At 46.4% G+C, this 106,051-nt stretch overlaps 6 protein-coding genes across 10 annotated transcripts; 3 read left to right on the plus strand and 3 right to left on the minus strand.

Annotated features, from left to right (window-relative positions):
• Positions 1-4,939: 4,939 nt before the first annotated feature.
• Positions 4,940-22,799, plus strand: PKN3 (protein kinase N3). 2 transcript variants are annotated; one of them, XM_036751538.1, is made up of 22 exons: positions 4,940-4,989; positions 8,346-8,628; positions 9,708-9,844; positions 11,390-11,504; positions 11,653-11,792; positions 12,294-12,477; positions 15,974-16,117; positions 16,459-16,568; positions 16,806-16,949; positions 17,175-17,250; positions 17,327-17,492; positions 17,971-18,097; positions 18,248-18,315; positions 18,653-18,716; positions 18,954-19,045; positions 19,218-19,394; positions 20,287-20,349; positions 20,592-20,668; positions 21,113-21,255; positions 21,379-21,486; positions 21,673-21,753; positions 22,005-22,651. In XM_036751538.1, exons 1-22 carry the CDS (start codon positions 4,972-4,974, stop codon positions 22,215-22,217), a joined length of 2,730 nt encoding a protein of 909 aa, XP_036607433.1. In that variant the 5' UTR covers positions 4,940-4,971; the 3' UTR covers positions 22,218-22,651. The 2 variants fall into 2 exon arrangements, with proteins under 2 accessions (XP_036607433.1, XP_036607432.1); XM_036751537.1 differs by lacking the exon at positions 4,940-4,989 and adding an exon at positions 6,620-6,700 and having other exon boundaries at positions 22,005-22,799.
• Positions 22,652-25,637, minus strand: ZDHHC12 (zinc finger DHHC-type palmitoyltransferase 12). Of its 2 annotated transcripts, none has more exons than XM_036751539.1 (5): positions 25,513-25,637; positions 24,951-25,102; positions 24,629-24,709; positions 23,924-24,090; positions 22,652-23,677 (listed from the first exon to the last, which is right to left on the minus strand). In XM_036751539.1, exons 1-5 carry the CDS (start codon positions 25,610-25,612, stop codon positions 23,365-23,367), a joined length of 813 nt encoding a protein of 270 aa, XP_036607434.1. In that variant the 5' UTR covers positions 25,613-25,637; the 3' UTR covers positions 22,652-23,364. The 2 variants fall into 2 exon arrangements, with proteins under 2 accessions (XP_036607434.1, XP_036607435.1); XM_036751540.1 differs by having other exon boundaries at positions 24,629-24,706; positions 25,513-25,615.
• A 1,270-nt stretch (positions 25,638-26,907) lies between these two features.
• On the minus strand, positions 26,908-47,939 carry ZER1 (zyg-11 related cell cycle regulator). 2 transcript variants are annotated; one of them, XM_036750499.1, is made up of 16 exons: positions 47,495-47,939; positions 40,970-41,230; positions 40,092-40,242; positions 38,634-39,070; positions 38,103-38,279; positions 37,338-37,452; positions 36,878-37,024; positions 36,039-36,212; positions 34,615-34,830; positions 34,167-34,208; positions 33,804-33,923; positions 32,560-32,675; positions 32,230-32,418; positions 31,598-31,695; positions 30,567-30,669; positions 26,908-29,008 (listed from the first exon to the last, which is right to left on the minus strand). In XM_036750499.1, the coding sequence occupies exons 2-16, from the start codon at positions 41,125-41,127 to the stop codon at positions 28,951-28,953; spliced, it is 2,301 nt and encodes a 766-aa protein (XP_036606394.1). In that variant the 5' UTR covers positions 41,128-41,230; positions 47,495-47,939; the 3' UTR covers positions 26,908-28,950. The 2 variants fall into 2 exon arrangements, with proteins under 2 accessions (XP_036606394.1, XP_036606395.1); XM_036750500.1 differs by lacking the exon at positions 47,495-47,939 and adding an exon at positions 47,032-47,074.
• A 914-nt stretch (positions 47,940-48,853) lies between these two features.
• TBC1D13 (TBC1 domain family member 13) lies at positions 48,854-70,040 on the plus strand. Of its 2 annotated transcripts, none has more exons than XM_036750435.1 (12): positions 48,854-49,183; positions 51,144-51,217; positions 53,361-53,401; positions 54,086-54,147; positions 54,363-54,462; positions 55,470-55,552; positions 55,901-56,060; positions 57,518-57,728; positions 58,917-59,080; positions 60,051-60,211; positions 60,565-60,622; positions 66,590-70,040. In XM_036750435.1, exons 1-12 carry the CDS (start codon positions 49,173-49,175, stop codon positions 66,653-66,655), a joined length of 1,191 nt encoding a protein of 396 aa, XP_036606330.1. In that variant the 5' UTR covers positions 48,854-49,172; the 3' UTR covers positions 66,656-70,040. The 2 variants fall into 2 exon arrangements, with proteins under 2 accessions (XP_036606330.1, XP_036606329.1); XM_036750434.1 differs by lacking the exon at positions 48,854-49,183 and adding an exon at positions 49,309-49,471.
• Positions 70,041-71,143: 1,103 nt separating this feature from the next.
• ENDOG (endonuclease G) lies at positions 71,144-87,418 on the plus strand. Its single transcript, XM_036750861.1, has 3 exons — positions 71,144-72,212; positions 72,911-73,020; positions 83,549-87,418. The coding sequence occupies exons 1-3, from the start codon at positions 71,715-71,717 to the stop codon at positions 83,829-83,831; spliced, it is 891 nt and encodes a 296-aa protein (XP_036606756.1). The 5' UTR covers positions 71,144-71,714; the 3' UTR covers positions 83,832-87,418.
• Positions 87,419-89,957: 2,539 nt separating this feature from the next.
• Positions 89,958-99,002, minus strand: SPOUT1 (SPOUT domain containing methyltransferase 1). The gene is made up of 12 exons (XM_036751119.1): positions 98,966-99,002; positions 98,600-98,642; positions 96,871-96,993; positions 96,072-96,231; positions 95,714-95,803; positions 95,402-95,451; positions 94,614-94,744; positions 94,351-94,423; positions 93,757-93,855; positions 92,068-92,170; positions 90,817-90,964; positions 89,958-90,254 (listed from the first exon to the last, which is right to left on the minus strand). The coding sequence occupies exons 1-12, from the start codon at positions 98,999-99,001 to the stop codon at positions 90,186-90,188; spliced, it is 1,125 nt and encodes a 374-aa protein (XP_036607014.1). The 5' UTR covers position 99,002; the 3' UTR covers positions 89,958-90,185.
• Positions 99,003-106,051: the final 7,049 nt, after the last annotated feature.

Consider the following 106,051-nt stretch of genomic DNA (forward strand, 5'->3'; position numbering starts at 1 on the left):
GCCCTTAATAAATCCTTGTTGATTTGACAGGGTACATCATTGCTTTAGCTAGGCTAACCTACCATCCGTCCCTTCTGCTGCAGTTGGCCGGAGGTCAGGGTAGGTGGTGGTGAGGATGATTGAATTCTTCCTCGAATTCCAGAGGTTGTTCCCCTGGAAGGTGGCTTTGTAGGCCGGACTGGAAGCTAGGACTATGGTCTGGTCTAGAGGATGGGGAGTGGGCTCTTGAGCAGGGCCTGCCCTTCGGTGATTGGTTAAAGATGAAGTAAACTGTTCCCCACCACCACGCCCCTGCCTTGCCTTTTGCTTTCCCCTGGTTCTGCTCTCTGTCTGATCTCTCCACTTATTGGCTCACAATCCATCTCCTGCCCCACTCCCACCCTCACTCTTGCCCGGACTCTTTCTAGACTCCACATCTTAGTTCTCAACTATCGCCTTGCTGCCCTGAGAAAGCTCTGGCCTTGGGCCCTCTTCTCGCTGGCAGTTCCTTCCTTGGGACCTCCATTTGAAGACAGATTCCTGGCCAAACTTTGTATCACTTTCACCAGGGCTGTCTTTGGACTCTTCCTTCTCCTTGCTGAATTGCATCAACTCAGAGACCCTTCCTCCCCCACCCTCCCCATCTATGTAGTGTCCTTCCTCGTCAGAACGGAAGCTTCTTGTGGGTAGGAACTGTTGTGTTTGCATTTATTTGTATCCCTAGCATCTAGCGGTACCTGGCCACATAGTAAGTGCTTAATAAATGCTTTATGTTTACCTAACTGTGGGTGTCCCCCAAGGCTCTGCTCTGAGCCCTGTTCATTCTCAAGTCCCTGATCTTAGGAGTTCAACTATTATCTCCATACAAATGACTCCCAACTCTGAATATCCAGTGCTAATCTTTCTGGAACTCCAGTCCCATATTACAAACTTGCTTGCTGTCAGTCAACAAGTCGCTAGGTGGCACAATTGATAGAACACGGGACCTGGAGTCAGGAAGACTTGTGTTCAAATCCATCCTCAGACATTTACTAGCTATGTGACCCTGGGCAAGTCACTTAACCTCAGTTTCCTCATCTGTAAAATGGGGATGATTATAGCACCTACTTCCCAGAGCCGTTGTGAGGATCATGTGAGATGATAATTGTAAAGCACTTGGCACAGTGCCTGGCACATAGTAAGCGCTCTGTAAATGTTAGCTATTATTATTAAGTGCTCACTGTCTGCCAAGCACTGTGCTAAGTGCCAGGAGCTACAAAAAACTATGTGTAGAAGGCATCTCATACTTAACATGTTCTAAACAGAACTCATCTTTCCCCTTCCCAAACTTCCCTATTAAACGTCCAGGGCGCCACCCTTCTCCCATTCACTCAGGTTTGTGGTCTCTGTTTGCTCAACTCCTCCCTCTTGCCCAGCATATCCAATCCTGTTACCACATATTTTTGTGTTTCTACCTTCACAGCATCTCTCACATGTCTCCTCTCCGCTCATATAGCCCATTTCGGGCCCTCATCATCTCTCATTCCAATTATTGCGATAGCTTCGTACCTGATCTCCCTGCCTTCATTCCTTTTTTTTCAGGGGGGAAGGCAGGGCAATTGGGTTAAGTGACTTGCCCAAGGTCACACAGCTAGTGTCTGAGGTCGGATTAGAACTCAGGTCCTCCTGACTCCAGGGTCAGTGCTCTACTCACTGTGCCACCTAGCTGCCCTGCCTTCTTAATGCTTTCTAATTTATCCCCCACTCAGCTGCAGGGGTGAAGCCAGACTCACCCCCCACCCCCACCCCGTGAGCTCCATTGGCTCTCTGCTACCTTTAGGATCAAGTATAAAAGTTCCTTGGCATTTAAAGCTCTTCCAACCTTCTCAGGCTTTTAATACTGCATTTGCCTCCACACCGTCTGTGATCCAACCACCCTGGAAACCTCGCAGCTTTTCAGACATGATGCTCCATCACCTCTACTCCTTGCTTTTTCAAGGCTGTCCCTCCTCTTTGAAATGCTCTGCCCCCTCACTTCTCTTGAGTTCTCTGGTTCCTTTCAAGACTCAGATCGAGTCTTACCTTCTCCTAGATGCCTTTCCTCATGTCTGCAATTCCTCCCTTCCCCCCCAAAAGCAGCCTAATCCTCTTTCAGATTACTCTCATTTACTCTTTATGTATTTTGTTGATGTATATGGGGTGTTCTGCTGTGGCTGCTCATCCACCTTTGGGGTCCACCTGGCACCCAATTCTCAGCTGTGGCTGCAGTGGCCACAACCTGCTAACCTTCTTGGCAGAGGGGTTAACCTGTTTTTGGTAACTGACTGGCTTCAAACCTGTCGGTGAGATAGGGGGGGTGTCTACCCAAGCATTTCAAGACTTCCCCTGGCAGAATGGGCAGATGAGAACATTTGTTCCAGTGGCCACGAAGGCAGCTGAGGCAAGCACTGTGGAACACTTAGAGCTTGGTCAGACATGGAAGACACTGAGGTCATCCCGGGCTGTGGCCAGTTGTCCTGACTTTTGTCTTGCCACTGGACTTGGATGACTCTGGAAGAGGGAGTGAGGCGGACAACTTTGCTTCACTTAAATCAATTTACTCTCAAGTCTGTATCATTGGTCATCTTTGAAATGAAGGATGAACAACATATATTTTGGACATACTCCAAGTCTTTTGCACATTTCTTCCATTAAAATGTATATTCCTTAAGGACAGAAACTATTTTTAGTGGTGATGGTGGGGCTTCTCTTTGTATCCATTTAGCTTAACAAAGTGTCTGGCACATAACAAGTGCTTAATAACTGCTTATTGACTGTGTGAGGGGAGAGGAGACATATGAGAGTTATTGTAAAGGTAGAAATAACATTTGGAAACAAATTGGATATAGAAGGTGAAGGAGAGCAACAAATTGATCAATAATTGAGGATGATGCTGAAGTTTACAGCTTGGGGGTTTGAGAAACCAGTGATGCCCTTGGGACAAATAGGAAGTTAAGAATAGGAGAGGGATTTGGGGTGAGGGGAAGATGCCAAGTTCTGTTTTGGACATGTTGAGTTTGAGATGCTCAGGGACGTCTCCATCTAGATCTCCTTTCAGCATCGCAAACTCAACAGAACCTTGCATCTTTCCCCCTAAATCTGGCCCTCCCCCAAATTTCCCTGCTTTTATAGAGGGTACCACCATCCTTCTAGTTCAACCCTAGTCATCCTTGACTTCTCACTTCTCTTCTTCCCCGCTGAATCAGCTGCTAAATCCTGTCTTTTCTGTCTCTACAACTTGTCTCCCATCTGCCCCACCCCTTTCCCCCTCCCAAGGCTATCACCCTAGCGGGGGCTCTTAGCCCCTGCTGCCTGAATGAATCACCTCCCTTCTCCTCTACATCCTCCACACAGTCGTTGAAATAATATTCCTAAAGCACAGCTCTCAGTGGGTAGTTCCCCCACTTAATGCCCTTCTGGACCTCTCTAGCCTCTCCGATAAGACAGAAACTGCTCCGCCCAGTATTTCAAGCATTTTCATTCTGAACGCCTCGGTGAGTTCACGAATGTGAAGAACTCCCTTAACAATGCAGTCAGGCACATGCCCTATATTACAGTCGCCCGGGGCGCTGCCTTATTCAGGGTCATACAGCCGGTGTAAATCAGAAGTGGGACTGGACTCTTCCCGTCTCTGAGGTCGGCTCTCTCTGCCCAACACTCCTCTAAACTCTTTTCCTGAATTCCTAACCATTCAAGGCTCAGTTCAGGTACCGTCCAGGTCCTATGGGAAGCCTGGTTGTCGGCGATCTTCTCCTCCCGGGGTTAGCTCTTTAGTTCAGGTTTCCCACGTGGTCTGTCCTCAGCGGAATACAGTGAGCTCCTTGAGAGCGGGGTTGGTTTGTGTGTGGGGAAAGGGTTCTTCCTCCTGTCTACCGCACCCAGCACGATGACTGGCACATAGTAGGCACGTAAATGTTAGCTGAATTTAATCTATGATATTTTCATTTCCTTAGCTTGTCTTTTTCCCCTGGCTCTGAATCCTTCAGTATGAAAATCGATATACATTTATTAAGCGCCTATCGTGTGCTAGGCATTATGCTAAACGCTGACAAGAAGGAGAAAGTCCCCACTCCCACCCCTAGCTTCTATCTCACCACCGTGAGAGGGGCTCTAAGGACTCTTCCAGCCCCCTAAGGGGGTCAGCTTCCTGCCTGGTCCGTTATGAAACAGAAGACGGGCTCTTGAATCATATACACAGAGAGGATTTAAAGCTCGAAGGACTTTAAGAGACCCGCAGGTCTAAACCCCAAGTTTCACAGCTGAAGAAACGGAAGCACAGAGGGAAATGACTAGCCCAAGGTTACACAAAAGAGAAGTAGCTGAGTTAGAGTTCGAACTCTGGAGAGGCCCACGTCCGACTGAAAATTCGCCGCTCTTCCTGTTACACGGCTCTGCCCCCAGAGATACGGAACACCAAGGAGCACCACTCTTTCCCCAGCGGGCGCCCCGGGACCTAGGGGTCCCCGTCCCCTTGGCTTTTTCTAGCCCTTCTCCAGCCGCCTGCTGGGCAGCACGGAGATAGCCCCCGGGTGGGGGCGCTCAGGGCCAGCCTAGGTGAGGGGGCGGGGACTGCAAGGGGTGTTGGGGTGGGGGGGAAACCTTCTCCAGATCCCCGGGCCGACTGGACCTCAGGACCGGGCTGGGCGCACTGCTGCGGCTCTGGGCTTCCGAACAACCGGGCACGGTTTGTAGCTCAGTCCGGGAAGGGGCGCCGAATCCTCCGATCCTGGGGCAGGGCAGACAGGATTCCCCGGATCCCGGGAGGGGCTCGGGGTCCCGGGGTCTCGGGGCCGGAGCACGGGATTTCCCAGGATCCCGGGAGGGACTTGCAGGGTCTCCATCCTCGAGAGGGGGCGCTGGATCCCGCGTCTCAGGCGCTGCTTCCCCGGGAAGTTTCAAGTTTGAAAGGGCAGTTGGAGGGGCCGGGGCTTCCGGAGGAGCCGGAGCTGCGGGGCCCGAGCCGCTGCGGGCAGCATGGGGGACCCGCGGCAGGTGAGCGCGGCGGGGGCGCTGCAAGGAAGGGGCGGGGACACGGGGCGGGGGGAGGCGAAGGTACAACAGGGGAGGGGCAGGCACATTTGGGGGAGGAGGTGCCCGGGCATCTACCAAGGGAGAAGTGGGCACACCTGGGTGGGGGGAGCGGAGGTACGGCGGGGAAGGGGGCGGCCAGGCAGACGGGGAGGGCGGCTAAAGCTCTACAAAGGGCAAGGAGGAAGCTGTGGGGGAGGTGGGCGACCAGGCAGACAAGGTGGAGGGGTACGCCTGGGCTGATTCAACCTTCGGGGCAGCGACTGGGCAGGTCCCTCCCGCGGGCGGGGCATGGGTGAGGCTGGGTTCACCTGCCCCCAGCTCCAGCTACTGCGAGTTTCCCCTACCCCCACACCTCCTGGGCCTGGCCTCCCAGTCACACACCCCAACCTACTCTCCATATTCCCATCTCTTAACTCCTGAATTCTTAACGCAGGGTCCACGGACAAGGGGTCCTTGCATACATTTCAGGGGATCTGTGGACTTGAGTCCATGATACAAAGTTTAAGATCCTGCCTTAATTCTTCACATTCTCTCCAGGGAGGCAGCCAGGAGAGACCCTGGACTTGGGGTCTCTTCCAGCTATGGAGGCTCAGGAGGGAATAAGGGATCCCCTTTCCTTCCTCCCCCTCACCAAAGATTGCCCTAAAACTCCTGCTCCCTTGGCCACACCACTCACTTCCACTGACCTCTTTAGGGCCACTGGGATGTAATGGGAAGAATCAGGACTGGGAGTCTGGAGACCCAGGACTGCTAGAATTCCTGCTCTAAGTTGGAAAGGCCCTTGGAGGTCACTGGGTGATTGTGAGATTTGGAGCTGGATGGTACCTCCTAGGTCTAGTTCCCCTCCCTCACTTTACAGAGGAAGAACCTGAGCCTTGCCCACAAGTAAATCACACAGATAATGTTAACCTAAAGTCCGGACAATAAGGAGCAGATCCTGTGACTCCAACTGAAGTTTGTTAGATCCAGTTCTCTTTCTACTCACCATGTTGTACTCACGACTGAACCATTCTGCCTACTTCAGGATATGCCCTGCCTCTAACTGGCTTTGTGACCTATTTACTTACTCTCTCTGGACCTCAGTCTCACCCTTCTTAAAATAGTGGAATTTACTCCAGAATACTAATACATCTGTAAGGTCTCTCTCTCCAGGTCCAATAGAATATGAGATATGTCCAGGTTTAGGGAAACATACAGAATATGGTGGGAATGGAGTGCATGAAGAGCCCTAGTCTATATAAAAGAGGGTGCTGAGCTGGTGGAGGGGGGTGGTTCATAGCCCCTGCTAGTGTGGGAAATGAACTTGCCTAGGTTGTCCTTATTCTGGGCCCTGTTCAGCCTCCTCGTCTCTCCTGCTTGAGTGGCTGGTTTGTTTCAAGGGTAGCTTGTACACATTTTCCGATTTCCTGGCCGGGAACCTCCCTACCAGGGAGAGTGACTCAGGACCCTAGTGGCCAGGCCCCCCCCTCCATGGGATCTTTGTTTGCTCAGGAGCTTGGCCTAGGGCCCGGAGCGGGTGGAGGGTGAAGGATTTCCTGAGCTGTTTGGGCCCCCACCCCTGTCTTGGGCCCCAGCTGGACAGGGAGGGGCACACAAGAGGGCAGCTAGAGACCAGTTGGGTCTTCTCTTTCCCCCCAAGGCCAAGAAAATGGAGACTGGTGTGACCCCCAAGGTAAAACACAAGTTTGGAGGGGTCCCCTGGGTGGGGTTCCTCTGGGGTGGTGGCTGAACAGAGTGAGGCCAGTTTCTGCTACCGGAAAGTATTTTAGCTTTGAAATCTGGCAGCCCCTAAAGAGAGTCTTTCGTTTTTGACTCTGAGCAAGTTAGTGAGACAGATCTCTTTCTTACCTCTAGAGACGTGGAGATCTAGTCCGTTCTAGTCCGTGGGTTCTTAACCAGAGAACTTTGCTCTTCTCAGTATCTAAGCCCCATCTGAAGATATTCCTCCGTAGAAATGGTATCCATTGCCATTGATGGGATAGCGGAGAGACTTCCTAGACTGGGAGTCCAGACACCTGGGTTCTAGTCTTGCCTTTGTCGTTAACTCGATGCATAACATTGGGCAAGGTACTTCATTGCCTGGGGTCTCAGTTTCCCCGTATGAAAAACAAGAATAAGAATCCCCCCACCTTACCTTGCGTTCTTGAGTTTTTGTGAGATAACAAATGCGAAATTGCTTTAGAAAGTTTGAAAGCTTATAGCCAGGCAAGACATTGGACCGGTGTGTGTGTGAGGGTTTTGAGCTAAAATAGATTGATTTAGTAGTAGTTATTAGGAAGGACTTAGTGGATAAGTGATGGTGGAAATGCCTTCCTGGGGGATCTTGGGAACTGGGGATTCCCCACCAAAGTTCTTAAATGACTTGGATAGAATCCAAGGGGGGAGGGGAGGAAGTGAGGGAAAACTGGACTGATGACCTTTAAAGGAGATTATGATTATGGGGGACAGATAGAAATCCTGAAGGATGGTGTTGGAATGTCATCCTGCTGGGTGTGAATTCCTGCCTGATGGTCTGACCGCCGGGGCCTTAGTCCGTATTTATTTCTGCCACTTAAGTTGAAAAGGGCTTGTTGAGGAAGTAGGGGCTTCAGGTTTCTCTTCTTGCCCAGGAACCAACTTAGGATCAGAGAGCAGCAAGACAGACATTAGTCTGTAAGTAATATTGACCTTGGCTGATAATAACAACTCCTAGAGAATTTTAATATTTACGAAGTACTTTTCTCACAACCACCCAGTCCATTTTACAGATGAGGGCAGTGAGGCTGAGAGGTGAAGAGGTTACTCAGCTAATGAGTGTCAGAGGCAGGGCTCTATCTTCTAACTCTAGATTCACCTTTGCATACCTGACTTCAATTGGGCTTGTTGTCCTTGGGGGGTCTGTATAAAGCCAAGCTTTAATTTGTATGGATTTGCATAGAGAGACCAGGTTGGCTGTCATAAGGAAAGCAGAAGCTACCAGTAGTGGGAAAGTGGAGGTTCACTGCACTCATTGTTCAATTGCTATGTTCCTCTGTTGAAAGACAACAAGCAAATAATTGGGGGATGGACGAACTCACCTCTTTCAGATGTCTTCCTGACGGGAGATTTCAGATTGGGTAGAGGACAGAGAGAGAAAGCTTGATGTCAGTTCACTCAGGACCTCTGTGCCGTTGAGGAGCTCAGACTGATAAAAGACATATACCTTTGACTCTCAGATCCCTCTAGTACAAGGATTCTCCCCCTTTTTGGGGTCACGGACCCCTTGGGCAGTCTGGGGAAGCCTCTGGCCTCCCTCACATCTGACTGAATTGTGCCTCCTTCTCCTTTATCTCTTGCAGGGGAGTTCCACAGTGCAGCTAGGGTCAGGTGAGAGCTTGCCAGACCCTAGTTCCCAGCATCGTCTGGAAGGTGAGAAGGAGGTGATCCGAAAGGCCATTCAAAAAGAGCTGAAGATCAAAGAAGGTGCTGAAAACCTACGCAGGGTCACCACCACCCGTCGAAACCTGGGCCATGTGGACCAGCTGCTGCGCTCCTCCAACCGCAGACTGGAACAGCTCCACCGGGACCTGCAAGAGCTCAATGCTCATATTCTGCTTCCTGATGAGGCCCAGAGTCCTGCCGGTGAGCCCTGATGGGGGTCTGGTGGACTGGCTATCACGGAAATCGGGAATATGAGGGAAGAGTAAAGGCCCAGTCCCTCATCCCTTCAACCCACCAGAGTTGGGTCTGACAGAAACACTGGGGAAGTGTATGGAGGAGGTTGTGGGATGTGGTCTGGAGGCTTTGTTACATACTCTAAGCATTCTCCGTTTCTTCTTAGTAACCTATCATGGAAGCAACTTGGCCTTGTGGAAAATGCTTTGGATTTGGAGTCAGAGGATCTTGGTCCAAATTCTAGCTTTGCTAATTATTACTTTTGTGACCCTTGGGCAAGTCACTTCCTTCTTCTGTGACTCAGTTTCCCCCCATGAAAAATGAAGAGATTGATCTCTAAGGATGGTTCCTTCTAGCTCCTTTTAACCTCTAAACACTATGAGTCAATGTCCAACAAAACTAAAACTGAAAGCATCTTGGGTCCCCACCTCTGGGGAGTGCCAGGTATGATAGGTGCCCTTTGCTCCAGGAGCTCAGTCTGATGAAGGACGTATATCCTTGACCCTCAGGTCCCTCTAATGAAGGAGTTCCCCTTTATTGGGTTGTGGATCCTTTTGGCAGCCTGGGGAAACTTAATGGCTCCCATCTCAGAATAATGTTCTTAAATGCAGACAAAACAAAACAAAAAACATAAGATTACAAGGGAAACAAATTATAGTGAAATACAATTATCAAAGTAACATTAACAAGTTCAGACCCCAGATTAAGAACCCACCTGTCCTAGTGCATCATCTAATAGATGACTTTGAGCTGCATAGAGACATTGGGGCCTATAGCCCTTTGGTCTCGCCATCACCTGATTTCCTGGACACGGCCATGGCTATCCTTTGCTCTCACAGGCTCTTGTCTTATAGAATGTGCTGGAGAGGCTGGGATGTATCCTGAGGACCGAGGAGTTTCTGGCTGAGCTTAGGAGATCTGCACCCCACTCTTCACCCTAACCCTCGTCTCCTCCTGCTTTCTTTTCCCTGTCCTGAGCTCCCAAACCAAGGTTCAGGAAAAGAAGGTGAAGGCTGGGGTTTTGTTTTCTCCTGTAAATTCCACAGCCTCTGAGCCTCACCCGAGGCAGGAAAAGCTGGTAACCAGACATCTGGAAGCCTTGCGAAAGCAGCTGCAGATAGAGCTGAAGGTGAAACAGGGAGCAGAGAACATGACTAACACCTATGCCAATGGCAGCCCAAAGGTGAGACCCTCATGACCTCATTTAAAGTTGGCCACCAAGATCCCTGGGACATGGGCCTGGGGCAGCAGAGCAGGGAGTAGGTTGGTAAGCTGAGCCTTTAGTGTGGGAACAACTTCTTGTGTTCTCACACTAAATGCTAGAACACTCGGGGTGAAGACAACAGCAATGAACATTTATTAAGTGCCTGCTGTGTGTAGTGTACAGTGCTCATTACTGGGGGAGAGACAAAATTGAGATGAGATCTTGCCTTTATCGCACTTACAGTCTAGTAGGGAGGTAAGATGACATAGTCATTTATAATACAAATTATCACAAGGTAAGTAAGTGTATTAAATCCTAAAGGAAGTGCTGGGTTAGGTCTGATAGAGGATCAAGATTCATGGAGGAAGGGGGCATTTGAGTTTCATCCCTAAAAAATGGGCATGAATTCAACGGGGGAATTAGGGAAAGGGAGTACATTCTAGGCATAGGGAACACTTGGAGCAAAAGTACAGTGATGGGAGAGATCAGGAAGTGTTTAGGTGCCAGAGAATAGTCAGGTTTAGTTGGCTCTGAGTTGAGTGCCAGGAAGGGAGTAATGTGAGATAAAGCTGGAGAAGAAGGGTAGCAAGAGATTGAATGCCAGGCATAGGACCTATACCTTGCCTGGGCTGGCAATAGGGAGAGACTGAACATTCTGGAGCCCAGGAACGACATGACCAGATCTGGACCCTGGAGCTCCGGGGTCCCTACCCTCAGGAGGACCTGGTCTGAGTGGGGAAACCCAGACACCACTCTTGGGGGGCTCAGGCTGACAAGGCAGATGTGGTCCTGGTCCTCAGGGAGGCCCTGATGTGGTAGAGGAGACACAGCCCATCCCTGGGCAGCTCCAAGTCTGAGGAGGGAGAAAAAGCAAGGGAACGAGAGAAGTCCCAGCTAAAATCCCCCATCCTATTGCAAGCCTATCCTGATCTCCCTTAATTCTACAGTGATGTTGATTATTTCCAGTTTAGTCTCTATATAGCTTGATTGTACACAGCTGTTTGCATGCCATCTCCCTTGTTAGACTGTCAGCTCCCTGAGGGCAGGGACCGTTCCAAGGCTTAGACAGTGCCTGGCACATAATAGGTACTTAAATGTTTATTTACCGATGGAGATATTTAAGTGATTATCACAGAAAGAAAAAAAAATTAGTCTCAGGATTGTCCCACTGCTGTGCCTTTGCATGCTTTCCTCCTAGCCTGGAATATTCTCCCTTTCCCTAATTCCACCCCCCCCTTTTTTTTAACCAGTCCTTTAAAGACATAACTCAAATGCCACCTCCTCCATGAAGCCCTCCCTGATCCTATTGGTTAGTAACACCCTATCCAATTACAATTGAAACCTGATACAAATGGGGTATCTGAATCTTCTCTTCTGTAGGGGGATTTTGGGGTAGAGTTTGGAAGGAGGGACAGTTTGGCTTGATAGAGAAGGCTGTATCTGAGGTCTCCTGTAGGTAGAACAGCTAAGTATTGGCTGGGACCTCTAATGGCCTGGTCCCCTCTGCTTCTCCTGAACCCACAGGAACGCAGGCTGCTGTCGGCTGCTCAGCAGATGCTTCGAGACAGCAAGACAAAGATTGAGCTTCTCCGAATGCAGATCGGGAAGCTGGGAGCCTCTGGGGAGGCTCTGGTGCCAGGTGAAGTACCCTGAGCCCCTGGCTGGGGAAGGGCCTGAGGTCTGGATTGGGGAGGAAGGCATAGCCTGGTCCTGACATTTCTCCCATGGCTCTCTTCTTCCTCCCTCCTACATTATCCCCACCTACTCCTATGCACACACTATCCCAGGGCCAGAGCAGCGAAGGGAGCTACGGGCTGGGGACCTTCGTCATCGGTTTCGTATAGAGACAGCTGTAGCAGAGGGTGCCAAGAATGTGGTGAAACTGCTGGGGGGCCGCAGGCTGCAGGACCGTAAGGCCCTGGCTGAGGTGAGACTAGAGACCCAAGGCTGAGGAAGGGGGGGTTCCCACTGGCTGGGTGTCAGGCCCTCTGGGGTCCCATCCTCTGAGAGGAGGCAGGATGGTACATGAAAAGAGGAGTCAGTTTAATGTCAGAGGACCTGGTTTCAAGTCCTGATTCAGTTCTTTGCTACCCGGGTGACCTTGGGTAAGTTACTTTGGCTCTTTGGGCCTCAGTTTCCTCATCTGTAAAACAAGGGGGATAGGCTTGATTTAAATCCCATGAGTTACTCTGCCACCTTGGGTGCTGACTCAGCTGACGGAGAATGCCTTTTCTGCCCCTGCCCCCTTCACCCTTTCTCCTTCCTCCCTCCTCTCCCCAGCCCTCTCAGGTCCTCCTTTCCTAGTCCCTGAGTGGGCCAATAAGGAAGGGTGCTCTGGATGGGCCTTAGAGGGAGATGGTGGGGCAGGGCATTTGGGGGGACCCTACTGGCCTCTACACTGTCTCCATTTCCTCTCTCTGCCTTGAAGGCCCAGACTCGGCTTCGAGAATCCTTGCAGAAGCTGGACCTCCTGCGGCTGGCTCTGGAACAGCTAATGACAGAACTTCCCCCATCTCATCCACTCCGAATCCTTGTGGCCCGAGAGCTACGGGAGGGCATGCCAGGGAGTCCCCAGCCCACTGGGTGTCTCATCAAACCCATAGCCCTCACAGGTAAGGAACATAATCCCATGCCCCTTGTTCCCAGGATATAGAGGAGGGACTAGAGGCAGTGACCTTGATGCCCACTCTAGGCTCAGCCGTTGCCTCATTGCCCTCTGCCTCTGGCCTTCATGGTACAAGATTCAGGGCTGGGGAGGCTGAATATGGTGTTACTGGGGTGTGTTAGATTTCCCCATGTTCTTCAGGCTTAACTTCTCCTTCCCTTCTTTCCCAACTTCTCAAACCCTACTTTTAAGGAGAGAGAGTCTTGTACTGAGAGTCAGGAAGACTGACTCACTCTTCCACTATGGAGTGGAAGTGGGGGAGAGCTAGAGGCCAGGAGATGGCATCTTTGAGGTCATTAGATTTCTCTAGACCTCTCTTTACTTGTATGTTAAATGATATTACCAAATTGGACCCTGCCCCCCCTCCCTGGGATATGGTGATGATCCAGAGCATTAATGAAGGTGAAAAAAGATACTTGACAAAGTTTTAAATTATTCCACAAGTGCAAAGTAGCATTATTTATTGTAATACCAGCACTATTATAATGATAATAGCAATAATTCCCTCTTTGCTTCCTTATTGCTTGAGGTATCTTGGCAGAGGCCATATGACCACATCCTATAGAGGGGAATCCTACACTGACATTGAGTTGAATGGGGTAATCTCTAAGCTCTGATGTTCTAGAGTTCTGTTCTAGCATCCTCTCTTGTAAGGTCCTTGCCAGCTCTAACATTCTTTCAGTCTGTATTTTTCAGTCCCCTTCTTCTTGTCTTCCTTTGGCTCCCTCATGTCTGCCATCTCCCTCTTTTTCTGCCATATTTAACCTCTTTATGTACTTCTTTTTAACTCTCTCCCCACTCTTGTGTTTGAGTTGAAAGTCCCCTAGGAGGTCATATCTCAGGGTTTCCAGAATCAAGGAAATGATAGAGAACAGTCTACTTTGAGACCCTCAGGGCATGGAAGGGCAGTCTCTGAGGATCCAACCTCAAGATGCCCGAGAGGGCTGCAGTGCCTCTGAACCACAAGAGAGGAGGAAGAGAGGAGCAGCCCTAGATTCCCCTTCCCAAGCATAAGGATATTTACGCGTTCCATGGGGTGACTGTTGGACTAAGTGGGTGTCTTCTCATCAAGGACTTGAACCTCCTGGGGTTCCTCTTTCTTCCTTGCCTCTCTCCCAGAACTGGGGATTTCTGACCCTGGTTAATAAATGAATCAGTTAGCATTTATTAGAAAGATAAAACATTTATTAACTACTTATTATGTGCCATAAAATGACTTAGTTTTAAAATAAAATTTTATTGATAGCTTTCATTTTTACATCACCTAACATTTCCCAGTGTCCTTTCCCCCATGCTTCCCAGAGAGCCATCCCTTGCAATAAAGAAAGCAAGTTCAACAAAATTAACAGATTGAAGAAGTCTGACATATGTCCAGTGTCCCACACTCAAGTTCCTGACTCCTCCCCTACAAAGAAGCAGGGAGTGGCATCTTCTCAGACCCCATCTTTGGGACAAGCTTAATCATCATAATTTCTAACCATTCTCTTTCACTCATTTCGTTATTGTTGTTTTCTCCCTCCATACGGTCATATTGGTGTATAGATTGTTTAGCTGGTTCTGCTTACTCTGCATCAGTTGGCATTTTAATCTTCCAGTGCTGCTCTGTATTCTTCACGTTCATTGTTTCTTGCAGCTCAGTAATATTCCATTGCATGATAGGTACAGAAAACTGAGTTAGCCATTCTCCAGATGTTGGATGGCTACTTTATTTCCATTTCTTTGCTGCCTCAAAGAATGCTACTATAGATAATTTGATGTCTGCGGGGCCTTTCTTTTTGTCAAATCAATCATTGTTTTCCAATGGCTCTCTATGTAGTTTGAAGAAAGCATGATCCCTACCCTAGAAGGGCTGACACCCTGGTTGGAGAATAAGACACAACAGATAAAAATAGAATCTTCCCCATAGTTTTCCAGCCTTTCTTTCTCTTCTTGATATGGTGGCCAGAGTGCTGGACTTGGGTTGCACAGCTAATAAATAAGTATTGGAGCTGGGATTCAAACCCAGGTCTCTTCTGATGCCATACCTCACACCAATAGATTCTCAGTTTCCTCATCACTAAAACAGGAATAATAATATTTGTCCTTACATTACAGGGTTGTTGAGAAGAAAATGCTTTGTATACTTTAAGGTATCATGTAAATACGAGTTGGGGTGGGGGAAGGTTTATGTGACTTCTCCCCACCTTCCAAGTCCCATCTCAAGTGCCAACTCTTGAAGGTTAGAGTGGTCAGAGATATCTTTCCCTTCTGAATGTACATAGCATTTACTATTTGTACCACTTTTTTTGACGTTTTGCAGATCCTCCGTAGTAGCATTATTCTTTTCTCTTCAACTGAGGTCAGGTTCTTGAGGGCAGGGGCCATATCTCCTCCTGTGCCCCTTAAAGGCTTGGGAGCAGAGCCAACAAGACTGGATGTAATATTAGAACATAAGCTCTTTGAGGGCAGAGACTGTCTTTACTTTTTTTTTAATTCCCCAGTTCTTAACATAATGCTTGGTAATAGAGTTTAATAAATGCCTTTTCATTCATTCATTTCTATTCATAACTTAGCATAGGACAAGCCCACATCTTGAATTTCCTAGAAGTGTCCCAATTTTAAGAAGTACACTTTTGATAAGACTTAGCAAAAGAAATAGCTTCTATCAGATGATGAGTTTTGATTTTTGATTCAGAAAATAGAGTTATCATGAGACTGGAGGCGATTAATCAGTCTCTTATGATTTCTGCCTTCAAATATTTTTGAAAGGTGGTTATATGGGAGACAGATTGGACTCTTTCTGCTTGGTCTTACAGGGCAGAACTAGAAGCAACGAGTAAGTTGAAGGAAGACAAATTTTGGCGTAGCACAAAGAAAAATTTTGGAATACTCAGAGCTGTGTGACAATGCTATGAGCTTCTTTGGGAGACAGTGGGTTCTCCATTGCTGGAAGTCTTCACTCAGAGGCTGAATGACTACTTGTCAGAGATGCCATAGAAGGGATTCTTGCTTTGGGCAGGGGTTGGACTAGATGACCACTGAGGTTCCAAGATTTTCTGGTGCTTTTGAATGGTTCAGATCACATGGGCTCTAGGAGCTCAGGGCAGTGTCCCTCCAGGGTTGCTGCTCCATCTCCCTGACTCTAAGGATCTCCTCTCTGTCCCACCCTAGAGGGAGGGAGCAGATGATAGAACAGCTTAGCAATGGTTGATCTCTGAGTGGTGGCTGTCCCCTCCCACAATTCCCCTGGTTCCCATGACTGCAGATATGGCTCCCTGCTTTCCCTTTCTCTCTCCCTTATTAGACTTTCTGAGAGGTGAGAGGAAGCCAGGGGCCAAATGGTTCTGACTGAACAATGTTCTTCATTCTTCAACCAGTATTTCCCTACTCTAAGTTCTGAGTCTGTTGAGCTTAAGGATAATGGGAAAGAAGATTAAGTCTGAACCTGGCACTGTACCCCACAGGGACCCTGGAGGTTCGGCTCAAAGGATGCCAGGAGTTGTTAGAAGTGGTTCCTGGCCGATCCCGTGTGTCTGCGTTGGTGGGTAGCCCAGGAGAAAGTCGACCATGGAGCTGGGGCAAACAGCAGCGTGTTGAGGAACTGACCAGTGAGTTTGGGAAGGGACCAAGGTGGGACACTGGGGGAGATAACCCTTCGCTCCTTGATATTTCCTTCTTTGGAGCTTTGTACCTCTGCCCCCAACTTGTGACTTAGTCTTGCCCATGGCAGGGGAGTCTTTAGCTTGTTTGTGACCTTTCTTTCCTGTGCCCCACTTGGCCTCCCCCTGCCCTCTAAGTTCACTGCACTCCTGCCTACGCTCCCTGGCACACTCTTCTCCATCTCATTGGCCATGTCCTCCATTAAGGGTCTCCCTGCCCATTGAATTCCTGGTACTCTTACACTCCCTGGTAATCCATCTCCTGCCCTCATTGGGTCTGCTCCTTACAGAGGAAGTTCTGGCAGTGCTGAAGGTGGATAACCATGTAGTGGGCCAAACAGTTTGGGGACCTGTGAATGCTCAGGCCTGGGACCAGACTTTCCTGATCCCCCTAGAGCGGGTAAGGCTGAGACACGGGCCCTGGTCAGTTGGGTGGAATTAACACTCTTCTTTTGGCTGGAATTAACACTTCTGAGTCAAAATTCTGCCTCCTCACCCTTCCCTAGATGAGTGAAGGGTCTTCTTTTCCTGGTGTCTGGGCCCCCATCCATGTCCCTATTGCCCTGCAATTTAGCTTGCCCCTCACACTGGCTCCACCGGGAAGGAGCTGTGTCCCCCAAACCAACTCCCATTTTAGTCTCGTGAATTGGAGATTGGGGTCCAGTGGAAGGACTGGCGGGAGCTATGCGGTATAGCTTTCTTGAGACTGGAGGATTTCCTGGACAATGCACGCCACTCTTTGTCCTTGGCTTTGGAGCCTCAGGGCCAGCTCTTTGTGGAGGTAATGCAATCCCTCTTCTCTATGCCATTTCCTAACTCTATATACCCTTTCTCTTTCCTTATTTTCATTATCAGCAGTATTCAAAAATGAATTAAAGAAATGAAGAGCAAAAAAATAGGAGGTGGGAAAGTAAGGGGAGATAGCCCTCGATTAAGAGCTGCTTCCCCAGAGAAGGTATAATACATGTAACCCCTATGGCCTCTCCTCCCTCCATGCTGCCCTTAGGTGATGTTCTGTGACCCTGTTATCGAAAGGAGGCCTCGGCTTCAGAGACAGAAGTGCATTTTTTCCAAACACCGAGGTGAGGAGTCTGGTGGAGGTGGGATGGCTCTGGCAGAGCATGTGGGGGGGAGCTGACTTGGCTGCATTTCTTCTAGGTCAGGATTTCCTTCGGGCTTCACAGATGAATATCAGCATGGCGGCATGGGGTAGACTGGTCATGAGCCTTCTGCCTCCTTGCAGCTCCCTGAGTAACCTCAGCTCTCCTGGGGGGCGGCCCTCCCCAACCTCCCCACATGACTCCCCTGGCTCCTCATCCCCCAGGTAAAGTTTAGTGGAGGTGGAGAAGGAAAAGGCTTTCTTTGTTCGTCCAAGGTCACAATCATAGGGTAATAGATTTAGGATTGGATGAGGGAACTTAGGAGATCCTGCTAAACCCCTTTATTATATAGGTGAGGAAACTGAGGAAGCTTACAGTGGTTAAGTGAGTTGCCCAAAGTCACACAGGGGCAAATGACAGACATCAGGCCTTTATGTCCAATGGGCTTTGCTCCTTCACCAAGTTAACTAGGGATTCATGGTGTGGAGGACAGAGTGCTGGATTTGGAGTCACAAGATTTGGATTCCAATCTTGTTTCTGCCACTTATTTCCTGTGTGAAATTGGGCATTTGATATCTATGGGCCTCAGTTTCCTTGCTTGTACAAAGAGATGGTTGGATGAGAGATGACCCTTCAAGTTCTAAAATGCCATGATTTCATGGAGGCCTCATCTCCTTGCTTTGTCTTCCCCATTGCTCATAGTTCCTTCCCTCTGACAAAGCCTCTGGTTGGGGAGGCCCCACCACGGAAGGCCCTGGCAGGGGAGCAGCTGCCACCAAAGCCCCCACGTCTCTACCTGCCCATGGATTCAGCTTCTGTGGAGTCACCGGTGAGGGGCAAGAGGGTGGAGGGTGAGGGGCATTTATTTTCTCCCTTTTATTCTCTTCCATCCTGGGGTGAACAGGGCCAGAGTGGTCTTTGGGAGGGGAGGCCAATTTTGTCTTGGAAGCTCTTCTCCCCCAACCCCATTTTCTTGCAGTGCACCAAACGTCCCCACATGGAATACAGGAACAATCCGAGACAGGGGCCATGTACCACACCCAGCAGGTAACCACCACTACCCAGGATCAGAGTTTGAGTCTTCTCGGATTGGGAATAACTCAGTTACCTAGGGAATCCCTCTGTGATAGGGTTGTGTGGGGGTGGGAGGTGAGGCAGAGGTGGAGGGGCTAGAGGCAGTGACCTGGATGCCCCACTCCAGATTCAGCTGTTGCTTCATTGCCCTTGGCCATGCCTCAATTGTCGCAAGTACAAGATTTAGGTGGTAAGAGGAGCCAGGGCCCAGGAGGCTGAATATGGTATTCCTGGTGGGTATTAGTTTTTCCCTCATTCTGAAGGCTGCCCTTCCCCTTCCTCCGGCACCCACACTTCCTCCTTCTTGTAGGAAACCTCCCAAGTTCCAAGACTTCTGTTGTGTTGCTGTGCTGGGCCGTGGTCATTTTGGGAAGGTATTATAGGACTTCAGAGAGAGAGGTCTCAGGTCATAGGGTGCTTCCCACTTGGGTATGGGGAAGTGGGGGTGGCAGGTGGGGAGAACCTAGGAAGTAGGAGATGGAAAATGATCCTCTCCCTGGGGAGGAGATAGGGCTTGGCAAATGTAGGCACTCATTGGGATGCCACCGGATTATTTTCACTGGATGGTATAGGAACCTCCCTCTTAGTCCCAGCCTTCCTCTATGTCCCAGGTCCTCCTTGCTCAGTATAAGAAGACTGGGACATTCTATGCAATCAAGGCATTGAAGAAGCAGGATGTCTTGAGCCGGGATGAGCTGGAGAGGTGAATGGATGGGAGCACCTGTTGTCCTCAGGGGTGGCTGTAGTAACCAGGGCTGTCTCCAAGGCAAGCAGATGGGGAGAGGGATGGCAGGTGGCCCCAGATAAAGAACACCCTTTGGAATTAGCCTCTCAGCCTAGGCTCTGATGCCCACACCCCATTTCCTTCTGTGCAGCTTGTACTGTGAGAAGCGGATCCTGGAGATGGTGGGCCGCTCTGGCCACCCCTTCCTGCTCTCTCTGCTGGTGTGCTTCCAGACTTCCAGCCATTTTTGTTTTGTGACCGAGTTTGTACCTGGGGGTGATCTGATGATGCGAATCCATGCTGATGTCTTTCCTGAGCCCCAAGCTCGGTGGGCATTCCCCCCTTCCTTCCTCTTGTAACCCCACACCTCTTTCCCCTGCTCCCATTCTCTGCCTAACTGCCAGGCTGGCAATATACCCTTTCCTCTGGTCTCCTCAACCCCTGGTAGGCTTTACAAGGCCAGCTGTTGGTTCATATATCTATATTTTTTCATTCAATTTAACCAATACTTATGTTTAAAGTACCGTGCTGGGTCTTGGGATTCAAAGATGCAAACTGTTCTATAATAGTCACTGTCCTCAAGGAGTTTCATCTATTACTTGACATAGGCACAAATAGACAGCTGGATGGTGCACTGAATAGAGTGCTGGGTCTGAGTCAGGAAGATCTGAATTCCAATCTGGCTTCTGACATGTAGTAGCTGTGTGACTGGGCAAGTCATTTTACCTTGGCTTCAATTTCCTCATCTGTAAAATGTGATAACAGCGCTTACTTCACAGAGATGTCTTGAGGTTCAAAAGAGATGCCATGAGGTAGAAAAAGCACTATGTAAATGCTAATACTACCAAGTGTAATATGAAGTAGAGTGTGATATTGGCAAAGGGGAGAGACACAGTGCTCCCGTCTAATCTCCCATGGATGGGGTCACTTTCAGCTGCTGAGGTCTAGGAAGCCTTTGTAGAAAAGATGGCACCTGAGCTGAGCAATGTTAAGAGAAGGATTTCAGCAAGCCCTTGGGGCCAGTGTAGGTACTACATCTTTCCCATGAGAGCAGGGGGTCCTTGAGGGTGGTCCTTCTCTATTTTTCACTCATATGCTGAGGGTCTTCCTTCTGCCCTCTCTCTGGCTCATGGAGCCCTGTGTGTCTCAGCCCATGAGCTCTTATCCTTAGACTTTCTCTAGGGTTCCCCTCACATCTAACTCCTGTGATCTCTCTCCAGGTTTTACCTGGCTTGTGTAGTCCTAGGCCTGCAGTTTCTGCATGAGAAGAAAATTGTCTACAGGTAAATGATGCTCACTCAGCCTGCCAAAGAAGGAAAGGGGTGTGAGGGACCCTCCTGCTTTTGAGTCTGGGCTCCTTCATGGGAAATGCCCCAGTTGTGGGATAGGAGGAGAAGCCCCTTTCCTTCCTAGCTTTTCCCAAGAGCATCAATCCAGAGGAACTCATCAATGGAGGACCCTAGGACCCAGTCCCCTCAGTGGCCTCTTCTGCTGCCTTATTTCCACTTCTCCCTTTGGTCATCAGGGACTTGAAACTGGATAATCTCCTCCTGGATGCCAAGGGTTTTCTCAAGATCGCTGACTTTGGGCTGTGTAAGGAAGGTGAGCTTAACTTGGGGGCAAAGGACAGACCAGGTGCTTCGAACCCAGGGGTCCTCACCATAGCCTTCTTGGCATCTTGCTTTCAGGGTTAGGGTCAGGTAGTCATGTAACCTCCAATGTGGCCAATCCTTTGCTCAATTCCAGCCTTCGCTCAATCCTCTTTAGATGAGCTCAGACTCAGTTTGGTTCCACTTGGGAGGAGCTGCCTCTCTGTTCTCCTTTATCTACTGGAGCTATGTGGATTCCCCAGAGGGTTCTTAGGCAAGAAATCTATGTATGAAGTGCATAGAGCAGACGGAGGCATTGGTCTGAAAGGCAGTGGGAGATGACTTTGTTTTTTCCTCAATTATATATTAGGAATTAAGAGTTTTAGGTGCTTATGCAGATAATACTGAGCACTACCTCCTTTGGTCAGCTGATCTGGTACTGATGTTGGCCTTGCAGGGATGGGTTTTGGAGACCGTACCAGCACATTCTGTGGGACTCCAGAGTTCCTGGCACCTGAGGTGCTGACAGATGAATCATACACACGAGCAGTGGACTGGTGGGGGCTGGGTGTACTGCTTTATGAGATGCTGGTGGGTGAGGTGAGTCTATTCCCCACTATTTTGCTTCTGCACAAGCCCAGAGCACCCTTTGGGGCACGAAGCCAGGTAGGAGGGACTTGATAGGAGCGAACTCACCTCTACCTGAAATGCCTGTCTTCACAGTGCCCATTCCCTGGGGACACAGAGGAGGAGGTATTCGACTGCATTGTCAATGAGGAAGCTCCCTATCCCCACTTCTTGTCAGTGGAGGGACTTGCACTTATTCAGAAGGTGGGCACCCAGGTTGGGGACAGGATGTTGTGAGTACCTTCATCCTTGTTGCAGAGCTCCCTGGCCCTCTGTTCCATCCTCATCTACCAGACATTTAAAGTTCTTACTCCTGTCTGGCAGCTGTTGTGAGGAAGGAGAAGAGGCCTGGGCTGCCTGAAGTGAGCATTGTCCCCTGTGTCTTCTTAGTTACTCCAGAAGTGTCCTGAGAAGCGTCTGGGGGCAGGTCGGAAGGATGCAGAGGAAATAAAAGTCCATCCTTTCTTCAGGGTAAGGTGGTGGTGCCTCCAAGCAGGGTATGAGTGTGTAATTGTTGTGAATTGGTGCCTTGCTTTGTGACTGAATACTCCTGGGCCAGCCATGAAATCAGGTTGAGTAGGGGGTGGGCAGGTAAAAAGAGGATGTGACATCTGAAGAAGTTGGGAGAGGAAGTATCTGGGAGTAGATTGGTGTGGAGGTGTTAATAATGACTGATGCCTCTGACCCCTCTTCTGTCTTTCTCTCTCTCCCCCTTACTTCAGTCCACAGATTGGGAAGCTCTGCTTTCTTGCCGGGTCCAGCCTCCCTATGTGCCGTTGCTTCGTGGGCCTGCTGACCTCTGCCACTTTGACCAGGAGTTTACAGTGCTTTCCCCAGCCCTGACACCTCCTGATCCCCGCTGTCCACTCAGCTCCCGACAGCAGGCTGCTTTCCGGGGCTTCGACTTTGTCTCAGACCGGTTCCTGGAGGTCTGAGCTGCTGCGGAGCGGGGCAGCCTTGGGTAGTACAACACATCCCTTTCTTCTTCACCCAGCTGGGTTTACAGAGAAAGCCTGGGGGCAGGGGAAGCCTGGTAGGCCTTCTATATGTACTTTATGTGCCCCTAGTATGCCCTTCTCTCCTCTGTGGGCAGACCCCACCTTCCACTCACCTTGAAGCTTTAGGAATCATTTCTCACAACTTTTGCACTGTTTCCTCTCCTTGAAACTATTGGCCATCATCCACCCCAGGGAAAGGAATGCTCTTCCTTATTTATGAGCCTCATTCTGGTCCCGATCATTCCCCTCTGCTCCCCTGAGGACAAGCAGGGAAGGATGAGGAAGAGGCTCCCCTTGAGTTACAGGACCTTCCAGAGTTAGGTCTGGGTTGGGTAGGGATGGGACAAGAACGTGGGAGTTAGCGAGTGAGCTGGTGACGGTCAGCAGTCAGGGTTTATTGACCATTTCTGTACAAAGCACGCCCCCCTGCAGGGTCACAGTGGGAAGCAGCGGGCACTGGTAGGGTTGTTTTTTAAACAATCTACCTGCTTTCTGGATTATTAAATTTGTAAACTGCAGAACCCTAGGAGAGCTGGTCTGAATTGGGAAGGCCGGGGATGCTGAGGGGAAGGAAGGAAAAATGTAAAAGTTCTGAGGCTTCACAGAACTAAAATTCAAAGGCCTTTACACTAAACAGGGCTGCTCACACAAAGAGACTGGGTGCATATTTGAGCCTCAGTTCCTCTTGCCTTCCTCCTTGGGCCTTGGGCCAGCCAAGACCTCCCCTACACTACCTCTGTGACCATTTCCAGTTGGCCCTTAAAAGTCCTATCATCCAAATCCCCAGTCCTGACCCAACTTAATAAGCCTCTGGGATGAAGCTTGTCTCCTGGGAAGGGGGCATTGTTCTGCACTCGGGCGGTTCCACAGGGGGTCCGGTAACCTGCCACAGGAATGGAGAATGGGAAAGAATCCAGGGTTTAGGCACAAATGGGTCAAAGTGACCTTCTTCCCCAGTACCTTGTGGGGACAGAAGTGACAAGATGGAGTGAAATCTGGGTGCAACCTTGACAGGCTCATGTAAGTCAGCCCGAATGGGTGCCATCACAGAGTTTGCCCCTACTGCCCACTCCTCCTAGAAGCCCTACACAGCCTCTCCCTCTTCCTCTTGGGCATAGAGTACCTCCCAGGGCACAGCCCCATAGCCACAAAAGAATCGAGCCAGGTTTCGGGCAAGGCCACGGTCAAAGGGGCTATCGGGACGGTGGCGGAGGTAGGCGATTCGATGTGGGGAGATAAACTCCCAGGTGGTCATATCGCTGGCCACCAGGTAGAGATGAGAGGCCAGAAGCAGCGTCACCACAGTTGAGAAGAGGCCCAGCAGCAAGAAGGTGGCAAAAAGGAGACCATTGTGCTGGAACCAGCTTTGCCAGGGCTCATGGAAATGGAGGCCAGACCTGCAGGGGGTGGGGGGAAAAGAGCAGCATTGGGAAAGAACTTTGGTCTTTCTGAGAGGAAACAGACCCATGTCTTCATCTGAACCATCCCTAGGGTCTTGGAAGCTGTTGGACACATACTGCCCTGTGGTTCCATATTGTAGGGGCTGTCCCAGACCCTGTCCCTTCTGAAGTTTCTCTGTCTCCCCCATGCCGGCCTCTGGGCAAGGAGGGAGGACAAATCTCCAAGCTGGGGAGAATACGTACCAAGCCAGGTGCAAGCCCCACAGGAGCACCACCAGCTGAACTGCCAAGTAGGCCAAGAAGAGGGGGTGGTTGCGCTCACCCACACAGTTTTCAATCCAAGGGCAATGGTGATCAAAACGACGGACACAGCGTTTGCAGGAGCGGCAGTGTTTGGAACGAAGGGGCTGCTGTGGGGTTTGGAAGGGGATGAGGACAGCATGTTAGTACCAGGGCAGGGACGAATGCTCATTTTGAGCCTAGGGACATTAAGGCTGCTAAAGGGAGGGGAAGAGCTCCCAGTGGGGAAGGGGAGAGAGTATATACTTTTTTTTTTTTGTAGTGCGCCTCGATCTGTATTAAAACTTCACAGTTCTTTCTCTGGATGAAAAGAGAGTACATACTTGCAAAAACACCAACAAGGCTGTAACTAACTAGTTGTGAGCATAGCCTGTCATATCTGAGCTGCTGGTCTGATTACAAAGACCAGAAGTAGGTGCAAGGCTGGGAATACTTCCTGGAGAAGGTGAAACTCGAGCAGAGTTTGGAAATCTTCCAAGGGAAGAAAAATCATATCCCAGACAGGGCGAGCGGGGGTAGGGAGGAAGAGGGGAGTTGAATGGCATCTCAGCTGCTCCCTTGGACTCCATCAAGCTGAGGGAGGTCAAAGAGCCCATTCGGGAAGGAGGTGGTGTTGCCTCCGATGTCCCTTCTGTCTCCTTCACCAACCTGTAGCAAACAGTAGCCACAGCGCCGGAGCCGGAGTGTCTTTGGGGGGATCATGGCCGTCTGCTCCTCCTTGGGGTCCTTCTAAGTAGAAAGACAGAGAGGAACAGACATTAGACCCAGGTCTGGAAATGTTCCATACACAAGGGACAAAATGAGGCGGGGTGGCCAGCCCAGCGTTTGGGGAATCTGGGTTCTGGTTTCAGCTCTGGGGAACACCCGTCTTCCCATCTCCACGGGGGAATGATGGGTGGGGACGGGATTAAAGCTCAGACCGTCCCTCGGCCTCTCCCCTCCCCCAGCTCCTTGGGGCAGCGGGGGTTACCTGGAGCTGGGGCGGTGGGGACTCCAGGTCAGGACCCACGTAGCCAGGGTCCATGAGGGAAACGGCCAGGTAGAGCAGCAGGGAGCAGAGCACCAGCAGGATGAAGAGCAGGGGCTGCAGCAGCTCCCCTCTGGCTTCCTGCTGCTTCAGTTCTGCAGTGAGGGGGACAAAAGGAGAGACCCACAAAGACAGAGATAGGCGCGAGGGACACAAACAGGGAGGAGCGGCCGGCGGAGGCGGGGGGATGTCCAGCGGGGAGGGACGCGGAGTCCCGGAGCAGCGGCAGGAAGAAATGACAGCACGAGAGGGACAGAATCGGGGGCCGGGGGGAACCGGAGGCAGGCAGGGGCCCCCCAGAGGGCGGGCGCCCGGCCGCAGGGGCCGAGTCCGGGCTCCCGCAGACAGGGGCCGGCGCGTGCGGGGCGGTGGCCCGGACCAGATGCGGGTTCCCGGGGATGGGGTGGGGAGGGGGACACCCAGGCTGGCTTTCCGGGTGTGGGAATCGGGCGGGGGCGCGGTTCCCACAGGGGCCGGGCAGCGATCGGGCGGGGCCCAGGCTCACCGGTCTCGTGCAGGAAGAGCACCAGCGTGATGCCCCAGGTCAGCACCGTGTGCCCAGTCCGTACCAGGACCCCGGGGCTGAGGAGCGCCCGCGGCCCCATCGCCTCGGCCCCGGGCCCCGCCCCCCACCCCGACCCGACCGCAAACCCGGAAGAGGCGGTCGAACGCGCCTCGGCGCCTGGGGATTAGAGGAACCAGGACGAGAGGGCGGGAACTATATGGAGCGCCAGGAGTGAGGATTGGCTGAAGGCTGGGGAGGCGGGACTCCCGGGGCTGACAGGTGCGGAGGAGGCCGGGGGCGGAACCGGGCTGCGCGCTCCGAGGTTCTTTGAAAAATACCCGCCCCTCCCCCGCCCCCCGCGCGTGACCACGCCCTCCGGCCTCGCCTCCAGCAGGCCCCTCCCCGGAATTTAAGCGGCCTAGAGAAAGATGGCCCCGAGCCTGGCTTCCTTGGGCCGGGTGATCTTGTGTGGGGCTGGCTTTCTTATCCTCGCAGCAGCTCGTGCCCACAGCCCCCCCCACACGTGGTCTCTTCAGTCGGGCAGGGGCTGTTTCGTTTTTGTCTTTGTACTCCCAACCCCCCCGCACTTGGCAATGGATCCTAAATACTGCGTTTGTTGACTGATAGGTGGGACAGGGGCGTCCCCCTCCCCTCCTTTCCAGGCATGGGTGGCCTATTCTCCGCACCCTTTCACACAGCAACCCTTGGTTCCTGTTCATTTACCGATTCCTCACTCCTAGGCGGGGGCGGGGGTGTGGCCTGTGCGTGTCCCCTAGAGTAGGGATGCTTGAGGATACACCTCCAACTCCACCAAGCCTCTGGAATTACTTCAGAGAGAGGACTGAGAGTCCGGTCACCAAGCTCCAACCCCTCACAGGGAACGACACCTGTGACTTCACCCCTAGGGGAAGAAACTACTCCTCCAGATGCCTATCAGCACCTCCTCTGAGTGGCCCGGAGCACTGAAAAGGGTAAATGACTTGTCCGGGGTGTCAGAGACAGTGAAGTGTCAGACGTGAAACTTGAACCCAAGTTGCCCCGGCTTTTTTAATAAGCGGAAATGTGGTTTACTGTCACTGTACTCAGGCCCCACAAACTTGACTCTATCTTCTAGGGGTTACTAGACACAAAGATAGGGGCCATGGTTACCCAGACCCCCAGAATCTTTCTGTGTGAAGTGTTGTACAGCTATTTATCCTTGATAGGAAGGAGGTCTCTCCAACAGTCCAACCCTCAGGTGAGCCCAGCCCTCCCTACCCATGCAACTAACAATGAAGTGAAAGTGGATGAATTAACCCTAGGGGTAAGTGCCCTCTATTTCTTGTTTTGTTGTCTGGCCCTGAGATTCAGGAGTCCCATCCTTCCCCAATAAAGACTCTTGACACCCCTTCCACTTTGCACAAAAATGTATTTCTGTGACATCCCAAGTTACAGACGCTTAACACAGGACCTGGGTGCTCATTCAAAGCAATAGGCTGTGCCAAGGTCCTTAGAGCAGGGACAGTCCAGGTGGGGGAGAGGGAGGGAGGGAGGTTTGCTCTGTGGGGAAATACCCAGTCCCTGGTGGATGGTCGGGCAAATGGCTCAAACTCAGCCCCACTACCAGGACTGGAAAATTCAGAGTTCACCCAACACAGGCTCACCCTTGTTGGAGCATGAGAAGCTGAGCATGGGAAAACCAAGGAGAAAAGAGATATTTTCATTCGCCTACCTATGCCATCCTGTTTCATACAGAGATAAACACTCAGGAAGAAGGCTAGTAGGAGGACTAGGAAGGAGGAAGAGGAGAAAAGATTTTCTGAGTGGTTGGCTTCTAAGCACATCTCATTGACAACCCTCCCCACCCCCACCCCCACCCCCACCTGTCCAAACTTAATTCAAAATTACACCAAAAAAAAAAAATAAAATAAAAATTGAGAGGGTTTGGAACAAAATATTTAAAAATACATACAAGTCTCACACTGTCCAAAACAAAGCACAGAGGTTCCAAAGGAAAAGTCAGAGATTACAATGCCCCATGGTACTGCCTGCTCCCAATGGGACGGGTTAGGCTGTACCACTGAAAAGTGTCTGTTGTGCTGGTCTGGAGAAATGTCTGTTGCCACAGTGTTGGCCTGGGGGGAGTTGCCCCAGCTCTTGATGCAGAGTTTCTAATGCATATCTGAGTGGGGAAAAGGTACGCTGGGGTTGAGGGCTCTATATGGGCAAGCTCTCACTTCCAGCTGTCCCCAGGTCTCCTCCAGCTGCTCTGAGTCATTCCTCCAGTCTCTCAGCCGATGCAGGGAAGCAGTGACAAGGTTGTCAGCTGCCAAGGGTTAGTTGGGTGGGGAGGAACAGGGAAGCACCGCCAGCTCAGCTATCCGGGGAAGAATGCCTGAGATAGACAAGCACTTGAGTAGCTCCAGGGATATGGAGGCAGGCATCTTAAGCAGGAGTATCTGCTGGGATGGCAGAAGAATCTGTCCCTACTCTATCTTCTTTGGGAGGAAGAGATCCTTCACTCCCCTTTTATTTGAAAAGGGGGGAGGCCTGGGCCATAGCAGGAGAGGGAGAAGAAAGGAAGTAGCTTAATGCCACCTTAGCAGCATGGCTTCAGAGTGGGTATATATCTGTGGCTTGCAAAAATCGATGCAAAAAAAAAAAATCACCATGGGGAATAGTGGACAGGGTATAGTTAGTCTCTCCAAAGGGGTAAGGGTGATTCTGAGCTTATAAAGGCTAAAGACCTCTGTCCATTATGAGGCTCCTAATCAACACTGTCTATGCCTTGGCACTGTGAATGACTCTGTACCTTGCCTCTAACAGTCAACAGCCAAGGACCCTGGCCTTTCTAGGACCTCTGCAGGGTTTGTTCTAAGACTCTCTGTGTTCTTTTACTGCTAAGCCTCAAACCCCACCAGCCTAGCTTCCACCAGGCCTGAGAGCCTAGCCTAGGCTCCTAGCTGTCCCAGGGATCTGGTGCAGGGGACTAGGGATGGGCTGATGCTTTGCGCATCAGAAGAGGGACAGTGGAAATGATAAAAGAAGAGAACTGAAAGTCACAATTTTTCAAGCTTTGAGCCAGTGGGTGGTTGGTGGGGAAAAGGGAATGGCTATTAGAGGCTCTCTGTGGGCTTAAAAAGGCCAAAGAATGTTGCAAGGACTTGGGGAGGGGGATGTTTCTTTTGTTTTTATACAGAAATCATACACACAAAAATTCAATTCACACTTCCTAACAAAAAATTATATATATATATAATATATATATATCTTACTAATGTTAAGGAAAAGCATTGGTTGTGCAAAAGTTCCCCCAGTGCACCTTCATCTCATTGGGGTCCCACACGCACAGGATGAGGGCCTTCCGACAGCCAGGCTGGTGAGGATTCCTCCCTAGATACAGTAATTTAGAGAGAAGTTGGGACCTGTGCGGGCCAGAATCGGGAGGGCCCATTGCCTCTATCTGGATGTGTCCATGTTCTCCTCCTTAAAGTTACTGCAGTGCTCTATCACCTTCCTGAGGATGACACAAGGAGAATGGGAGGTATGATTTAGATGCAGGGCCTAGAAAAAGGAGGCTTCAAGGTACCATGAGTGAGCATCAGGTGCTAGGATTATAGATCTCTTATTTCCCAGGCGGAACAAGTTGTATGCCTAGATACACTAGTCAGCCGGCAAGATCAGAATGATGGCATTAGGGCATGGACAGCAGTTTTCAATACCCACAGGACTGTTATTACTATATGTTACAGCCAGACAAGCATTTGATTCTTTCCTTTTACTTGGCAACCAAACACTGACTTGCATCACTCAGGGTTTCTTCCAATCCCTCTCACCATGCTCTCCCATTCAGCCTATCCATCTGGTCAGTATCAGGATGATGACTGATGTTCAATGCCCAAATTCCTGGTCTACTGTTCCTCTGGCCAGTGTAGTTTACTGCCTGTCCAATTCTTGCTCATATCTATCATTCTTTTCCATCTAGAACAGTCAGTGCTACTTTAGCCCCAGGGGAGAAAGAGCTAAATAGAGATCTCACTCATCCCTTTATAGGAGCAAAGAATGTCTACTGTGAGACAGGACATGTAGAATGTCTTTTCTGAAACAATTACCAAGGTTCTAATGCCTAAACTAGTGCTAAGTTCAATTTTTTTTCCTTGTCTGGACTTGTGATTTCATCCACATAGAAAGGTCTGGGTGAGGAACTTCTACTGATGTAGATCAGCAACTTCTCTGAAACTGGGATCTTAAGAGAGCTGCCTGGGGCCACTGAGGGTTTAAATGACTTTCCCAGAGGTCACACAGCCAGAATGTCAGGGGTCGGAATTAAACCCAGGTCTTGGGCTCTAAGGAAAGCTCAGCTTTCCATCCACTCCAATACTATATTAAAGAGGATACCAGAAAGGGCAAGTTCCTTATCTGGCACGGGCATAAGTAACTTTTAGAGTCTCCCTATATGTACTGGCCATTTAAAAAACTTTAGCTATTGTTGGTTAACGTCTGAGGTATTGGTCTGAGTACTCCTTTTATGAAATTAACTCTGAAATGTCATTTAGTTTCATATTTATAAATTCACTCCAACTTTGCTCTGTCTTAATCCTTATAATTTGTTTTTAGAGATCACACTGTACCTATTCTTTGCTCAGTAAGTCTTACAATAGCCTTTGACCGAGAACAATAAAAAATTCTAATCTAGTGCCAACACCCAGAGATGACAAAATAGAATGGAGACCCCAGGGGAAATGAGATAACTTGGTTCAAAAAATGAAAGCAATCCCCTATCTCCACACAGAGTTTGGCAGCAAAGCCATAACATTGTGGTTTTTCGCTACGTGTCCATCCAATGTGACGAGGCTGTCCACGACCCAGCTCATCATTCCAGTATCCAGCTTAGCTGCCCTTGTTCTAATCCTATCTGTTCAATATCCTCTGATGCCTGGGTCTCAAGGACATGAATTTTATCCACCCAAGGTTGTGAACTGCTGTGTTGTTCTATCCCCAAAGAACCCCAGTATATCCAATTCTATAAAATCACAGTTGCATGCAGTGAAGTATTAAAATATCTTGTTTCCTACCGGGCCATTTCCTTGGTCTCCTGTCGGGCAGAAGCCATTTTGATCATGTCCCTCAGAAGTGGCATGCCACCTTCTTTGATCAGCAGGGGGCAGTACTTGTCCGCTGTGTGGAGAGTGGGAGGCCACATGTCAAAGGTAATTCGACAAGAATTTATAAAATGCCCATAGGATGAAGGGTCCTTTATTCAGGCACTGTAGGCGATACAAACATCTACAAAAGAACAGTCCTTGGCCTCCAAGAGCTTACAATCTGGGAGCTATAATAACAACAATTCATATTTAATTAGTGTTTTATGGTTTACAAAGTGTTTTATATACATGATTTTATTTTTAGCCACAGGATTATTATATCTTGTGAAGTAGATGATACAGGCACCAGAGAAGGATAGGTCTCTTGGCCCAGAAACTTAGCCTTGCTCATATATGCTTTCTTTTACCCAAAAGAGAGAGAGTGGAGACTTGGCAAGATGGAAAAGCAGATCCAGCATAGAAGGTGGGCCTGCTGAGTCAGAAGACTGTAAGTACTAAGGCTTTGCTGCCTCCTAGGACCTGTCTTTCCTAGGATGATTTATCAGCATGACTCAGACCAATTTAATGGTCCTATTTGGGGAGCTGAGGTTGGCAGAAGGACCCAATTCTCTTATATTGGTTTTGGGGCAAGCACTGATTTCTTTGGTTCTGGCCCCATGTACTGACACTAACAACTGAGGCTGTAAACAAGACAGAATTATGACTTTTTAATTTGGCCGAGAACCAAGGGGGTTTTGGAAATGACTTCAAGTTCTTGTGCTAATTGCAATAAATATGTGATAATGGATATGTCCCCTATTTTCATGTCCCCCAAACATCCAGTTTGCAACTTCACAATCACTGAAACCTGTTGTTTTGTAAATTACTCTTAAGATGCATGTCTTGTCTGTCCTAGCTCAATTCTAGGTGCTCTAAAGACAAGGACTATAATTTGTGATTCTCTCTTCCCAAGCTCTTGGACAAAATGGGTCTATCTGAATATCAGATGAGCAGGTACTTACGATAGACTGACACAAGGTTGTACAGAGCCCAGGTTGCCCAGTGCTGGCTGACAGGGGATATACCCTGGGGAAGTAGGCGAAGAATTGGCTCAAATGACCTGAAAAGAGAAAATACCGTGACCTCTGCTATTCTTAAAGTAGGTCTCCTTGTGTTTTTATGTATTTTGGAGAGTTCCAAAGTGTCAGGCTAAAGAGGGAAAGGACTTCTGCGCAACAATCAGCTATTCATGGCGATGGCTTGGGGAAAGGCAGAATTCAAATGGGCTGCCAAAAATATATAGTCAATGTCTCGGGTTCAAACTAACCCACTGTGGCAAGTTGATCAAATGAGACGAAAGAAATGCAATGAGAAATGCAGTTGGATTCAAGTAAAAACTATGTGTCTATGAATTTGCAAAATACTGGTGGGTCTTCAGGAAGAGGAGGAAGACTCAATTTTTGTGCTTGAGGAAGGAGAACCTAGAGACAAGAGGCGAACTAAATGGCTCTCCCTGTCTTGGGACTCAGTGATCTAAGGCAAGGGACAACTGGAGACCACTGAATGAACTCTACCCAAACCTTTCACTAGGAGAGTCATACAATGTACTTCTTTCCCTCCAGCTTTCTCTAGGTCCTAAACTACCCCAAATTACCTGTAATTGATGTTTCTCCGGGAGTTGATATCCCAGCTCTGGATGGCTGTCCACATTCGTTCTACTACTTCCTCCCGCCGAGGTTCACAGATTCCCCAGGCCTCCGGGCCATCAAACATAATGTGGGAAAGGACACCGCAGGCATTATAGGACACTTCAATTCCATCTGCCTTACTCTCCAGCAGGTTGCTAGCAAGGAGAAGACAGGCAGGGGTTGGGAAGGGGTTAAGGTTTTGGCTAACATAACTAGAATCCTGGACTAGGAACTAGGTCTGACTCAGTGTGGTCACTAGTCCTGAAATGAGGGAGACAAATTCTGGAAGCACCAACCTGAAGACAGTGATGAACTGCGAAGTCATTAGCTGGGGCCGCAGTTCCTTCACCTCTGCAACATTCCCCAGGAGTCCCAGCATATTCCGGTGCAGTTCCTGCTTCTCTGGGAACTCCTGGGAAAATGGGAAATGATGGAGAGGCACATATAGGAATGTGGACCTTTCCAGCTTCGCCAAGTATGCCAGCTCTCATTGGTCCTCCCTTCTGTGACCCTTTATGGTAGGCTAATTAGCACTGCATAATTCAGAACTCAATTTATGTGAAGTCTTATAGCATTTTATATGTTTCTTGTGCATGAGTCATATTTTCACAATTTGACTCTAAGTTCTTTTTGAGGGCAGGGACTATAAGACTGCATTATCTCTCTCTTATATCCCCTACAAGCCTGAGAGGTATAGAGTACAACACAGGTAAGCATTATGGACAGATCAGAAAAAATGATTCTCTTCAGCCCGGAAAGGCAAATGCTAAAAGGAAACATGACTGAGGTCTACAGAGACAGAAACAGAATGGAAAGGGGCAAACATGGAATATTCTTTAAATATTAGAATGAAAAAGCCTCCTTTGAAACTGGAGCAAGATAAGTTATTTCTCACAATGGGCAGTAAGTCCATGGAATTCATAAAGCCAAGAGACCCGAAATATAAATGGATCTGAAAAGAGTTTGGCCAACAATGAAAGACTTCTGAACTCTGAAGTGACCAACTGAGACTTCAGAAGTGATGATAAAGCAAGCCTCCTGGCTTTTCTTCAGAGGCACTGGCATACAGAATGAGGCATATATTTTAAGATGTGGCGTTCATTTATTTGTTCAATTTCACGGAATGGTCAATAGGGGATGGTAGGATTCAATGGGAAGTGACCAGAATGTTAAAAAAATCTGGTCACATTTTCTAAATGGCAGAGCCAGGACATGAATACTAAGAGAAATTGTGATAGACCTAACCTTTGAACTTGACATCAGGGAGAGCAACCCTGCCTACTCAGGACAAATCCCCATAGGTTGAATGATGATGACATCATCCCTAAGTGGGATGGACTTAATGCAGGCACTCCAGGGCATCTATGTAATAACTGTTTCTTGACTGGTTGAATGGGTAAGTGGGACCTAGGAATAGAAGGATGGAATTACAACACCAAGACCCCAATTTCCACATAGTCTCAAAGAGTGAATAATGCCCCAGTGATGTTTTTTGCTGGTCCCAGCCTGGCTCATCCAGGCCTGCCCAAGCAGTGCTAACCTTCAGGCACTCCAAGAAGAGCTTCATGCCACTGTAGTTAAGGAACATCTCACAGTTGTCCGGCGTCTCATCTGTGATATTCCACAGAGCACTCCAGGAGAATTCCATCACCTGATCACACTGCAGGGGGAGACACTGAATAAGTCTCTGCTATTTCCCAGGGAAAAAGTAGACCTAGATTACCAGGATAGGAGAAGGAGCCACCGCTGATACCCAACTACAGTATAGGGGAGATGCTGTTTAAAAGCTATCAGGCCACTGCGCCATGACAGGCTCTGAGGAGGGACTGATCCCACCCAAGGAACAAACCATTTCCATTTGTTGGAGGGAAGAAGAGCTGATAGTCATTATGGAAGAACTTACTGTTTTGTCCATTAGCTTTTTCTGAATCAACTTTAGCATGGTCTGTAGGCAGAGAAAATGAATTACTAAGTAGGTATCTAATCATGACTCCTAAAAATTCTAAAGCTGGAAGAGATCTCTGTGGCTCTTTAGTCTGTCTTTGTTTCCCTTTAAACCAACCCAAGCAGGCAAGTATCAAGTCTATTGGGAAGGCACTCTAATGGAAGAAGCTCCTCAAACTACCTTTGGTCATCCATTCCAATACTTACCAAATGTTCATAATTAGAAAATCCTTCCCATTATCTAAGCTATTTTCCCAAAACACTTTCCCTTGCCCTCAACCAAAGGCAGGAAGAAGTACAAGGTAGATATTGGGGAGAGAATTCATGTAGTCCAGGGAAGTTTCCTATTGGCAGAAAATGACCTGCATCAAGAAGGTTGGGTTGTCAACCCCAGGCATTTCACGCACCATGACAAAACCCATCTTGCCCACAGCCTCCTTGTGGTCATTGTCCACCTGGCAGACAAGGGCATTGCAGAGGTGCACAGCGATTCGCTGGATTGACTCATCCTGTCGAGTGGGATTGAGGATGCTGAGCAAGAGTTCATTGACCCTCCGGTACTGGAACTCCAGCTCCTCTGGGATGCTGAAGTTGCAGAGTGTCAGGCAGCAGTTCCGCTGAACCTGGGGAGGGTGGACCGGAAAGTGGTGCTCAGTCATGTCCCATCACCCTGACTCTTTTCCTACCCCTCCCATTTCCCTAACTCCAATTTCTCCATGAAGACTTCCCAGACTAACCCTATTCACCACCCTATCTCAGACACATACATAGATCAATCACGAATTAGTCAAGTCTTTCTCAAGCCCCAGCTAGATGCTAGGGGGAAAAGAAAGAAACCCCTGCCCCCTTAAGGAGCTCGGTCTAGCTATGAAACATAACATCACAAAAGAATGTTAAAAATTAGGTGCTAAACTATGTAGTGTTGACTCTAAGGAGGAGTGAGGACTGTGGCCTGGGGTGGTTGGAGAAGTCTTCCTGGAAGATGAGGGAGTTGAGGACTCACGTAGAGGACTTTTGGAGGGCAATCCAGATAGGGAATAACCAAGAATAAAAGTTAGAAGAGGGACTAAGAAGGAACCATAGGTGCCAGGGACAGTGAATAGATTCACCTGAATAGAGGGGAAGGTGTAATGAAACAGAGCAGGAAGGATTGACAGGTAAGGCCAGATCCATCATAACAAGAATAATACATGGGGGTCTGAAGGCTAAGGCAAATGGAGGGGATGTAATAGGCAATACAATTCTTTAGGTTCTTAGGGAAAGGATACAAAGACAAAAATGAAAACTAGTCCTTGGCTTCAAGAAGAATGTAAATTCTACTAGTATTTATGATATGCAAACAGCTAAGTAAATAAAAGTTCACAAATAAAAAGGGAGAGGGAGAGACAGGAAAGAGCTGCAGAGGAGGTAGCACCATGGCTGAATCAGTAGGAGATATCTGAAAGAAGGAACTGTCTTTCATTTTGTCTCATCCTTGTTAGCATAGTTCCTTGGACACGGTAGGCACTCAACTGAAGGAAGCTAAAGATTCTTAAAGGCAGAGGTGAGGGAGGAAAGGCAGTCTATCCAAAGAGATGGAAACCAGCCACCCAATGCTGAGCTCAGGGAGTCTAGAGCAGACCAGTCTGCTGGAGCTCTTCTGGAGGCACCTTCTTGTTGTTAAATGTCCTTATATCAGTATCATGTATTTCTGCCTCATCTTCCCCATTAAACTGAAAGTTCCCTTAGTGCAGGCCAGCACAAGATGGCATGAGGAGAGAAATCAATTCAGTCAACGGCCTTCCCCCCGCCCAATCCTGGCAGAAATACAGCTAAAGACAGGGGTTCTCACCGTCACCTCCTGGTAGGATTCCATGCCATTGAGTACCACTTGGATGACTTGCCGGCGGAGCTTGATGCTCTGCTCAGGGCGGTACTCTGAGTTGGTCAGGTAGAAAAGTGCAGCACTGCCTGTCACCTGGATATTTTTGTCATATTTGTGGCACTTGAGGGCGGTAATGACCAGCTGTTCAGGGAGAAGAGGAGAAGGAGAAAGCCAGGGATAGGAGATCCCAACTTAGTTAAGAGGGTGCCCTGGGAACCCACCCTGTAAAGCAAGCCTCCCTTGTGCCATCACTTCGACTGTTATATAACAACAATGTACAAGGCACTGGGATATAATGAACACCAAGAAGTCTGAGGGGAAAGGCAGTTTTGGGAAACAAGCAGTCTAGGGTGGGGGGGTGGAGTTGGGAAATAGACATCTGAGTTGCTGGCCCTACAAGGTGACCGTAAGTCAGTGTCTTAGTTCTCCTCTCCCCTGTCTATTTTATCACTGTAGCACTCTGGGGTCTTGGGTAATTACTCCTCATTGCCGTATCCAGGGCCAGCTTTGCTCAGATGTTGACTGAATCCTGACAAATCTCGCCCACCCCATAAGATGACAAACAGTCCCAGGACCTCCTTCTCAATTTCAGTCTAAATCTAAGAAACCAGGAGTATTCCAGACTTCCTCTGGGACGAAGTCAGAGAAGACTTTGCAAAGCAAAATAATTTTTCCAATAAAATAATTGCAGGAGGACACTAGGATTGTTGTGGGAGAACAACGTGGCCTAGGGCAGCTCCGCAGTAGAGGAAGCTATGGGGAGCGCTGGGGAGAGGGAGGGACTCTAAACTGAAAGGTAGGCTGACCTGTAGGGCTCGGAGTAACTGATTGCAGCGCTCTATTCGGGCGATATCAAAGAGAAGGTTGATGGCTCGAGAAGTGATTTCTGGCCGATGCTCTGTGTAAGCCTCGATGGCATTTAGCACCTGTTCCTCGTTCTTGTCACCACTCACCTGGTGGTACGTATGGGAAGATGAAAAGGGAGATTTAGTTCCATGATCTGCCCAGAGAACAAAGCAGAGAGAATCACAGGGGCCTGCACTAACTGAATCGCCAGATCTTAGGATCTCCTACTTAATCTGGCCTTAATGAGGTAGTTCCTTTATACTTGAGCTTCCTATTTTAAGAGATAAACTCTTTTTCTGGAAACTCAGAGCCCTCCTGCCAAACCTGCTGTCCCCAAGGTACAGTGTCAGAGATTAGGGGAAAGTTAGGAGGAATCCCTTCCAAAATCATAAACTGCCTCAATTTCTCTTTGACTCTTACCTTGTAGGCTGGAATGTGTGTCAGACGGCATAGGGAAGTCTCAAAAAGCCCAAGGAACTGCAGGGGCCGCTTCAGGGCCCGGAAGGGCGTGATGCTGCTCTTACAAGGCTCAGTGCTGGGGAAAGAGGCCACCAGGGGGGTCAGTTGCTGTAGCCCCTAAGGGGACATGCAGATTCTTGCCCATAGCAAGAAAGGACCACTCTAGACCTAGCTCAAACTAGGAAGCTGAACATAGATTTTGCATAGTGTGGCAGTGCTAAACTATCTCCTTAGTTCCTTGGGTGTTTAAATGAGCTACAAGGGAGTGCTGGATCCAAGAGTTTTCTTGAAGTATACTGGGCTTATTGATGGTCAGTATGAGGCAGGGAAGTAGGGGAGGGAATGTTGGAATCTGCTACATTTTCTATAGTCTTTTAAGGAGTAGAGAAAAGAGCTATGTCCTGACCTCTTAGAAACACTGCCCAGTGATCTGGGGATTTACCCAGACTACCTCAGGGAGGATGTTCCATCAAAATCAAAGCATTAAGCTTCCTATGGCTAAGGGGAAGTGAATAGTCAAAGCTGTTTTCCAGATGATCAAAAGACATTGAGACATCAAGGGATCAGGGATCAGAAAGATGAAATCTAACATCCTATCCTAAGTGAGCCCTGGACTTGGGCAAAGACTTCAATTAACACCATGGCTTGGTATAGCCCAAAGGGAAGCCATTCCTCAAGGAAAATGGATCAGAATACCTTATTTAGGCCGGCCTGGACAGTTCCTACCTGGTCTGCCCGGCTTCCTCATCCATTTTAGAGATGCTGCAGTTTTCTAGCATCATGTGGCCAGAGATATCCAGTGACACCAGATTTCCCAGCTTCTGAACAAAAAGGCTCAGCACCTTCCTTGTCAGCTTGAACTTATAGTAGCTGGAGAGGCGGTCTCTAGAGATGTCCAAGTGCCTGGAAGACAACAGGAAGTCCAGGAGGTCAGGGGCTGATCTACTTGTGTACATGACACCCCTTTGATCCAGACCATTCTGAGAACAAACCTGCTGGGACTTGGATATGCTCCAGAATAACCAGGTTCAGCTGTGTGTCTGAGATGGAAGGGCAAAGTTCCTTAGAAGGGAGGACTTGCCCTCAACCTGGGGCCCAGAGACCAGAGAACTATAGCTATCTCTGAAACAGCCCACAGTTTCAGAGAAGACTCAAGAGTCTCTAAATTATCTCCATCCCAAGGCAACTTTAGGTCACAAGGAAGGTCCTAGGGAATGTGGGTGAAGGAAGAACCAGGGGAGGAGAAAAAAGGCTCACCGGAGTTTGTGGAGCTGAACAATGACACGGATATGCTCATCAGACAGGTCCATGTTGTAGAGAACTAGGGACACCAAACTATCCTTCCACTGAGTCAGGAAGGCCACATCGCTGGTCTGGATACCTGAAAGGTCCAGGGCAGTCAGGGAACGCAGAGGTCGAAGAAGAGACTCCACGGGAATCCCCTCAGTCATTCGGCCAAGGTTGAGGAACCGCAGGCGGCTGAAGCCCTCGAAGGTGAAGTCCTTAACCAGTACCTGGCAGGTGGGGTTGACCACACACTCATCCTCACAGCCCCCAGGGTTCTCCTCTTCATAAAAGATGTTCCTGCATCCAAAGAGGCTCAGGGAAACCAGGGTGGGGCTAAAACTTCCCAATGTCTGCAGACTCTTGGCGGTCAGCTTCTCACAGTTGGTTAGGTACAATTCAACCAGATCCTAAGAGAGTCAGGGAGATATGTGAGAATTACAACTGCTCCTCATCCTCCCCCTTTCCATCTGGTATCAGTAAACAATGGGATGGAATGGGCATCAAAAGCCAGCATTCAGACCTCAGGTCTGTTGCTTGGTGGAGGACCTGAGGAAGTCATTTCATCCTTGAGCATCACAGCTTCCTCACTGATAAGACTAAGGAATCATACTTGCCCTGCCCATATCACTGAGGATATTGTGAGGCTTGAATGAGATAACAGATGTGAGAGTCCTTCAAAAAAAAAACAAGTGTTACACATAAATATGTATTGTTACTATTATCAAGAACACAAGATAGGGGCAGCTAGGTGGTGCAGTGAGTAGAGCACCGGCCCTGGAGTCAGGAGGACCTGAGTTCAAATTCGGCCTCAGACACTTGACTCACTTACTAGCTGTCACTTAACCCCAACTGCCCTGCCATCCCCCCTCCAAAAAAAAAGTACGTAAGATAGAAGAGGCAGGACAGACATGAACTTTCAGAAACCTTTCTTGCTCGTGGCTAATATGGAAATATACTGGGCTGAATCTAACCTGGTTGGATTGATATTAATATCAGTAATGCAACCATGGCACCTCAGTTCAAGAATCTATTTATGATAAGGGTCCCAGGAGGTTGTTTGCCCTGACATCAACTTCATAAGGTAAGGGCTGGGACCCAAACACCCCCAGCTTCCCTTAACAAATACTCCATTATGGAGACATCATCCACTGATTTAGACAAGCCTCTGATGATCCTATTTCTGTTTTCAGAGCATGCTACCAGAGGTCATGTGTTCCAAATCTGATAGCACCTTGTGTAAAATAAGATTTCCTTTCTCTAATAATTCCAGTTATCATCCCCCCCCACTCTCATTTTTGCTTTAAAATTCCAGAATGCAGTAAGCTAAACATAATACTTCTTATGTCCCAGTTCTCTTCACGAGTTTATTTGGAGATTCAGCCTGTTCAATCCACCCACCCCTTATCTATAGGCCTCATACCAGCCTACCTGCTTTCGAATGGCTTCCAGGTCCTGGTCTTGTACCAAGTCCTCTCGAAGGTGGATACGAGTGAGACGGGTGCTTCGGGGGTCTGAGAAGAGGCTGAAGAAACTCTCATGGGGCTCAAAATTACAGTCAGCATTGACTAGCTCCACATACCTAAGGAAGAGGGATGGTTCAGTCCTGGGGTTAGGAGATGGAACAAGGGGACTGTCTTGTACTTGGAACACCCTCCTAGCTCTTCTCTGTCAATCCAAACCCTAGCCTTCTCTTTCAAGACCTAGTTCAAGTCTCATCTCTTCCACAAGGCTGTGTCCTGATCTGTCAAGTGGGAGAAATACCTTCTGCCCTGCCTGTGGCCCTGGATTGTTGTGAAGATGAAATATAGTTATAGATATGAATGTACTTTGTAGACTCTGAAGTACACAAATACAGGGTGTTATTATCGCCATTTCATGACAGTATAATTGAATCCTTGGTTTTCATGCAGCAAACACATCCTTCCCTATAACTTCACTACACCTCAGTAGACAGTCTCCATGAGATGTTGTAGCCGAAAAATTGTGACCAAAAAATTGTGATCAACACGATTTGGACTTTGGTTTCTTGTCATTGACCTAGAAATAAGCCACTCCACACCTAGGCTGGTCAATCTTCAGATGAAAGACTCGGGATCCGTGATCAAGACTGTGGTTGGAGGTACTATGCTCCTTCTGGTACTCAGCTAAAAACCAGCAGTAGACTGGAGTGCCCAGGAGTTTTCATCTGGGATCCTGATTACTTTCATTCATCCCGCAGTCATCTACACACATATGTATTCACTTACTGCAAACACCCCCCATACACACACATATCTTCTCCCCACCTCCACTAACCCCTGACCTACTCATTGACAAGCCGGTCACAGATCTCACTGGGTAGGAAGATGTCCGGGTGCAGCCGCAAGGTCTCGTTGTCCAGGAGGTAACCTAAGGTTCCCTCTAGGTTTCGGAGGCAGAAGTCTGTGCAGAGTGCCATCAGGGACTCAGGGCTGTCCAATGCCATCCTGGGGCTGGGGCACAGGCGTATGGCTTGAGCCAAGGGTGCCCCAGGGATGAGAGAGTCCTGTCCTGGTAGTAGTCACAGAGACATTTGAGGTAGTGATAGCCTAGCAACAAGGAAAACAAGGGGATGAGCAACAGCCCTGAGCTGCTTCAATTGAAAGAGACTCCTCTACTGGCTTGGGGGTCCCCCTGGCAAACACCACTGACCAAAGAGCGAGCTTCTCTCCGGAGCCCAGGCAAAGGATCTTAGGGCGTTTAATCATTGTCTTAGAATTGGGGCCAAGCTGAGGATTTGGGCTTGTGATGGAGTCTTTCAACAGGAATAAGTGAGCCACCAATATAGAGACTTCATTTTAGTCTTGACAACCACATTCTTATGTCATTTGTTGAGACAGACTTTCTTGCACCATAATTCCCACCTACTTCCATACTAAGGTCATTTTAGGACACTGAAAAGTGGTGTCAGGCTGTTCCCTAAGTTTCCAATAGTGGAAAACATGGTCCACAATACTAAGGGTGGCCTGTTCCCTCTCAGTTAGAAGCTGCTTTCTTGAGTGGCCCAGTTCCTAACTGCCAGACTTAAGAGAGAACTCATAAGCAGTACATTCTCATTCCAGGACCCTGTTCTTCCCCCGCTCCCTCTGAATCCTTTCCCTTATGGTTTGGAAGTTTGATGGTTAGTTGTCGTCACCAAAAGCAAAAGCTAGAGAGGAGTCTGAGTGGGCTGGAAAGTTAGAAAAGACTAGGATGATCTTTGTCTGACTTGTCAACCTGTAGGTAAGGGGCAAGATGTATACGAATGGGATATGTTTGTGGTATGGGGGGGATGAGTACATACATGTGTAGCTGAGTGTGGAGAAATGAAAAGTATGCAGGATCCCAGCTAAGAACTTCTAGGGATGCTGATCTATCACATTTTTTAGATGATCACTAGGAGGTACCTAGTACCACCTATGCTCCTGGTCATGCATTTTAAGTCTTTCATCTGAGGACTGGTCAACTTAAGTGTGGAGGGGCTCCTTTCCAAGTTGGTCGTGAGGTGATGAACTGTTTGAGTGACTGGATATTAGAGTCTTTGCTCTGTCTCCCTGCCCCATTTACCAATCTTAAAAATCTTTAAAATTGGATGAGAGTGGATATTTCTTTTTTGGGGAATAATGCCTTTCCCACCCACCAGACCTTAGGTCTGGAGGCTTCACCATCCTAGATCCTTCTCTTGAATACGCTTGAACATGTTCAGATGTTGTTTCTATTCCCCTACTATACTTTTTGATGTGGTATGCTGGCCTGTTTGGTCTGATTCAACTCCTCCACCCCTACTTCGTGTACTCTTTCTCTGGCACCTGCTGGCCTTGGAAAAGAGGAGGGCTATCTCAGGCTCCCACTGCCAGGGCTGTTCCAAGGAATCAGATCCCTTGGGGATTCCTGCCTCAGGAAGTAAGCCTTGGCTACCCCCTTCTGCTTCACCTTCTGGCAGTTTTAGACAGAGTGGGGTTTGTGCAGCCCTGGGCACAGGGCCTGTGCTCCCACTAGCCTTACGTACCTCATACAATAAGTCCATTGTGCCAACTGTCCCTCTGGCGACGTGACACCCTCAGGGGACGGTACAGTAAACAGGATGCTTGGGTATGGCCTTACTTTGCCAATATTAACTATTTTCCCACAAAATGTCCAGTGGTGCCTGAGTGCCATTGTCCTCAGGCTTGGGGGGAACAATGGGGGAAAGGACTCCAGGGCTAGCAGGAGGCACCTCTTTGCTAGGATGGATGAAATCCAAACTTCTCTGCCTAGCATTTCAGGTTTCCAGAATACTCATTGCTATCCAACATGACCTTTTGTTTCAATTATGCCAGTCTACTCACTGTCCATTGAATACCATGTGCGATCCTGCCCCCATGGCTAGGTTCATGCAGATTCCCCATGTGGATCTATAGAGGTCCAGGTCAATTTGAATAGTTTTTCTTAGGCCTTCTCTGACTCTACTATAAATCCATATGGATTTGTAGCTTTTAACAACTCCTAAAGTACTTAGAGCCTGTACCACTCATCTGGCACTAAATGCACACTGCTCTGAATTACCAAATAACTATTTCATGTCTTGTCTCTCCAACTAGAGTGAATAATGGTGATCTCCTGGAGAAAAGGGACCATGTCTTACATTTTTCTTCTGTTTTAACACTGTAATTTACATAGTGCTAGAAATGGAGTCAGGGTTCATGCACTCAACAAACATGCAACTACCCACTATATTCAGGGCACCATACTAGCCGCCAGGGATAAAGAGCAAACTGACACTAAACCTTCCATTATACTACAGGACAGATATGATGTGAACACAGATAAACGTGACAGAAAACAGGGAGTGACAGAGGCAGAGGAGATCCCCAAAATGCTCTTTAAAAATTTGAGGAGAAAGTGAATTCTTTCAGCTGGGAGAATAATGGCTTACTGATCAGGGACTCAAGACCAAGTGCTGCTCTCTCCTCTGCATTTCAAGAACCAAGGAAACTGCCTGCCTGTGGTGGCTTGTGCACAGCAGCCATCTTAGCTGCCTAGTTCCCAGGTCATCAGAGGATTCTGCCAGGGTTAGAGTGCCTGGCACCAAGACACACCAAGGAGACTGGACTATCTGCTGACCCATTCCTTTCGCCATGCAAATCTAGATAAATGGGAATGGGGAGGGCTGCAAGAGGAGAGTTGTTCCTCTTGACACTAAGCCGTCCTCAGGCAGTGAACCCCAGGGAAAATCAAAGTTTTCAACAGTTGTGCCACTTGTGCTGACATGGGACAGTTTGCAAGATCCTTTTACCCCCTTTTCCTGTCCCCAGGGCTCTGTCTGAATTTGGGCAGGATCCCATCATAGGTCATGGCCAATCCAGAAATCCAGCAACAGATAACAGGCCAAAAAAAAAAAAAAAGATAATCATGACAGATCACTGAAGAGTAATAATGTTTTGTATTTCTCTAGTCCCCCCACAGATTACAGATAATGGCTATTTGATGAAGGTTGAGGGAGTAAATGGAAAGGAGACTGAGGTCCTCAGAGGGAAGGCAACTTGCCCACAGCTGGTAAGAGAAGCACACTTAGATCTCCAGATTCAAATCAATTCAACCCCAAAGGGAAGCTGAATTTTTCTTGATGAAGACAGGAAGGGAAAGGCCTTGGAGCAGCTTTGGCCCTGCGAAATATTAACCAAGACACTCGGGGGAAAATCAAAACAAATGCCCTATTTATAGAGGCTGGAAGCTCTCCAGAACTAAAAGAATAACAGTCAAATTGGTTCAACCCATAGGGGGAGAGAAGGTGTAATCAGCCCAGAGAATTTGGTTAGATCAGAGAGCAAGAGGTCAGCGTGTAAGTCCCCAGATATTCCAATGATTCTCTTGGCACCTAGGAAGCTACTATTGAATTCCAGGAGTCAGGGAACACTTTGCCTGGGCATCATACTGGAGGTGAGGACTGGAGAATGACTAAACTCAGGACATTAAGATTTAGAACTGAGAATGGCTTGAAAGAAATATTGAGATATTGGGGTAGAAATCGAGGAGAAATGGAGGGGAACATTAGCATGTGGCTGTTGGCACAACCCAGAGGAGGTAAATGCTTGAGTGCACTATACCAGAATGGGATTCAGAATGCCTGGGGTCCGTTCTGGGCTCTGCTACTCTTTTGTCATCAAGTATGGGCGAGAACAAGAACCTTCTATGTGGCTCTCCCTTTCTTCTTTCTGGACAACAGGTTCTCTTGGTTTTCTTTGAATCTCTACACCACTTATAGTCCATGGCACTTAACACAGACTGCCTCATATTCTTACTTAATTTATCTTCTCTCTTCAATTAGACTATCAGTTCCTAGAAGGTATTCATCTGTATCTCTTCCATAACTCCTTGTACAGTGCCTTGAATAAAATAACTGCTTGATAAATACATTCTGATTAGCCAGTTGAGACCAGAAGAGGTCTGAGGCTATAAAGTCCTAGGCCAATATCCATCTACATTGTTATTGAGAGAGATGCAATTGAGCCATGTATAGAAGGCTAGCACCCAGCCTCGGTGAGCAATCAGGGGTCTTGAGAGGTTTCATGTGCTCCCTGCTTTCTGGCATTGAACCAGGGAGTAGGTAGAGAAGTCTTACTGCCTTTCATTCTATTTATTTATAGATAGGACTACAGGTGAGAGTCCTGGCAAAGACCATCTCTGAGCCTGGCGAAGACACTGATATAACGACTTCTGAGATCTGACATTGTAAGAGAGAGCTGGCTTCTAGTCCTAGCTCACTTAAAATGACTGCATAGTCACATACAAGCCAAACATTTTGACTGAACCTCAGATGCCCTATATATAAAGAATAATAATCCATGCCTTGACTGCCTCGAAGGGTGATTGTGAGATTCCAGTGAAATGTAAAAATGCTTTGAAAACTCCACATGGTCGTGTATTATATTTGGGGGATTGGGAGCCCAAGAAGAAGACACGCATTTAAGCCAAGATGTAAAAATTTCAGTTTGGAAAACTTAATGCCTTATGGTCAGTAGCCTGAAGGAGCTGACCCAGTGCTCCTTGGATTTGGAAGACTACTGATTTTTCAAGCCCATCTCAAAGGTCATTCATCTTAGAATTTACTCACTGGGTTCTATGAACCTGCCATAGCCAACTAGGCTGTATAATAATGGCTAGTACACAGTACTTTAAGGTGTGCAAAAGCCCTTTGCAAATATTATCTCAGCTTACCCTCACAACAACTCTGTAATGTAGGTGCTATTATTATCCTCACTTTACAGAGGAGGAAACTGAGGCTTAGAGAATTAAGTGACCTGCCTAGGATTGTCCAGCTAGTAAGTATCTGGGGCAAGATTCAAACTCAAATCTTTCTGACTCCAGGTTTATCAATCTATACCATGAATCTTGGTCCTGCCCCAGCCCTTAATCCAACTCCCGCAGCACAATACAGGAAGAGTTGGGGCAGGAGCAGGGAATGAGGAAAGGAGGTGGCTCTACCCTAGCTAAAAAAGACACAAGGCTGGTACCTTTACAAGAGGGAGTAGGACTGTTCCACTGACACACATGCCTTAGAATTTAGATTGTGCTTGTGACTTCATTTCTTTTCCAAGGTTATTTTTGATATTTGGTTTTAGTTTAGTTTTTACCAGATTTTACCTGAATTGAAATGTTTCTGGTATGAGTAGTGTCAATTCTCAGGCAATCCCCACTCTCCTACTCCAAGGAATCAGAAGCACAAACTCAAAGAATAAGAAACGGAAAATCTCCAGATTCGGCTCCATCCATTGAGCCTCTGTGAATTTTTGAGCCTGAGCAGATCGTGATTGCAAGTTTTCTTTCAGGAGCTGGCCTGCTAGACGGGTTTCATTTTAACTTAATAGTGTACTTCTCCGGCCACTGCAAGCTCGAACAGCCCAAAGTGACGGCTTTCTTTTGCCACATATATTCTGTTAGTTAGAAGCGGCCTTTATTAGGACACCCATAACTTTTGAGCTTGGAGGCTTAGCACCACATGGGGGGGGGGGGGCGGGGAGGAGGGAAAGAGCTTAAACCCACCATCCGTAACTGTCCTCGGGGGAGAAAAGATAAAAGTCCGAACTTTTAAATTACAAAACAGCAGACACACTAGTAATACCCCATTTAGCCATCTCATGGGGGATGGAAGGGGGAGGGGGAGGGAGGGCCAGGGAAGATTTCACAGTCAGTTCTAAAGAGAAGTGGAAATCCTCTCCTAGCCTTTATGGACAAAAGCATGCGGCCCTTTCCAGCCGCTTTCCAGTAGGTGGGTGGGTATGTGGGGGAAACAGGGAGATGATGGTTAAGTTGGGGGAAGAAATCTTGCACCGAGGGGGTGGGGACGTGAGCGTATGGGGAGCGGGATACCAGGGTGAGGAGGGATTTCTACCTTGGGTGGAGCTGACCCCGGGAGAAAGTCGGGGCGGAGGTGGGGAGGAGTCGCCCTGGAGTGGCTTCCTTAGCAGTCTCGAGTAGAAGGCGGAGGGAGGCAACGGGGGCAGGGGATCGGACGTGAGGATGGAGGGACGGATGAGGATGGCGGCTTTAAGATCCAATAGGGATAGCGGGGGAAGCAGCGAATCTTGCACCAGAAGGCCGGGAATCCACTAGATCCGGTGGGCGCACGAGGGATGGGGGCGGGGGGGAGGATAGGGGAAAAAAAAAGACTAGTGGGTCCCAGAGTAAGAACCCCACTGGATTTATTTGATCCCGCCAACGCTTAGGGAAGGGGAGCCAGGTGGTCCCAGCGCATCTCCGGGTGCTTCCCAGAATCCACTAGAAGCGGGGGAGGGAGGATCCAGTGGATCCCGGAGCCTGGAGAGCCAAGGCAAGCGGGGGGATCCCGCACTCACCTTCTCCCGGCTGTCGGCGACGCGTCTGTCCCCTCGGTGCTGGGGCGGGGCGAAAGCCGGCCCGCCCGCCCGCTGCTGGCTCTGGGCTCCGGGCCCCGAGCCCGTCCTCCCGGATCCGATCCCAGCTCTTCCGTCCGCCTCTCGATCCCTCCGTCTCAAGCTCAGCCGCCGCCGCCGCCGCCGCCGCCGCTGTCAACAAACCCGGAGTCCGTCACTTCCGGGGCCGCCCCTTAGCAACCACGAACGGGTTCCCTTGCTCCAAAGTCCGGCGGGGAACGGTGGGAGCCGAGGGACGGTTCTGCCGTCGGTGCAGGGCCTCTTCTTTTACCGGCTCTCCAGCTTTTTAACTCTCTTGTCCTCATCGCTCGTGGCCGCTCTCTTGTAGTCTCCCCCGCCACACACACACACACACACACACACACACACACACACACACACACACCTCTCCTAGCCTCTTTGTTCCAGTGAATGGCCAGATGTATTCGACCCCGCGCCCCAGCCTTTCCAACCTAGGACTTTCTCTAAAATCAAGTGGTCCCTTCCCTCTGCACAATTCCTGGAAGTGGGGAGGAGAGCACAGACTGGGGCTTCTCTGAATAGAACAAAGACTGTGAAAGAAGGCGGCCTCAGAGACTCCTCCCAGACAACGCCTTCTTCCACCCTCCAGGGCAAAAGTAAAAGTATGTATTTATACTTGATGTAGCGCTTAAAACCGCTTTGGAAATGTTATCTCGCTTTATCCTCACAACAACTCTGGGAGGCAGGTGCTTTGTTATCCTGATTTTGCAGATGAAGAAGCAGCGGCAGTCAGGGGTTAAGTGAGCTAGCCGAAGTTCACAGAAGTAGTGTCTCAGTTGAATTTGAACTCAGATCCATCTTGGCTTTAGGTCCAGTAGCTCTAGCCACTGTGCCACCTAGCTGCCTAACCCGGCAAATGCCCTCGAAAGTCTCTTGATTCCCTGATCCTAGCATCACTGAGCTGAATTTGAATTTCTGGGGCAGCCTCCCTCCTTTGACCTTTCCCCTGTCGGGGTTTCAGTTTCCTTGCCTGAAAAATGAGGGAGTTGGGAAGTGTGGTGTAGTGGAAAACCGAACTGGATTTGGAGCTGGAAGAACGGCTGTGACTAGCAGAGGCGGGATTCAAACCCTAAGGTTAAGAGCTGGAAGGAACCTTAGGGATTTGCCTGTCCAGCCTCCTTCCTTCCCCCGAGGGTTTAAGTGACGGCCAGGGTATGAGAACCAGGACTGGAGCCCTTTGCCCTCTGCATACACGCCACCATATCTAACGATGGTGGTGGGTCAAGTGAACAACGGCGAGTGGAGACCTTCCTTTGCGAAGCGCAGTGGAAAGAGCCCCCTGCTGTTGGGGATCCTGGCCTCTACAGCCTTGCTTTGCCAAGGATTCGCAGGGAGTCCTTTGGCCAGTCACTTTCCTTTTCTGAGCCCGTTTCTGGCCCAGATCCAAGAACCATCGATTCCTTCCTTCCTTCAACTGACGTTTATCAGGTGCCTGCTGACGGCCGACCCCTGTAGCTGACCGCCCACAGGCTCTAACCAGGTCGGACCTTCGGGGTCTTGTGTGCTCCCCCAGGGGGCGCTAGGGGACCCACAGCGAGGCGGCGGCTCGGGCAGGACGAGGCGTCTGGGTCCCGAGACTCCTCAGGGCGCTGGACAAAGGATGACCGCCAGGTAGGAGAAAGGAATGGACCCTACGGGGAGCTGGCTCCGCCCCGGGCAAAGGGAATGGGTGGGTGAAGCCCGGAAGGCGGAGTCCGTTCTGGACTGAGGCCGGCTGGGGGGGGGTGTCCAGAGTCCGGGCGCCTACGGGGGCGGGGCGGGCGGCCGGAACGGCGGCGCACTGACTGCGCTTCCGGCCGGAGGCTTTTTTTCTGCGCTCCGTGGCATTCGCGGGGGGCTGGGGAGGGGGGGGGGGGCGAATCCGGAAGTCAACAACATGTCGAGTCGGCACCAGAGCCGGTGAGCTGTGTGGGGCCCGAGGGGCTGGGGTTGGGGGGTGGGGTCGGACTGGAGACGGCGTGGGGGCAGGGCCAGCTGCCATCCTCTCCCTCATCCCATAACACGCCCCCCCATCCTGCTCCCCGCTGTGCGGGTGGGATCAGGGGACCCTCTCCCAGGGACCCCTTTGTCCCCCCCGCCCCCGTCCGTTCCCCACAAGTCCGGCGCTCTGCTTCCTCTTGTGCCCCGCTCCTCCCCGCCACCCTGCCTCCTCTGGTGCCCTGTCCCTTCCCTGCCCTCCGCTCCTTCTGATCCCTCACGCTCTCCCTTCTTCCCCCAGGCCCCACTGTTGTCCCTTATCCTTCCCTGTCTGTTCGGTGCCCCCTCCCATTCCCTCCCTCCTCTGCCCCTGCCATGCTCTTGTCCCCCTTTCTTCCAGACTCTTCCTCCTTATCTCTGCCTTCTCCTTCCCTCCCTCTGTCCCTCCTGTTGTCCTCCATTCCTCTTCTTCCTCTCTCCATCCCAACTTCTCTTGTTGCCATTCCCTTCCCTCTCCCCCTCCCCCCCCCCCCCCCCCCCCGTCTTCCTTTCCTCCTGCTCCCGTTTCCCTTCCCTGATTTCCCATCATCTCTTATTCATTCCCACCCATTTCTCTTGTAGAGAATCCTCACTTTCTCTCTACACCTTCCCCACCCCCTTGCCCCATTGTCATCCAGCTTCCTCTGCATGTTGTCATTACTTCTCATTGTCTCCTTCTCAGGGATTCCTTTTCTGAGGCATCTTTGCCCTGTATCATTTCATTCTCTTCCCCTCGTTCTCTAAGTCCCACTCCTGGGGCACTCCCTGCTTTCTGATCAGCAGCCTCTTTAGTCATGGGACAGTGAGGGGCAGAAAGGAGACCAGAGTCTTTGCAGATTCCTTTGTTAGCAGGAAGCCACCTTCCATTAGTGTCAGCTTTGGAGGAGAACCCTGGTATTCCAGGGAAGCCCGTGTCAAGTTAGAGGTGCTTTTTACTATCATCTCAGAACTTGAGAAATCCTAGAGTCATGGTCCTGGGTCTGGGTCGTGCAAGAAAGGAGAAACCGTATATCTTAGTTCCCAGCCTCACCTTCAGAAGTGATAAATGCCTCAAATTTATTTTTGGCTTTTCCTGTCTTGTCCTGTGGCACAGCTGGATTGCAAAAATAAATTTGAGTGAAAGAGTTGGCATAATTCACAAAGGTTGTCATACAAGTGGACATATTTTAGGGGAAGCATCATAGTGGAGTAGAAAGAGCACAGGCCTGGGAATCAGGGTGCCCAAGCCCTAGACTGTCTTCTAATTAACTAATTTAGTATATGATTTTGGGCAAAATCATTTCCTGGTTTCTGGATGTCAGTTTCCTTCTGTGTATAATGAGAGGGTTGGACTGGATGATCTGGGAGGTCCTTAGCTCTGAAATTCTTTTATTTTGGATTAATTTAATGGTGAGTACGGGTTTTTTAAATGGTTAGTATATCTAACAAGTATCTCCTCAAAGTTTTCTTGAGAAAACAACTCTGCAGCAGTTGACAGAGGCATGTTGCTCTGAAAGAAAATGAGTGGAGATGTCAAGAGAATGAGCTCAGGGATGGAGAAGTCTGGAGACAAGTCCCTACCCTGGGGAGCTAAGGTATTTATGGGTCTTTTGAATGTAGTCTTCTTTTCTTTTAGAATTGCAGATTTCCAGGATGTCCTGAGGGAGCCCAAAATTGCACTGGGGAAGCTTAGAGAACTCAGTTTCAGTGGTAAGGCAATTTTATGTTCTTGGTAATAGAGAATGAATAGGAATAAGAATAGAGAGGCTGGAACAGGAGCCTCATTCCCAAACTTGGCCTGATCTAGGGTATTTCTAGAAATAGTCCCCAGAACTATTTGCCAGTGTCCTTGCAGCTGAGTTCCCAGTGACTATGATGAACTTGGGCTTTTAGACCCACATGTAGTATGATAAAAGCAGAATGAAAGGTCCCCTCCCCGGATCTTTTCATCTTTAGAGTTGCTGAAGCTGTCACAGTATTTTCAGCCAGGAGCTCTTCCATCTAGGAGTCATGCTGTTCTGGGGAACGTTTTAGGTTTAAAGAAGCCTACCCTATTCTAGGAACTATTTAGTGGTCTTTGTAAATGCCTTAATCTGGTTTGTCCTAGAATCACTTGTGTTTTTTCCTGATGGCTTAGAATCATAAGATTGACTCCGAAACTGAACAAGATCATATTGAACTTTGGTTAGTGGTGAAATTCCAGCCAAGAAACACTGATCGTATCAATGTTTAACTTGGTTTTAACTGGCACTATGCACACTCAGGGAAGAGGTATATGTTCTTTACCTGGCTTTTAAAAAATATCATTAGTGACTTAAATGGTTCTTTATCATGTCTCACCCCCCTCCCCCGAAATCTGTTCTTTTTAAAATAATTTGGGCAGCTAGGTGATGAAAAAGTAGAGCCTTGGACCTGGAGTTAGTTAAAATCTAGCCTCAGATAACCTCAGACACTTAATAGATGTGTGACCCTGAGCAAGTCACTTAACCTCTGTCTGTCTCAATTTTTTTATCTGTAAAATGGGGATCATAATAGCAGATACCTCCCAAGGTTGTTGTGAAGATCAAGTGAGATATGTATAAAGCATTTAGCACAGTGTCTGGCACATAGTAGGTGCTTAATAAATACTTGTTTCTTTCCGTAATAAAATAGAACAATAGCTTATTTATATAGCACTTTTAAGGCTTGTGCAGTGATTTAGAAATGTCATCTCATCTGATCCACACAGCTACCCTGTGAGATTGATGCTCTTATTGCTACCCCCCTTTACCAGCTGAGGTTGCCAAATCTCAGAGAGTTAAAGTGATTTGCCAATGAAGCTAGTACCTACCTAAGGTGGGGTTTGTGATTTGTGCCCAGGTCTTCTGTCCATTGCTCTATCGTCTAAGCCAGTGGTGTCACAATCAAATAGAAATGGGGTCACTAGACCATACTTAAGGATCCCTGTGGATACACATTAATACTGTCTGTGTTTTGATGTTTTTATTAATTTTGTTAAATATTTCTCAATTAATTTTAATCTGTTTCATGCTGCACCCAAGAGTGTTGCAGTGTGTGTATGTTTAATACCTCTGCTCTAAGCTATGCTGCCTCTCTTTTACCTTTTTAAGGTATGCAAAATAAAGGCTCTTTTCTTCCCTTAAATTAAATTGAGATGTTGGGGAATTAATTTACAGTTTGAGTTTCCTTATATATGGGTGCATCGGTAAAATGGAAATCCTTCAGAATCAAGAGAGAGGTTTATCCTTCTGTCTACAAAAGTTAAGTTAAAGTGTGTGGACATTGAATCTCCAGGGATTTCAGAGAGAGCACCTTGATTGAGCTACAGGCTCTGATGTTTTGGGTGAATTTTATGCTAAGTCAGAGGATATGTTGATTTCACCATGAGATACTTAGTCATTTGAAATGTATAAATCATCTTGTTGGGGGGAAATCCTCCCCCTAGGAGTCCACATTTAGACATGTCCCACTGGAATTCTGGAACCTATCCTCAGAGGAGAAAATTGAAGATTCAGAACATTCATTGATCCGTTTGCAATATGAAATAAGAAGGTCTTTTCCCCTGAGCACTGTGCTCAATCCAGTCTTTCTCTACCACTGGAGTAAATGAGGTCACTGCCTGGCTTTGCTAAGGTACAGAGAGATGCCTTCCTGGTAGCAGAAACTCCTAGCTGCTTCTGGTGTGTATGCAGGATCCTGTCTTAGTGACCCTTAAGGGATAAGTTAAGCCTTAGGCATTATGTCTCATGCCATCACTACCACCACCATGAGTTTAAACCTAGTACCCCGTGTGCAGTCAGTGTCCTCAAGGCCCTGTCCCAAGTGAGTGACCTTTGCCTGATGTGTTCTACAGGGATCCCTTGTGAGGGTGGACTGCGCTGCCTTTGCTGGAAGGTGGGTGTTCTTGGGGGCTTGGCTTTAGCTCCCCCTGTGAGTACCTGAGCTTCTGCATGGGATAGCCCTCCTCTAGCTCTCTACTACTGGCTGGGAAGCTTTTGCTGGTGATTATTGGTTTTCTATTCCTCTTTGATACTCTCTGCAAGAGCCCTGTGAGGGCCTGTTCTCTGCCCTTTCACACCAGACTTATTCATAAAAGGTCACAGAGTAAACATTTCCTAGAACAGGTAATCCCTTTCAGGCAATCAGAAAATAACCGCAACCCTAATTTAACTCTCCTCTTCAATGAGAGAACCTTCAAATGTCCTTGAGCCTTAAAGCCTTGTGGGATGTGGGGAGGAGATATGCATGGGGTTTAAAAAGTCATGGATTTGCCTAATGGCTCTGGCCCAAGCCAAAAGGAAAAGCGAGATTTTCTGTCTTCCAGCTTTTCTGTAGCCCAACAGAGGATCTCCTAAACAAGGGCTTGTGTTATAGTTTAGAAGACATAGTAGGATAGGAACAAAGACAAGGGATGACTTTTGGGGTATGGCAGGAGGGAAGCCACTGAGTAAAGAGTAAAGGGTGATCTCATCTTCACATTCCTAAGGATATAATCTCTGAGCTTGTTCCTATCAGAAATCTCCCAGCATTTCTTCCCCAGGCCTGCTGTCAGAACCTCAATCTTTTCCCTTTGTGCAGATTCTTTTGAACTACCTCCCCTTGGAGAGGGCCTCATGGACCTCCATCCTGGCCAAGCAGAGGTGAGCTTCCAAGGGGAGTGATTTTTCCTCAATGCCATTACGGTTTTTTTCCCAGGAGAAGTGGGTTGGTCTCGGCTGAAAAAAACCAGACTCATTTTCTTTATGCTGAATTGATCGAGAGCTCTGGGGAAGGTGTGTGTGTGCCTATGTGTGTGTAAAGAAGGAGCCAGCCTTTTCCTCTGCGCTGCTCACCTTTCTCCTTTTCCTCTTGACAGGGAGCTGTATTCCCAGTTCCTGAGAGAAATGATCATTCAGCCTGGCATAGCCAAAGCTAACCTGGGTGTATCTAGAGAGGATGTCACTTTCGAAGACCATGTGAGTGCCAAGGGACAACTGCTGATTTAATTAAAGAAATTGAAGAGGTGCATGTTAGGGGTGGCAGGTGCTTACAGCCCAGAGGGATTCCTCCCTGGTTTCAGAAATTTCTGATGTCCTTCCCCCACCTTCCTGCCTCTGGGTGTGGTGCCTGGGTGTGTTTTTGCTTCATTCCCTTCCTCTACTCAGCTCCCCATTCCCATTGGCAAATGGTCAAACATAGCCTTTAACTGAACGGCTTCTGAGAGCAGCTGTTGTCCCACTGTCTCTCCATGACCTCAGTAAGTCAGGAGACACTTCTCTCTTGCCCTTTCCTCAAATTTAGAGAAGGACAAGAGCTGGAATGGAATGACCTCTTTCAGGCTATGCGAGGCATCAAGCAAACACACATTCATTGAGCGTCTCTCCATGCCAGAGATCGCTAGTTGCTGTAGGGGATGAAAAAGGAATATAAGCCACAGTTTACAGTCTAGCTGAAGCAAACAAGACAAGATAACACCTTCCTGTGGAAGCTCAAAGGATGAAGGGCTCACCATGGGATAAAAAACTTTACAGAAAAGGTGCTCTTTGACCTGGGCCTTGACGGAGCATCCCAAATGGGAAGGCCCATAATATGTTTGGAAGAAAATGAAAAAAATCTGGCTGTGGCTGAGGGTTCATCAATGAGAGAGTAGCAGTAGGGAGAGTGGGTGAAAAAATAGCCTTTGGCCAAATTGTGGAGGGCCTTGAATGCTAGATGAAGGCATTTGCACCAATCTCCTGTCCTGTTGGCAATGGTCATGATGCCTTCTAGTCCCATCTACATGGCTAAGAACATTGAATTTTCCAAGGCTGATCACATCTGGGGCTCTAGATGACAAGTCTACCTGTAATTCTTGTTTTCCCCAGCCTTGTCTAGGAGGCAGGATCCTTTTACAGTCCTAAGAACTGAGCTTAACAAATGCCCTTGACTCTGGACTGTTGTGTATGGGAAGAGGCTGCTGATCCCATCTCTTCTCTCCACCCAGCCACTCAATCCGAGCCCTGATAGTCGGTGGAACACCTACTTCAAGGACAATGAGGTGTTACTGCAGATAGACAAAGATGTCCGGTGAGTGTGGAGCTGGCCCTGTGGAGGAAGTGGGAGGAGACCGAGATGAGGCACTCAGACCACTTTGGAGTTCTTTGTGGTTGTTTGGCACATTGCTGTTTTCTTCCCCTCTTCCCCAACAGGCCTGTGGTAAGGAGGCCCAGAGAACAGTTTGTGGAATTATATACAGGAAGCTGAAAACCAGACCATATTGGTGATAGAACTGGAGAAGAGGGATCCTGGAGGCTTATTGCCTGTGGTGCTAGGACTTGGAGACTTTGGGTTGGAGTCAGATCATTTTCACTGTCTCAGTTTCATTCATTCGATAAAGGATTATTGGTGTTCCTGTCTTCTTCTTTCCTGCTTTAGGAGACTGTGCCCAGACATATCCTTTTTCCAGAGGCCTACAGATTACCCATGCCTCCTCATCCTGGACCCTCAGAATGAATTTGAAACGCTCCGCAAGCGGGTGGAACAGACCACCTTGAAGTCACAGACAGTGGCAAAAAACCGGAGCGGAGTCACCAACGTGAGAGTCAGCTTGGGGGGGATGGGAACCTTCATGTGATCATTCCTTTTTCTGATGTCTTTCTTCTGTTGTTGCCCACAGGGCAGTGGCTATTCCAGGTTGCTTGGGGTAGTCTGCTCTTGCTCTTAGGGATTGTTCTTAAATGGTTCAGAGCCGTCATAACCATTAATGAGGGCTGTTCACAAAGTAAGTTTACAGTTTATTTTCAAGAAACTGCTTCTCTTGTAAGATAAGTGAGCATTTCAGGGGCTTAAGTAACAGCTTGGCCCTGGCTGTTCTCTGTGATATCCCAGCAGATTCAAATTTGTTTTGTAGTATGGGGCAAGCTTTGTGAAACAGGTAAAATATAGAGTTCGCTGGGTTCGGATTTTTTTTAATATAGTTAACATTGGGCTTCTTCCTTCTTTCCCAAATCTATGCATGTTATTTTTGATATACTTTCTTTGGTGACTGAAGACATTCTCTTTATAAGCATCGATAAATTAGTGATGAATTTCTGCTGTAGCATTTTTTTTTTACTTTAAAAATCAAATCATAGCCCACATTTTCTGGTGACCATATGTCTAGGAGAGCAGCAATTTGTGTGTGTATATGTGTGTGTGCGCGCATACATATAGATCTTTATTTTGACAGTCATTGGTAGTTACAGATATTCATATATATGAACAAGAGCACTTGGTAAGAAAAAGAAACATTTAGACATTTAATGGGTTTATGCCAAGTTTTAGAAAGTTCCAGCTGATCTCTATTACAAGGGTGCCATAGATGTCTAGCAAAATGTTGTTTGGTCCAGGAAAGTATTTTACTAAAGGAAGTATACTAGGAAATAACCTTGTAAACTTAACCTTTTGAATACCCTTTGCCTTTGGCTGCTGGTCTTCTGGTGGCAGGAGAGGGATCATTGGTTTTACATTCAGAAATATCTTGATAGTTATCTTGAGGGGTATCCCCTCTTGCCAGTGGCTGTCAACTCAGCTTCTATTCCATCATAGCCTTGGAATCTTATAAGACACAGGATTAATAGAGAAACTAATGGAATATTTGATTAAAACATTACTTTTCCCTTAGCCCCTTTCAGTGAACTTTTTTTGGCTTCCCTCAATGCAATGCAGAATCTTTGAAGTGGTGTCAAACTCAAATAGCTACAGGGCCGTTAATCCATACATTAGGATCCCTTCGGGGGCATATTGACTTGGTTCTAAAATATAATGTTATCTATGCTTTGTTGTATTTTTATTTATTTTTTCGAACGTTTCCTAATTATATTTTAATCTGGTTTGGACCATACTGGGAAGTGTCATCTCCAGCCTCATGTGTCTCACAGGCTGCCTGTTTGACACCTCTGCTCTAAAACCACACATACCTCTAGCACACACACAGGAGTCCTTCCTTTGATTGGAAAATAGGACTTATGGTTCTAGAGGGTTTTCTTTAACATGTAGTTCCTTTCTCTACAGATGAGCTCACCTCATAAGAGCCCAGCCCCAAATTCACTAAGTGAGTATCAAGTGTTGCCCAATGGTTGTGAAGCCCATTGGGAAGTGGTGGAGCGAATTCTGTTCATCTATGCGAAGCTGAACCCAGGCATTGCTTACGTCCAGGGTATGAATGAAATCGTGGGGCCTCTCTACTACACCTTTGCCACAGATCCCAATAGCGAATGGAAAGGTGAGAGACTCAAGGATGACCCATCACCACCAAGTTCCTGCTTCTTCCTAGAGGACCCCCACTTAATTTCCCTTCCCTCTCAGAGGAATGGGGAAATCAAATCAAATGAAAAAATCTGGAAACATTATGGGAAGGCATTATTATGTAGTAGAAAGAGCACTGGACCTGGGAATCAGGAGGACTTGGATGCCAATCCTGGCTTTCCAGTTACCATAACTGCTGTCTTTCTCAGTTTCTTTCTCTGTCAAATAGGAATCAGAAGGTTATTATTGGAAGGGATCTCAGACCACCGGGTTCACCTCCCTTCTTATGCTGATCAGGGCCTAAAGATCAGAGAGATGAAATGGCCTTTCTCCAGTCCTGTGGCTCATTATTGATGGCCAAGCTGGGGCAAGAACCCTGGTCCAGTGCTTTTGTTCTTGGACTCCTCGTAATTCCCGGGTTGGCCTCCCGGGGCTGTTGATAGCAGATGCCTCATCAGTGTTGACTCTGTTGAAGTATTGTGAAGATGAGGGGAGATAAGTTGGATTCATTCAGCAAACATTTATGAGAAGTCCACTCTGGGCAATGGAAGTATAAATAAAGGATAGACCGTGCTGTAGATTACTCAACAAATAGATGTAGTACCGGTTAGTCCTAAAGAACTTTGTGTTTGTGAAATTGCTTTGAAAATCTCAAAGTGCTATACTAATGTAAGGTACTATTATTATTACTGTACTCAGGACAGACAGTGTGATAGGTAAAGTAAGGGATACAGAGAGAGAGAGAGAGACAGTGTCTACCTTCAAGAAACTTAGTTTAAGGGAGACAAAACCTACATGTGAAAGATTTAAATGAGAATAGTAGTCTTAAGAACACACCAAGAAGAACCACCTGCACACAGTTAAAGATGTTAGGCAGTATACAATCATTTCCTATGCATGTTTCAGGACCTTGCTAGGCATGTAGAGGAGTATAGGATCCCTGTGGTCTGGGCTGATCGAGAAAGGTTTCACGGAAGAAGGTTTTAAGTGAGGCCCCAAAGGATGGCTAAGGTTTGTCTCAGCAGAGCCAAGAAAGAGGAAAGGATTGTAGGTGGGTGCCCCAGCCTGACCGGAGGAATTTGGTGGGGAAGAAGTATAACTGCTTCCTTGCTCTTTCTCTGTGCCGGTTGAAGCCCCCAGCCCCAGCCCCTCGGGTCTCTTCCAGAACATGCCGAGGCAGACACATTTTTCTGCTTCACCAACCTGATGTCTGAGATCCGGGACAACTTCATCAAGAGCCTGGATGACTCCCAGTGTGGCATCACCTACAAGATGGAAAAAGTGTACTCCACCCTGAAGGAGAAGGATGTGGAGCTCTACTTGAAGCTGGTGAGGAAGGCCCTCAGGGACCATTTGATACTGTTCCTGTGATTATCAGTGGTGTTTGACATATAGCTGGTGATTGAGGGAGAACTTGGAATTTTAGGGCTTCTGGTTGGTTTTCCCACATCAAGTCTCCCCTAACTCCAATTTATCCTTCTCTTTGCTGCCAAAGTGAGTCTCCTAAAATGCAAGTCTGACCATTTTACCCCGTACTCAATAAACAATAGTGGTTCCCGATTGCCTGCAGGAACAAATATGAAATCCTCTGGCATTTTCAACCCTTCACACAACCCTTTCCTACCTTTCCTCTACCTTACTTTTCTTCCTACCAGTCATCTTACATTTTATTCCCCTCCAAATACTGTATAATCTAGGGACATTGGCTTTCTTGCCATTTTTTACACGTAGCACTTAGTCTTTCAACTCTTGGCTTTTTCACTGGCCGCCCCCCCATGTCTGGAATACTCTTTTGCCTCATCTCTCAAATGCTACCTTCAGGAGGCCTTTTCATCCCTCTGTCCCTCTTCCTCCTTTTCTTCTTCCTCCTCCTCTTTCTCCTTACCCCTTATCCCCTCTCCCCCCTCCCCCCAACACCCCCCTCTAGAATTACTTTCCACCTACCCTGCACATATCTTATATGTACATAATTTTTTGCCTGCTGCCTTCTCCAGCACATTATGAGCTCCTTGAGGTTAAGGACTGTATTTTTGCATTTCTTTGTGTTGCCAGTGCTTAGCATTGTGCCTGTCACATACTAGGTACTTAATAAATGTTTGTTGACTGGCTGACTTACTGTCAAGCTCAGCAGGAGTCCTGCTAGCAGTTATGTTCAGAGAACTGATTATTTAAAATATGACTTGCAAATGGATGCTCAATTGAGATCTGGTTCAAACAAACCTTGAGGGAAAGGACGTTGGAAGAAACAGTTGCCCAGAGATTGCTATCCTAACCCCAGATTGCCTTACCTAACCCACAGCAAGAGCAAAACATCAAGCCACAGTTCTTTGCTTTCCGGTGGCTGACGCTGCTGCTGTCCCAGGAGTTCCTGCTTCCTGATGTCATCCGAATTTGGGATACCCTCTTCGCTGATGACAACCGATTTGACTTCCTCCTCCTCGTCTGCTGCGCCATGTTGATGTGAGTCTCCTGTGAATCAGGAATGCCCTCCCTCAGCTGGGCAGTCTGGAGGAGGCCATGGGATAGAATTGGGAGGAATGCCAGAAGAAGGAAAAAAGAACTCTCTTATTTGGCCAGAATGTGTTTTTTGAGTAGAGAAACCACTTCGCTGATTTGATGTTGGGATTGTTTGGGAAAGCATTCGACAAAACTCCTCATTGGTGGTGGGAGGAAAGAGATTATTGGTCAAGCAAGATCCTTTCCCGGGGATATCTGGACCATGTCTTGGCCTGTTAGTGATAGGTGTCTATAGTCCATGGGTCTCTTTGTTGAAATTTGAAGGTTCAAATTGTGTTGGGACTTGTTTTCCTTAGGTTGATCCGAGAGCAGTTATTGGGAGGGGATTTCACCTTGAACATGAGGCTGCTTCAGGTAAGGGCCTGGGGAAATCCAAGCTGAGAAGAATGGTAGTGCCAACAGCTATTATTGAACTATCCCTTCAGAGGGGTCCTATCAAGGAGACTACTGACAGGGAGATTGGGAGACCCAGAGAGCCTCTGCTCTTTGAGGATCGATGAGAACAGTTGTTTCGAGAGGTACCATGGTTGAGGGTGGCAGGAGGGAAGGGATAGTTAATCAGTAAGTATTTATTAATCACCTACTCTATGCTAGGCACTAGGGTATAGAGTACAAAGAATGAAACAATCCTTTCTCACAAAGATCTTAACATTCGCATGAAGGAGACAGTAGGTACATATATAAATATATACAGTATGATAATAAAGTGAATATTTACTAAGTCGTTAAATACAAGGTAATTTGGGAGGGAGGGTACTAGCATTTGGGGAGGGGCAGATTAGCAGAGGCCTCATGAAGAAGATCTCACTTGAGCTTAAAGAAAGAAAGGGATTCTGTGAGGTGGAGGTAAGGAGAAAGCGCATTTCAGAAGTGCAGAGTGGGTGGTACAAAGGTGCTGAGAAGAGGGAGTGTCATGTGACAAGAATAGAGAGAAGGCCAGTTTGTCTGGATTTCAAAGTGCATAAGAGAGAGTGATGTCCAGCAAGGTGGGAAAGATAGATCAGGATGTATAGAGCTTTAAAAACTAAACAGAAGAGTATATTTTATCCCAGATGCAATAGGAAGCCGCTGGAACTGACTGAGTAGAGGAGTCACATGATCGTATTTGTGCTTAAGGAAAATTACTTTGGTGGCAGTAGTAGAGGATGGACCAGAGTGGGGAGAGGCTGGAGGTAGGGAGGGTATTTCAGTAACCTAGGCAAGAGGTGATGCAGGCCTAAGCTAAGGTGGTGTGTGAGAGGAGAGAAGAGATAAAGCCATGTGAGCTGAAGTTACTGAGAAAGCATTTAGTAGCAGAAGAGAAGCGAACCTGAGACAGAACCTTAGGGAACATCCACAGTTAAAGGGCTGAATACGGATGATGACCTAGCAAAAGAAACTGAGGAGAAACCAGTCAGGAAGAGAACCAAGAGAAAGGCATATCAAAAAACCCCAGCGGAGGGGGTATCCAGGAGGAAGGGGTGGACAACAGTGGCAGATATAGCAGAGGGGCCAAGAAGAATGAAGACTGAAAGGCTGAAGATTTGAGAGAGAAAGAGGGAATGACTAAGGTGGTAATCTGCTGGAGAAGATGGGAAGGCATGGGATCAGGAGCATGTGCAGGGTGTTGGGAAGAACAAGAAGGGAGTGGGAGATGATGTCAAGAGGTTCTGAGATGAAGAGAATGGAAGAAGAGGGAGCTCATGTTGAGTGGTCTCAGTTTTCTTAGTAAAATGAGAGGCCAGGTCCTCACCTGCTAGGGAGGGAAGACCTAGGGGCTTGAGATAGAAAGAGGCTTGATATAGCTTCTGTAGGGAGTGAGATGGGGAGTCAGCTGCGGGGATAAAAGGACTGCCTTGCTGCAGTGAGGGCCCAGTTGAAGTTTTGGCTAATATGAATTTTTAATGTATAGTAGTCAGAACAGTTGTGAGACTTCTCCAGTTTCATTTAGTGGCTCATGCATAGGAGGTGGATGGTGGTTGTAATCTAGGGGTAAGGACCAAGAGGGATGAGGCATAGGGAGAGGTAGAATGATAGGATGTTATAGTCAGAAAGAAAATGTCAGAATTTCTAATAAGAGAAGTGGAGGATGACCTGGAGATAGATATGTAATGGTTCCTGTAAGAGTTAGCATTTATTTAACTTTTTAAGGTTTTCAAAGTGCTTCATACATAGGATTTCATTTCCCCACAACAACCTTGGGAGGTAGATACATTTTTTATTCCCATTTTACAGATGAGGTTGAAAAAGACGACATTAGCTGGCCAGGATTACACAAGCACAATGTATCTGAGGCAGGATTTGAACTTGGGTAGGTCTTCTAGACCCCATGCCCAAGTCTCTAATTATTGTGCCATTTAATATGGGTTGTGTTGGAAAAATTTGATTGAGTAGACTTGCTGCATGAAGGCAAAAGGAATAAAAGGAAAGTAAATGTGATGGTATGGGATCTACCTAAGGTTATACAGCAAACTAGTAGTGGAGTAGGGGGCCCTAAATTAGGGGTGTGCCCCTAAACACATTGTTTCCCCTTTGGGGGCTTTTTACCATTTGCAGCGCTTTGGTTCTCATGGATTTAGACTTGCTGCCGTGGTGCCTAGTTTGCTTCTGGAAATAAGACTGTCTGCCTTCATGTTCTCTTGCCGCTATACATATTTCTTCCTAGGATTTATCCCTACTCCGCTCCCTCTAAGTTCTAGACTACTGTTGTTGGACCTTTTAATCCAATCAATCAATAAACATTAAGTGCCTACTATGTGCCAGGCATAGGGCAGCGAGGTGGCACAGTGGATAGAGCGCCGGACCCGAAGTCAGGAAGACTCATCTTCCTGAGTTCAAATCTGGCCTCAGACACTTACTAGCTGTGTGACATTGGGCAAGTGACTTAACTCTGTTTGCCTCTGTTTCCTTACCTGTAAGATGATCTGGAGAAGGAAATGGCCAACCACTGCAGTATCTTTGCCGAGAAAACCCCAAATGGGGTCACAAAGAGTCAGACACGACTGGAACAACAATACATGCACACACGTATAAAATTTTTTATATACTATACAGTTATTATGTAATTGTATAATATGTAATATAAAATTGTGTGCACATGTGTGATGTAGATATATATGTACATTTTGGTGCCTCAGTTTCCTCATCTGTAAAATGAGCTGTAGAAGGAAATGGCAAACCACTCTAGTATCTTTGCCAAGAAAACCCCAAATAGGGGTCCGAAGAGTGGGGCCAAGACTGAAACAATTGAACAGCAAATGTGCTAAGTACTGGGGATACAAAAAGAGGCAAAAAACAGTCCCTTCCCTCAAGGAGCTTGTAATCTAATGGGGGAGACAACATACAAACAAATATATATAAGCAAAGTATAAATACAGGAGAAATAGATAATGAACAGACGGAAGGTGCTGGAATTAAGACGGGTTGGGGAAGGCTTCCTATAGAAAGTGGGATTTTAGCTGAGACTTAAAGGAAGCCACAGAGGTCAGTGGATCCGAGCCAAGGAGGCAGAATCTTCCAGGCATGGGGGACAGCCAGAGAAAATGCCCAGAGACAAGAGGTGGAGTGTCTTGTGTATGATACAGCCAGGAGGTCAGTGACACTGAGTCAAAGAGCACATGTTAGGGAGTGAGGTATAAGAAGACAGGAAAGGTAGGAGGGGCCTGGTTTATGGAGGGCTTTGAATGCCAAACAGTATTTTGTATTTGATCCTAGAGGCACTAGGAAGCCACAGGAATTCTGAGCAGCAGGGTGACATAATTGGACCTGTACTTTAGGAAAACCACCTTACCGGCTGAATAGAAGATGGATTGGAGTGGGAATAGACTTGAGGCAGGCAGACCCACCAGCAGGCTATGGCAGTAGTCCGGGTGTGAGGTGGTAAGGGCTGCACTAGCGTGGTGGCAATGTTAGAGGAGAGAAGGGACCGGATACAAGAGAGATATTGCAACAGTGAAATCAACAGACCTTGGCAAGAGCTTAGATGTAGATGGAGAGAGATGATGAGGAGTGCAGGATGACTCCCAGGTTGTGATCCTGAGGGACTGGGGAGATGGTTTTGCCCTCTACAGAAATAGGGAAGGTAGAAGGGGGGAAGGTTTAGAGGGAAGTGAGTTGTTTTGGACCTAATGAGTTTAAGATGTCTATTGGACATACAGTCTAAGGTGTCTGAAAGGCATTTGGACATGCAAGATTAGAAGTCAGCAGAGAGATTAGAGCAGGACAGGTAGATTTGAGAATTATCAGCATAGAGATGGTAATTAAATCTAGGGGAGCTGATGAGATCCCCAGGTGAAATAGTATAGAGGGAGAAGGGGACCTAGGACAGAACGCAGTGGGACACCTACTGTGAGAGGGCAAGATCTAGATAAGGAACCAGCAAAAGAGACACAGAAAGATCAAGGACCAGGAGAGACAGTCCTAAAAACCTTGAGAGTAGAGAGTATAGAGGAGAGAATGATCAACAGTGTCATAGGCTGCAGAGAGGTCAAGGAGAATGAGGATTGAGAAAACTTCCATTAGATTTTGCAGTTAAGAGATCATCAGTAACTTTGGAGAGAGTAGTTTTAGTAGAATAAAGTCAGAAGTTAAATTATAAAGGGTTAAGAAGAAAGAGAGTGGAAGTGGAAGTGGAAACACCTATTGGAAATGGACAAAGGGCAGAAAAAATAGAGAATTGTAGTTAGCAGGGATGGAAGGAGTCAAGGGAGGATTTTTTCAGGATCAGGGAAACATGGGCATGCTTATAGGCAATAGATGAGCCAGTAGACAGGGAGAGCTTAAAAATAAATGACAGGGGCAGCTAGATGGTGCAGTGAGTAGAGCACTGGCCCTGGAGTCAGGAGGACCTGAGTTCAAATGCGGCCTCAGACACTTAACACATTTATTAGCTGTGTGACCTTGGGCAAGTCACTTAACCCCAACTGCCCTGCCTTCCCCCCTCAAAAATAAATAAATAAATTACAGCATAGTGATGGCAGAGAGGGCAATAATGGCTGACCTTCATGTAGCACTTTAAAGTTTGCAAAGAGCTTTATGCATGTTACTTCATTTGATCTTCATAACCCTAGGAGGTGGGTGCTATTATTATCCCTAATATATATATGAAGAAACTGAGGCTGAGGTTAAGGGATTTGTTCAGGGTTGAATGAATACAAAGGCACTAATCACTTGATTGTGCCAAGCACTGGGGATACAAGGGAATCTCTGCTCTCAAGGACCTCATACCCTTACTTCAGGGAAGTAGCACATAAAAGAAAGTTCAGCTACCAGGTAGCTAGAAAGACCTGAAAGTCCTGAGGGCTTAGTGACAAGGCCCTTAGGTTACATGAGCAGGTCCATGACATTGTCCAGGGACTACAGAGTATGGGGCAGGGCAGGGGTAAGGCCTGGTCCTCAGTCTCACCAAAAGAGAAAGGGAATAAGCATTTATGGTGCCTATCATGTGCCAGGCACCATGCTTTATAGATATAATCTCATTGAGTCGTGTAATAGCCCGGAAAGGGAAGTGGGGCAGGGTGCTCCTGAAGGTAGAAGGGGGTTTTTCCTATTTTGGCCCTTCTTCCATCCCATATGGGTTCTGTGACTAGCTTAAAGTTGGGCGGGGAGGGGAGGGGACCTTCTGTGTTTGTGTCTTTCTTCCCAGTTGATAAGTGTCTGTAGCAGTGTTCAGACTTTCTGCCTCCAACTGCAGTTCTCTTATAAGCTTGTCAGATTCATACTACATGCTAAAATGTGGATGACCAATGATAGACAAGGGTTGTTGGTCAGTTACTTGGGTTACATCCCATTTCTAAATTTTTTGGGTGCGGTCATGTATTCCTCTCTTCTTCCCATAACTCTTTTAAACTTTTTTGTTTGGACAAATTGGCTACTCTTTCCCCACCCTTTTTAAAGGAGGGGCCTATTATTTATCCTGTTGTACATCATTTGGTATGCTGTACATACATGTGTATGCATGTACTAAACATATGGGGCTCATTTGAAGCCACAGAAAGACAGCGTGGAAATCAGACACAGTGTGTAGTGCCAGATTGAGTGATGGAAAAGAGACTGTGCTCAAGTTCATTTACCTTGCAGAGGGAACATGAAGTCTTGATGTCAGAGGAAATCAGCTTAATCATCTGGGGAATAGAAGTGTGAACAAAGTCCATCTAGTATGGAAATTCAACTAGATGAATTACCTAAGGAATCTGGAACTCTTTTGGGTTATGGGCTGCACAGAAAAAAAGGGCTTTATTGGCATACCTTGTCTTAGCAGCAGCTTCCTCCAGCCCCTGAATTCTTTGCTGATGGTAAGGATACATCCATGTACAAACCTCTGTTATTTTCATCCCTCTCCAGGATTACCCCATCACGGATGTTCACCACATCCTACAGAAAGCCAAGGAGCTCCAGGACTCGAAGTAGGCTGGTAGCAGAAAGGCTCAGGACTCCACCTACCTAAGGAAAGGCCCTGTGGTCAGGGCTGAATCTGTGTCAGCCCTTGGAGACTCCCAGATGCCTCCGCTTTGCCTGGAGCTGTTGGGCCAGTAGAGTTCAAGCTGATTGAATACCCTGCTCCAGGTGTCACTCATCCACATGACCTAATCAGCACCTCAGAAGCAGCTCCATTCTTTTATAATTGTATTTTATTTTCCTAGTTTGACTTTTCATTATCTGTCTAATGTCTCCCATTCCCTTCTCAATCTCCCTACCCTACTCCACACTCCACACCCTTTCATCGATTTCCTCCAGGCCATTTCAGGATTGGAGCCATCCAGGCTCACTTTCTTTGGAAGGATTCTGTTGGGTGAGTGGTCTGCCTAGAGGTTGATATGGGTCCTTTCACGTCTCTGTCTCCGTATCTTTCCCTCAGTCCTGCTGCTGGGGATCATAACTACTGCTTTTCCTGCTTCTGGATCTGCCTCACCATATGTCCTGGGGGTGGAGGTGGAAAAGTAAAGAATTGTCCAGAGACCCTTCATCCTTCCTCCTAGCAGGGGCTTTGAAAACTCCTTCCCTGAGAAAGCAACACTAGAAAGAACCAAGAGGCTGATAAGTGAGGAGCTGCTTTTTGCTCTCTGTATTTATTTCTTCCCTCTCTCTCTCACTCTTCTGTTTTGCCTTATTTCAGGGCTATTTTCCCCACCAATTTTATCAAAGGAATTAGTTGAATAGAATCTCCAGGTAGTGAATCACCTGATGACACTAAGAGCTCATTTCCAGGGAGCCAAGGACAGTGGTAGTGCTAGGGAGCTTAGACTTTGCTTGCATGACTGTGCAGGTTCAGAACCTTGGATATCTCTTGCACCCTTGAGCTCCTCACCTTCAAACCTCTGCCCACTATGTTTTGGCAGGCTCACAGTGTTTTCTGAGTTTGGCAGGCCCAGGGTCCCTTCACTGCTCAATTAAAGATCTCTGTCTTGAGAACAAGAGTCACTAAGTTTTGCCCTACGGATGTTTTGAGCCTAACACCACCCAGAAAATCTTTGTTGCCTCACCTCCCTTAGGTCTCTTTGTCTTTAGAACCCTAGAATGCTACCACTTGCCTGGAAAGGGCTCAGAGGTGGAAGGCAGGGACCTAGGGATATGGAAAGCAGTGCATCTTGTTTCTTCAGTTTAGATCCAGGGTTTTAACTGGAAATGAGAATTTTTAATAGAAAAATGGCTTAGAACTATTAGCTTATACTGATTGGGGGATAGGTACCAAATAATGAGGAAACTGGGATCAATAGGATGTTCCCACTGGGGTCAGTTGCTGCACAGGCACTTATTTTAATTTAGAGTAGAGCTTATCTCCAAAGGGACTTCTGACGCTAATGTGTCAGGAGTTCAGATGTGCTAGTACAGGAAAGTCCATTTGCTGAGGGAAGAAGCCAGCACTCCATTGGCACAGACACCAAAGCAGAACAATCCTAGAAAGGTTTGCTGGTTCTAGCCTGGCCCCTTTGGAAGCCACTTCTCCCCTTTGATATAGCAGTGGGTGAATGTGTTCAAAAGTATGTTATTTCTCTTTGGAATTTGTTTGTATAATATTTGGAGAAGTTAGAATAAGGTATCATAGGGAGAGTCTTAAGGTTTATTTGTTTTTTTTTTCCTTTCCCACACCACATGCCATCCAGCAGGACCCAGGGTCGTGGGTCTGACCTCTAGGCCTTTTTCCCATCATGTGCCTCCTGTAGGTGTTTCTCAAGCTTGAATTCTGCCATATTCCTGATAAGGAGACAATTTCTTTTACTGGTCCCAGTTGTTAGGCTAGGGTCTGCATTCCATTTTTGCCAGGGTCTTCTCCATAAGCTTGTCTCCTGCTCTTGCCTTTCTGGCCTTGTCAGTGTTTGAGAGAGTTTACTAAAACTCCATTATTTATTACAGATGGGCAAGTTTTATGGTAGAAATGAATGTATGGCCGTTATGATTTATCAAAGTTACCTGGAAACCCCAGTACTACCCTTCCTCCATTTTGTTTTTGTAGCAGCCTAATCAATGGTTTCTGACCATCTCTGCCACATTTGTAGGTTTGGTTCTGAAAGGAGGGAGAGAAAAATATATATATAGATCATTTCCTTTCCTTTGGGTTCCCCACCTCATGGTACTTGCTTAGTCCTGGGTGATTCCTTTTAACTCCTCACTTCTGATTGGAGCTGTGGAGTCTTTGGTACTCTAGCATAGTAAGGAGGCAGCTTGAGCAGAGAACTGCTTGTAGCAGATACTCTCCATCCCCCACTCCCAGCTTTAGGTTTTGCCTGCTGTCCTAGAGAATTTTAAGGGATAGGGCAGGTACTTGAAGTACCTGGGAGCAATTATAGATTTCCTCTCATTTACTGGGTAGAAGAAAATCAAGCACTTGCTGTATTCTTTCACTTATTTTCCTCCTAGATGACCCTGTCTAAAACTTCAAAGGAAGGAAGAAGGAAGCTGTGTCATGTTTTCCAAGTCAGACCCTCTATAACTGTCCACCAGCTTTTCTCATGGAGTAGTACAGTAGGTGATCTCTTCTCTGGCTGTTTTTTCCCCCTCTTCCAAGGACCCTAGGCTGGAAAAATATTCTGTTTTACCTTAAAGTACCAGGATTGTACCTCAATATTTTTATGGCCTGAGGGCTCTGGCTCAGGGGTCCAGCCAAGACTGCCCAGATAAGCTCAGACACATTCCCTTCTTGCCTTCTCCGGGCCTATACTGTGCTATATATATAAAATCCTGTGACAAAGATGGGACCTGATCACCCCAGAAGCCTACTACTATTCTCTGTACTGTTCTCATGCTTTTTTAACCATACAAGGAAGGCTGGGGATGTAATGTTAGCAATGAGTCAAGCCATGAGAGGTTTAAATTGAGAAATGTCGCAGACGTGGGGAACCTTAGGCCTCGAGGCCACATGTGGCCCTCTGGGTCCTCAAGTGCAACCCTTTGACCGAATCCAAACTTCATAGAACAAATCCCTTCAATAAAAGGATTTGTTCTGTCAAACTTGGGCTCATTGTGGACACATGTGACCTCGAGGCCACAGGTTCCCCACCTGGATTTGTTGCAGATCCGGCTTTCTTTCCCTTTGGTTAAGCTCCCAGATTCAAATGGTGGACTCATGAAAGTGGTTGGGTAGGAGCACCGGCTGGCTAGAGGCAGGCCTTTCTATTGGAGAACATCCTTGAGAACCAGACCTAAGGCCCCAGCCCACACCTCAGGACCTTTTCCAGTTTTTGTTCGAGGTGTCCAGAAGGCATTTCTTTGGATTGCTGAGAATGTTTTTTCTTTTAAATCAGTGCTGTTCATGAAAACTTGTCTTAATAAATCATGCGTCTTTCCTTTGCCATGGGCCCACTGGGTGTGACTGAGTTGTGCTAAAACAGTTCTATAATGGGAGATGTTGTGATGAGATCAAAGAACTGCGAAAAAGGCTGGAAGCTTCAAAATTCTATGGAACATTAGACGCTGCAAACTTTGGGATAGTCTAATCCGCCCCGTCCACCCCTTTTAACAGATGTGGAAACCAAGGCTCAAAGGGGGGAAGTGAAACCTTCAGAACCAGTACACGGTGCCAGTTCCGGCCTAACACAACTGTTGGTTCTCCCTACTAGGAGAAATGACTGAAAATTAGGCAGGGCTAATAACTTTAATTTTTATCTCAGCGTCAGACATGCGACAGAACTTTCAACGATAAGAGTTTAGATTTTTTTAGATTGAAGGCAACAGTTTGAAAATACGTTACCGCTTTTTAGGATTCAGGCACCAGACTAGTGGGTCAGTAGGTGCTCTGTTACAAGAGCAGTGATAAAGAGTACCACAGTGCTAGTTACTCTGGGCTTGGCTCCATCCCCTTAGGGATGCTTTAGTAAACTGGTAAAATCCTGAGGCTCGGGAAGGCTGGAATTGGGAATGAAGGACTTTTCCTTTCTCTGAGAGACCAGTGTTGACAACCTTGTCTGTTTTTCCATCTGTACGATGCGATGCTACTGTGTTGGTGCTGCAGACCGGCTCTCATGAAGCTGGGAACAGTTGAGGGTACCCCACTCCGCAATGTGCTTTGTAGCATCGTAGGGAAAGGAGGTAGCACGAGGCAGGACCATTCCCAGAGGTGAGGAGCCAACCTTCCCTACCAGTGTGGAGGAAGAAGCGGACAAAACTTGGGGGGTGGGGCATCTCCCCAGAAATAGGAGTCTTAGAGGTCAAAGAAATGTAACCTGCAGAACCGTATAAATAAATACAGATTCTTAGATTCCACCTCAGACCCCAGGTCCCATCTAGATGTTCTGATGGGAATCAGGAGCTACCTTCCGCCCCACCAAGACGGTCTAATGACTTTAACTAGGAACCGGATCTGACCGGATCTGACTGGATCTTGGTTACAGCCCCCCACCCCCATATCCTATGTCCTTTACTCAACCTCCCAAATAGAGCGGCTGGACTGCTTTACCTGATAGGCTCCTTCTGCGCCTGCTCAAAGGCAGCGTGAAACCTCACATTTGTGTGTACCCTTTTGTTCTGTGGAGCTACTACGGCCAACTCGCAGCGGCCCACCAGCAGGTGCTTATTAAGCTTGGCATCTTCTGGCCTTGTCTCTACATTTGTAGACCTCCTGTCAAAAGGACCTAGGTGGGAGGGACCACTGTCCTGGAGGACCTTCGGTTCGCTGAGATGTTCGCCTGAGCCTGCAGCGCTGGGCTGTAACCACGCCCTGAGGCCGGAAATTAGAGCTCCCAGTCAAATACCTATAGGTAGCGGTTGACTAGACCCTAAACCTAATTCTTAAAAGGACAACAGCCGATGCTAGAGAAATATGGGGTCAGCCGTAAGCGGGAGCATGCTGGAACTTGCGGGCTGCTGAGCGGCTCTCTTGGGAGCGCAGCCGGTGGGAGCCTCGCTAAGCCCCTCGGGAGGCGGCGTCGTGGGCGGTGGCCCCTTTAAGAGCGACGTCTGGGGCACGGGTCAGGACGGCGAAGGTCGGACCGTTCTCCCAGCTGGGGTGGCTCGAGGGCGCCTTGCGGGAGACATGCAGGCTGGCCGCTGGCTGGTCCCGGGGCTGTCCCTGGCCCTCGGGGCCGGGCTGGGAGCGGGGGCCGTGGCCTGGTTGAACAGGAAAACCGGCCCGGGAGTGGGAGGGCTCTGGAGCCGGCTCCCTGTGCTGCCGGTGGCGGCGGCGGCGGGGCCCGTGGTGCCCGCGGGAGGCCCGGGCGAGCTCGCCAAGTACGGGCTGCCGGGGCTGGCGCAGCTCAAGAGCCGCGAGTCCTACGTGCTGTGCTACGACCCGCGCAGCCGGAGCGCCCTGTGGGTCATCGAGCAGCTGAAGCCCGAGCGGCTGCGGGGCCCCGGCGACCGCCAGACCTGCGGCTTCCAGGAGGACGACTCGGTGCACGTGTACCATCGGGCCACCAACGCCGACTACCGGGGCAGCGGCTTCGATCGCGGCCACTTGGCAGCAGCCGCCAACCACCGCTGGAGCCAGAAGGCCATGGACGACACCTTCTACCTGAGCAACGTGGCGCCGCAGGTCAGCGCCGAGAGCCCGGGACCCCGCGCCTACCCAGCTGGCCTTTTGTGCAACAGGGGAAACTGAGGCCCGGAGGATTGGGGAGGGGGCTTGTCCAGCGGCACCAGTTAGCAGTCAGGTCTGGAATCTAGACTAACCGTGTCTCGGCATACAGGTCGACCCCTTACCTCGGACCCTTATAGTGGGCCCATTTATCCTAAGGTTTGCCCCTTGGAGGAACGGAGGAGTCTGAGTATGCCCCAGTGTAGATGAATCCGGGATTGCTTTAGGATAGCACGTAGAGGTGGAAGGAACTCGCTTTAAGGCATCGTGGTTACACATGCAGATGTATGTTGCTAGGTGTGTGTCAGGCATTGTGCTAAACTCGAGGAATACCAAGAAGGGCAAACGTGCAAGCAGCTGCCTACAAACAAGCTATATTCGGGATAATACAGTATGTCAGCAAAATGTAAATATTTGCAATGGTGTTCCCAGTTTTACTCGGAGACTTTGTTCTGGTTTACCATTTTCTCCCCATAGATCTGAGTCTCTCATTCCCACAGCTCAATGCCAGGTAGTGCTTTCCCATGCCCGATCACATCTAGTGCCTAAGACTAGAAGAGGGGGGATGTGCCTGGTGTTTGAGCTCAGAAGAGAGGTCTGAAGTATATTGTAAAACGTTCTGACTTGGCTCCCTCTTTCTGTGCTTTCTCTTTTAGGTTCCCCACCTAAACCAGAACGCCTGGAACAATTTGGAAAAGTATTGTAGAAGCTTGACCCAAACTTATCACAATGTCTACGTCTGCACTGGACCTCTCTTCCTACCCAGGTGAGCTCCCTGGAGAAAGGAGGAGGGAGCTTCCTAGCCAGGGAAGCCAAGGGCTTGGTCTCAAGGAAGGGAGAGATCCTGATCCTTTGCATCTGGTTCCAGTCTAGGCCCCCCATCTCCTCCTTTCCATTAAACTCTCATGTCACCTTGGTACATCCAGCCATCAAGTGTGGGCCTGAGCTGGTCCACACCAGGGAGAGACAGAGAATTATAAATACTGTCCCCTGCCCTTGCTAAGTCTGCAGGTAGATACACTAGGGGTAATTTTCTGCTCAGTCCTGTAGAATGCCCAGATGGAGGGGCTGCTTGTAGGGAATGCCAGATTCTGCTGTGGGTGTGAACTTAGTCATATCATTTTCACCTTTTCACCCACACATACACAGATGGTCACACCCTCAATCATACCATTGCTCAGAAATGTTCCAAATCCAGGATCAAGAATTCAGAAGCTGCTCTATTGAATCATCACCTATCATCCCTCCCTTCTCTCTCTCTCTCTCTGATCTTCTACACTGTGAGTTCTAGTCCCTCAGTGTTCAGCCAAATCACTGCCGCCCCTGTTCTACCCTCATGTTCTTCCTTTCCCAGTCTTGACCCTGGAGTCAGGAGGACTTCTCTTTTGTGAGTTCTAATCCAGCCTCAGACACCTACTGTCTGTATGACCCTGGGCAAGTCTCTTAATCCTGTTTGCCTCGGTTTTCTCATCCTTAAAATGAGCTGGAGAAAGAAATAGCCCGGTGTCTTTGCCAAGAAAACCCCAAATGGAGTCATGAAGAGTCTGAAATGACCAAACAACAATCACAAAAGTTAACCAGTTGAACCTGATGCTGTTCTCTTGAATCCCTTGTCCCATATGATGCTCATGCCTTGCCACATCGCAGCCTGGTGTTACTTCCCCATCCACCTCCATGCTTACTCATTTGTTGCTGAACAGTACCTAAGGAGGTCACAGCTATTCTGAGCCCACTATGAATCTTTTATTGATTCTCAATTGGGCCCTCAAAACTTAAAGGCAATCCTTTTACTATTCCCTAATTGACAGTTGCATTCGCCACGGAAGTTGTTTCAAACCTTTTTGTACCCCTCCTCATTTATTCAATCTCGGTTCTGTCTTTTCCCCTTCTTTATATATTAAAATCCTTTGTCATCACTCTCCTTGATTGAAGTCTTTGATGAAGTGGTGCGTCTGGAAAAGACCAACTCTGATACTTTCACCTTTGATTCTTTTTCTTCCTGTCTCCTCCAGTAGCTTTTCCCCACCCTCATGCTTTCTGTCTGTAATCTTCAATCTCTTCCTATTTATTGGTTCCTTCTCTGTTGCCTACAAATGTACCAATGTCTCCCCCATCCTTAGGAATACCTTCCCTTGTCCCTACCATCCTCCCTCGAGCTGTCAGACTATTTATCTCCTCCCTTTCTCAGCCAGAGTCCCTTTAAAAAGCTGTCTACGCTTTTTCCATTTCCTCTTACTTTTTAACTCCTTGCGACCTCACCTTTCCTATGAAAACCCTCTCACCAAATTACTGATGATCTCTCTAGATTGCCAAATCAAGAGCTTTTTCTTGGTCCTGCTTCTTAAGTTCTCTGTGGCATTTGGCACTGTTGATCACTGTCTCCCCTGGGTTTTTGTGACTTAACTTTTCTGGTTTTTCTGCCTGTCGGTTCTGCTTCTCAGTCTCCTTTGCTAGGTCATCATCCATCATCAGAGTGTGGGACTAAGCCGGGTGTCTGTCCTGAGATGCCAAATACTTCTCCCTGTATCTTCCTTAGCTCTGTGGAGGGTACCACCATCCTTCCAGCCGCCCTGGTACCAAACTTCAAAGTCTTCTGAATTTTACCTCCACAAAATTTGAGGCGGCCAGGTGGCACAGTGGATGATCGAGTGTTGGACTTGGACTGAAATACCTGAGTTAAAACCCTGCGCCAGACATCTACTAGCTGCATGACCCTAGGCAGGTCACTTAAGCTCTCTTAGCCTCAATTTCCTCATCTGTAAAGTGGAGGTAATAATAACGCCTATTGCCAGGGAGGTTGTAAGCATCAAATGAGATAAGACACGTACAATATTTGTAAACTTTTAAAGCTCTACACATACGGCTACGCCTTTAGTTCGGGGTGTCAGCGCCTCTCACTTGGGTTATTTCAGTATCCTCCTAATCAGTCTCTTTGCCTGAAGTCTCCCTCCTCTGCAGTCTATCCTCCCCGTAGCTTCCAAAGTCATTTTCCTAAAGCCCACGTGTGACCTTGGCATGCCCTTCCTCCAAAGCCCCAGTCGCTCCGGTTGCCTTTAGTATTGTATTTAGCCTCTGTTTGACCTTCAAAACTCTTCATATCCTGGTTCCCTTGTATTTTTCCAGCCTTATTGCATTTTCCTCCTCTTCACGCATTCTGTGGTCCAACCAGACTGGCTGAGTGGCTTTCCATTGCCCTTCCCCAGGCTTTTGCACAGGCTTTCACTGTCCCACATACCTGGAATTCACTCTTCCCCTCTCCTGCCTTGTACAATCCCTAGTTTCCTTCAAAGCTCAGTTTAAGCACCGTCTTCCTTGTGAGGTCTTTCTTGACTCCCCATCTGTTTACTTTGTCGACATTTAACCACTTTGTGGAGTGCCTGGAGTGTTCCCTGAAAAGGATGGCCACCATTTTGCTCCAATTTGGAGCCTTTATGGGGGCTAGGAGGAACTTTTGGGGAAAATACATTCTTCTTACTCACCTCCTGAGCCCCAGTTTGCTTCCCATCTGTACAAAATCAGTTTTCACAATAAGGATATCCTTCACTCTTTTTTAAACATTTATTATCTTTCCGTCTCACTGCTCCCCTTCCCCTGCCCCTGCCCAATATTGAACCAAAAGAAAAGAAAAGAAAAAACCCTTCTAACAGATTTGGATAGTCTAGCCTAATAAATTCTGACATTGGCCATGTCCAAAAGATGTACATCTGAATCTACATTTTTCAGTCCATCGCCTCTATGGCAAGAAGTAGGTGGCATGTTTCATCTTAAGTCCTCGAGCTGGGGCTTATCATTGCATTGATCAGAATTCTAAAGTCATTCAATTTGGTTTTTCTTCATAACCTTGTTGTCATTGTATAAACTGGGTCTATGTCAATTTATAGATCTTACCAATTTCCTCCGAAACCAATAAGGTGATATTCTATGACATTCGTAATCCACATCTTATTTAGCCATTCTCCAATAAGTGGGCATGCTCTTAATTTTCCACTTTGGGTTACTTTGAAGAAATTGGCTATGAATATTTTTGAACATAGGAATCCTTTATCTCTTTCTTTGATCTCTGAGGGAATGTAGGCCTAGTAGTGGTACAGTAGTTTTGTTTAGCACATTTTAGTAACTTTTGGGGCATAGCTACATAATTGATTTTCAGAATGGCTACACCAATTCCCAGCCTTATCAACAGTGTATATCAGTGCGTGTGTATTCCAGCAGCCCTGCCAACCGTTGTCATTTTCCTTTTTTGTTATCTCCGTCAATCTCATGGGTTTGAGAGGGAGCCCCAAAGTTGCTTTAATTTGCCTTTCTTATAGTGATTTTGAGCATTTTCTTCATAAGGTTGTTGAAATGTTCTTTGAAAATTGTATATTTTTATTATTTGACCATTTATCTATTGGGGAAGGGCTCTTAGTCTTATAAATTTGAACCAGTTCTTTATGTGTCTTAGATGTGAAACCTTTATCATAGGAAACTTACTGTAAAGATTTTTTTTCCAGTTACCTATTAGCCTTCGAATTTTAGTTGATTTAGATTTATTTGTGCAAAAATTTTTCAATTTTATATAATAAAAATTGTTTATTTTATCTCTTGTGATCCACTCTGTCTCTTGTTTGGTCATGAACTTTCCCTTATTAATAGATTTGGTAGGTAATTTCTTCTTTGCTCCTTTAATTTGCTCATGATGTATCCCTTTATATTTAAGTCATATAACATGTTGGTCTATATTTTGGCCACACTGCTTTCTAGTTTTCCTAGACAAGTCTTTGTCAAATAGTGAGGTCTTTTCTTGGTAACTGGGTTCTTTGTGTTTAGTGAACACTTCACTTCTTTGTTCATTTGTTTCAGTATGTTGTATACCTAATCTGTTCCACTGATTGCACCTCCTCTTTTTTTTGTAATGAGTACCAAATGATTTTAATGATTATTGCTTTGAGATTTGATGCTGAGGTCCTCCTCTCTCCCCCTTTTTTTTTTTCATTATCGTCCTTGAGGTTCTTGATAGTTGGTTCTTTTATTTTAATTTTTTAATTTTTTTCTAGCTCTATAAAGAATCCTTTAGTAATTTAATTGCCATGGTACTGAATAAATTAATTTAGGTTAATGTTGTCATTTTATTATATCGACCTGTTCTACCCATGAGTAATGAATATTTCTCCAGTTATTTAGGTTTGTCTTTATTTCTGCAAATAATGTTTTATAGTTGGATTCATATAGTTCTTGGGAGTATCTGGTAGACAGACTTCAGATATTTTTATACCTTCTGTAGGTTTTTGAATGCAGTTCTCTTTCTAGCTCTTCTTGCTAGGTTGTTGGGTTTTTTTTTTTTTTTGGTATTATATAGGAGTAATGCTGATTTTTATGGATTTATTTTTATATTTTTCAACTTGGCTGAATTTATCATTTTAATTAATTTCATTTGAATTTTTAGGGTTTGCTGAGTAAATCATCATGTCATCTACAAAAAGTGATGGTTTTGTTTTCCTCTTTGCCTGTGTTTACTCCTTTGATTTCTTTCTTGACTTCTTGCTATAGCTAGCATTTCTAGGATTACATTAAATTGTAGTGGTGGTAATGGGCATCCTTGCTTTACTCTTGATCTTATTGGAGGCCTCCCTCACTTAAATCCAATTCACTTGCAAGTTATGACATCTCCCTCTTGATGTCACGGTCTTCTTAGAGAATGAAGGGCAAACCACAACATTGGAAAGACCTCTAACTTTTCTCCATTACATAGAATGTTTGTTCTTGGTTTTAGATAGATGATATTTACCATATTAAGAAAAGGTCTATTTTATTCCTGTACTTTCCAGCATTTTTAATGGAAACAGGCAGTGAATTTTATCAAAAGCCTTTTTGGTATCTATTGATGTAATCAACCACATGGTTTTTATTATATTATTAAAATACATTGTTTATAATTATTTGTAATCTTCCTTATGCTGAAACAACCCTGTATTCCTGGTATAAACGCAATGTGGGTCATAGTATGTAATATTTTTAATACGGTATTTTAACCTGTTTGCTAATATTTGACTTGAAATTTTTGCATCCCTGTTCATTAGGGATGTTGGTCTGTGGTTTTGTTGTTGTTGTTGTCATTTGTTTGTTTTACCCCCTCTGCTTTGTCTCTCTCTGATTTAGAAGATAATATTTGTATCACAGAAAGATATCGAAAAATTCCTTTCATAACCGTTCTTTAAATGTTTGTTAGAGTTCACTTAAAAATCCATCTGATACTGAATTTTTTTTCTTTGAGAATTCTTTTATGGCTTATACAATTTCTTTTTCTGATGTTTGAGTTACTTGATATTATCAGTTTTCTTAGCTTGCAGTTGGGCAGAATAGTTTCTGATAATTCCCTTGATTTCCTATTCAGCTGTGAAATTTCCCTTTTCATTTTTGATTTAAAAAAAAATTGATTTCCCTTTCTCCTTTTTACATTAGATTAGCTATAAACAAAAACCAAAGTGCTAGTCTTGTTTATCAATTCAGTATTTTTTAATTTTAAACTTTATTAAGCATTTCCTTGATTTTTATGATTTCTACTTTTTTAATGAGTTGGAGGGAGTTGATATGTTCTGCCTCAAGGTTTTTAGATTTGTGCCCAGTTCATTTATTCTTTCTTTCGTTGATGAATGTATTTAGAGATATAAATTTTCCTCTAAGGAATGCTTTAGCTGCATTCTGTGAGTTTTGATATGTTGTCTGTTATGATTTTCTGTGAAATTTTCTATTATTTCTCTAATTTGTTCTTTGACCTATCAGTATTTAGAATTCTGTTAGTCTTCAATTAATTTTTCTTTCTTCAAAGACGTTGTTTAATATAATTCTTATTGCATTGTGATCAACAAATGATATTTAGTATTCCCACTTTATGCGGACCTTTATGTTTTAAGCATGTTTCCTGTAAACAGTTTATTCTTGGATTCTGTTTTTCAATCCATTCTGCCATCTTCCATTTTAATTTTGTTTGATAGTTTATTTTTGGTATTCATCCTTCATTTTATGCCTTTTGGAATATCATTCCTAGTTCTCCTCTTTATTATGACAACTGCCAGCTCTTTTGTGAGCCTTACTGTGTCTTCTTCATGCTTTAATACTGCCTTTTTTGCTATTACAGTATTTTTTTTTCTGACTTGGAAACCTCTGGGTTTTGGCTATGATATTCCTGGGAGTTTTCATTTTATTGTTTCTTTGAGAAAATAACTGGTAGATTCTCTTTATTTTTATTTTCCCCCTCGTATCCTAAAAGTTCTAAGGCGTTTTCATTTATAATTCCTTGAAATATGGCACTTTTTTTTCTTTTGAGGGGGATCATGATTTTCGGATAGTCTGATAATTCTTAGATTATCTTCTCTTGACCCTTTTTCCAGGTCATTTTAAAAAATATTGTATATTCTTTTCTTCAGTCTTTTGATTTTGTTTTCATATTTCTTATTGTCTTATTGAGTAATTATTTTATGTTTGACCCATTCTAATTTTCAGGGCATTCAATTCTTTCTTGGGCAGAATTTCTTATTGATTCTCTTTGCCATTATTTCTTCACTAGCTATTTTATTTTGTTTTATTCATATCTTTGTTTCATTTCTTCCACATATAATCCTTGTGTATAGAACATTTTTTTTCTTTGAGATTCTGCCTGGCTTTTTGGGCGGTTGCTTTCTTCCTTGGGATTTGCCCCCAGGTTATCTCTCTTTTGAAAGTATTTCCTCATAGTGTTTGGTGCTTTTCTTGATTTGTTCATCACAGCAGCCTCAATGTCTAGATTGGGGGACCTGTACTTGGGTCAGGTTTTGCTCCTGTACTCTTGAGTTTTGCAGGGCCCTTCTGCCCCTTTCTCTTCCTTCAGGGCATGACTTCTGCCCCACAGGGCTACCTTCTGAGCTGGACTTTGCTTGAGGTGCCTCCCCCTGAGGGAGGGCTTCCCCCTTCTCTCTCTGTCTCTCTCTCTCTCTGTCTCTCTGTCTCTCTGTCTCTGTCTCTCACCTCCCCCCCCCCACCCCCTTTCACTCTCTCCCTCTTTCTCCCACTTTCTCCCTCTCCCTCACCCTCACCTTCACTTGTGTCTACTTCAGGGTTTCTATAGAATTTGTGGGCTGGCTAAAGGACTCTCCAGGTGATTCTCCTTATTCCTCTTTAAAATGATGCATTTTTCAAGCTTTAATAGGAGTATGTGAAGGGGATCTGAGTTCTGTAGATGCTAACATGCCACCATTTCACAATATTTCTACACATTAACTCTGTTTAAACAATGAGGCAAACGCAACATACATCGGTTCACCTGGGTCACATTCTCCTATCACTGTCCAGTATCTGAGGGGAAGAGTGGGTACATACATACAGAAACCAAGTAGAGAGACTTGAGTGAATACAACCTATGTGCTTGGGTGGCTCACAACCCAGAATTGTAGGTCTTTACGTCCTTGGCCCCTTTATGAACAGTATGCACTAAATGAAGCCAGTTCTCTGCTATATTTGCACCTTCTGACCCTCGTGGTTCTGCTGGGCAAATCCAATTCTCCTTAACTCTCACACTGACGAAACAGTGGCAAGCCCTCTTAACTCACAATTGCCTTTAAAAGGGCTCTGGGGTGGTGTTACTGCAAATGATAAGCAGCTCCCTTCATTTAAGCCAGAGAAGTGCCAAGCTCTTCTGGCTAGTTCTCTCAGCAATGCAAACAAGCCCACCCAGCTCTTCTCTTCTGATCTGTTTCAACTTCTGCCTTCTTGGCTATTGTAGCTGCAAAGCAAATCTTTCCCTTCAGCTTTTCTCTCTCAAGCCAAAAGGGAGCAGCTAAGAACATTCCCTTCTCTCCTCACAGAAGGCCCCCCTGCTTTGACTGCAAAGCAGCGCTTCTTTTCTAGTTATCAGGCTCCCAAGTACAGTGGCTGAAGCCTTCCTTTCAGCTGACTGTTCTTGCTAGATCTTCTCACGTTCTAGATCTGAGCCTCTTACTGCTCCATGGTGAGTCTTTCCCTTATGAGGTAAAACTCACAAAATCCACCTTTGTCCTAGTTTTGACACGAACAGCCCAGTTTCTTCAAACAGTTGTTTGTCACTTTGTGAGTTTTAACTTTGCAAGCTCTAAAAACAGTTACATGCAAAATGGCCAATGGCGTCTGTCCTCAAAGAGGTCCTTCCAGTTCCCTGTCTGGTCCTCCTGTGCCTCTCCTCATATTTAATGGAGTGACAGCTGCTTTACACATGGATTTTAAAGGTTTTTTAAGCACCGAATGTTTTTTTCTGCCTCTTTCAGTAACCACATTGTTTTATCACTGAAAGGGTCTATTCTTTATGTCCTTGACATTTTGATTTTAATAGTTTTTCTTTTCATAATAGCTCATTTTCTGCCACTTTCAACAACCAAGTGAATCACATGAAAAAGGGACTACCTGATTTTGTATTTATTTATATTTGTACATATCGTCTCCCTCAATAGACTGTAAGCTTCTTGAGGGCAGAGACTGTTTTGACTTTTGTCTTTGTATTCTCTGTGATTGGCCTAGTGGCTAGCACATAGTAGGTGCTTAATAAATGCTTATCTATTGATCACTCAATTGCCATCACCCTGCTTCAGTTTTCTTGTCTATAAAATAAGGGAATATTACTAGATGGTAATACTTGAGAGCAGACAGTATGGGAAGAGAAGCAGTTAAGAGAAGACAGTAGAACCAAGATGGATAGAGTACCAGGAAGCAGTACAGAAAGCTTCCCTTCATTCCCCAAAACCCACCACTACCATCACCACAAAAATTCCCTCCAAGAATCTTAAACCTGTACCAGTCTGAATCCTGGTGGAAAAACCCAAGAAAAAGTCATGGCAAGTAATTTTTCCAGTCCAGGTTAACATAAGAAGAGAAACTGAGAGGTGTGAGGACACAGCAAATGGTCTGGCCAGGAATGTGAGTCTTTGAGGAGCACTCCAGCATAGGGAGAAGCTGTGAACCAGAGCAAGAGAAGGAGTGGGGAACCTGCGGCCTCAAGGCCACATGTGGCCTTCTAGGTCCTCAGGTGTGGTCTTTTGACTGAGTCCAAGTTTTACAGAACAGATCCTTTTGTTAAGGGGATTTATTCTGTGAAGTTTAGATTCAGTCAAAGGGCCACACTTAAGGACCTAGAGGATCAAATATGGCCTCGAGGCTGCAGGTTCCCTACCCCGTCCTAGACTCTTACCAGAGTATTGAATGCCAGGTGCAGGAATAGGTGCCAGTTGGAAACTTTGTTGGTTACCCAGTTCACCGAATCACAGATTTAGGACAGACTGATATTGGGAACTGATTCCAGGGTAGGGAGCACCCATGAGTTCTGATGCAGCTCAGATCCTAGGATCAGAGTGGAGTTTCATTTCTAGCTTCTGGCACTGTCTGAAAACTGCAGAGGCATAACCAGGGCAGAAAATCTCAGACCAAAGGGAAACCTGCAGTTCTGTCTCTTTAAATCCATAGAGCTTTCCAGGTAGATGAGAGTGACTGAGTGTAGCAGCAATTTATACCTACTCCCACCCAAATCCAGATTGGGAACTTGCAGACCTCAGCACTGCAAGGGGGAGGAGGAGGAGAGTTGGGGACGGAGGAAGCAATCGGACTTTGTCCTGGATCAGACAATTTTGGGAGCACTGAAAGCTTGTAGGGTCCTCAACCTGAGCTGCCCCTAAGATTCTGAAATAACACAACACTCACCAGCCTGAGAAAGCTGTAATAGGATCAGCCCAGACTTTCCCTCTAGAAGTACAGCATACGGCCCCCCACATTCTCTGCTTCCCAGTGACGCTGGCCTCCCTGTTCCTCACACAAGACATTCCATCTCCTCATTCTACTAGCTTTCACTGCCTGGCCGCCCCCCCACCCCCACCCCCCTGGGGTGGAATCTCTCTCCCTCCTCATCTCTTTCTCCTGGCCTCCCTGATTTCCTTCAAGTTTCAGTTAAAACCTTACTTTCTGCAAGAAGCTTTTCCCAGCTCTCTTTTATCTTGGTACCTGCCCTCTGAAATTATCTCCAATTTACTCTGTGTGTGTGTGTGTGTGTGTAGATCTTGTTTGTACATAGTTGTTTGCATGTTGTCTTATCCGTTAGACTGTGAGCTCCCTGAGGGCAGGGACTGTCTTTTGCCCTCTTTTGTGTCCCCAGTGTACAGTGCCCAGCACACAGTAAAGATTTGATTAATGCTTGTTGACTTAACTAGACTGTAAGCTTTGAGGGCAGGGACCTGGGCCTACTGAGGACATTGTTGTAACACATAATGAACTTCTATTGATCTTGGTATGTCGCTTTTCTCTGTCTTTTCTGCTCTGTCTAGGAGGGAAGCTGATGGGAAGATGTATGTGAAGTACCAGGTGATTGGCAAGAACAATGTAGCGGTACCCACCCACTTCTTCAAGGTGCTGATCCTGGAGGCTCCTGGGGGGCAGATCGAGCTCCGTTCCTACGTGATGCCCAATGCACCTGTAGATGAGCATATCCCACTGGAGCGCTTCCTGGTTCCCATTGAAAGCATAGAGCGGGCCTCTGGGCTGCTCTTTGTGCCCAACATTCTCACACGGACAAACAACCTGAAGGCCATTGCCCCTGGCACTAAGTGAAGGCAATGAGGGGCAGGGCAAATGGACCTGGGCAGGGACAGAACAAGGGGCAGTTCAGTGCAGTGAATAGAGAATTGGACAAGGCAGCTCTGCTGCTTATCACCTCTGTGACTTTGAGGAAATCGTTTCCCTATCTGTAAAATGTCAGAATTCGTAGGGTTGGTAGATACTCGAACCTTCCCTTTTTATTCGTGGGCATCTTTGGGGGCGAGAGGTTACCCTCTTGGCTAGAAGTCTGCCCCTACCCCTGAGTATGTAGGCTTGTCCTTGGTCCTGCTTCTGGGGTACAGATCAGGCTGAGGCATTTCAGCTCTGTTGGGGGAGGTCCGTCTTCCCTAGAACTGTTTTAGGAGGTTCTTCGGCACCTAATATTATGGCGAGGAAGTGTCAGTACCTGTGATTTGTATTTTGTTGAACCTACCTTTAATAAGCTAGAGGGGCAGTCCACTCACCCCTTGAAGTAGAGTTTCATCTTTGTACTAAAGAATGGGTTTGCTGCTGCCCTTTGGTTGTGATTTGTGGCCTACTAGACATGGAGGGTGGGCATACACTTAGGTAGGAGAGGATCAGGAAATCACAAAGATTCTACAGCTTGCTGGAGTCAGCCAGTGCCATAGGGCACCTTCATCACACCTATAAAGACTGCTGTTTCCATCCCCACTGCCTACTACCTGTAGGTCTTTTGGCAAAGTTATTTTGCCTTTTGGGGCTTCATTTTCCCATCTGAAATGAGGGAGTTGGTAAGATGTTAAAAAGAAATACAAAAAACTACAATGTTCAAGGATGCATTGTGGTAAAAATTATATTTCTCTAATCTATGGCTTCAATGACAGACCAAATTACTAAGAGGATACTTTATGTAATTAGAATGACAATTTATGTGAAGGATATTTATTGCCAAGGGATTACTTTATAGTTGGGCAAAGTAATATAATTCATCTTGGAATAAAAGGTCAAGAGTATCTGGGAAAGAATGAAAAAAGTAGGAACGAAGTCAATTTGGTATTGTCAGATCTCAAATTATTAAAGTAGCAATGAACAAATTTGTTTAGCATGGGGTAAAAAATAGAAAATCTTATCAGTTGAATATGCTAGCTGAGCAAGACTTAGGAAAACCATACTGCCCTTCAGCCTTTGATAAACAAAGAACACAAGGTACCGGGGAAAAATCTGGGAACACTGGTTAGTAATTAGGTAGCAAATAGGTTTAGACCTGCCTGTTACACCATAGGCCACAATACCAAGTAGGTGAATTGGTTAAATAAAAAAGGGGAGAAAGAAAAGTAATCCTCCTAACTCTTAGTAAAGGATGAATTTGTAGCCATCTGTGATGTAGATAATACTATAAAAGATAAAATAGACTACTTTGAAGAGCATTTGTAGAGTTTGTAAAAGTCTGAAATGCAATCTACTAAGAACTTCTACAATATGATTAAAAGCCATTCTACAATAGATAAATGATCTCCCTTTTTTTAGACCATTCCCAGAATTCTCAAACCATTCCCAGAATCATTTTTGGGAACCTTCATCAGACCTAGTTCATTAGCATTGAAGTATCCCCAGTATTTTATAGAAGTACATCATCCTGTCCAGAATTTGCACAGTCTGAAAGACCTCTGAATGCTTAGATCCAGCTACCATTTGTTTGAAGGATTTCAGAATAAGAATAAGATGTGTTTGTGCTTGGTGAATAATTATCAGGCCCAGCGAGATAAAAACATTAAGCACCGTGCCCCCCCCACCCAAGAGGCAGTTCAGACTTCTGCTTGAACACTTCCTGTGATGAAGGACTTGCTACAGTATGACAAGTGATTTTACTTGTTTTTATATAAAAAGGATTGTATATGACCATTTCAGGTTTGAATAGTTCTAAATGTTAGTTAAATTGATCTGAAATCTGCCTCTCTTTAATAATTTCCCACCATTGGTTCTAGTTGTGCTTTCTTAAGCTACACAGAACAGTATAGCTTTGTTCTTAAGGCCCTCCAGATAAAAACCTCTTCGAGGTTAAGCAACCTAATTCCTTCAGCTTGTGGTATTGAGTTTTCTCAGCGTGCTGTTCTTCATCTTATAGACAAACTCCAGTTTGTCAAGTGTCCCTTTTAAAATACGAGAACCAGGGAATAGTGAGGATGGAGTAACTGGGACTTTTTAGAAGTTTGGCAGCATAGAAAAGACTGAGTCTCACACCTAAGTTAGCAGAAATGATTAGTTTAAACAGGAAGCTAGTAATTGGCAGGTTTCATCCACCCCATACCCAGGAGTAGCCCCATGAAGTCTCTTCCATGGTAGGGGGAGTGGGAGGTTTGGAATTGGAGTATGGTATCTCCTACTGAATCTGTCTTAAAAATTGATTTCAGGGGAAGTCAAATAAGTATTTGAGGACCATGGGGAGATTTTATAAGGACTGCTGGTTATGCCTGACAGAAATGTGTTATTTTTGAGTCTCTTAACTCCAAGATAGGTTATGTAACACTTACAAGGAGACCCTGATTTAAGCAATTAGAAGCATGAGAATGCAGGAAAAGGAAGAAAGGATAGGTGATGACCAGATGAATATAAAAGCAGGAAAAGAGACTGACTGAACAGGAGAGTGGCTGACTGATCAAAGCTTCCAGGCAGGGCCTGCAGCTGTTTTATTGGTGGAGAAACAGTGCTATGTTGAGAGCTGATTGTCTGGAGAAAGACAAGATTGCCCTGTAACTCCTTTTAGCCTAAGAATTAGAAAACTTTTCAGGGGTTTGCCTGGGTTGTTAGTCCAGCGGTGGGGAACCTGTGGCCTTGAGGCTGCACTTGAGGACCTAGAGGGCCATGTGTGGCCTCGAGGCTGCAGGTTTGCCACCCTTGTCCTAATCATTCCTCTCAGGTTTTGGGGGGAGGGAATAGAGGGACAAAGACAAGCTTTGCATCTCCTTTGCTGTGAGATGTGCCTTTTTGTTAAGAGCTAATCAGATAAAACAGGATCCCCTACTATTTGAAGAGCTGGGTGGAGAAAGCTGTATGGCCCTCTCACTATCTACACAGCTTGAGAGGGGAAATTTACTTAGAACAGATCTATCAGAGCTTTGCAGCTTTATGGCCTTAGAGAACTGCTTTTGTCTGAAAGAATGTGACGCTTTCTTAGCGCCTGTCAAGTAAGGCTGTTAATGCTTGAAGAGCTTGTCACTGTTTCTGTGGCTGGGCAGAGCAGAGAAGCAGCTTTGATGAGCAAGAGACCTGTGAGCACCTGAATGGGTGCAGGTAGCTGGCAAGTAATTTTACCCTGCTGCTGCAGAGAGCACCTTCTCTAAAGAGACTGTCCTAAGCACATAGGTCTCCCTACTCATATGCCTCCCTGCTCAAGTTTTTGGAAGTATGTATGTGCTCACTCTCTCCCACTAGCACTATGCATTAGTGGGAAAGTGTGGCCCAAGTTTATGGGTGGGCTGCTACATTACAATTACTTCTGCTCCTGCTTTTATTGAGTACTATTGATTATCTTGCTTTCTATTGAGTCATGATTATGCATGCTTTTGCCTTCCATTGAATACAATTTCTGATTATTCTTGCTTTTGCCTTGTTATATAGTAAAAGTTTTATCTTTAAGAGGTAGTGGTATCATGGTATTTGATTTTGTTTAAATTGTAAACTCACTGGTTCCAGGCTCAGGAGCTACAGTGGAATATATCCCCCAACACATGAACTAGGGCTGTCCCTAACATTCTGAGAATCCAAGTAGTCACTGCCCATGGTTACAGCTGCCTTCTGGTGATACAACCTGTTGAACTGAGTTCAGGTGGAGTGAGAGAACCTAGAGAGAATTGAGGGGATCAGTGCCATTCCCAGGATTTATTGGGGTGCCCTTTGTTTTGGCAGGGATCCAGGACTTACTGGATACCCTAGTGTCAAGGAAATCCCCTAGAGAAATATGTGAATATTTTTAGGGGGCAGTTGTTCAGCATCTTACTTTATAAAGGAACCATTTATGGGTTACTTATAGGAGTATGAATTTTTTTCCTTTTTTTATGAATTATTTTTAGTTTACATTTGCTTTTATGAGATTTTGAATTCTAAATTTTTCCCTCCTCCCTCCACTCTCCCCTCCCCAAGACAGCATGCAGTCTGATATAGGCTGTACATGTATGATCATATTAAGCATTTTCACATTAGTCATGTTGTGAAAAAAGAACCAGAACAAAAGGGAAAAACCACGAGAAAGAAAAAACAAAAAACAACGAAGGGAAGAAAATAGTCTGCTTTGATCTGCACTTGGACTCCAGTTTTTTCACTGTGATAGCATTTTCCATCATGAGTCTTTTGCAGTTGTCTTAGATCATTGCTCAGAAGAGCAAAGTCTATCAAAGTCAGTCATCCCAGTGTTGCTGTTACTGTGTACAGTGTTCTGGTTCTGCTCACTTCACTCAGCATCAGTTCAAGTCTTTCTAGGTTTTTCTGAAGTCTGCCTGCTCATCATTTCTTTTTTTTGCAGGGGAAGGGGGAGGCAGGGCAATTGGGGTTAAGCGACTTGCCCAAGGTCACACAGCTAGCTTGACACAGTGTCAAGTGTCTCAGGCTGGATTTGAACTCAGGTCCTCCTGACTCCAGGGCCAGTGCTGTACTCACTGCACCACCTAGCTGCCCCCTGCTCATCATTCCTTATGGAACAGTAGTATTCCATTACATTCTTATACCCTAACTTATTTAGTCATTGCCCAATTAGTGGAGATCCCCTCAATTTCCAGTTCTTTGCCACCACAAAAAGAGCTGCTATAAACATTTTTGAGCATATGGGTCCTTGTCCCTTTCTTATGATAGGATCATGAATTTAAGGCCGGAAGGGATCTTAGAGGTGAGTCTAACACTCACTCGTTTTACACATAAACTGAGGCAGAGTTTGAGTTGCCCAGGGTCACACATTCAGTGTACAGATTTCCCTGACTTCAAGTTTTGTACCCTATCTACCACATCATGCTACCTCTCATGGACATGAACGAAAGTTGCTCAGGATAAGAAGGCATGGATTGGTTGTAACTTGTACCAAGGGAGAACACCTACATCGGGAGATCACAAATCCACTGAAATATACCTTCCCATAGCTAATCTTTCCCCCTACTCTAGAACCAGCTCTCCTTCCCCGCTCTCATCCCTTGCTCCTTTAAATGTTCCCTCTCCATCATCTTCAATCTCTTCTCTCACTAGTAATTCTTTCCCTTTGGCCTAAAAAATTTTGCCTCATTGTCTTTTAAACAGCTAGAAAATTCCCTTCCCTGGAATGCCTGGATTCTTTTGGCTTCTGTCCCTTGCCCCCTTATCCTGCACCTTTCCTGAAATACATGATCTACCTCAATTTTCTCCCTTGTTTAATTCCCTGCAATCTAGCTTCTGTCCCCAATGTTTGCTTGAACCTGTCCCTCCAAAACCACAGATGACTGACATGAAGGGCCCCCTCTTAAGTTTAAAGAAAGTCTGCTTTAGTTTGGAGGGAATCTGTTACAGAGTTAATAAGAAACAGCCTGAGGACAGGCTAAGGGTAGCAACAGGGATGGGAGCAGTGGTTTCTCCTCTCTGCTAAAAGGCTTCAACATCTTCAGTCTCCAGGAAACTGGTCTGGGATACTGGTAGCTTGCTTGGGACAGGATACGAAATGCTCATCCTTCTGGTCATTCGGTCTAGATAGAAGACATCCAAATGGAGCTATGTGTAAGAGGCCTAGTGCTGCTGCCTTATGGTCATGTCTGGAAACAGCCAATTTCACGGGGGCAGGACGAGCACACCTGTGCGGCCATCTTCTGGTCCTAGAGGGCTTCACCTCCGTTTCACCAAAGCCTCAGCCTAGCAGGCTACTGTGTTTGCAGCTATAATTTTCCAACTGCACTTGAGCCTCATCTGTAGGCAGTGTGGTGTGGTGCCAAGTGCACTGGACTCTGAAACTTGTTTCCTCCCCTGTAAAGTGAGGATAATTACTGCCCTCCCTACCTTACAGGAAGCATGAGGATCACCTAAACTTTCTAGTTAACACAGTGCTCTGCATACAGCAGGCACCTGATGATTGAGATGGTGGTTATGGAGGTGCTTTCTAAACCATGAAGGACTGCTGCAGTTATGCACAGCATGAAACTGGAACATAAAGGGTTTGTAAAAGCAAGCTATGAAAAGAAAGGGGCCTGCCCCCTCTATTTATTGGTTAATTATCTGTTAGGACCTCCATCCTACTCGCCCCTGGGCCAGGCAGGGTCCCCAAGAAGAACTGGTTTCAGTCCTGGGGTCACTCTTCATCCATCTTACATCTGGGAAATCAGGTCCCGAGGCCTCCCACTAGCAGATCTGCTGCCAACACCAGGAAGTCAGTCTGAAGGGCAGCCTTTCATGCTGCCTTCAGTCGGGCCGAGCCCCAGCCACAGCGATGGGAGATCGTAGGGTAGCCAAGGAGATAAGGATGGCTTCCTGGAACAGAAGACAGTGGAAAGATCTAACTTGGCAGTACTGAGAGGCAGAACCCAGGTTCCTGATCTCCAGTACAGGAACCATCCCCTCAATACCCCCCTTAAAGTACAATAATATGTTCAGGCAATATTATCCTTTTGGGGCATAACCCCACACGTGGAAGTAAGCATGTTTCTGGAATGTCTCCAGTTTCCTCCTAAATAGCCTCTTCTGCCACATTTCCAAATCTTTCCATCTAATCTACACCCAAGAGCACCAGCTTCAGATGGACAAAGGACTACTGAGGAGGTGTGGAGAGGCACTGACAAAAGGAGAAAGAGACCCACCGCCCCTGCCCCCCACAAGCTGCCACTAGGAGCTTCAACATTCTTGAAGAGATACCTCCTCACACCAAGAGATGCATACTGCAGGCCAATGTGCCCAATGCAAAAGGAGGCAAGAGGAATTCTTCAGGGGAAAGGGTTTTCTGGACAGTCCCAGGGTTCAGTCCTGGCCAGTGGGAAAAGGAAGTGGTGTCATAGGAAGGTGGGAGCCATGGGAGAAAGGTCACTAAGATCCTCACCTCGGTACGAATGGTGCGGCTGCCCTGTCCTGGACAGGTGTTGAGATAGAAGTCAAAGAGAACGCTGGGATCTGTGACTTCTAGGTTGGGATCGGCCTCAACACCAGCCTCTAACCCCTGGAGGCCCCCAAACACCACAAGGGCATGGCTTGAAGGAGAGAGAAAAAGAGATGAGGAGAGAGCAGCAAAGGGTGAGAGTGGATGCTCGAACTGGGGTGTTCGTAACACTTCCAACGTTTGTTCCAATCTTATTCAGCCTCCACAGCCTCCTTCAGGAAGCCTCTCCAACCAGTCTTTCTCTGAATTTCTAAAGCACGACACAAATGACCACAAGCCTCTTCCATGCATAGCCTCTACACTGACAAAGAGAAGCCTCCAGACAAGCTCACCCCAGCCCCCGAGCATCTGACAGGCCGCTGGGTGGAAAAAGGCCGACTGCTCAGCGTGGGCCTAGAGGACAGAACTAGAAGCTCCTGGTGGAAACTATCGTTAGGCCAATTTTGGCTTTAAAGAAAAAACTTGTCAGAAAGGTAAACAGTGGTTGCAGTGATCAGAATTCCTAAATTGTTTGTACAAAACAAAAACATGGGGCAGCTGGGTGGTGCGGTGGATACAGCACCAGCCCTGGAGTCAGGAGGACCTGAGTTCAAATCTGACCTCAGATGCTTGACACTTACTAGCTGTGTGACCCCAGGCAAGTCACTTAACCCCAATTGTTTCATAAAGCAAAAAAAGCCCCAAAACAAAAAGAGGTAGATAATGAGTTCTCCATCCCTGGCATTGCCCAGACAGACTGGAGGAACACTTAGCAGGGACACTGCAGAAGATTTCTCTTCAGGCATCTATCAGACCAGCTGGCCTGTGGGGAACCCCCTAATTGTGAGGTTTTATCATCCAACCTTCCCATCCCAAGTCACTTCATCTCCCCAGATGGCTAATAAGGTCTGTCAGAGGCAGAGACTATATGTTCTCTGGGTTATCTCAAAGCTGGGCACATGGCAGGTAGCTGATTCGAGTCCTCCTCCTGAGGTGGAGGCTCATGGCTTTGGTGGTGATAGGGTGAGGGGGTAGAATGAGCATGGAGATAACTCATACTTTCTGCATTTGGGGTGGATAGATAGGAGAGAAGGGAACAACACTGACTTGAGCTCCAGAACATCAGCCAGCTTCCTAGCTCCTCGGCATCTTGCTTCCTCTGACCTCTCATTCCCCACCCACTCCTTGGAGCTTCTGTCTCTGACAGTAGCTCACCTGAAGTTGGGAAGCTGGACTGAGGCCAGATCCTCCCCTCGCTCTGAGGTTCCGATGGTCAGGTCATAGCCGTCCTTAAAGGGACCCTCAGCAAACACCGCACCTGGAGAGAAGAGTCCAGCTTAGCTAAAACTGGAGACACAGTTCAGGCAACTCTCCTCCCTTCTACTCTGAGAAGAACACCTGAGACCTACTTCCTGGGCGGTGCCTAAACTGGGCCAAGAAGAAAAAAATTATGACCACTGGATATCAGAGCTAGAAGGGAAGGGGGGTGGGGAAATCCATAGAGCTGGTGATGGCGGGCAAAGTGGGATTTTTGTTTTGCTCTTTTTTCTTTTGGAGTTCTAGTTCTACTCAGCACTAAGGTAATCAAGTGCCTTTGATTGAGACTTGCTTTGCTTGAATCAAGATTCTTTGATTAATCAAGAGTCTCTGATGACCTGCTTACGTCACAAGAAAGCCTAAGTCACGAGTCTGAGTGACATGGTTGTGACGCCCTCTGAAGAAGCCTATGTATATATACACTCTGAGGTGGGCATTTTGCTCGGGGCTCACTCATTGGAAGGGAGTTCCTGTGATTTCGCCAGAGGAGGATCTTAGTAGCTGTTAAGGAGCCACCCCATCCCCCTACCTCTCCCCCCACTCCCTGCTTTAAAAACCCACATGTTGGTAGCTATGTATGTATTGCTATGGACTGACAATTAGAAGCCCTGTCTGGTTTGTGGTGTTTGCTCTGCTTATGTAATTTCTGTCTGTGTTTTCTCTGAAGTTCAGGGCGCTCACTTTTTCCCCTGAACTAAGCAAATGATATATGTATTTAAAGTGAGATTGCAAACCCCTTAAAGTTGCTTTCCTTAGAAAAGGAGACCAAAGAACCTGTGCTGGCAGCCCTCCTGTGCGTTGGTGACATTGGTCTTACACCGCCACAGCAGCTGCAAGTAGCATTGTTGTTACACAGCTCTGGGCCTAGAGTCAGGAAGATCTGAGTTCGAATCTGGCCTCAGACACTTCCTACCTGTATGACCCTGGGCAAGTCACTTAACCCTGTTTGCTTCAGTTTCCTCATCTGTAAAATATGCTGGAGAAGGAAATGACAAACCACTGAATTATCTTTGCCAAGAAAACCCCAAATGGGGTCACAAAGAATTGGACAAGACTGAAGCAACCAAACAAGTCCAGGGATTCTTAACCTAAGGTTTGTGACCTTTTTAAAAAAATATTTTACCTATTTCAATATAAGTGGTTTCTTTTGTAACAAACATTACTCTAAGAAGAAATCCGCAGGCTTTACCAGTGTGCCAGGGGGGCCTGTGGCACTTAGGTTAAGAACGCCTGACTTGACTGAACCCTCTCATTTTACAAATGACGAAACCAAGGTCAGTAGAGGGAGGTTGACTTGCCCAGGTCAAACAGCTTGTAAATAGCCAAATTCAGATTCAAACCCAGGTCTTTAGACTCCAATCCAGCATTCCTTTTACTGTCCAAAGAAGGGCCCTGAAGATCTTCCTGTCCACCCTTCTAATTTTACAAATGGAGGCCCAAAGCTTAGACATAATTTCTCCTAGGTGACACAAAGATAAGGGGCATAGCCTGGACTAGACTTGGATAAAGCCTCCTGATTGTCAGGCCATCGCTCTTTCAGGCACCTTAGTCAAGGGCTCACCCTGGGCAGGAGGATCAAGTACTCACTGAGACAGGAGGCCAGGCGGACGCTGTACCCCCAGTAGAGACCAGCATGTGTTCGGGGCTCCTGGCTTGATACGACTCGTCCCTTGAGGCTCTTGCTTTCTGGAAGGGAAGAAGGAAGGAGACTGTGAAGATGACTGTGGGGCCTCTCCCCCTGTAAACCCTCGGCCCCTTCTGCAAGCCCAGCCCTAAGAAGGGCTTCCAGACAGAGTTAATTTATTCAATAAACATTTGCTAAGTGCTTCCTGTATACAGAGGACTGTACTAGCCACTGAAGAAAACATAAAAATGTAGCAAAGGTTCATGGGGTACAATCCAACCATCAATGAATAAATGCCCATTATGTACCGACGCAAAAATGAAAATGTCCTTAAGGAGCTTATAGTCTAGTAGGGAGAAGCCAGTATGTATGATATGTAGGTGAAATATGACAGAAGCAAAGGAGATCCAGGCAAACTGCCCTGAGACAATTTGAGGAGGAAGGTTATGCTTTCAGCTGGGAGTCCACTTCCATCCTAAGCAGGGATTCTTCAAGGTCCTTGGGTCATTTATCACTTGAGCCTCATGAGAGGGGCTTGGGTGGGGGGAGCAGGATACCTGGGATCTGCTGCTGGTCCAACCGCACAGTGACTCTCAAACCAGGTTCCAGGTTCTTGTCTATCTGCACCTCCTATGGAAGGAAGAGGCTGGGCCTCAGCAAGGAATCCCCCCTTTCCCACCCGGACACACGAAGACCTGGGAAAATTAGGTATGCCTACTGGAGGAAAGAAGCACTTATTAAGCTCCTACTATGTACAAGACATTGTGCTAAGCTAGTGAAGGCCACAATCCTCCAAGCCTGGGGGCCCCAGTGTGGGTACCTTTTTCATGCCACAGTTGACAAAGGAACCTCGCCCAGGCCTGGTAGGCCTGTCTAACACAATCCCTTCCCGGTATTCCAACACCTCCTCCTGTCGCACGTGGTGAGGACTGTCTAGGGGATTCAGCAACCCTGTGAAAGGGGAAAAGGGAATTGAATGTGGCCACACGATACAAGCAGAGGCTCCAGAGGGCACTGTGGGATGGAGGAAAGGGCCTAGGCCCGGGAGTCAAGAGACCTGGGTTCTAGTCCTTGCTTGGTCACTTTTGAGCTATGTGATTGGGGAAAAAGTCAGAGAATATGACAGCTAGAAAAAACTCTGAAGACCAAGTGGTCAAACATGCACATTTTAACCAATGAGGAAACTGAGGCTCACGATGGGGGAAGTGAATGAAGATGGCATCTGCTCTCCATGACTTTGACTTACCCAAGATCAAACATGTAGAGTGAACATTCCCAAGTTTCCCTTAGTAAATCCACCTAACACCTATCATTTGGATTCTAATAACAATACCTCACATTTTCTGGGAAGCTTTACGGTTTGCAAAGCGCTCTTCTCACAAGCCTGTGAAAATACTGCAAGTGTTATCATCTTCCCTTTAAAGATGAGGCAACATAGCTGAAGGGGATTTGTGCAGGGTTGCACAATGGGCTGGGGGTGGGGGAGGGCCAGAACAGGAGCTCAGGCCTTTGGGATAACTGTTCTTTCAGACACAGCTACAGGGATAGAGGGTGGGAGGTGGGGAAGATTTAAGAGCAGGGGACAAGGGAGCACACTCAAGTTCTTACCTGCAAACTGCAGATCCTGGTGTTTGGGGAAGAAGGCTTTTCTCAGGTACCTACGACACAGTTCAGTTCTCCTCAGTGAATTCCCAGAGGAGAATTTCCCTTCCAGTCCAGTCCTAAGCACCTTCCCTCCTCCTGGCCTTGCTCTCCAATCCTCCCTTCCCCCCTTTCGTTCTGGGCTTGGGACCCAGGGACCTTCCCCCCTCCCTGGCAAAAGAGGCAGGGGATAGGGTGGGGGGGATTCTCTGAGGAGAAGCTTTCCACCTTCCACTCCTGCTTCGTCTTTCCTCTCCCTCAGAACAAATTTCTTCTTACTGTGGGCATTCCAAGTACTGGAGAATTCGAGCCAGCTGCACCGAGGCCTGTCCTTTTTTGCCAATGCCAACAAATTCCCCCTCAACACTCCTGGAATGGGATGGAGGGTTAATTGACTCAGATGCTCAGCTCCTCCAAATTTTTCCGAACCAGCTTTTTCACGAAGAGGCAAAGCCTGATCTCTCTCCTTCTCTAACCAGGAAACGGGCCTTGTTTCCCTTTCATCCGACTGGAATGTTCTGGGATTCTGGGCCCTGACCTCCACAGGACCACCTGCATGTGCTGAGCAGGCAAAGGCCCATCCCCCCACCCTTCTCTCAACGCTGCCCCCTCCTCCCTGGCCTGGGTAGCCCCTTACTTGACATCTTCACCTTCTTCATCAAACACCACAATCTCATCCACACAGAAGATGGCACAGGCCCGGGCAATCTGGCCAGCCAGGTAGGTTCGAAGTTCCAGAGACTGGGCATTGTTGAGGATGGAGCCAGGGAGGGCCACACTCAGTGTGTATGATCGCCCTGGAGGAGCCAAAGAAGGGCCGTGACTTTCCACGATTTATACAGTAAACGTTTCTGAACTGGGCCTAGAAACTAGATCTCCTGAAACCTCACCTCAGGGCTCTTTCCCTAGCACCCATCTTCCTCATGCAGCCTCCAGGACTGCATGCACTGGGGCTGCTTTCTTACCATTCCAGACCCTCCTCCAAATGTCTTTCTGAGGGTCCTATTCACAGTTTACTATGCCACTGGAAAGGTGTTAATTACTGAAAATGCCTCCAACAATCTTTTTTAGCAAAGTTTCTTAATGTAGTCACTCTAGAAATCTAAGTTCTAATCCTGGCTCTACTAACCTGCTGTGTGGCCTCGGTGAACCATTTTTCCCTCTCTTAGCTTTGGTTTCCTCTCCTGTAAAATGCAGGGATTGGCCTAGATTCTCACATCCCTTTCCCATCCTGAAAGGATATGTTTTTATGATTTTCTAATGCCAGAATGTCACATATGTTGACCAGTGGGTATGAGAGGGGCCGTGGTGAGTTTGTAGCGGTGGGGAAGATGCTTAGCCCCTCAAATCACACCTGGATGTGACCCACTGAACAACCTCATTCCCCCAGAACAGGTCCCCGGCTGATTTCCTGGGGCAAGGCCCCTGTGAGATACCGTTTGTTTGCTTTTGTGTTTCCTCAGCCTCCTCTTTCTGCTTCTCAGCCTCTTCCTGAGCTCGCTGCTTCTCCAACTTCTTTATCATCTTTAGCTCCCTCCATTTCTTCCTCTCTTCCTTCCCTGGAAGGAAGATCTTCAAATGGGGGATGGGGATGATCAGGTAGATTTGGGGTAGTGATAGAGAGAACACTGGCTATCTAAATGTGAGGCCATGGGAAAATCCTGAGGGAGATGTAAAAAATGGAACAAGAAGTTCCAAATGATATAAATTCTGTGGAATACAAAAACTCACATTTAGATAGTGCTTTATAGTTTCCTTTCTTTGAGATGGAAGGCTTAAGCATAATTATCTCTGTTTTGCAGGTGAGAAAACTGAGATTCTGAAAGATTCAGTGACTTGTCCATTATCACATGGCTAATATATATTTGAGTAAAGACTCAAATCTTGAGACTCCCCAGTCTAGTTTTCCCACTATATCATGTTGCCTATCAAAGATTTAAAATTGGCTTAAGAACAAAATGCTGGCAAAATGTAAAAAAAAAAATCAAGAAAACATAAAAATGATAAATGAAATCTTTGGCACATTTTTTAAACAAATTCAAAATGGTTTTGTTAAGCCTAACATATGAAGCCTGCATGAAATTCCCTAAGCAAATACAGATGATTTATCTAAAATACTTAGGTTTTCTGAAATTACAAAATAAAAATCTAAAAACCTAATTCATTCTCTCATGAATTTTCATAAATATTTCAGCTATTTAATCCATCTCGTAGAAGACATCAGGCATTCTATAAGGTTAAGTTAGCCGGTCCCATTGCCACTCTTTCTCCCTTCCCTATCCTTTTCTTCCTGGGTTTTAAAAACTATTGCTACACAGATATTTTAGATGGCTACCACCCTATAGCCATTAAAGATGGCCATCTTCCTGTGGCCATACTACATATTCCAACCTCCACTTCAGACTCTGACCCCAGGCTTCTGGTGGATGAGCATTCATCATAAGCAGCCTAGACCCAGCCCTAGAATGTTCATCATGGTCTGATTCCAGACCATCCTCCTACCCCAACACTGAAATCATTAATCTAATCAAAGCACTCCTCCCTGCTCACCACTCCCCTTGGGGGCAGTCTTACTCAGTTAGACAGAAGCTTCTTGAGGGCAGGAATTATCTTGCTTACTGGTATTTATTTTATATGCCCAGCGATTCTCTCGTGCTGCCTGGCACACTTTGAGCTCTTAGTAAATGTTTTTCCACTCCATCTACTGCAGAAGAGGTGGGGGGCTATAGGTGTGATGTGTTGTCAGACTTGGTTATGTTGGTTAGTTCTGCTGAACTGCTTGCTTTCTTTGTTACAAAGCATGGCTCTTAGGGGAAGGAAGGGGAGGGAAGTGGATGGGACAGATGGTGAGGCAAAACCAAAAGGTAGTAAGAAAAATTAAAATAAAAAAATAAAGAAATGTTCAGTACCCCAAAAGGTCTACCGCACAGAAGCGGTCTGGTACAATGACAAGACCGATGTGGTTGCTGGGAACCTTCAGTGGGGTCACTTTTCCCTTGCTTGAATCTCAGTTTTCTCCCCCGTAAAATGAAGGTAAAGACCAATATATCGCTAAGGTTTCTTCCAGCTCTTAAGTCCTAGCATTCTACAGGGCGCCAAGAGAGAGACTAATTAAAAACAATAAAAACCAACCACCCTAAATCCCTCCTGCCCTCGGGTCCTTACTCTCTTTCTTCAATTTCCGCCACTCGATTTTTCGTACTTCTCCCTGGAAACGAAGCAGATCAAAGAATGAGCCTTCAAGCCATTCACCCCGCTCCACCCAGGCAGAGGCTGAGCCTGCACGCTGGCCGAAGCCCGACCAGGACCGATCGCGCCGCACTGCCCCAGACCCCCAAATCCGAATCGCCCCCGGCACCCCGGCAGCACCGCGAGAAGGCCACACGTGGGGTCCCGGGGTCATCTGAAGCCCCGAAGAGAGGAGGCCCGCTAGAAGACCGTCTGTAGTGAGAGCCGCCTCCCAGCGGCAATCCGTCCCCGGGCCGTGCGGCGCCCCCGAAACCCAGGATTGTGCCAGCCCCACCAACCCACCTGAGCCCGCGGCCGCTTCCCCACGAGTTCCGCCATCTTCCTCGCTGAACCTCGGTAGTCCCGCCCCTCAGCCAATCAGCGGAGAACGCTGGAGACTACAGCCCCTCTTCAGTCAGCCGTCCAATCAGAGAGATCGAAGTGACCGGGGGCGGAGCGAGGGGAGGAGCCGATTGGAGGAGCACGTGGCACAGATCCTCAGGCTCACCTGCGTTGTTCCAGATGATCTGAGCTGCCCAGCTGGAGGCCTAGGCTTTGCCCGCGCCCCCGACCCCAAACCGCCTCCAATCTGCCTTGCGAAGTAACTGTCTTTTGTATTTGTGCGCAGGGTCGGAAATAAACTCCAGCTTCCAGATTTTTTTTCATTTCTTCCTCTTTTCCATTTCACAGGTGAGGCAGCCGAGGCCCAGAGAAGGGAAGCAACTTGTCCAAGGTCCCAAGGTGAAATTAGTGGTTGAGCCTTGACTAGGAGCCAGGTCTTCTGAGTCACAGCCCACCCTGACTCACGCAGTGCTGAGACTTTGCACTGTGTGAAAGGATTCTTCTGCTAGATTTCCTGCAAAGCGGCATCCTGGTGAGGCCGTGACCATGAGTTCATGATGTCTCCTGCCCCAGAACGAAAGCCTGGAGAGCTGGGATCAGGCTAATTTTAGCAAGTTTTGACAGATTCAGACGTGTCAAAGCCCAGCCATTGTTTTCCAGGCCTCATCAAGTAAGTTTGGAGGGGCTCATCCATCCCCCTAGGGTCACCCACCAGGTGCCATTATGCAGGTATATTATTATTTTTAAGACGGACTGCTAAAGTCTGAAGAAGGTTGCAGTTTGCATCAGTGGAGATGAGGCCATGAGTCCTTCCAGTATATGCAGTATCATAGCAAGGTCGTTTTATTGGTAATCACTCTTTTTAGAGTCAGCAACAGGCACCAACTGCTAACTAAGGCATAGAAGGAGATGAAATCAACTAGGACTGAGGAGAGTGCCCAGACCAATATTTTTTTTTCTTCACTGTCTTCTAGTCTATCCTACACGTGGAACATTTGTGCATGTTATATGGGGCTTTCCATTTTCGAGTGTTCCACATTCATGAAGGAACAGGGGGATAGCTTGAAAAAGGATGAGAGTGGGTCAGAACATGAGCTGGGTTTAGGTGAGGTAAGTATGGGCCTAGGTCAGCTCATTAGGCTGGAGCTTTGGGAAAGAAGCATCTGAGGGTCGGGTCACATAGAGCTGTATAATATAAATATAAATAAGTAAATTATATAAATAGCCTCTGTGGCAATGGTGTCAAAGTAAAATGGGGGGGCACTGCTCAGTCAATCAACAAACATATATTAAGTGCCTGTTATGTGCCGGGCATTGTGCCAAGCCCTGGAGATACAAAAAAGAGGCAAAAAAAAAACCAAAACCCAGTTCCTGTCCTCAAGGAGCTTACGATCTAACGGGGGAGACAATATGCAAGTGAATATATACAAAGAAAGCCATATATGGGATAAATAGGAAATAATTAACAGAAGGAAGGCACTACAATGAAAAGGGGTTAGGGTTGGCTTCCTGTAGAAGGTGGGATTTTAGCTGGGACTTAAAGGAAGCCATGGAGGTCAGTAGTCACAGTGGAGGAGGGAGATCATTCCAGGCTTGGGAAACAAGCAGAGAGAATGCCTTGAGTAAAGATATGGAGTGTCTTGTGCAACATCAAGGAGGCCAGTGTCACCGGATCGAAAGAGTGTGTGTTGGAGACTAAGATGTAAGACTAAAAAAGGCAGGAGGAGTCTAGAATAAGAGGGCTTTGAACACCAAAGAGGATCTTGTATTTGCTCCTAGAGGCAAGAGGAAGCCACTTGAGTTTATCAGGTGGAAGAGGGTGACATGATTGAACCTGCACTTTAAGAAAATCACTTTAGTGGCCAAATGGAGAATGGATTGGACTGGGGAGAGCTTTAAGACAGGCAGACACCCCCTATTCCCCCACAACAGGTTAGTGCAGTAAGCCATGTGTGAGGTGATGAGGGCCTGCAGTGGCAGAGTCAGAGGAGAGAAGGGGGTGTGTTTAAGAGATGTTACAAAAGAGAAGTGGACAGACTTTTGAATCAGCTTGGATATGGTGGGGAGGAGGAGGAATCCAGGATGGCTCCTAGGTTGGGATCCTCAGGGACTGGGAGGATGGTGTTGTCCTCCATAGTAATAGGGAAGGTAGGAAGGGGGAAGAAGAGTTTAGAGGGAAAGATAAGTTCTGTTTTGGACATATTGAGTTTAAGATGTCCGAAAGGCAGTTAGAAATTTGAGATTGGATGGGAGATTAGAGGTCAGCAGAGAGATTAGAGCAGGATAGGTAGAATCATCAGCATAGAGATGGTAATTAAATCCATGGGAGCTGAGGAGATCCCAAAGTGAAGTAGTATATAGGAAGAAGAGAATAGGGCCCACCCAGGATATACAGGACTTGTTCAACTTTTTCCACTTGTGACCCCTCTTCACCCATGACCCTGGGTGTATAGGTATATAAAATAGGTACACAAATCAAACATTTACTGATAATAAATCATAAAACAATTTATTTTAAAACAATTCTTTGGTATACATATAATTTTACCATTTATTAAAGACATTTACATACTAATGAGATGGATATGCTTGTTTGTCAGAATATTTGATGCTGCAAGACATGGAGCATCTTCACCATTTTTCAGAGTTGATCAATGTTTTGATTTTATAATTGTCAGTGCTAATGTAATGGTAATTAGGATGGGGCTTTTTTACTGTTTTCTCTTTTGGAGAACTGAGGTAATAAAGTGCCTTTGGTAAGTCTGGCCTTTGTTTCTTTGATTAAATCGGGAGTCTTTGATGACCTGCTTAAGAAATAAGAAATCCTAGTTCACATAGGTTTGAGTGCCTGGTTGTGACACCCTTTGACCCTGAACAGGATATATAAACTCAGAGGTTAGTGTTTTATTTGGGGCTCTCACTCACTGGAAGAGTGGTCGCATGATTTGACCAGATGAGACTGAGCCACTGGAGCCCCCTGGCTTTGAAAATCCAGATGTTGGTGCCCCTCTCTCTGGTAACTGTAATTCTTTGGTCAGACAGCTAGAGGCGTATCTGCTGCTAAGTGCGTGTGTTTGCTCTTTTTATATTGTCTCTGTAATTTCTGTTCATATTTGCTCTGAAGTTCAGGGTGCAGGCTTTTCCCCCTGAACTAAGTGAATGATATATGTATGTCTGATTAAAGTGAGATTGTTAACTCTTTAAAGTTGCTTTCCCTAGAAAAGCAGATCAAAGAACTTGTGCTAGCAGCCCTGCTGTGTGCATTTGTTGTTTGTCTTTAACCTCCACAACAGCTGCTAGCAGCATTGTTGTTACAGCTAAGAACTCTGCTTCTCATGAATATGTAGTACAAACTAATAGAAGTATGTTTAGGACCATTTCAGAAATTATGTCCTAATCCCAAGCCAAAATTCACTGAATTTAAACCTGTGTTGCTTGATAACTCAGCAAATTCTTCTTGGAAGTGTTGATGGCAGATTTTTACATTTTTTTATTTCAATTGGGTATAGTTTATGAACCCAACTTAGTTTCTTAGAATCAAAATTTCAAAGGAAGTATTTCTGAAATTATGTCCCCAGGCGCTTCAGATGATCAATTATAACTCTTACAATTAAATCTTTGGGAAGGTTGTTTTACGTTATAAAATCATGTGTAGATGTAAACATTTCCAAAGAACCATTTTCTACCCTATTCTTCCATGTTAATTTTTTTAGTAAAACTTTCAGTTTTCCTTGTTTTACTTGAAGCAACATGTTTAAATCATTGAGTTTTTCAAAAATATCTGAAAAATAACGGTTTCGAAAGCCATAGGTCATTATGAAAAAAAAATTAACAAAATCAGATTTCTGCTCAGTCCAAAAATATGACAACTTCATCTTTCAATTTCAGTAATCTATTTAAACTTCACCCTCTTGAGATGCACCTTACCTCTGCATGTAGTAATAAGCTTTCATAATCAGAGTCCATGTCTTTCCAAAGGTTTGAAAACAAATGACAGTTAAAGGCATGGTTTTTAGTTAATTATTTTGATAGTATTGTGAAGCACAACATCTAACTCTGGTGATTTTTTTTGGCTATGAGTGCCTCCTGATGGATCATGCAGTGAGTAGAACTGATATGTTCATTGCCACTAGCTTTAACTTTTGCTACAAATCCAATATTCTCACCCATCATTGCTCCAGCACTGTACAATGCTAATGCAATTTTTCTACTGTCAACCTTCATTTGTGAAAAATTCATGGACTTTAAGATATGTATATGCCCCTCTTGTGTGTCCTTCCAAAGGGGGACAAAATAATAGTTCCTCATGTATGCTTCCTTAGTAAATGTATCTTACGTAAAGTAACAACTGTTCCATATTAGAAATATCAGTTGTTTCATCTAACTGAATTACAAACTTTGGGCTGCCCTTAAGCCTGGTAATAAGCTGCTAGAATTGGTTATTAATAATTTCAAAAATTCTTTTGGAAACAGTATCATTCAATAAAGGAATTTTATGACTTTCATCCCCATTCATCCCATGAACTATTTCTGACATTTTAATAGTATCAGGTAACACAAGATCTCCTATCACATAGGGCTTTTTAGTTTTTGCAATTAAATAAGAAGTTTCATAAGATGCAAGTAAATATTTGACAGTAACAAATCTCTCAAAACATTTTTCTTATTTGAAGATTTTAAAAGTCGTTTTAAAATATTACTTTTGTTTATTGTAGTACGTTGTATGCTTGGTATTAAAATGCCATTTTAGTTTGGCTGGTTTCATGCTCTGTGCAGCCAGAACTTCATTATAAATTAAGCAGAGGTTTTTCCACACCAACATTATTAGAAGCAAGTCCATATTGCAAAAATGATTTGACATATTTTCTATTTCTTGTCCATTTAGGTGTACTACAACCTGCTAGTGAAGACTCTGCTGCATTGTCATCAGTATTTTTACCTCTCCTGTCTAAATTTAGCCACTTATGCATAACTAAAAAAAAATTTTTGTCCGAAAATATATTGCTAATAATTTCTCAAATACTAGCTTTAGTTTATGAAATTATGTTTGTGCTTAATTTAAAAAAATGATGTTCACATCTACATACACATGCAGTGATGATGATGGAGAAATATTATTAAAGGGCTTTTGTCTTTATTTGCTGCAATTAATCATTTATATTTCTGTAAAAGAAAGAGATAATAGCAATTTAAAAAATCAAACATTCTAAGGCAATACGATGCAAAGACATACTAATCTGACACATGCTGAAGAATGGAAAAATCTTTATTTTCTGTAATTAAACTATTATGTTTCTGTAAGAGCAAAAAACTTTGTATGTACTTCAAATTGACTTAGAAAACCACATATTAATGTTATTTATGTTTTATTGTATTAAATATTTTCAAATTACATATTTTAATCTTTATTTTCCATAATTAAACTATTATGTTTCTGTAAGAGCAAAAAACTTTGTATGTACTTCAAATTGACTTAGAAAACCACATATTAATGTTATTTATGTTCATTTATGACAATTTATTTAGCCATTCCCCAGTAGGATGACAATCTCTTTTAGTTGCCAATTTTTGGCTGCTACAAAAATTTTTGTACATATAGATGCCTTTCCCCTTTTTTTTTGATTTCTTTAGAGGTGTAGCCTAGTATTGGTATAGCTGGGTCAAAGGTTATGCACATTTTAGTAATTTTTTGGTCACAGATCTAAATTGCTTTGAAGAATGGTTGGACCAATTAATTCATAGCTCTACCAACTGTGCACTACGAGTGTACCTGTTTTTCCACAGACCCTCCAATATTTGTCATTTCCCTTGTTTGTCATCTTTGTCAGTGTGAGGTAGAACCTCAAAACTGCTATCATTTGCATTCCACTAATTATTAGTGGTTTAGAGCATTTTTTCATGATTGTTGCTAGCCTGCCTTTGAAAACTGCCAGTTCATACCCTCTGAACACTGACCCACTGAATGGCTTTTAGATTTATCAATTTTAATCAATTCCTTAAATATTTTGGATAGGAAACCTTTATCAGAGAAACTTGCTGCATAGATTTTTCCCCCAATTGCCTGTTTTCCCCTTAAGTTTTGCTATGTTAAATTTGTTCGTGCCAAAACTTTAAAATTTTACGTAATCAAAATTGTCTGTTTTACTTTGTGTGATCCTCTCTATCGCTTCTTTAGTCACCAACTCTTCCCCTAGCCATAGATGTTAAAGGTAATTTGTTCCTTTCTTCACTAATTTGTTTCTGATGTAACCTTTCATATCTAGATCATGTATCCATTTGGTTTATCTTGTATAAGGGGATGATCTAAATTTAATTTCTGCCAGCCTGTGGTCTGCTGTCCCCACCAGTTCTTGTTAAATAGTGAATGAATCTTTCCCCAGTAACTGTGATCTTTGGGCTTATCCTCTGTTAGTGTGTTTAATTCTGTATGTTGTGTATCTAATCTGTCCCACTGATCAAGCTCTTTCCTTTTTTAACCAATGACAGATCATTTTAATACTCCTTTAATAACAGCAATAGCCTACTGATTCGCCTCCCATCACAGCTCTCACCTCACTCCAGTCCATCCTCCACTCAGCTGTCAGAGTAATCTTTCTATAGTACCCTACTTAAAAAAAAAAAATCCTTGCCTGGTGACTTCTTATCACCATCAGGATCAGATGTAAAATCTCCCCTCCTCGTCGACTTTCCCCATCAAGGTTTTAATATATTGAGTCGGCATAAGAAATTAAATGAGAATTTGGGAGGAGTTTTGCAGAACCTGTAGACGACATGCGAAGGCCAGCAGATGACACAGAAAAAGCTTAGAAACTCAGAAATCCCTAAAATATATCTATAGTATTGTATAATATCAACGTATTTTATCTTTTAATACCATAATCATTCAGACTTCTCTGATATGAAGGGAGGGCCAAAACTTTTTACACAAATTTTCCAGATTGAGAGAGCACCTCGCCCCTAACCCTCGAAATACGGAAGGGATAACTGTACTTTGGCTGACATTCAAAGTTCTTCACAACCTGCCTCCTGCCCTTTCCAGCTTCCCCA

Source organism: Trichosurus vulpecula, chromosome 3, assembly GCF_011100635.1.
Source record: "Trichosurus vulpecula isolate mTriVul1 chromosome 3, mTriVul1.pri, whole genome shotgun sequence".
Classification (NCBI taxonomy): Eukaryota; Metazoa; Chordata; class Mammalia; order Diprotodontia; family Phalangeridae; genus Trichosurus; species Trichosurus vulpecula.

Bases quoted from the DNA above. Each gene is read 5' to 3' on its own strand.
- ZER1 (XM_036750499.1), bottom strand. From the start codon at position 41,127: ATGGCATTGGACAGCCCTGAGTCCCTGATGGCACTCTGCACAGACTTC. The intron at 31,696-32,229 runs GTAATTTGGGGT...TTCTCTTTTCAG, and splicing joins CGGAGAAACATCAATTACAG to GTCATTTGAGCCAATTCTTC. The intron at 29,009-30,566 runs GTAGGAAACAAG...TGTCATCCTCAG, and splicing joins GAGACCAAGGAAATGGCCCG to GAAGGTGATAGAGCACTGCA.
- SPOUT1 (XM_036751119.1), bottom strand. From the start codon at position 99,001: ATGGCGGAACTCGTGGGGAAGCGGCCGCGGGCTCAG. The intron at 95,452-95,713 runs GTAAGAAGAAAT...ACTGTGTCGTAG, and splicing joins CAGTACTTGGAATGCCCACA to GTACCTGAGAAAAGCCTTCT. The intron at 92,171-93,756 runs GTGAGTACTTGA...TCTTCTCTCCAG, and splicing joins CCGCCTGGCCTCCTGTCTCA to GTGCGGTGTTTGCTGAGGGT.
- ENDOG (XM_036750861.1), top strand. From the start codon at position 71,715: ATGCAGGCTGGCCGCTGGCTGGTCCCGGGGCTGTCCCTGGCCCTCGGG. The intron at 72,213-72,910 runs GTCAGCGCCGAG...TTTCTCTTTTAG, and splicing joins TGAGCAACGTGGCGCCGCAG to GTTCCCCACCTAAACCAGAA. The intron at 73,021-83,548 runs GTGAGCTCCCTG...TGCTCTGTCTAG, and splicing joins GGACCTCTCTTCCTACCCAG to GAGGGAAGCTGATGGGAAGA.
- ZDHHC12 (XM_036751539.1), bottom strand. From the start codon at position 25,612: ATGGGGCCGCGGGCGCTCCTCAGCCCCGGGGTCCTGGTACGGACTGGG. The intron at 25,103-25,512 runs GTGAGCCTGGGC...CCCTCACTGCAG, and splicing joins GCTCTTCCTGCACGAGACCG to AACTGAAGCAGCAGGAAGCC. The intron at 24,710-24,950 runs GTAACCCCCGCT...CTTTCTACTTAG, and splicing joins CCCCACCGCCCCAGCTCCAG to AAGGACCCCAAGGAGGAGCA.
- TBC1D13 (XM_036750434.1), top strand. From the start codon at position 49,449: ATGTCGAGTCGGCACCAGAGCCG. The intron at 51,218-53,360 runs GTAAGGCAATTT...TGTGTTCTACAG, and splicing joins TAGAGAACTCAGTTTCAGTG to GGATCCCTTGTGAGGGTGGA. The intron at 54,148-54,362 runs GTGAGCTTCCAA...TCCTCTTGACAG, and splicing joins TCCATCCTGGCCAAGCAGAG to GGAGCTGTATTCCCAGTTCC.
- PKN3 (XM_036751537.1), top strand. From the start codon at position 6,677: ATGGAGACTGGTGTGACCCCCAAG. The intron at 6,701-8,345 runs GTAAAACACAAG...TATCTCTTGCAG, and splicing joins AGACTGGTGTGACCCCCAAG to GGGAGTTCCACAGTGCAGCT. The intron at 20,669-21,112 runs GTGAGCTTAACT...TTGGCCTTGCAG, and splicing joins CTTTGGGCTGTGTAAGGAAG to GGATGGGTTTTGGAGACCGT.